A 123708-nucleotide genomic window follows, 5' to 3' on the forward strand; every position below is an offset into this window, starting at 1 on the left:
AATTTGCTGGTGTTGCTCTGCAGTGTAATTCATGGCTGGCCATTGCACTCCTACAATATAGCTGGGAGTAACTTACATGCTGGAGGCAGTGTGTAGGCAGACCAGAAGTGGCTTCTCTCACAGCAGAGCAATGTAAAAGGCCCCCCAGACCAGAGAATTGAGGGGACACAGCTGTTCAACAGTCCAGATTGTACCCTGGGTAATGTCACAGAGGGCAGTAGCATTGCAGGGCACATGTGCAGTTCCAGAAGATGAAGAGACCCTTATGTAGAATAAACTATTGACTCTCATGGGAATCCAACATAGTGCCATGGGCCACTATTATGGTAGTCTTGAATCTGAGCTACAATGAGATGTTTCCCAACATCCAATAACTAACACTCAGGTCCAAACATTACTGATGCTGTTATCTGTTTTAGAAGGCTTACACAGTAACTGTGGTACAGGTGCCATAATGCACAGGTACCCACATATCTGGAATATCTCAAAGAAGGTAGTAGTTTTAGTTTTTTTGTTTTTTCCCCTTCACCCATGGCTCAAAGGTAAAGGAAAGTCCTTGCTCCTGGGTGAGGTTCTGGGTTAAAATTGCTCCCTCTTTCAGCTGTGTATCAAAAGGCCTTGGGAGTAGGGTGACCAGATGTCCCGATTTTATAGGGACAGTCCTGATTTTGGGGTCTTTTTCTTATATAGGCTCCTATTACCCCCGACCCACTGTCCCGATTTTTCACATGTGCTCTCTGGTCACCCTACTTGGGAGAATTATGTACACGGGAAGCAGCAGATTGAACAGAACAATGGTGTAAAGAACTCCAATTAATTTGCCAATTAATTTCTCTGGCTAAGTAGAAAACTATTTATCACATAGCACTATGGTAATAAAAGTCTGTTCCATCAAGTATCACAGATCTTCTCTATACATAGTATGCATGGGATACACACTTGGTCAATGTCATGAGAACAAACTGGGGAATTTATTATAAATCAATTATTGGTAAAATATCTAACATCATGGTTATGCCCAAACAAACAGGTTGCTCTTACATCCTGAGACACCACAACTTTGCAATTCTGCTGTCATGCAAAGTGCGGAGGAAAGACGAGGCCTCTGTTTACCCAAGGTATACATGGCCAAATCCCTTCAAGCAACTTGCTACCAGAAACCTGGCATGTATTAAGACAGGGCCCAGACCACTTTGCTGACAGAATGCTGACTATTAAATCAAGCGTTGTAAATCTTGGTTTTGTTTGTTTTCAATCTGACACTGTGGCCTGTGCTCTGTCCAGAGCTGTAATGACTTCAGTGGATGTTGCTTCTGCATTCAGATCTGCTTTTCTATCTGACTAGTTATTTCTCTCCCTTGTGTTCCCTTGTATGAGCAAGATGGGCACGTGTTGCTCTGGTGTCAGTGCCAGTAGGCTGCCCGAGGGTCTGCCAGCCAATAAATCTCCACAACCAGTTGTGTGCTGGTTCTGTGGGGCCAGCTGATATAAATGACAGCCCTGCAGTGTGATGATCAGCCAAGTAATTTCACTTACTTTCCTGGAAACCAGTATGGTTGTGTGTTTTGTATTAACTGTCGATCTTTATCTTCCAGATTTCCAGTATACACAGCTGGGGAGTAGCTCCCAGAGTCACAGTGGGTAAAAGTGTGCACTCTCCATGGCCTTCTCTCCTCTCTTATTCTCTCTCTCTCGCTCTAAGATATATATGGTATCCTATAGTATGCTGTTTACAGCATTTTTCCCCAAAGAATGCTGTGATATTTCCTGGCCAGGGACGTTTTTGTGTGGTGGTTGTTGTGTTCGTAATTGATGTTATGTTTTTTACATAATTTTCTATACTTTCCATTAAAAAAAATAAAGCTGTATTTTTATTAAGTGGTAAATGGGGTGATAGTGTGTAAATTGCTGCCTAGCTTTATATTTGTCAGTCTACTGGTAGTATCAGAGCTGAAAATACTCCATTTAATGAGAGCAGCAATCAGAGCTGCTGAAAGGAAAGGGGAAAGCAGAGGGACCACAGCAAAATCAAGATTAAAGTTGTCTATGAGTAAATGGGGGAAACAGGGTTGGGAGCTGACCTAGATCTTGGTGAATCGATGCGCACATTACAAGGTGGAAAAAGAGCTCACTCTCACTGCTGCACGCTGAAACCCTATCAAAAACAGTCACCTGGATGTATCTAATTCTTGTGAGATGCAAACAGTATCCTACACTACTCTGAAGAGAGTGTAATCAAGTTGAAACATTAGCGCATATATTCTGATCCTACAGCAAGATTTAGAAATTATTGGGATAGTGAATAGAGGAAAAATAATTCAGATATGGAGTATTAGCCTCTTTGGCTACCCAGAAGAAACCATTTTGGGTTCACCCTGTCCATTGTTTGGTGAGGAAAAAATGACCAAAAAAATAGTTGATACAGCTTTATTTGTAGCTAAATTGGGCAATAAAGGAGGAGGGCTGCACTTCCAACAATCAGATAGTTGCAAAAGTCCCGGAAGTTGGCTTTATTAAATAATTACTCGTCATGGACACAGGGAAGCTTTCTATATCTCTACAAATCTGTGACTTGATATTTTGACTTCATGACAAATATTTGAGCTATGTTGTTATGAAAAGGCAAGCAAAGTTGGTTTACAAATAAAATTATGGAGCATCTTTTTTTCCCCCTATTCCCCTCTTGTTTTAGTAGTTGTATATCAAAGGTCAAACGTATCTCCGAGCTGATGTTTTTGGAATTATTAGTAGTACACCAAAACAGATCTGCATTTGTATATGGTCATTCTGATATGTAGCTCTGGTGTAGCAAGGGGATCTGCATTCATTCCACCAAGAAAAGAAAAAGTATAAATAGGAATATGAAATAAAAAAGAATCAATCAATCTGTGTGATCTTTCATACCGTAAGAAAAAAATTCTGCTATTGTGCGACCTGAGTTTTCTGTGTTCTCTTCTTTTTTCAGTATAATTTCATATAGTTTTAAAATGAGATACTGGTAGCTTCAAGTACAGAATTATCCACCTACACCATCAGTGTGGTGGATAATTTGATGCCTGCCCTTTTACCTACACGTGGTGCACTAATACCTTTTAGTCTCTGCTTGTTAAGGCATTTTTAATACTTTTTTTCTGTCTTGTATTTTCTTTTTATGATTGATAGTAATTTTTTACATTTTAAGATAAGGTTTCCAATAACATTATTCTTTCTATACAGTCTCAGTAGTGCAAAACAGCCAGAAAGCTGCCCTAAAGGTGCAGATGAGGATTTATCCAACAAAGGGGAATTCTCAGGTGGCATAAGAGCTCCCTTAGCCAGCAATATGCCACCCACTCCTTCCCCAGCATATCATAAGATATGATTTTGGGTGGGAGGCTGGAGTGAAGCCAATAAACTAGGCGGTAATCCAGAGGCCCAGTTATACATATAACAAAAATTAAAATAACAAAATCCTCCAGTGTGACTCTCAGATGGTAATGATTTAGTTTTAGATATTAACTAACACAAACCTGAATTTTAGAGAACACATACAAAAAAATTTTTAAATGCTGCACAATAAGTCAAACCAATGTAAACAACTAAAAGCCAAGTTCCCCGTTTTCAACAGCATAATAAATCAGCTAATAGGCAAGATTTAAGAGTGGCAGATAATTTTCATCTTCCTTCCATGGTAGGGATTCTGTCCAGGAGTCCCTACTTTGTTTAGGAGCTTCCTCAAAAGGAAAAGATTTTTCATTGTGGCTTCTCCAACATGTGGCAGGTGAGAAGCATCTGTCCCTTCCTGGAAAAAGAAATGTCCCTCCTTTTTGCTTGAACGGCTGGAGAGATATCAGGAGAGAATGAAATGTTATTGCTCAATAGTTAACTCTTATAACATTTAAGATGAGTATAACTAGGATGAAGTACCAGAATCAAATAAATTAGCTCCCCTTCTTGTACCTTGATGCTGTTGCTTTCCTTCCTCTTTGCTTTCTAGAATGAGTGTCCGCCCACCTCCCTAGCTCCAGCCTTCCACATGTGCCAAAAGAGGGCCCATTCCAATGAGCTTCTCACTCTAGGTCCTCCTTGCTGTTCTACCTGCCACTTTTATATGTTTCTTCTGGGGACCACACCAAAAAGTCCCTGCAACTGGTTGCAGTTATAGCTCTTCGCTTCCCACTGTACCTCCTGTAACCTCTGGACAATAAGAAGAGAGCTGACCTGTCAGCAGAAAGAAGTGGACTGAAAGCTAGAAGAGCAGGGGGCAGCTGAGCAAGGCATTTTGGACTGACTGAGCAGGAATCTTACCTAATCCAGTCTCACCTCCTTGCAACCACAGATTCTTCCTGCTACAGCACCTCTTAGGGGACCCCACAGCAAACTAGTAAATTGGCAAGTCTCTTGCTAGCATCATAAGGATGAAGTTCAGCTCACTCCTTCGCTGCTTTAATCATTTTTGTCTGTCTCTGTTCAGTAACATACAAAATGAGCAATCACTTCTGATATTCTACCTGCTGTGGCTTCACACTTTTTCTATATACACTGCATTCTTTTAAACTTCCACTTTCAATATCCTCGGGATCCAATATTCTAGGAATCCAATACCATCTTTTCCCTCCATGCCTTCTGGTAGCCTGACCACCTATACATTATTTAAATGCATTGGACTTTTCCATTGATTCTAATGTTAATCTCAGCAGTATACTTTCCTTTATAAGCCCTCGCCCACGTATTTGTTATGTGTTTTCTATCTCTTTGAGGGCTTAATCCAGTAAGATGCTGAGTGCTCTGGCACCAATCCAGTAAAGCACCTAAGCATACATTTAACTTTAAACATGTGAGTTAACCATTAATTTCAATGGGCTATTTACATGCTTAAAATGAGTATGTGCTGGATCCTGCTGTGCTCAGCATTTTGTGAACCCTAAGTAAAGTTGGTAGTGAAGTGTCAGTTCACTTTTAGATTGGTCACTCTGGAAGCCATCTTGTCTTTTTTTTTTTCTGCCCAAACAATTTATTCTTATTCCCCAATTTATAAACTCTGAGTGATAGCACTGCTAGAATTGATGCTAGATACACTAATGGACCAGGTATGATAACATAATTCTGAGGAGGTGCCAAAGCCATCAGTGATGTCAAACTGTCATGTCCATAAATGTTGCTGAACTTCCTGTTAACAGATGCTGGTGCCAGGCACTCTAGTAGCTGCCCCTCTCTCTAAGAATTAAAATAATGTGGAAAAGATATCACTCTAAGAATTTGGAGCTAAATTTTCTGCTGACTACACTGACTACGTTACAAGAAAATTTGGTCCTTGGGATAGATATCTGATAAGAAAATCTATAACAATAACGTTACACTGTACAATATATATGTGTACATGTATCTCTTTATACTGCCGCATAACTTTTCTCTTACTAGTGTTCATTTTGGGCAGAACGATGAAGTCATTTACTTTGCACATGTGGCTTTTGCCCCATTAGGTAGTTTAATATGCTAAGATTAACTTACTGGTATGTGATAGTGTACGACCATTATGGACTCTTGCCATTAGGCAGTTTTGGGTCATTGGCCATCATAGCTTAATATACAAAATCTATTTTTCTTTATATTAAAGGTTCATGAACATCTCCTTTTTAAACCATTCCAATTTTATAGCCTTTGTTTGTTTAATTAACTTAAGAAGAGAGTCAAAGCTGTTTTCAATAAAGCATTTCACAGGTGCCATTGTATAACAAAGTTGTTTAAGAGTATGGGAAAAATGCAGTACAAGGGAAATGCAAATCTGCATAAGCCTCATTGTGGTTTAACCCTTTTAGAGCTGAGTAGAGCATAAAAGGCTGACTTTTTTTTTCTGCAGATGTATATAGATTACACTGCAAACTGAACCCTCACTATTACCAAGGTTGTAGAATAACTGTGTTCAGCTAATCTGCACAATGTAGAGTCGTCCCCTCAAAAAGTAATTCACTTCTTTAAAAACTAGGAGGAAAATAAATATGGTGCAGTAAAATTGTTGAGTAGAGGAATCTATCTGGACATTTCACAAAACATTTCATTATGCTGATAATTCCCAGAAGTGCTCTCAAGAGTGCTTTAAGCTGAGGATTACTGCACTGGATCTGATGGACTTTTTTTGTAGCCCCTTTAAAAGGCAGTGAACCGTTTTTCTATTTTATTTAAATAATGCCCCTTAAAATGGATTTTTAGAGGTATAATAACTCCTTAAGAGTCAGTTATGCTAAACAGTTTCTCTTGATAGAAATGTTGTAAAACTCGTTAACTGCACAATTTCAGATGCCGGTTTGGTGAACACTAACTGACATGTGAATGGCCAGAGTTTGTAAAATAAATTGAAATAGTTGTTGTATCACACAGCTAGCAATGCACAAGCTGTAGGCCACAAGGGGCTCAAACCTGACAGAAAATTACTTCAAGATGAATGAAAAGTGCTTGTTTCTCTTTATTAGTTTTTAGAGAACAATGAAAATGTTGAATTGTTTACAGAAGGGCTGATTAAATGTGGTCAGTAGGGCCATGTCCCTACTGCTAACTGTTAGCCTTCCCAGCCCCCAACCCCTTCTCTCTGCCACATGCATCTTCTTATAGGCTATTACGGTCACACATCTGTGTGTGAAATGTGCTCATTTTGACATTCCACTGCTGCTCTGAGCTGTTGAGGCCTTTGTTAGGTAAAACACTGTTGTCAAGCCTAACAAGCAGGTCATGCAATTTGCTGGACACTGCAGCAGAGAATAGCCTGCTATGAATTGCTTCAACATCTAACAATGCTCAGTTCAGTGTTGGAATACATATGTATTTTTTCTTTGTTCAGTCCTTATACTTGCAATATTTTGGAAAAACCATTGGAATTAAAAAACCCACATTGTCTGATAAGAATATTACAGTACAGTGTTTGCTTTATTCGTTTGTCATTTATTATAATACTGAAGGGGGGGAAAATAAAGAGATTTTTAGCTGTAGTTTTGTGACCTAAATTCACTTTATATGTTGCATTGAAAGCACAGTGGGATGCGAAGTGCTATCCTATATTTTGTCCGGTAGTTTGGTCTCCTTTCAGAGCAGTTCAAATCAAGACCAATTTAGAAGAGCCAATATTAATATATTTCATTTACTAATATATCTGATATAGTTCTACAGGTGATCAAAGTTCCGGAGTAATTGATAATCATATGGCAAAGCAAAAAAGTACCAGTAAGCCCCTTTACAGCAGTAAATGTTCATTTAACAGAAATCCGGAGAGTAAAAGCTGTGGTTACTATTGTACAAAATTGTCTTCTTTGCTCCACCTCCCTTCCTCGCTCTTCATCCCTTCCCCCATCCCAAAACTCATACACACACCAAGGGGGAAAAAACCCCACAACCGTTAACATGTGAGGGTTTGAATGCTATTTGTAGCATTCTGTCACTATACATAGTGTACCGCTCTACTGTGAAAGCAGGATTTTCTTTTTTTTCTAGCAGCAGAACATGCTTTCCAGGCCTATTATGTGTATAAACAATGGCATATGTAATTACCTTTCCAGGGTGGCAATTATTTCTCTGAATCAACAACTAAAGTTTAAAGCAGGATTCCGCCCCATCACCTTCCAGAAAAACATTTGGGGATCAAATCTAGTTCAGTTATGTCAGCCTTGGAGGGGACAGATACTATCAGTCCAGCTTTTAAATGTCAGTGTGATCTTTTTTTAACAATAATTGCTTTACATTTTATTTCAGACTTGTTCATTTCAACGTTTGCCTAAAAGCCAGTTGCTGCCCCTTCCCCCATACTCAAAACTTTTGCACTTTTGCTAGGGAGGATTTCCTTGGCAATTCTGCAGGTATGAAAATACCATACCTGTCATGTCAAAGTGGTTGGATGGTGTGAAATGCTGACTTGCTTCAAGCTATGAGCAGTTGTGCTGGCTAGGAGGAGGGATCGTTTTTTTCTTTTTACTGTCACATGTCTTCTTTGTTGCACCAGGTTATAGTGCTGCTGCATGTGATTGAGGAATGCCCGCCTCTGCACCTGAACATTAACGGAGAGATCTGTTGCCATTTTATTATATCTGACAGATTAACTTGCTCCTTTTTTTTTAATGTAGGGCCTAATCCTGCTAAGAGTACCTAAGAAGAATATTTCCATTGACTTCCTGAAAGGTTCTCAGCACATCTTAGAAGGTTTACGCAACACCTAGTTATGTTGGAATCATACTTAGCCCTCAAATGCAGTTTTCACATGCCCCATTTTTTCAGTGATTTACAACTTTGCTCCTGTGGAATCCAAAAACCAAAGTTCCTTGTTCAAGAAAATAAGTAAGTGTTTAGGTCCCATTGATTTCCAAGGGATTTTTAAGTGCATGCTTTCCTGACTAGGGAGTGACTTAAGCACATATGTAAGTGATTCTTGAATTAAGGAGAAAATGAAGAAGTCTCTAGAGAGGTCTTTTTGCCCTTGGTGGTGTTGAATTGTATATGATAGGTTTCAAAAATACTCCTTATGTAAATAAGAGGGTGTTTGAATGGTAGGTTCATTGTTTCCTTCCACATCCTATACGTTTGAAGTGCTTCTGCTTCCAACTTCTGAGCAAACGCTGTTCATGAGTTTTGTCCTCCCTCTCTCACTCTGACTCACAGACAATGGAGGCAGCATGAAAGAAAAATGTGTCTAGAGTTATAGATAAGAACCATCCATTTATTAAACATGAGTGATTTTTTTTTTTACTCTTAAAGTAGCTAAGTGACAATCCCATGGATCCAAGGTCTTCACTTCTCTGTGGAACAGGTACAGTACAGACAGGGGCATGCAGCTGAGCAGGTAACAAACTACTTCACAGGTAAATGCTTACTTTACTTCACCTCAACACTCCAATTTTACGGCTGAAAAGGATTAGGCATAGTGGAATCAGTTATGTACCTTCCCCAGTCCTGGAAAAAATATAACACGATGCTAAAATTTTAATTGAACCAAACACTGGAAGAAGGTTTTCAAAAATGTGCATCTAATTTTATGTAAATTATGGGGGAAACAATTAGCAAGTTTGTCTGTCCGGTAAAGGATAAAGGAGCAAAAAAATCCCAAACCAAACAGAAAACAGCTTGGTTAGCGAGAATACAAACACAGTTTTGAAACCTTGCTTTCTTTTACTTTTAATAGCTATGAACATAAATCACAGGAGCCAAGCTATGGGGAAATATTAATCCTGCCACCAGTATCTGCCTTTTAATTATCAGGGGGTAGCCATGTTAGTCTGTATCCACAAAAACAACAAGGAGTCTGGTGGCACCTTAAAGACTAACAGATTTATTTGGGCATAAGCTTTCTTGGGTAAAAACCTCACTTCTTCAGATGCATAGAGTGAAAGTTACAGATGCAGGCATTATATATTGACACATGGAGAGCAGGGAGTTATTTCGCAAGTGGCCAACCAGTGTTGACAGGGCCAATTCAATCAGGGTGGATGTAGTCCACTCCCAATAATAGATGAGGAGGTGTCAATTCCAGGAGAGGAAAAGCTGCTTCTGTAATGAGCCAGCCACTCCCAGTCCCTGTTCAAGCCCAGATTAATGGTGTTAAATTTGCAAATGAATTTTAGTTCTGCTGTTTCTCTTTGAAGTCTGTTTCTGAAGGTTTTTTTGTTCAGTGATAGTGACTTTTAAATCTGTAATAGAATGACCAGGGAGATTGAAGTGTTCACTTACTGGCTTTTGTATGTTACCATTCCTGATGTCCGATTTGTGTCCATTTATTCTTTTGCGGAGGGACTGTCCGGTTTGGCCAATGTACATGGCAGAGGGGCATTGCTTGCACATGATGGCATATATAACATTAGTGGATGTGCAGGTGAATGAGCCCTTGATGGCGTGGGTGATGTGGTTGGGTCCTCTGATGGTGTCGCCAGAGTAGTCTGATGGTGTCGCCAGTGTCGCCAGAGTTTGCTACAGGGATAGGTTCCTGGGTTGGTGTTTCTGTGGTGTGGTGTGTAGTTGCTGGTGAGTATTTGCTTCAGGTTGGGGGGTTATCTGTAAGCGAGGACTGGCCTGCCTCCCAAGGTCTGTGAGAGTGCCAGCAATGCCCCTCTGCCATGTACATTGGCCAAACCGGACAGTCCCTCCGCAAAAGAATAAATGGACACAAATCGGACATCAGGAATGGTAACATACAAAAGCCAGTAAGTGAACACTTCAATCTCCCTGGTCATTCTATTACAGATTTAAAGTCACTATCACTGAACAAAAAAACCTTCAGAAACAGACTTCAAAGAGAAACAGCAGAACTAAAATTCATTTGCAAATTTAACACCATTAATCTGGGCTTGAACAGGGACTGGGAGTGGCTGGCTCATTACAGAAGCAGCTTTTCCTCTCCTGGAATTGACACCTCCTCATCTATTATTGGGAGTGGACTACATCCACCCTGATTGAATTGGCCCTGTCAACACTGGTTGGCCACTTGCGAAATAACTCCCTGCTCTCCATGTGTCTGTATATAATGCCTGCATCTGTAACTTTCACTTTATGCATCTGAAGAAGTGAGATTTTTACCCACAAAAGCTTATGCCCAAATAAATCTGATAGTCTTTAAGGTGCCACCAGACTCTTTGTTGTTTTTGCCTTTTAATTGTCTTCCAGCCAGTTGAGTAGGTGGTTTTGGAGTTACCCTGGATGCTGATTCTATCATTGTTTGGACTGATAATGGGCTGTCTTGACAACATTTTCCTGTGTCTCAACTACAGTTGTTCCAAGGCCCTCATCCTCCTTTATCTCTGTAGAAATAACATCTTAAGATTTTGATTAAAGTCTCTTAATGGGGGAAAAAATGGTATTATAAGGTAATCTGTGTGTGTATGTGTTAATGTCTGCTGTTCTCAATAATACTGCGCGTTTCTCTAGTCCCTTTCACGTGAGGATATCAAAATAATTTGCAAACACAAATTAAATCTCCTAACTCCCCTATGAGGTAGAAACGTGTTTTATTCATTTTTTGGACGGGTAAACTGCAGTGCAGATAATTAAAGTGACATGGGAAAAAAGGTGAGTCATTGGCAGAGCTGGAAAGAGAACCCAGAAGTCCAGAATACAATCTTTAAACAACACTCTGGGCCTGATCCTCCTCATTTCCACTAGTGTAAATCAGGAATAACTCTAGTAAGGTCAATGAACTTGTCCCAGGATACTCATGTGCCTAGAGTTACTCTCTTCCCTATATGGTGACAGGTTTCAGAGTGGTAGCCATGTTAGTCTGTATCAGCAAAAACAATGAGGAGTCCTTGTAGCATCCCCCATACTAACCAATTTATTTGGGCATAAGCTTTCGTGGGCTAGAACCCACTTCATCAGATGCACAGAGTGGAAAATACAGAAGCAGGTACAAATACATGAAATACGCCATCCAGAAACAACTGACATCATAATAAAAAAAGCTGACAAAGGAGGTGCTGTAGTCATCATGAATAGTTCAGTATATGAATAAGTGGCTGCTAGACAACTCTCTGACACCACATTCTACAGGCCATTGCCTTCTGACCCCACTGAGGATTACCAAAAGAAACTACACCATCTGCTCAAGAAACTCCCTAAAAGAGCACAGGAACAAATCTACACTGACACACCCCTAGAGCCCTGACCAGAAGTATTCTATCTGCTACCCAAAATCCATAAACTTGGGAATCCTGGATGCCCCATCATCTCAGGCATTGGCACCCTGACAGCAGGATTATCTGGCTATGTAGACTCTCTCCTCATGCCCATATGCTACCAGCACTCCCAGCTATCTTCAAGACACCATTGACTTCCTGAGGAAACTACAAACCTTTGGTGATCTTCCAGAAAACACCATCCTAGCCACTGTGAATGTAGAAGCTTTCTACACCAGTGGTTCCCAAACTTGTTCTGCCGCTTGTGCAGGGAAAGCCCCTGGCGGGCCGGGCCGGTTTGTTTACCTGCTGTGTTTGCAGGTTCAGCTGATCGCGGCTCCCAGTGGCCGCGGTTCGCTGCTCCAGGCCAATGGGAGCTGCTGGAAGCGGTGGCCAGTACGTCCCTTGGCCCGTGCCACTTCCAGCAGCTCCCGTTGGCCTGGAGCAGCGAACCGCAGCCACTAGGAGCTGCAATCGGCCAAACCTGCAGACGTGACAGGTAAGCAAACTGGCCCGGCCCACCAGGGGCTTTCCCTGCACAAGCGGCGGAACAAGTTTGGGAACCACTGCTCTACACGAACATTCCACACAAAGATGGACTACAAGCCATCAGGAATAGCATCCATGATATCACCTTGACACACCTGGTGGCTGAACTTTGTGACTTTGTCCTCACCCACAATTATTTCAGATTTGGAGGCAATTTATACCTTCCAGTCAGCGGGATTGCTATGGGTACCCTCATGGCCCCACAGTATGCCAACATTTTTATGGCTGACTTAGAACAACACTTCCTCAGCTCTCGTCCTCTTACGCCCCTACTCTACTTGCACTACATTGATGACATCATCATCTGGACCCATGGGAAGGAGGCCCTTGAGGAATTCCACCAAGATTTCAACAATTTCCACCTCACCATCAACCTCAGCCTGGACCAGTCCACACAAGAGGTCCACTTCCTAGGCACTACAGTGCTAATAAGCGATGGTCAGATAAACACCACCCTATATGGGAAACCTACTGACCGCTATACTTACCTACATGCCTCCACCTTTCATCCAGGCCACATCACAGGATCCATTGTCTGCAGCCAAGCTCTAAGATACAACCACATTTGCTCCGAACCCTCAGACAGAGACAAACACCTACAGGATCTCTATCAGGCATTCTTAAAACTACCTGGTGAAGTGAAGAAACAGATTGACAGAGCCAGAAGGGTACCCAGAAGACACCTACTACAAGACAGGCCCAACAAAGAAAGTAACAGAACGCCGCTAGCCGTCACCTACAGCCTCAACTAAAACCTCTCAAGCGCATCATCAAGGATCTGCAACCTATCCTGAAGGACAATCCCGCACTCCCACAGACCTTGGGGGACAGGCCAGTCCTCGCTTACAGACAGCTCCCCAACCTGAAGCAAATACTCACCAGCAACAACACACCACACAACAAAAATACCAACCCAGGAACCAAACCCTGCAACAAACCCTGGTGCCAACTCTGTCCACATATCTATTCAAGGGACACCATCATATGACTTAACCACATCAGCCACAACATCAGGGGCTCGTTCACCTGCACATCTACCAATGTGATAGATGCCATCATGTGCCAGCAATGCCCCTCTGCCATGTACGTTGGCCAGACCGGACAGTCTCTACGCAACAGAATAAATGGACACAAATCTGACATCAGGAATCATAACATTCAAAAACCATTAGGAGAATACTTTAGTCTCCCTGGTCACCCAATGACAGACCTAAAAGTGGCAATTCTTCAACAAAAAAAACTTCAAAAACAGATTTCAGAGTAGCAGCCGTGTTAGTCTGTATCCGCAAAAAGAAGAACAGGAGTACTTGTGGCACCTTAGAGACTAACAAATTTATTAGAGCGTAAGCTTAAGTGGGCTGTAGTCCACGAAAGCTTATGCTCTAATAAATTTGTTAGTCTCTAAGGTGCCACAAGTACTCCTGTTCTTCTTTTTTCAAAAACAGACTCCAATGTGAAACTGCAGAACTGAAATTAATTTGCAAACTGGACACCATCAGATTAGGCCTGAATAAAGACTGGGAGTGGTTGGTTGTTACAAAACCTAAACCTAATTTCCCCAATACTAATTTCCCCCTAGTGTTACTCACACCTTCTTGTCAACTGTCTGAAATGGACCACTCTCATTACCACTTCAAAAGTTATTTTTCCTCCCTTGGTATCCTGCTGTTAATTGAATTGTCTCGTTTGACTGACCTCACACTTGATAAGGCAACTCACATCTTTTCATGTATTTATACCTGCTCCTGTATTTTCCATTCCATGCATCTGATGAAGTGGGTTCTAGCCCACGAAAGCTTATGGCCAAATAAATTGATTAGTCTCTTAGGTGCCACAAGGACTCCTCGTTGTCTCTTCCCTATGTATTTGCAGAATCAGGGCAATGGCTGTGAGGTCAACTTTCCAAACAGTAACCTGTGCAAGACGGTTTAACCTACTCATACAGAAGCAAAAGCTGAGTGATATGACCAGACTCTATTTATCTTAATGTGTTCACTCTGAAACTTACTTATGTTTTAAATATTAACACCCATTAATTCTTTCACTATTGATCATTTTAGCAGAAGCTTCAAGCTGGTCTGGGACTTGCAGCACACGGCATCGTTGGCTGTTCTTGAATAGGGCAAATCCACTTTTCTTCTCCCAATCTGTACCCTGTTAAAATTAATACAGCCAGGCATGCTTCTGTGTTTTGAAACGGTGGCAGCCTTTTCTGGATTGAAAACAGGATTATGAATCTTCCTTCTTTGTAGTAAATTAGGTTGAGTATAATAAATATTATGTTTCTCATTTTAAGAAGTTGTTTCTGCTTCTGGAAAACAACCTAGATGAGAGGCTTCAGTGAGACAGAGGCTTCTCTTCTTGGAAAGCACCTACTAAGCACAAGTATTTGGCTTCTTTTATTTCGCCACATGAATACCTCCAGTTCATCAGTTGTTGAAGTAATTCAATCTGATCAATTCAGATGATGGGTTTTGACAAACTACTAAACCTGTCATTAAGGGGAGGACAGGTTATTGTGACTGCTCAGGACATTACAGTACTCTTCATTGTTTCCTGCACATCGGATAATCTAGCACAAGAGGAGATGGGGAAGATACAAGTAAGGTTAGTTAAACACTGAATTAAGTGCAACATGCTTAAAAAGAGTGGAAATATCTGGTCATCAGTTCAAAGGTTCAATGTACAAAGAGAAACTGCTGAACTTCAGTTCATTTGCAAATTTGACACCATCAGCTCAGGATTAAACAAAGACTGTGAATGGCTATCCAACTACAAAAGCAGTTTCTCCTCCCTTGGTGTTCACACCTCAACTGCTAGAAGAGGGCCTCATCCTTCCTGATTGAACTAACCTCGTTATCTCTAGCCTGATTCTTGCCTACATAGATTCATAGATTATAGGACTGGAAGGGACCTCGAGAGGTCATCGAGTCCAGTCCCCTGCCCGCATGGCAGGACCAAATACTGTTTTATACCTGTCTCTAGAAATTTCCAGTACATGCGTCAGACGAAGTGGGTATTCACCCACGAAAGCTTATGCTCCAATACGTCTGTTAGTCTATAATGTGCCACAGGACTCTTTGTCGCAATGTACATATTGTTCACTTACAAGTTCTGTTTGGCTTTTACTTGTGACACTGATTAGTGGAAAGATGCAAAACTTCTATATAAGACAAAACCATAGATTTTTATATAAAGCCACAGGAAAAACGTGGCTTCAGTCCCTTCGTACAATAATAGTTAAAAATTAAGGCCTTTGACCTCAATAAACAATTTTCCTTCACTTCTGACCTGTAGGCACTTTATACCTTTCCACAGCTCCTTTACTCCAGTTTTCTTATTGGCAATTACTTACATAGTAATTCAAATCCAATTTCAATATTGACTAGTAGTTTTTGTAAACTTTGTATCAAATACATACATTCTTACATGCTCTGTTTCTATTAAAAGCTCCTGCAGACTTAGGGAGAGTGGAAGTTAAAAAATATCTATGACAAGTGATGGTAGTGAGTCAATTATGCTGGCATTGCATGGCCCTCTGAGCTCACATTAAACTCATATTGCTCCTGGCACTTTAAAAGGAACATTTATATTAAAAATTAAAACAAATAAGAAATGCCTATAGTACATAACATAAAAACTGACTTTTTAATCTAGCCGTGGATCATTGCTTTGTCCCTTCATATAGGGAATGAGTGCCCCTGCGCTAAAGGGGCTGTTCCTGCATCTGCACCATCACCCTTCCCTGGGACCCTGCGTACCTGCATGCCAGTTTTTCACAGGGTTAGGGATGCATGGAGTTTTGTGGAAGGGGACAAGCTACATCCCCTGGCACTACCACCTATAGGCAATGTAGCAATCCAGCCAAGAATTAATACAGTTTGGAGCTGTGTTAGGTCTTGGTGGATCCTCCCCATAGTTGCTACTTAACAGCTGCAGCGGGATCCAGTCAACAGGAAAACAGTTCCTGCTGCCAAAAGAGAGGCAGGTCCAACAGAGCAGCACAGAAGCAGGAGTAATCTACATTCATCCACCCACATTGTTCCCTGCATATGGCTTAAATCCACAGGGCGGGGAGGCCTCACTTCCTGAAAACAACTGCCCCTTGAAGGAATGTCTATCAGGAAACTGCCAGGGAAACCTTACGGAGTTTTCCTGCCTCTCTCTCCCCTCCCATAAATTTCTCTGCTGGGGGAAGGAGGGGAATCAGTTTGGCCCAGCCCCACAATGAAATGCCATAAAAGTCAGTGGAGTGAGACAAGGGATGTATTGTAACTAAATAGCCCAGATGTATTGCTAACATTTAGATTTAGATCTGCTGTACCTTACACTTAGCTACTTAAATTGTAAGTTCTTTGGGGGCAGGAATCATCTTTTTATTCTGTGTTTGTACAGTGCCTAGCACAATGAGGTTCTGGCCCATCACTTGGGCTCCTGGATGCTACAGTAATACGAATACATACAAAAATACATTTTAAGAAACACTAGCCATTCATATCACTGAAGACAAATGGATTCACATATTGTCCAATTTAACTGTAGACAGTTGCCAGGATTCCAGAAATCTATTGCCGATAACAAGTCTACTGTTCATAACTCCCTTCGCTGACATTTTTCTGATCTCAGTGGTAGTCAGTAAAATGATCCAGTGCATCACAGTACTATCGCCATAGTCTGTTCTTCAGCTTTTTTTGTAATACAGAGATTCCTCACTATTAAATAGGGGGTTTAGTCTGTCACCCTTCGTAGATGTATTCCTGTGCTCTGCTCTTACTATCCCTGCTTCCCTGGAGGTGCCTTCAAAGAGAACATCTTTCTACCTCTTCCACATGTCTCAATGAACTCTCTGTCTAGTTTAGTTTGAGGGATTTCTCTGCTCTTTCTTCTGATCATTTCCATTTTGTGACACAGGAGATTATAAATACAACTATTTTAGCTGAAGGTGACCAAAAGTATTAAAGGATACTCACATTCTCCTGTTTAGTAGCATCCTGAAGGTGAAAAAAAATATGCCATGATCTTGTATACAACTGTTTTTCAGATAAATGACTTAATATGCTGATATTACTTGTAAGGAGAAGTAATTGATTCAGCAGGGTTTGTTGAACTGATTGACTAACCACTGGTACTTCCTTGTGGCCAGGCATGGCATAACAACTCTTGCCTGGCTGAGTACCTCCTGCTGACAGCGGCTCTGCCTCTGTGGTGACCTGGGTCTTCCTGGGACTTGCCCCTTCAAAGTCTCTCCCCTTCCGGGGTAATCTGTGAACAAAAAAGAAAGGGGAATTAATGTACATAAACTGAGTTAACAGAGAGTCAGAATCTGTCCCTCTCTTCCTTCTGGGAGGGGCCTTTGGGCAGTGGTCATCTGGAAAGCTCCTGCCTTCAGTCATCCCTTTCCTCCAGAGCTGAAGGTCTATTCTCTTCCCTAGTCTACCAGCAAGTGAACAATTCTGCTTCCCTTTTAAGCTCTTCCTTCGGCCTGTGCATGCCTTGCAAGAATGGCCTAGCAGACAGACTGAGCCCAGAGCACTTCCTTAACCTCTTGTTGTCCATTGTAGGGCTGTATACCCCATCCACTCCTCTTGGACTTATATCGGTGACTGTCCAGGTCATTTGCATGTCAGTCGTCTCACCTGAAAACAGCAGATTCACCATTCTGTGCCTGGACTTGTGGTACATAAAATAAAAAAGAATCAACCTCAGTGATCTAAATTATTATGTATTTTGTTTGGTTAGGCCTATGTGCATGTCCACTGCAGATCCAGTTCAGCAAATGTACAGACTGTCTCTCTACATCCTGGTGAATTCTGGTCTCACTGATACTGATGCAAATCCTGAGTAATTCACCAGAAGCTAATGGAATTACTCCAGATATATACCAGTGTAAATGAGAGCATAATTTGGCCCTTTTAATAGATTATACATAGACTGGTCAATACTTATCATGACAATACAGATATCTGAGCTATAGGTAAACCTAGTGTACCTCCAAACTAAATCAGGTGTAAAGAGCAGCCCAGTGTAGTATGGCAGCGTGGCTTGGTCCCACTGTCAGCTTTGTGATTTTATAACTAACTAGATGTAAAATTCCCCCAGGAGCAGAGATTAGTGCAAGGCATGCTGCACCACTTACACCCATAAGTGGTCTGTATGGACAACCATACATTAAGCAGCAGCACAAAAACACTTGCACATTCCCAGTTCACTGTGGAAGAGGTCACCACACAGGTAGGAACAAAGGATGATCACGTGGGCAGGTCAAGAGTGGGGCCACAGGATCCATAATAGCACACAATCAGTTTTCACAAACTCTGGGCAGGAAGGACTTCAGCATTCCTCCTGCTCAATGGCTTTATAATGCCACTATTGCCAATCCCAACCAGACATTAAAATCATGAAAATTGCTTAAAAATCATGAGGTTTTTTTTAATACCAAATGTTGGGTTCTTTTTGCCTTCTAGTTCTTGAACCTTTAGAGTTCACATTTTCAAGCTATTCTCTACAATCATAAGGGCTAACAACCTTTTCTTTTAAATAAAAGCTGAGATTCTCACTGAATCGCATCATTACACGCTCTAAGAAAAACACCAAATATTGTGAGACTTGTGATAAAATTGTGAGAGTTGGCAGCACCGTTTCACATTGATAAGGAGTCCCCTGCCTGCCTTTTTGGCTGACATTTTAAAGCACTCTTATAACTGTTTGGACATTTCCAGAACCTTCTCACCTACAGCTCACTGAACCTGGCATCATCTAAACAGCTCAGATGAGCCCTTTATAATAACAGGCAGGGGAGCCCTAAGGCAAATTTGCAGAAATAACCACAGCAAATTTTTGCTCTAAAAAAAAAAAAAAAAAAGACTATTGCAAAAGAAGCAGGTATAAGAGTCTAAGGGCTGGTCCACACTAACCCCCCACTTCGAACTAAGATATGCAACTTAGTAATGTAGCTGAAGTCAAAGTATCTTAGTTCGAACTTACCGCGGGGCCACACGCAGAAGGCAGGCTCCTCCGTCGACTCCACATACTCCTCTTGCGGAGCAGGAGTACCGGCGTCGACGGCGAGCACTTCCGGGATCGATCCGGTATCGATTTATCGCATCTAGACAAGACGTGATAAATCGATCCCAGAAGATCGATTGCTTGCCACCGGACCCGGAGGTAAATATAGACATACCCTAAGGCAACTGACACAAGAAAGATCTTCAGGCTCCTCACTGTGCTTTGTCTTTACAACTGGTTATTTCAATTAGCCACAAATTAATCTTTGGTATCATTTGCCAGTTTCCTAGAACTAGTGCTGAAGTTCCTGCCTCATCCCTGCCTAGCTGCTGTTAAAGTTGTGCTGCTCTTTGCTAGTTGTGGAGGCTGGCATGGGAGAGGATCCATTGCTGATTATCATGCAAATCAGTCTCCTCTGCTGTCTCCAAAGAGGCTCCCAGCTTTGCTTCCCCGTTGATTCTTTCATTGTCACATGGATAAGGCTAACCATCTCGTGTGACACACAGGCTGCAAAGATAGATTCTTGTGACAGTGATGGGTAGTCAGAAATGAATCTTTCACATAGGATAGAAACATGATTTTATTTAAGAAAATAACCATACATAATTGGGCTTCTGTCACTTTAAATTTTAATAGTAATAGTAGTACTGAGGCATCTGGAACTTTAAATTACAGCTTTCAGTGGCTTCACACTGAATCTCTCAATTATTCTTCGTAACTACTTTCTCAAAGCATGTGCACCATGACATTGATATCACAATTCAAATCTAAATTCAAAACTGACTGCAGGGCTGTGAGGTATGTACTTGCATATATTCTGCCTTGCTCTATCACAGAAGATCAGAGAGACAAAAGGAAAAGTGTCATTCCCAGAGCTATAGGCAGCTGTTTGCCAAAGATTTGAACTGTGGGGACAAACCCTTGTAGTCTAACATGAAAAACTGAGAGTGACCCGCACATTTTGCCCATTAGCGTCTAGCTCACCTGTCTCCTTCACACTGATCCAGCGAGGGGCAACATTCTCAACAAGCATTGCTTTGGTTTGGTCCAGTCGTGTGTCATGATCTGCTCAAAGAAAAGCCAGCCAATTTGGACAAAGGATTGGGAGAGGTTGGATTTTTATTATTATTATTATAAAATGTTCCTGCTAACTGCACTTGATAAAAGGGGCTGTGCTAGGAGTTTTGCAGCTGGTAGGCAGAGAACAAAGGGAGAAAAGTTGTAGTTCAAATGTATGCATTAACTAATGGATCTCAAAAAGGGAACAGAGTGAGAATCTGCAGATGGTAAAAGGAGGAAGTTTTAACTGGGTCATCTTTCATTACAAATTACCAGTACTATTGTGCTACTATACGCTGGTCATTGTTGTGATCTTAACATGTTTTGCATTCTGTTATTATGTATTTGTTGTTCTAAAATATGGACAGAAGGCAAAAATTCTGCACATGTGCTTAACTTTACACAGGTGAGTAGTTCTAATGAGGGCAGCACCCCCTCACTAGCAGTCCCAAAACATAGCACTTGCAAGGGGAATGCTCCTCTCCCTCTGCCTGGGAAGCGTTCCCATTGCTCTTCTAGCCCCCTCCCTATATATTTGTTTGTCCAACTTTCTTAAACTCTAGAATGGGTGGGAGGCCAAGACTTTCTGTTGTATATAGGAACAATCCCTATTTACACCAATAAGTCCCAGAATTTTGGGTCAGATTGGGCCTATAGGAGGAATTCCTATACAGAGGGAGATGAGAATTTTACCTGTGAGCGGCATGTTTTGTGCCAATCATGGGATCTGTGCTCCTGAGGGCTAGGAATGGCTGGGCCTGAATCTTAGAGTAAGTGGAGGTGGGGAGCTGGGAACAAAAGACCATACCATCCTTTCTACAGCCATGCCCAGATAACTAGGAAACTACATACAGTAGCTTAAAACCAGCTCAGGTAGGTTCCCTTCTGTTCCCCCTGTGTGACTTAGATTTAGTGCAGTGTCAGATGAGAGAGGCTAAGGGGATGCTCACATAAACACACAGTTCATCAGTATCTGCATAATCTGAGCCTTTGTTTTAAACAAATTAAGTTTCTAGGATTGATGTTTGTAAAGAAACCTTCCAAAGGTGAACCTAGCACTAAGCGATGCTCTGGAACCTGTTGCAGGTGGAGAGGGGAGTGCTAGTGAGCGGAAATTAATCCTGATGATGTAAATATAGAAGGGCAACTTTTTTTTCACTTTATTAAATCAGATATTTACAGTATTTGCTGAAAGCAAGAAATGCTGAATTATATTTAGATAATCATTCCATAAATAATGTGTGTTTTCACAGCAGTCACAAAGTCTGGAATTTGTGTGCTAATTACAGACCCCAAATCATCTCTGCACAGATTTGCAATTAAAACTGAAATATTTTCATATACAATGTGATCCCTGTATTCATAGCAACAGCTATGAGACTTGCTGGGTAGTATTTGCTCAGTAAAGTTGAATAGCTTATGTTTGAAAACAATTGTTTCACTTTTGCTGTCCTTGTGTTTTGATATTTTTAAAGCTGAAAGAATTTAAAGTTTAGTGCTGAGCTGTTGGTGGGAGGGGGGTTAGATGAATATTCTTCTGTAGTAATTCATAGACTATAGGAATTCAAAGGAACAAATGGCAATTCAGAGACATTGAGAATACTATAGTTCCTGTGTGCAGTTGTCTTCTCAATATATACTGTAAAAACCACATATTTTTAAAGCCATGTCCTGGCAGCAAAGTACAGCAAGAATGCAAATTTAGGGAGACTGTTGAATAATTCAGTAGCTTGTTATGTGAGTAAATCTGATTGGTCCCCACTAAAATGTTGCCCATAAAAATGATTTCCCATGATAGCATTGGTCTAGGGGTAGGAGGTTTATAATGCCCATAAAATGGGAGAACAAGACTTACTTGAACTAATAATATCACGGCTGCACAGAATGATTGATGGTCTTTAAAAAGGCCTAGATTGGTTTCATCTTTCTTCAGATTTTATCATTGACTTGTTCTTAGTCATGTGCAATCACTAAGGCCAAGAGAGGTAACAAGTGTTTGATGTATGATACTTGAGCCACTTTTGTCAGAACTGCATTTATTTTAAGCTGCACTCATTTTTGATACTCCTAACATGTATATGTTCTCTATGTTTATTTTTTTTCCAGATGATGGGATGGGTCAAGAGGTAAGCCAAGCTCTCATAATACTAATGTTGCCAGAAACTGTAGTAAAAAGAAAACAGATCCTCCTCCTCGCAGTGGGACCATTTCCATTACAGATTAAATGTACTCAGAAGTGTGCAGGGCTAGCATCTTCCTGAGAGAACTTCAAATTCTTTATTCTTTGCTGTACATGCACACCTTTCAGAAAGCTACTTATAGCTCCTAGAATATATTATCTGTTTAAATTCACTCCATCCTTCACAATCTGCAGTGAGCCACAAACACTCCTTTTATGTCAAGAGAAATTTCAATGGGGGAAAAAATATATTAAATTAACCAGTTGGGGGGGAAAGGGTCAATCTAACTTGTTTGTGAACACTTTCTCATCTTCTACAGCTCAAACCAGATACCTGAATGAGTTGCTGGAAACATTCTTATCAGTAAAGTATTCATAAAGGATTGTATATTTGTGAGCCACAAAATGTTTGGCAGAGGCCTAGAGGAAGGAAGGAAGGACAGAGAAAGAAAAGGTTGATTGAATAGCTTTGTGTTGTAGCCCTATTCATTTTGGGAACTTTCTGTCATCCTTGTTTGTTCTGTTCAGAAGAAGAATAGACAAACCAGTAGAATGTCAAATTTCTATTACTTTATTTCATTTAATGTATCTCATATACTGATATACATACATGTACAAATTATGTTACCGTATGTATACTTATGTGCATACGTTATATAAGCGTATAGGTTCTCTCACTCATGATGATTTTATCTCATGTAGAGTTTAATGGTCTTCTGTTTCGGCAATTTAAACACAGTCTCAACATAGTTCAACAAAATCAAGAACAGTTTTTGGCAATTAATTTCTGCAGTCAATAGTATCCTCAAACTGGGCAACTCCCCTTGGAACTGGGAGCCACAACAGAAAAGACTATGTGAGTGAAAGAGCAAGACAATTCATTAGACAATTCTGCAGCAGCTCAAAGTGGCGGGGGATGTCAGCCCCTGCTCCTGTGCTTCAATACTAATGAGAGTCATTGCATATTCATAACCCTAAATACAGTCGGCTTTTTATAAAAACTTTTGTCACCGAGGCTTCACGGCAAGTGCAAAAGCATTGCACTCTTCATGTCGCAGCACTTCCGCCAAGTGAGTGCAAGAGCAAGATTGATTGTTTTGCAACGCAGCTTGACAGGGAACTAAGAGATACTGCCCCAAGGGTCCTGAAACTAAGCTTAGTTTGATTACAAGGCTCCAAGTAATCAAAGAAACAAAAGAGGAAAAAAGTGTTGTTGGGTTTGTTTTGGTTTGATTTGGGTTTTTTTTTTTTAAAGATAAAGGAATGTGCCAAAGATATAGCTTTCCTTATTGAGTGTTCAGAGTAATTATCTGTGAGGGGTTTAAAAGAGTTCATATCAATTTTTATCATGGAGGAAGAAGAATGATAGACTCTAGCTAACTTGTTCCCATGTTGTTGGAACACTTCTGCATGTCTTAATAGATATGAATTTCTAAAACTGTATGAAGTTTCACGTCAATATCAATAGCAAAGATTAGTGAATTCAACCTGTCAGATATTAAAATCAGTTCTGCCAAGTGTTGTGCTACCCAGAATTCTCTTCTTGCAGGTTTCTTTTCATTTTCTTGGCAGTTTCCTCTTCTTTCCATAATTATTACTATTTTTATTATTCATTTTGAGAAACAACCCATCTACTGTGCTCGCAGTCAAATCCTGAGGGTCCACAGCACTCCTAATCTTTGACCTCTCAATACCTGTCTGCTGGGGCAGCTATTAGCATCCCTGGAGTCAAAAAAGGGAAACGTATGTTTCAGCACCCACTTTGAAAAAGCCTTGAGCATTTTCTCACTCGTAATGATATCTTCAGCTGGAATGCCAGCACATTTCCACATCTTTTTGACAGGCAAGCAGACTATAAAATATACATAAAATTAAATAAAACAGGATATTAAAACAAAGGTTTCAAAATCTGATTACATGCAGGGTTGGGGGTTTTTAAACAATTTCCAAATGCAGGCACTCACGCAAAATATCTTCCTGGCTCCAGATAAATCATGGAATATTAGTGCTGAGGAGGTTTCTCACTAAATTGTTAAATATTTTAGTCATATGTATACAGACTTTGAAAATAGAGGAATCTTGTGGTTATGATTGATTGAGGTAACTGATTATCCACAGATATTTTAAGTGTTGAGACATTAAATTGTCAGCCATATCAGTTTGATTGCAGTAAAACATGAAAACATTGACTTTTGTCTAGTTAGAGAAATTTATTTTTCCCAGAATGACAATCCTTTAAGTAGAAACCAGGCAGCCTGCCAGCTCTCCATGTCATACATTGAAGTTTGCAAATGCAACCCATATTTTCAAATGTTTTTCAAGGTTCAATTAATGGTGCATAGGTCTTTTGCAAATAGTCTTGTAATAAACAGATTTCCATACACTGCTTCAATCTTACTTAAGCCTTGTGTAGAATAGTATTTATTCATTATGAATAAATGAACAGCAGATATAGCGGTTTGCATTCAAGGCATATAGGTAGTCAGAGCTCTTCACTTATGTAAAACATTTCAATGAAAGAAACAGTAACCCTCTTTGGACTGCAGCTATATGAACAAGTTTGATTAATATGTTTTACAAGTCTGAAGTAAATGCTCATCATAACTGTCAGCAAGCTGACAGATTTCAAAAAGAGCCTTTGTTCCCAGAATGAGTAATTTGTATGATCTTCTTTAAGATACCACATTCAGAATCTTAGAGGGGGAAGGTATTACATTCAAGTGAATTCCACTCAGAATGTGATTGCTGTTAAATCAGCTTTGTATTCTGGATCCTTGATATATACACACTATTTGACAGAATAGCAAAAGGTTGGGGCTTTTTTTTATTTGTTGTTGTTGTTTGTCAGTACACCGGTGCATTTCAATACACATGTATTCATGGAGTTTTGTACCTCATTAGGAGAATCACAAATATTTGATGCCACATATAAGATTTTTTAAAATAAAATCCAGGGACTGAGAAATTACATTAGATCATAATAATGATGTTTTTGGTAACTGAGATCAGCTACTGAACAAGCTGGAAAACAAGGAGGAAACAGAAAGATGGATGGCTAAGTTAAATCTTGTGGAACACAGGAATCATCTATTAAATGTTTTCTCAAATGTAATATATATAGTAACTTGTGTAGGAATTGCCACAGTGGAGGAGACCATTGGACTGTCTAATCTGATATTCTGCTGCCAGAGATAGCCACAGATGTCCTCATGAAGGTGGAAAATGAGATAATCCACTACTGACCAGTTTTGATTGTACAGTGGTGCGGAAAATATTTCATTCCTGACCCCTGCAGGCAAACATATTACGGCCTACCCTGAAGCTAATTAATGTGCCAAATTCTGCTTTTAGTTATATGGATGTAAATGTGGAACACTATTCAGTCAAAAAAGTTACTCCAGATTTATATCAATGCATGTGAGAGTAGTTACAGTTACAAAATTTGTAGCTATGTTGCCCTTTTACGTCATAAAGTGTCCATTTGTCCTACATTATGGGATTGAGCAGAATGTGCCCTTCATATTTTTAATGCCCTCTGAAGTATGCCCCAAATATTTTTTATTTTATAGACTAAGAGCTTGATCTGAAGTCTATGAGAGTGTATCCACTAACATCAATGAGCTTTGAATCTGACCCTAGCTGCTTGTTTTTGCAGTGTGACATCATAAGTGAGACCTGCCATATTTCTTACCATTTCAATTGCTCTTTTCAATCTCTGCCATGTCTCTCTTAAGATGAGGTATCCAAAACTGGTTGCACTCTTACCACTGATGACATGCCACTGTTTGATATAACATCATGATCATATTTTCTCTCCTATTTTCCTGTTTAGTGGATCCAAGTATCCAGTGTGTTGTTCTGAGGTTGGAAGGGGTGTTTTGTTTTGTGTTTGTTGTTTATTGTTTGTTTAAATCTACTGTTGTGCACGAGGCAGACATTTTCAACAAGGTATCCATGATGTCTCCTAAGTCTTTATTATCAAATGTTCTTCCAACTCATGACCCCATCAATGTACACAAGAAATTTAGACTATAGTTCTATTACATTTTCTCAACTTACATCTTCTCAACTTACATCTTCGGCTAAACTCCTCCAACTTGTTTAAATCCACCTGCACAAGGGGACCCTTGTATAGAGTCCCATTGACTTCAATGGGGTTCCACGCAGGTATAGGAGACCATCCATGCAAAGCAGATTGCAAGATCAGAGCCTATATTTATAAGCAGCTAAACCAACTTAGGCCTTGTCTACACTGCCACTTTACAGCGCTGCAACTTTCTCGCTCAGAGATGTGAAAAAACACAAGTTTCAGCGCTGTAAAGTGGCAGTGTAGACAGTGCACCAGCGCTGTGAGCTTCTCCCCTCATGGAGGTGGGTTTTTTTACAGGGCTAGGAGAGCTCTCTCCCAGCGATGGTGCTGCGACTACACAAGCCACAGCAGCGCTTTAACGTTGCTAGTGAAGACATCCGTATCATTAGCTCGGATTAGTGAATTCATCAATTCACTATCAGCTTCCTCCTTCAAATCTTAATACTGATAAGGATATTAAAATTGGGAGGCATTGTCAATACAGAGGAGGAATATTATACAGAAAGATCTGGAGAACCTTGAAGACTAGAGTGATTAAAAATGGGATGAAATTCAGTAGTACAGAATGCAAGGTCATGAACTTAGGGTCTAATAATAAAAATTTCTTCTTCAAGCTGGGGGAACCTCATCACTTGGAAGCAACTGAGGAGACAGGAGACCTAGATGTGTGGATCAATCACAGGATGACTATGAGGCCCCGTGTGATGCAGCTATGAAAAAAGCAAATGCAATCGTAGGACATATCAGGTGAGGGATTTCCAATAGAGAGAGAGAGGTATTAATGCCATTATACAAGGCACTGGTAAGACCTCATTTGGCATACTGCGTTCAATTCTGTTCACCCATGTTCGAGAAAGATGAATTCAAACTGGAATAAGTGCAGAGAGGAGCTACTAGTATGATCAAGGGAATGGAGGGCCTATTTTATGAGAGGAAACTGGAAGAGCTTGTTTATTCTAACAAAAAGAAGGCTGAGCGGGAATAAATTAAATTAATAGAGATATCCCATCTCCTAGAACTGGAAGGGACCTTGAAAGGTCATTGAGTCCAGCCCCCTGCCTTCACTAGCAGGACCAAGTACTGATTTTGCCCCAGATCCCCAAGTGGCCCCCTCAAGGATTGAACTTGCAACCCTGGGTTTAGCAGGCCAATGCTCAAACCACTGAGCTATCCCTCCCCCCCCGCCCCCCCGATTGCTCTCTACAAATACATCAGGGAGGTAAATACCAGGGAGGGTAAAAAAGCTATTTAAGTTAAAGGACAATGTTGGCACAAGAACAAATGGGTATAAACTGGCCAGGAACAAATTCAGGATGGAAATTAGAAGGTTTCTAACCATCAGAAGAGTGTGGTTCTGGAACAACCTCCCAATAGCAGTTGTGGGGGAGAAACAACTTAATTAGTTTTAAGAGAGAGCTGAACAAATTTATGAGTGCAATTGTATGACGACGATGCTTGCAATGGTAGGAGGCGGGGCTCAGCAGTCCTGAGGCTCACTTTCAGTTTGTCTCATGCTTCAGGGTTTCAGCCAGGGATCAGGAAGGGATTTTTTTTTCTCCCAAACATCTTCAGATTTGGGTTTTTTTTATTTCCTTCCTCTGAAGCATCAGGGATGGCCACAGCTGGCAGTGGGACACTGGGGCACATGGGCCAGGGCTCTGAGATGGCACCAAGCATTCTGTCTCTCAGATGCTTGGTTGGCTGGCTCTTGCTCACATCCTCAGGGTCTAATTGATATGTGTGGTTGGGAAGGTGTTTTCCCCCAGGTCATATTGTCAGTGACCTTTGGGGTTTTTCCCCTTCCCCTACAGTGTGTGGGTGTGGGTCACTTGCCAGGATTATCTGGATATATCTCAATTAATTATCTCCCTTCCATAGTGGGGGCCTCAAGCACTGGTCCACCTTGGTCTCTCCTGTTCTCTGCCTGTGGGACATAGTAGTCTAATGTCCTGTGAGCTGTAACACTTTTCTTTAATTTTGGTGGTTGGGTTTATTGTGCAGGTGCTGGGTGGTATTGGTGGCCTGTGATATGCAGAAGATCAGACTAGATGATCTGGTGGTCCCTTCGGGCCTTAAAATCTATGACTCTATTAAATAACACTGTTGATCACTGTATATACACCCTCTATTAACTTCCGCTAGCTTTGAGGAGAAACGATTCACTACAAATCTTTGTCTCCTATCACTTAACCAATTTTAATCCAAGATAAGAATCTGCCCCTTTCTCCAGGGATATTTATTTTCCTTAATGTTCTAGTATGATGGTCCTTATCAAGATTTCTGAAAAATCCAAATAATTTATGTCCACTGGGTCACCTTTACCTGCTATATTATTAACTATTTCAAAGAATTCTAACAAGATACAGAAGCACAGTTTTTCCTTGCAGAAGTTATGCTCCTTTGACCCTATCAGGTTATACTTCTCCAAGTATTGTATTATTCTCTTCTTAACTAGACTCTCAGCAGTTTGCCCAGGATCAAGGTGAATCTGGAATCTCACTTAGCTCCTTTTTATTAAAAAAAAATTGTTACCCTGTGGTAACTCATCAGGAAGAAGGTGGGTTTTTGGGGGGGGGGGTGCAGGGTAGGAATACATTGCATCTTCTCATCAATATCTCCACTACTTCATACTTCATTTTGTTCAGAACTCTTGGATGAAATTGTCCAATCCTAGTTATTTACTACAACTGAGTTTCTCAAATTAGTTTTCTCCTGACATGCCAGTCTGTTAAGGCCACATTCGTAATTCCTGTGAAAAGTGACCTTAGAATAGAAGTTAGAGAAGTTCAGACAAGAGGTAGAAAAATCATGAAGGGACTGGAGAGATGGAAACTAGGAAAGATTAAGTTATAAGTATGTGTAAGGTGGCTGACAACTAAGAAAATACATGATAAAAATCTACGAACATTTGAAGGGTTTAACACTACACAGGGAAACAAATTAATTGGAGTCATTACCATTAAAATATCAACCCTGAGATATCTATACTAACAACAAAAAATAAAATATTAATGTATAACTGCTAGAGAATGTTGACATTGTAGGATAGTAAAAGGTGGTAATGGAATGAAATTAAGAAAGAGAAAGTGGAAGCTGAATGTTTAGAAATATTTCTTGACAATATAATCTATTGGATGTGGAATAGTCTCCCAAGTTTATTGGTGGAATCCCCATCAGTTTAGAATGTTTAAATCTATACTGGAAAAAACACAAGTAAATAAATGGAACGATCCTGGATTGACGGGGAGATAAACTGTGACCTAGTAAGTCTTTTTAATTTATAATCTCTCTGATTCTATGAATTTCCCTTTCATTCTCTAGAATAAAGACTAATGGGAAATAAATGAATATATAAATTCTCTGTTAATTCATCCTCCTCCTTAATTACTCCCTGACCCTCAGGCATTCTAGAGGGTTTGCAGTTCACATTTGCAGTCTTCCTGCTTCTGAGCTATTTAATATTATTATTTTTTAGAGATCTCTAGTTATTTTTAATTCCTATAGCTTGTTTGCCCTTTTTATTCTTAACTTGCATTTGACCTTTCATTGTGTGCATTCCAATCTATATATGTTGTTCTAGCCAGATTTCTATTCAGTAAAGTTTTTTGAGCCCTAAGAAACTACCATAATCAACTTGTTCATTGAACCAGGACAGTATGACTCACCTCATCTGCACCTTTTTTCTTTTTGATCAGTAGTCCATGACACATGATCATATATACCTCAATACAATGGGTTTGATTCATGACTCAGCTGGTTTGTAGGGGTTCACCAATAGGGTGATTCATCCCTGGAAGAGGAAGGTTTTAAACTCTGCCAGGTGTTCCATAAGAATCGCATCAGCTAAAGCTGCTTGAAGGATGCACTGAATCAGCTAATCTTATGGCTACCCAGGCTGGAACCCCCTTGTCAGTGCTCCCCATTATCTGGCCTACAGCAAGTGGTTTCTATCACTGCAGTTTCCCCCACTCCTTCCAAGTGAACTTTACATTGCCAGGGACCTAAAACCCAGGTTCTCCCAGTAAAACCCAGAGACTGAATCAACACAGGCGGCAAAGTGGCCCAACAATTCAGGGATACTGATGGCTGCAACTGGAGAAGAGGATCTGACTGGTGCCAGGGCATTTACCTGTTCCAAATTCCTGTGCCATAGGGTAAGTCAGAATTGCCAGGTAGGTAATTTTCCCTTCTTAAATGGTCACCTGGCTGTTTCTATGTTGTCCAACATTTGTATTTGCCCTTCTTTGTGCTAGTGCCCATTCTCCTCATAGTTATGAAATGTTCCTTTCTAAAGTAATCGTCATTACTCCCCAACCCCCGGTAATTCTGTTGTGGCAGCTAACTTAATTTTGTAGTGCACTGTTATCCAGAGAAGCACTTACTTTCATCTCCTAAAATATACCATTGTCTACTGACTTAAGAAGGTATTTCTGGAGCAACCATTTCCACAATGTCGAATTCAAGAGTCACCTCCGCTTTTGTAGATTCAAAAACAAGGCGCCAACAAATCAGAAATAAGGAATGTGTTTGCCTAGTTGGGATCTCCACAACTGTATAAACTCCTTAAACTCCTTACCACTATTCACTCACCCTGCCCTACTAATCCTCACTGGCTTCCCGGTACTATGAGTCATGATGATGGCCTCACCATTTACTCACAAAAACCTCTGCAGAAAATCCCAGAAAGCAATCGGAACCCATGCAGTCACTCACAGGCTCCGATTTTAGACCAATGTTCTCAGAGTCAATCACTCCTCTTGCTACATACCCCTTCAATGTACTTTTCAATTTGATCTATCTTGCATGGAGTAGGGTTGTAGGTGACCTGATTCAGATATCTGGCACATTTTTCAGGCATTGTTTATGTTAACATTCATTAGGTTTTCTGGGACATTTTGAAACAAAGTTTCTGGCTACATTTTGGGCTGGCTCAAGTGCATAGCTAGATCTGAGGACTCATTTGTCATGTTATAAATGAGGGAAATTTCAGGTGCCTCCATAATTTCAATGTTTGCTCAAATAAATTAAAATAGTTATTTAAATAAAGCTGAAATAAGCCTATTTCCAATTGCACAAAAGAAGACATAGTGACAAGTGTTATGCTTGATTTAGCCTTTGTGTTTCTCTTTCACTTTGCTTAAAAACTGAACAATTGGATGAAAGATGCATCTAAGTGAGATGAAGTGACTAAAAACAATTCCATTATATAACTGTTGTAATAATACCAAGTAGATTGACTGTAAGCCATAAGCTGTATTTCCTCAACTCTGCTCTATTCTCTTATCTTGTATATCTGATGATCTCTTTCACTGTTCATGTAAGAGAATAACTGGTACTGACAACAATTTCCTCTATCTGAAGTAAAATAATAGTAACTAAATACTGCTGTGAAAAGTTTAATCACCACAGAGTGAGGTTCAAAATGTCACCCTCAGACCAAACCACATTTTGATCAATATTCTAAAAGACTTTTCCTACCAGTCTCTTGGTTCATAGTGACACACCACGCAGGGCCGCCCGGGGGGGGGGGGGGGGGGCAAGTGGGGCAATTTGCCCCAGACCCCGGGCCCCACAGGGTCCCCGAGAGCCCTGGCCCGGTGGCGGTCCGGGTCTTCGGTGGCATTTCGGTGGCGGGGGGCGCTTCACTCGCTCTGGGTCTTCGGCGGCATTTCGGCGCCAGGTCCTTCAGTGCTGCCGAAGATGCGGAGTGACTGAAGTGCCCCCCGCCGCTGAATTGCCGCCGAAGACCCGGACCACCTCCAAATGAGTACAAGCGCTGCAGCTCCCCCACTTTGCCCCAGGCCCCCTGAATCCTCTGGGCGGCCCCGACACCACAGTAGTTAAAGGGGCATTGTCCTCAGTTTTCACGACACAATGGTAGTGCTCACACTATTGTTAGAAGTACTAATATCTACATCAATATTTGCATCTGTTAGTGTAGATGTAGCCTAAAAGGTTCACATTTTTGTTGGAAACAGACTAGTTTTGCACTTAATTGACTTAAAAATGTTTTTTTCCCCCCAAAGGAACATTCATTTACTAAAACTTCCAACTATTTTAGGGCAAGAAACAGTAAAGTCAGTGGCTTTGGATTTTTATTTAATTATTTGGGGCTAGAATGTGCCAAGAGGGTTGTTACATGGAGGAGGAAGAAAAAAAAATTCTTAACCTCTGAGGCTAGGACAAGAAACAATGGGCTTAAACTGCAGGAAGGGAGGTTAGGGTTGGACATTAGGAAAAAGTTCCTAACTGTCAGGGTGGTTAAGCACTGGAAAAAATTGCCTGGGGAGGTTGTGGAATCTCCATCATTGGAGATTTTTAAGAGCAGATTAGACAAACACCCGTCAGGGATGGTCTGTATAATACTTAGTCCTTCCACGAGTGCAGGGGACTGGACTAGATGACCTCTTGAGGTCTCTTCCAGTTCTATGATTCACATGCTGCCCATGGTAATAAGTGAAGCAGAGATGCACCACCCCAATGGGAGGCTTGGAAGGCATTCTGAATGCCTCTTGGGGCTTCCTTGTTGCACAGGATTGAAGTAATTTGAAACAGTCCTTTATGGGCAGCTTCACTGGCTGGGGTGTGGGGAGGAGCAGCCATGGCTCCACCTACTCTGCCCACTGTGCTGCTGTGGGGAGCATCTGGCCTACAGCAACTATACTCTCCAGGGCTGTGATCCAGGTAACCTTAATCTAGGTTGTGCAAGATGCAGTGAATTCTTACTCCCTCCTAATTCTTTGTGTGGCTATGTTAGCTCTAGGTACTATCTAGCCCTGTATGACAAAAATGATCCATGTTAATCCAGCATATACTACTCAGAACAAAACTAGAAGTCCATTGTAGGCGATACCCATTATTAAACTAAACTGAAAAAATATATAGTCATTTTCATACTGGAGAGTGGTTCTCAAAGGCTTTTTGTCTACTTATTTAGTGAGGGTCATGGGGGAGGGGGATAATTGTATTTTAATTTTGAAATGAAAATATCATCCTGTAACTTCAAAATGAAGAATTAATTATATTTTCTTTTTTGAATAAAAAAATTAAACAAATGTCAAGTTCAATTATAAAATAGTTTCCTGTGTATCCACTATTCGGTGATTTTTATACTCCAAATTTCACAAGAATATTCACAAAATTACTAAGAAAACAAAGCAGCCTAACTGACTAGACAAAAAAAAAACTGTTCAAGTAATATTAGACTGACATAAACCCACAAAAGAGGAAGGTCAGAAAGCCAAGATGACATTCTGTCTTTAACTCATGTTGTTGTGTCTAGTTTTTGAATGTTTTTTGAAACCTTTTGAATGAGACTGTTCTAAAATCATGTAAAAAGAAGAAGAAAAATCCCTTCCTTCTATAATTGTTTTATAAATTAGAGAATTACAGCACCAGGTTTTTTTAAATCATACATACAAAACCAAAAAATACAAAATAAACCTAAGGAGCAAATATTCATACATAAAAATTACATTTGTTTATTTTGCAATCTCTCTTTAAACATTTACATTATTTTTTCTTTAGTGCCTCTCAGGATTTCATTATCTGCTCCAGAAAATCGGACAGTTTCCACTCTCGGCACTCCTCTATGACATTTTTCTTCAGTCCTGGCACAAGCAAAACTCCCACTAAAACATAAGGCCATATTTTCATAGGTTTTCCCTTTTGTTGCCATACATAGTACATTGGCATACCCAATCAGGTAGATAGGCCACACTTCAATGACCTGACTCACATGAGCAATTAGCTATTAATGGTGTGACAGACCCAGACCAGTGGGGTACAGGAGTCTGGTAGAGGGCAAATATACTGGTCACTGGATGAGTAGTTTTCTGTTCCCTGAGGCCTGGTCTACACTACGAGTTTAGGTCGACTTTAGCAGCATTAAATCGAATTAAGCCTGGACACGTTCACACGACGAAGCCCTTTCTTTTGACTTAAGGGGCTCTTTAAACCGGTTTCTTTACTCCACCTCTGACGAGGGGATTAGCGATAAAATCGGCCTTAGTGGGTCGGAATTGGGGTAGTGTGGACGGAATTCGACATTATTGGCCTCCGGGAGCTATCCCACAGTGCTTCATTGTGACCGCTCTGGTCAGCGCTCTCAAACTCAGATGCACTGACCAGGTAGACAGGAAAAGCCCCGTGAACGTTTGAATTTCATTTCCTGTTTGCCCAGCGTGGAGAGCACAGGTGACCACGCAGAGCTCATCAGCACAGGTAACCGTGATGGAGTCCCAGGATCGCAAAAGAGCTCCAGCATGGACCGAAAGGGAGGTACGGGATCTGCTCGCCATATGGGGAGATGAATCAGTGCTAGCTGAACTCCGTAGCAGTAAAAGAAATGGCAAAATATTAGAAAAGGTCTCCAAGGCCATGAAGGACAGAGGCCATAACGGGGACGCACAGCAGTGCCACGTGAAAATTAAGGAGCTAAGGCAAGCCTACCACAAAGCCAGAGAAGCAAACGGAAGGTCCAGGGCACAGCCGCAAACATGCCGCTTCTACGCGGAGCTGCATGCCATGCTAGGGGGTGCAGCCACCACTACCCCAACCGTGTGCTATGACTCCTTCACTGGAGAAACACACAGGGAAGAGGGTTTGGGGTATGAGGAAGAGGAGGATGAAGATAATGTGGATAGCTCACAGCAGCAAGGAAGCGGAGAAACCGGTTTCCCCAACAGCCAGGATATGTTTATCACCCTGGACCTGGAGCCAGTAACCCCCGAACTCACCCAAGGCATGCTCCCAGACCCTGAGGGCACACCGGGGACCTCTGGTGAGTGTACCTTTGTAAATATTACACATGGTTTAAAAACAAGCATGTTTAATGATTAATGATTAATTTGCTCTGGCAATCGCGGCCAGTGCAGCTACTGGAAAAGTCTGTTAACATGTATGGGGATGGAGCGGAAATCCTCCAGGGACATCTCCAGAAAGCTCTCCTTCATGTACTCCCAAAGCCTTTGCAAAAGGTTTCTGGGGAGGGCTGCCTTATCCCATCCGCCATGGTAGGACACTTTACCACGCCAGGCCAGTAGCACGTAGTCTGGAATCATTGCATAACAAAGCATGGCAGCGTATGGTCCCAGTGTTTGCTGGCATGCAGATAACATCCATTCCTTATCGCTCTTTTTTATCCTCAGGAGAGTGATATCATTCACGGTCACCTGGTTGAAATGGGGTGATTTTATTAAGGGGACATTCAGAGGTGCCCGTTCCTGCTCTGCGGAACAGAAATGTTCCCCGCTGTTAGCCATGCGGTGGGGGGGAGGGGTGAAGTGATCATCCCAGAGAATTGGGTGTTGGGGGGGGGAAGAGGGATTAGTTGGGTTTGTGCTGCATGTTAACCCAGGAACCACAGCCCCTCCTTTTACATTGCAAACCCATTTTAAATGGCCAACCCAACGGGTGCTTGGTATGGGAAATGAGGGCGCTACAGTTTGAAACCATTCCCACATGTTAAGAAGGTGAAAAAAGCCAAAAGACTGTGGCTTACCATGGCTGTCTGCAAGCCAAAATCTGTTGCCTGGCACTGTGTGAGTGATCTTTCACACCAAACCGGCAGGCCCTCAATATAAGAGGAAAAATGCGACCTTGTAACAAAAGCACATGTGCTGTGTAATGTGAACAGCAAAGAGTGTACCCATTGTTCTCTAAAATGTGTCTTTTTTAACCACCTCTCCCTTCTCCTCCACCAGCTGCAACTGTTTCTCCTTCACGGAGGCTAGTGAAGATTAGAAGGAGAAAACGGCGGACTCGGGATGACATGTTCACGGAGCTCCAGATGTCCTCCCTTGCTGAAAGAGCACAGCAGAATGCATGGAGGCAGTCAATGTCAGACTACAGAAAAGCACAGTATGAACGAGAGGAGAGGTGGCGGGCTGAATCGCGGGATGAACAGAGCAAGTGATCCCACTATTTTATAATCGTTCCTCAAGCAAAATTACTTCAGTGGGACTTTTTCTGTAAAAAAACTGCAGGATTGAGATCAGAGTTTTAATCTGTCCATTATTCATATAAAACACCTTCTGAAGGGTGTTGTGCTGTGGGTCTGAGGCATTTATATATCTTTTTACTTTATTTCATTTTATTTTTATTTTATTTTTAGCAACTGTGGGAACTACAGATGTAGCACTAGCCCAAATATTTAACTATTATTCTCATGTCCTTTCATTTGGATGCTAAAGATTTATGCTTTAACATCTGTCTGAAAATCAGTCAAACCCAACCTCTTTAGCAGAAAGTTTAGCCTACTGCAGAAGCCTAAAACATAGGGGTATTTAAAAAAAAATCAAAGTCCTGTTCTGCAATAGCAAGTTACAGACTTGTAAATGAGCTCTTTGCCACACACACACTCCACAATTCCCAAATCTCAGCCACATCAAAAGAAATATATTCAGTGCACATTTCTTCCAATCCAGGGAGTTATTAATTTCCTTTTATGGCCACACATGGAGGAATGGGCAGTCACATAGTTTGGCAATGTTTGATTCGCAAGAAAGAAAAATACGTTGGTGTCATCAGGTCGTCCCCTTTTCCTTTTGTTGTGTTGGAGGGATTCCCCCATCACTGGTTGTAAAATCCTTTGGCCATCCTTCTAATCAGTAAATTTTGGTGGGACAGGGACATGTATTAATTCCAGTGCGGAGACTTTTCTTCATCTCCCTGTCTGATCTCTGGAATGCACCAAGGAGAGCACAGTAACTGTGGGCCAATATGCTTAGTCACCAAAAAGATACAGAGGTTACTATGTACAGAATAGTGATCAAACTAGGTGACACCCAGGAAATATGGCAAGGACTGTGACTCTGTGACTGGCAAGGAGATAAAACTATCCCTTCCAAATAGGAAGTCTCTTTCATGGGTGCAGAGCCCAAGAAAACCACAGAATCTTTGCAAACCATCAGCCATAGAGTTTCAATCCATCAAATGTGTTTTTATCAATACAATTAAATTTAAAGATGAACTTTAAGTATACAAAATCCAAAAACAAATAGCTCCAGTTTCCCGAGGGGCCAGCCTGCTGCCCCATGCCCTGTCACCGGGCTTGCAGTTGACTCAGCAGGTTAAACCTACAATACTGAATGTCCTGAAAGATAATCTTCACCAAGAAACAAGCAAGACATTTTCTGTTGAAGTTCTACATATTTGCAGTGTTTTCTCCTTGAATATCTACCACATCACATCTATCTGGCACCTTTCAAGACATGACCGAAGATGTTTTGTTTTTTATCTTATTTTTTAGAAGCTTTATGTAATATTGTTTTCACATTATATGTGGGTTTGGGAGGAGGTACTGTTGTTGTCTTTTAACTTGGTTTTCCTATCTGGGTTTACTGACTATTTTGCTGGATGTTATAATTGACCTCATTTGGTTAATCATTGTTATTTTTTTTTGTTAAATATATGAATGTGTCTCAAATAAATACATTGTTGTAATTAATTATTATTAATTGTCATATAGTTAAAATATTGTTTTATTTGGGGGATGCCATTTTTCTCAAAAAATTCAGAGATGATTCATCATACTTTGCTTTGTTTACATACTGTAACTTAGGAAGTTAAGCAATAAGATTCAATAGAATTGCCATTATTTTAATCAACTGAAGCCAAAAACTTTTTAATGAACCTGTAAATGCAGCTATTGCATCATAGCCACACACTATAGAACACCTTATAGCAATTACATGAGCTGTTCAATTGCAATAACAATATACATAATTAATCAGCAACAAACGTTAATAATATCAGATCAAATACTGAGGTTAACAACTCACTTTTTACTCAGTTCTCACTCAGATAAACATCCACTGTAGTAATTTTAAAGACTAAGTAAAGACTTTCAGATTTGGCCCAGTGCTAATAGATTTGTTCTGAGCTTTCTTCTCTGCTGTTAGACACTATTTGATGCCATCGTTAGTTAATCAGAATGTTTGCTTTAATTCCACTATTTTATAACTGAAGTTTCCTAGGATGACAGATATTTTACTAGTTTAATCTCATAATAGGTATTAAATATAACTTTACAATAAAGATTACCAGACTGAATGGTTTTAATTAATTTAGAATTAATCTGATGAAAAATTATATTTACTACTTTTTCAATAAGACTATGCATTTATGAGGAGGGAAAAATGAACTCAGTACATAAGGCTAAATCCTAAGGTCCTTATTCAGGAAAAACTGCTGCTGAAAGATAGTTTTGCCTGAGTAAGGAGTGAGTAAGGACTGCAGGATTTGACTCACAGAGACTAATTTGCCACTGAACAAAGAATAATGGAAGCAAACAAGGCTGTTCTTTCCTCCCAGCATGACAGTTATTTTTCTACATTATGATTTTCTACATTGAGTCAGCGCATCAAAATGCTACTGTTTATAAACATCAGCAACACATTTGCTCAGCCCCATCCCATGTCAAAAGTAAGCCCTTGGTCACAACACTGAATGATTTATTTTAAAAATATACTCCAGAGACTGTGAATTGGACAGCTTGTAACATAGCTACCATGGCCATAAAGAAGCATTCTTGCACTTGATTCAAAGAAATAGAAATTTGTGATTTTGACTCCAGAATTATCCCAATATGTATTATTCAAGCTGTATAAATTTAAATAAAAGCTAAAAAGTACCAATGAAGTATCTCTGAACTGAGAGGCATTGAATGTATGATGCAACTGTGACGCTGGCAGACCAGGTGCCAGCTCATGCCATGGCCCCTAGCCTCACTGAACAGCAACAAATGCATAACTGGAAATCAATCTGTGTCACTTGTGTGTTAGTATTGTTAAGATAGGTATTGGACTTATGTGGTTTCAGATTGGGGTAGACGTACCCCTCGTCAAGGAGCATGCAAGAAAAATCCTGTAATGGCAGACAATGCATCATATTATCCCTTACAGACCTTCTTTTCTGTTTTCATAGGTATATTATGAGCCTATCTCAAATAGGAGTATGTGATTCACTACATTATTTGGAAAGAGGTAAAAATTTAAAAACCACTGACATATCAGTGTGTATAGTGTTTAGACTTTACAAAATGCTTGTAAGTTGCTGCCTGCATTAATCTCATTTGTGACCACTATATCCCATGCTATAAGGTAATACATAAGTGATCTATAACTGTGCTCTATAAAATGCTGGTTCTGAAACTATGCAATTCACCAAACAGGAAAAAATTTCAGCTAATGCAAAATGCTGGTTTGCTACAGAAGGAGTTATCTCCTGCCCATCAGTAAGGATGATGGAATCCAAATGACCATTATGAAACAGAGACTTTGTTGATTGTTCCCACACAGCCCTGAAGAGGGTACAGTGCCCAAGTCTTCATCCTGTTACAGCTTGAACACCGGGGGAAGGGAATAAAAATGCCTGTTAAGGAGAATTTTTTATTCCTATGCTGGTTGAACTCTGAGGGGCGAAGATTTCTAAGCATAAGCAAGGAATCCCCAACTCTTTAGCTTGGGTTAGTCATAAAAGACATATAATGTTTGCTTGTTATAGAAGTTCCTATTATCATTTAGAATTTAAGACGTAACTCATTTGTGTGTATGTTACCTGCTTTAACCTTGTAAATAACTCAATTCTTTTACCTAGTTAATCAACTTTTAGGTAGCTTGATACAGGATTGGCTACAAGTGTTGTCTTTAGTGAGACAGCTAGGTTCAGTTGAACCTGGAATAAGTGACTGATCCTTTAGGACTGGGAGTAACCTGAATATTGTTTTGATTTTCGATGGAAGGAATCACCTATCAGAGAGTCAAGTTTGCCTGGTATTGAAATGCCCAAGGGAACTGTCAGTGACTTCATGTTAAGGCTATATAGTGCCTAAAGAATTTACACTCTTTTACTTGGTTGGTGAGTTCTTATAGAATTCACCATCATTTTGGGGTTGGTGCCCTGCTGCCCTGAAGTTGGCATTCTCGCTCTTGAGTCACTCTAGACAGCATGACAGAAACCATGCCAGCAGAGTTCACGCTCTGAAGGCCCCCAAGGACAAGTGTTTAAATGGAAACCCCAAATTCATACAAAGCCAGTGGTCTACCCTATTCTCTGTTAAACCTAACACAGACTTTTGTATGGAGCAATTTTAGTGTAGGAAGTACTGGTAACTGAAACTATCACTATGACAGCTTGGTTGTGACATAACAAGTAAATTAGAGATTTTACAGATAAAGGGTGGACCAAATTCAGCCATGGTCATTAAACTCCATTGACTTTTATAGTATATAGTAAATAGTGCCATTGACGAGGAAATGCTCAGATTGCAAGTGGATTGTTAGAAGTTTATTTTGGCAATGGTTTCAACATACTGAGAAAACCTGTTCTGACCGCTAATGCTTTCTACTGTAAAATCAGTCTGATGCCGATCTTTGTGGGGACTGGAACTAAAGTGCAGGAAGTAGTCTGATATACTGCAAAATACCCTCTAAAACCCAATACATGAAGAATTTGATGAAAGTATGCCGCGTGTCACTTACCCTGCAAAACATATTGGGCCCAATTTTCTATAGCCCTTCACCTTGTGTAGTTATTTACACCAGTGCAATGTGGATATCAAACAGTACCAAATCAGTATTATGGTGTGTATACCCATTTTACATTAATATGAATGATTATACAAGGCACAGAGCAATAAAAATTAGGCCCATTGAACTTGTTAAAATATCCAGGAAAAAAATCATGATTTTGTGGAGCTTCAAGGTAAGTATGTTTTTCATAACTTAAAATGTTCTGGACCAGGCAAATATAATACAAAAGGTCCAAGAGAAAAATAGACAACACAAATAAAAACATATGGAAGAATTGAGAAAGATGTTAAAATGTGGTTTCTACAAATCAGAGCTGTAGCAAAATTTTTCTTCTTGCTATTTGGTTCAGGGTTTCCTAGCATATTCTTGCTCCAGCATTTCTTCCAAAACTGCTGCACTATCCCACTCTTTCCAACACCAGCTACAAAAAGTTTCACTCTTGTTATCTCTCATACAACTCTTTCTCAAGGCAAAGAAGGAAGATGAATGGGCAGGTAGCCAAAACCAATGCTGGTAGGGTTCAACAGTATGACTGACTTTTCTCAAGTTAGCCACCAGGGCTTACACTGGGCTGAGCATAGAGAGGTGTGCATTTCATAGACACAATCGAAAGAACCAAGAGCAGCAAGTCCAGGGATTAATATACTCTCCTAATTCAGTATAATGGTTGGACCTATGAGAGTGGCTCTGACCGTTTTCTCTTTCATTCATTATGTTTGACGTTCTGGAGCTAGAGATTTGTTGATGTACACAAGGATCCTGTGGCAAGGGGTGGAGAGGATGAGACTTCCCCAAGACTCAAAATGAAATTAAGTGATATCTCATTTGACCTTATTTATGTGTTGGCGTGTTTTATTGTGATGTAGCCTATTATGACATAGTGAAAGGAACCTTATGTATGAGTGGGTGTTTAACCCATTGCATCATAAACATATTTTTCATTGAGCATGCGTTAATATACAATGGCCCAGATCCTCTGCTGCACCAAAGGTCAGCTTCGTGCAGCAGAGAAGCAAATATGGCCTCCTGGCTCTCAAACCAGATTCTTGCTGAGGCTTCTCTAACCTACCCCAGTTAGCACTGGTCTCCAAGGGAACATATACCAACTGGGGATTGCCAGGACACAACATGATCTAGCCAGCCCCCTCAACACACCCTACCCCCAACATGCAAGAAGGAAGAGGATGTCACAGAAGTGGAGTATGCCAGGTCTGCACCAGCTGATAGCATCCTCCTGTTAGGAATAAGGACCCACAGCTAGCCTGTTTACCTGCTAGCTTAACCCCTGTCTAATCCCTAGGCACCATCACCCCTGGCCATCCCCATGCTGGACAAATTCTCAGCTGTCCAGATCCAGCTGGTTTTGCACCACAAAAGAGTACAAAGGACCCAGAATACTAGAGTATCTGGCCTAGTGTCTATTTCTAATGACTATTTCTTACGGGCATAAACGTACAGTTTTTTTTTACAAGAGGTGGGCTTCTGGTACTCTACCTTTCTACAGGTGACTCATCTAAAATGTACACTAGGTTACATCACCACTACAGAGTACTGCCAAGGTTAGGAGTTTTAAATTTTGTACGATCCTGAAGAGCCATTGTTAGACACAGTACATAAATGATTAAAAGATTAGATAAAGGACCCAATTTTGCGCTCATATACAGAGACAGTTGTTGGTAATGGATTCACTGTACTGAAAAACCTAGCTGCTAATGCTGCCTTACTGGCAGTTGTAACTGGGTTCAGAATTGGATAATCACTTATTAACTCAGTGTTGCCCAAAGTGTGGGGCATGCCTCCCTGGGGTACACAGGACTAGCCAGCTGAGGAACAATACATGCCTGAGTCGGGGCATGCAATTGTTTTTATTTTCCTGATGTGGGGCTCGGTTTTCCAAATCCTTATCCCATGCATAGGCCATATAGGTAGCACTGGATTCCTAGCCACTGTACCATGAAGCAGTACAAAATAAATAATCAAACTTTTTATGTTGTATATTAAAGTTTCTGGTACTTCCTCCTCCCCACAAAAATTACGTACACAGAATATGGAAATTTCAAACAACAGTAGTAGCAATAAAAAATTCTGTTTTTCTTTTTTACTTACTTGGTGTTAACTTAATGATATGTGACATTGCTATCAGTGCAGTGCAATAAAAATGAAATGGTGCCCAATGTGCACAGACACTATGGAAATTTCAAATGACAACAGCAACAACAAAAATTATACTTTCTCTTTTCTTTCTTATGCCCTTTGCATTAATTTAAGGATATGTGACTTCGCTATCCATGCACTGCAGTAGAAATGAAATCGGTGGCCAATGTGCCTAGACAGAGCCTTTAAATACAACAAAAATAAAATTATACTCCTTTGCATCGTGTAAAGGATACATGATGTTAGGCACAAATTTTACTTCACTGCCACATCAGAAATAATGTGCCAGCTGAGAACCTATATTTCTTGTCTCATCAAGAGTAACAAAAAAAATGTAATTATGGACATTTTTTTCATCTTTATTCTTTTTATAAACATTAAATATCAGGTTTTAAAACAGTTTTACATATATATTAGATTCATATTGTGTTTATACTTTTTCCTAAATGAATGCATTTATGGTAACACATTTGTGTCTGATGTTACTCATATAAATAAAAATATACAGTCATTTTATGGGATAATAGGCAAACAGACATCTGCATGTAACATTTCCCTCATTAGATGTTATCATGTTAGCATATTTTATGACTTTGCTACAAAATACAATGTGCTGATCTGAAACCTTCTTTAATATAACTTATGTATGTTAACAACCCAAATGCTTTATTTGTGCTTGGAGAATTGTTTAATAAAGGATTAGTTAACATTGCTGTACCATGAGTCAATCTGACCTAGAGTAATAAAACTCAAGATATAGTGCTAAAGTAGTGATTCTCAGACTGTGATCAGTGAACTGCTGGTGGTCCACAGAGTACTTGCTGATGACCGGGGAGTTGTTGGCTGGTCACATCAGGCTGGCACTTTCCTAATACTATTTTTCTTTATAAACAATTTCTGCAGTTGAGATCACATGGGATCCTGAGTGAGAAGGGAGGAGTCCACAAGTGAATCCCTCTATTAAGATGTGGTCTATACTATTAAACAAATATGAGACCCTGGTCTCGAGAAATGCAACTAGAAGGGGTAACTTTCAGTTTAACCCTCTTTCTGCCACTAGACTTCCCATGTGACACTGGGCAAGACATTTAATCTTTCAGCCTCAGTTTCCTCATCTATAACATGGGGGTAATGATCCTATTTGTCTACCCCATAGTGATTTTATTTGTCAAATTAATGAATGTTTTGCATCTTTTTGAAATTTTAAATAGTTAAGTATAATTGTACAGTATAAATATAAATGTTAACTACAGTTGTCATTATTAGAAAATATTCCTGAAAAGCAACAGTGTGTTGAGAGGCCAGGTAGCCATTGGCAAAATCAGATCAAGGATTCAAACCTCAACAACAAGAAAAGAAATAGATGAATATAGCTGATGCTGTGAAATACATCTGGCTTTATAGTATAGACAATCAACCAATCAAGGAATTCTAAATGGTGCTAATCTGTAATAAGAAATCCCAGCTAAAGTTTCATATGTTGCTGAAATGCTGGCAAATCACTCTCCAAATGCATCATGCATGCCAAACTATTGCACCAGAAACTACTAGGAACACAATCTACAGATTGGTCAGTCTGCAGAAAGTGCCTGTTCAGAAAGTACTTAATTACGTTATTAGCTATGATTCATAAAGTGAAATATATCCCTCCCAAACCACCAGTTCTTTTACCTGTGATTGGTCAAATTGTTACACTATAAAGATCCAGGATTTGACAGATGCATACATAACTCAGACGTTCCCCTTTTTTCTTTAATTTCTTAAATCCAGTAACAAAAGGTTTTAATCAGGAAGTTACTCTTTTTGGAGAGAGTCCTGCCACAGCTTACTAAAGCCTTGCTGTTTGGATAAAAATTATTAGAAATCATAGCTACAGTCATTTAAATAATCTGTTGAAAAGCTATTAAGTTTTCCTGATGCTAGTCATTTTTAAATGGCTCTTGGTTTGATTCATGAACAATACATGAATAGCACATGACTCATATGGCCAATTACTTAGTAAAAATGCAATTTTTATTAAGTGCGTATTCCAGAAAGGATATCAAACTGGGTAAAATCTTGTAACATTTTGGCATATCTTTTTTAAAATAGTTATGCCTTAAGGGTCAACTTTTCATAAACCAAAACTGGCAGAGGAGTTGGGATTTCCACAGAAGATCAAGGAGCCAACAGGAGTTGAAAGATATTATGTAGATAATTGTAAAGATCTTGCTATGGAGCAAGTGCTTTTGAAGTTCTATAATGACATTTTGCTATCAGAACCTGTCAGATTTAACTGAAATCAGAGCTTACTACTTCATCACAAGATCCAGAATGTATAAATATTAGTCCTGCTGAGCAACAAATAGACTTAGTATTAATGAGAAAAAAATGCATTGTTCTGCTTAAGTACACAGAACATAGTGCACTTTATTGAGATGTGCAGTAAATTGTTATTACTGTAGTATATTGGCAGGAAGGTAGCATGGTCCAAAGTAAGCATGTGGAGCTGTGAGCCAAAGCTCTTGAGTTCTACTCCTGGATTGACTTGTTTTGTGACTTGGGTAGGTCATTTCTCTCTTTAACTCCCTCAGTTGTCCCATCTGTAAAATAGGGATAAGAATATGTTACTGCTTACCTCTCAAGGGTGTTGTGGTGACTGATTAGTTTTAAGCCTAATTTTTCCAGACTATAAAATATAGTTTCCTACAGTCATAATGATCTGAATATGGTAATGGCAATGACTATTGCTTTGCACTGCATAGCTATATTGTAAGTATGCCAAAACTTCATATCCACAACGGGTATTAGAGTGATATTAAAACATGTGTGATACAGATATGTTAATTTTTGAAATACATAATATTTATATGCAAGCACATTTATATGTTCAGAATCCAAAGCATTGTTTCTGCTGTGGTATAAAAGAGGATGGATTATGCATTTCAATGCCAATGTGCCTTAGATCTGCTTAAAAAAGAATTCTAAATTATGGTAAGTATTTAAACTGATAAGTAGAGATTTAAAATGGGCCACAATAGGATTAATGAATGAATATAAGGGTCTTATTCTAACATATAATTGTAAATAGGTAACATAAAAAGTAATGATACAATTGTTAAGTTGTGCTCAAACTACACCTCCTATAGAATGATAAGTAGTTAACTACAGTGTTTGAAGAGGCTCTTTTTGATTCTGTAGTGATCTCCAGAAAACCCAGGCTTCAGTAGAATTCCAGTTATTCAATTCAAGAGGTTGTCAAGTGAAAGTTCACCCACTTCTCCAGGATTTGTAAAAATCATACCTAAGTGTTTTTTATCACAAGGCTTCCTGCAATTTGTATTACTGTTCATATACCAAAATAGTTCCAGTACAAGAATACAGTATGATTAACATACTAGATGAAGTATACTTTTAATTTTAGTATACTCATATCATACTCCATTTTGGAAAATGATGTTACTCTTATTGTTGAGTTAATCAGGCCCTTAATAAGTTCAATAAAGCATCAGGATACATAAAATATCTTACCAGATAATCCTCTTTGGAATCCACAGTTCAGCTATTAAGTATTCCTTTCACTAATCTCTGTAATCCTCAATTGATGTAGGTCAGTAAAACAGTGGCTAACCCTCATATGATAAAACTAAGTCTAGATTTCATATTAATTCTTTTTACATTTTCGATATATTTTCCTCTGCTGTTCTTTTACTTGATGGTATACCAATACTACAGCTCACAGCGCCTGCTGGTAGACAAAAATGGAGGGCCTTACTTGCGGCAGCTATGAATCAAGGTACATCAGTCACCTCAAACATATTTAGAAACTATACTGTGAAAATCAAGACTCAAATTGTCTGATTACTGAGATCACATTAGCTCACTAGTGTTTTCAGCCACTGTATTAGCAATCGGTGTTACATCTTTGCATGCAATGAAAGTTAACAATGCTGGTTTTATATTGGCCAAAATAATCGCTGAGACTGTTTTCTCATTTTGATTATAGTTCATTTAAGGGGAAAATATTACTGCATGCTTTGACAATGTTTTATGTGTCTTTGGCTGACAGAACACACACAATGTTTGACTAGGCCCATTTATTTGAGCAGACATATTAAATAATACTTTACATGTGAACATGTATGTCATAAATTTTGTAGTCTCTTAAAAGTAGGATAAATCTGTGTATTTAAAATGGTCTTTGTTCAAAGCCATCTTTTTTTCAAACTGTAATAAAGGAAACTGTGATTTGTGCTGCATGAACAATGCCAGCATCATCATTTTAATGTTATCCATATGGGCTTCTAATAATAGATAAGAGACTACACTTGTATTGTATGTCTTAGAGACATTTAAAACCTTGATAAGGAAAGGCTGATTTCATTGGCCCCACAGTTAAAGGAAAGCAGACCCTAATTAAAACAATTCTGTTCTGAATTAACTACTTTGACATGTGCTAATTGACAGTTCCTGTGAAATGGTTCTAATTAAAGTCAATATGTCTTTTTCAATTAAAAGGAAATTAAGAATATACTAATATACATTAACAACTTAATCTGCCTTCAATATCCCATACATCAGTTGCTTTTTTCTCCCCTAATGTTATTGGAGAACCATCTGACATGCATCTTCTACTGTTTGGTTATGGTATCTCATTATTACTCTACAAGAACACAGACAGTGGTGAATATCCCCTAAAGCAAGAAGATAACCTGCATATACTTTAATTTGTGCAGTTCCTAAGATCTTGGCTGATTAAGGGTAAACCCACCTTTCCATGGAAGAGTATAAGGACATATTTAAAAAGGGGATATTCTTACTAATTGCAAACTAGGGCAAGTGTTCTCAATTAGTCAATGAGCCAAAGCTTTTACTACAGGCCTTAGAGGTAATTAAACACTGCTGGGGAGAAAAGAAGCTGGATTGTGTTTTTCATCATTTGGCCCAAGTAAAGGCAAGGGCTTGATTTGAGAAATATACAACCGAACACATCGTTCTCATCTTGCTCTGTTTCACAAGTGAATCCATTGTGGAGTTCGCAGGTGTGAATGCTTTTCGTTATATAGATATATAGATATACATACAAGAGGAAAGTGTGATTGCTGGGTAGGCTAGGGCTTCCCTGTCATTGTCAGTGGGAATACAATGTAGCTGTTTATAGACACAAAATTAATTACTGAAATGTACATTTGGCTTTATTCCTACCAATGCCAAGGTTTTATTGCTACTAACTTTACTGATTAGAAAAGCAATATTGATAATCTCAGACACCAGTAGTGATGTGCAGAGCATCTACAACATATGCTGAACTATGGGGAAGATTAACATTTGCTCAAGTAGACCATGATGTTGAAAATATTTTTGTTACTGGGAAGAAATTAAATACTTTTGGAGGATTAATGGGGAGGGGGGAGTTAAAAGATGACTAGATACTGCTTAACAACTCTCTCATATACAGTGTTAAGAACATGATCTTAGTTCTGTTACATCTCTGATCTTCAGAAAATTATAATTCAACCATGAACATTTACTCTGTTAAATTTACTGTATAAGGAACTACTATCTAGCCATATTTCACCCAAAACTTGAGTTGGCTGTGGCTTTTTAAAAAATTATTTATAACTCAGATGTAACTTGAATCTTTAAAAAGATAAAACATCTGGTAAGTCATGTACAGTAACCTGTGGTATTTTGAAAACAAATTAAGTGGCAGAAATTTTGATTTTGTAAAATAGCTTCAGAAACTCTTCAAAGTGCTCTTTGAGAGATTTGTTCCTTACAATCTGTTGATTAAATCTAAATTTAAGCAAGTAACAATTAAAGTTTTAAAAATTTCATACGATTGAAATAAACAGAAATTACCAAGTTGCATATTATTCACCCAGTCCTAGTACAGGGCAAAATTTTCAAAACTGGTCTCTAAACTTGTATCTACAAAATGCAATGGGCAAAACTTGTAATTTTTGTCTACAAATAAAGATCAGTTAAACATGCAGTTACTTGATCTGTGTATGAAAATTTTAAAACTTTGTTCCAAAATAATATGATCAAATCATTAGCTAGAACAGCTCCACTTTATGAATATTAAAGTTGCAAACTTGGGCTGGCCCAGCATCTGTAGGCCATTCACTGCTATGCACGAGACTTGGCATCTTGCTTCTCAGGCTAGCAGAGACTAGAAATTCTATCTTGTCAACACTCTCAGCCTTTGTGGTGGGATTGGCCCAAACTTCAAACTTTCTGGCCAGTTATGAGTTGAATTAATGAACTTCAGAGATCTTCTTACCTAGATCGCTGGGGTAGTTCATTCAGGATTTTAAAGGGAAGGTTAAAGGGGAAGGAAATTGAGTATTCCTCCAAGTTAAAATAAAGGAAATTTAATTACTGATGCCCAGATCCTCAAAGGATTGAGGTACCCAATTCATTGAAATCAATAGGAGTTGAAGATCTGGGCCTGAGTTTATTGTGCCACTCTTTCAAGGAGTTCAGTGGGATTGCTTCTGCAATTAAATATTATTCAACCAAACAGTGGCACAAGCAGGTCCTATTGCTAATCTAATAATAAAATTACAACATAAACTCAGGAAATTCAAAGATAGAACACTCTTACCTTACATTTTGAAAGCTTTGCACAAGATGCTTGAGTCCTTGCAACAAAATTTCTCTGTATTTGAGCCCATCAAATCTCACATTCCAGCATAGGGCAGTACATTAATGGGACACTTACGGAAAACCTACATGAGCATGAAGTTGTGTTAGTGAACCAATACATATAGCATTTTCCCCTCTGCATTCTTTTCTAGCCATGATCCCAGCATGGTTAGAGTAATCATAGGATCATAGAAACGTAGAACTGAAAGGAACCTCAGTAGATCATCTAGTCCAGTCCCCTGCACTGAGGCAGGACTAAGTATTATCTAGCCCATCCCTGACAGGTGTTTGTCTAACCTTACTTAAACTCCACTGATGGATATTCCACAACCTCCCTAGGTAATTTGTTCCAGTACTTAACTACCCTTCTAGTTACGAAATTTTCCTAATCTCTAACCTAAATCTCCCTTGCAATTTAAGACCATTTCTTCTTGTCCTGTTCTCAATGGATAAGGAAAAAAAAAATCACCCTCCTCTTTATAACAACCATTTACGTAATTGAAGACTGTTATCATGTTTCCTCTCAGTCTTCTCTTCTCCAGACTAAACAAAGCCAACTTTATTTCAATCTTCCCTCATAAGTTATGTTTTCTAGACCTTTAATCATTTTTGTTGCTCTCCTCTGGACTTTCTCCACTTTGTCCACACTTTTCCTAAAGTGTGGTGCCCAGACCTGGACACAGTATTCCAGTTGAGGCCTTATCAGTGTTGAGCAGAGTGGAAGGATTATATCTCAAGTCTTGTTTACAACATTCCTGCTAATACAGCCCAGAATTATGTATCCTTTTTTTTTTTGCAACTGTATTACATTATTGACTCATAATTTGTACATTAAACACTTCTCTAAATGTCAATCAATCAATCAAATCTCTGGGATGAGACATAGGTCCAACTCCAGACTGCTTGTGCCCATTAAAAATTACATGGTACTTCTCACAAGAGAAATACTAATATCAAAGTCCAAATAGAGGCCCCAATCCTGGTGACATTTATCCACAGACTTAATTTGAAGTGGGACTATGTGCAATATTCAAGAATATGCATAAGCGTTTGCAGGATCAGGCATGTTACCTTCTGCCTACCTAAAATACATCTTGTTGATTCAATGGGATGTGTTATTCTTCACTTCTTGTCCTAAACATATGTGTTGTGTTCCCATGTGCCACACTTCAGCTCAAAGTTGGCTACATTTAATGCTCCCGTTAAGGGAAGAGGAAAATGATGGTAAATATGCAAAAACTTTGCAATGATCCCCTCACGCCTTTTTCTAGTTCTTTTATTACCATTATTTCTGTCCAACCCACCCTTTTTTCCCAAGTGGCAGCAGCGAGAAATGGGAATACGCATAACCACGTCTACATCCTCAGTGTATAATTTTTAGAATGCTCTGGGATTCTTTGGGATAAAAGGAACTATATAAATGTAATTTTTTTGTGTGAGAGACTAAATCTTCACTGCTACTCTTGGGAAATGTCTTTTCCCCCTCCTACATTTTGCCAGATTATTTCATATTTTTTAAAAAGGGGGGGAATCATTTATGAAACAAAGTAACTGAAGCTCTGATTCTGCAAGCACTTATGAACGTGTTCAACTAGAAGTACAGAAGTAGCCACACTAACTTCAATAAAACTATTGTGTGCATGTTTGCAGGATTGGAGCCAGTATAACACATTCCCTACTTATGGAATCCTATTCTTCTCATGTAAAAAATTAACCTTTTTTTTTACTTGCGTAGTCCTTACTCATGCAAGTAATCCTATAAAATCAATGGGACTATTTGAATGAGTAAGGGCTGTTGACATATGTAAAATTTGCAGAATTGGGCTTTATATCATTATCTTACCATTATACCAACAGTCGTAAAATCTTGAAGCAATATATAACTAAATGATTGAAGATCTGAGTATTGGGGAAAGTAATAACATTTTAAATTACCTTTCTATGCGTGAATAGCCAGTTGTTGTTCAGTGTGTTCTGACAAGGCAGCCCTGAAAGTTAGTAAAAATAAAGTAAGACCAAAAGAAAAAAAAACACAACTTCCAGATCCTATGAAACTTCCAGATTGCAGCTATCTTTGCCTTTATATAAATAATTAGTGAAGCATTCTTTCAGTTTGTCCTGCCTAGTTAGAGCAGAGTTGTTTGTGTGGGGAAGAAACTGCTGTGTTCTTGATGAAAGCCAAGCACATCCTATGAATTCTAGAGTCCAAGGAAAATTTATCTTGGCAACAGGTCTGTACAAAAAAGCAGCATGTGGGACATAGTATGCCCAGGTCCATGCAAGACCTCCTCCTAGTAAGTCCTGTTTCTGGTCGAGTATCTATCCAGCTTTTCCTTCCCTCCCTCCCCCCATACCACTAACTGTACATAGTCACATTCTCCTAGCCTTGAATGCTGTGAAATAGCAATGCATCCTCTATTAACACATCCTCTATTAACACATACATTATGGAAACTTTGTTTTCACTGCTTAAAACAGAACAGAGAAACAAATGTTGAAAATGTTTCTGAACTGACAAACAAAGTAATATGGGCTGTTCTTATGCTAGTGGGCAAATCCAACAAGATATTATTTGACTCCAGGCAACCTTAATTTACATGCCATGCCCCATGTCTCCAACTGTTGTGAACTGAATATATTTACTTTATATCTCAGATCACCTGATTATGACCAGTTTGTTTATTTTGTACATTCCTGGGTGAGTGGTGGTATTTTTAATTATTAAATAGAATTAGTATTTCATTAAAGTTCTCCCCTTATCAGGGAAAAGGAAGTAAAAGTACTTTTACATTGACTAATCTTTGTATTTCTATGTCAATCTCATATCGTTAGGTATTGGGCAACAAAAGAAATAGCTATAGTTATGTAACATTTCCATTCTAACCTCTTGTATTCAATAGTTCAGACCTTTCTGAAACTTTCACATCCTGGGCTAAACTTTTCCAGGCTTGGTCTCTGTTCTCTGGCCAAAAGAGAGAGAGAGAGAGAGAGAGTGTTGTGGTGGTGCTTATTGGTTGGTTGTTATTTTAAGTTTGAACAAGAACAGTGTTTGCTATTTTTTATTAGAGGGAGAATAGTCCTCCCCTTCTTCCCCCCTCCCGCCCCCCGCATTTCCAATAATAAAAAAAGTTGAAACTTTTATTAATAGTTCTACAACCAAAATAACTAGATGTAGGAAGTTGAAATTTGGCATGGAAATAGCCTCCCAAGAGAATTGCCTTCATGTGTTCTGGTGAAATTTGATTCAGATGTTACTGACTTTTCAGGAATTTTGACAATTGCATGCTATATATATATATATGTTTTTTGGGCAGGATGTTCTGTTTAGCTCACAAAGTGCATGCTAAGGAAGGCGGAGCTGGTTGCATACCAACTAACATAGCTGCCTAGTGAAAAGTGTACTGAAGGTGTACGTTGAGTGAGGCAAAGAATTTGGAGGTTCTCTTGATTAGTCCACATGGAATTATACTATGCAAAGAGATTAGGATGGCTTCTTCACTCTTTGTAAGATGAGAGAGAGGAAGATCTGGTATGGTGAACTTCAGGTGTTCTACAGCTACTCAGATTCACAAGGAAAGAGCATTTTTCTTATGGGCCCTCCTAGTTTTAGGAGACCGGTCATTCCAGTAATAGCTAGAGAATTGGTTCTGAATTACAGAATTTACATGACCTACTGCCAACTTGTTATCAAAGCTACAGAGCTTTTAAGTCTTGGAGCATACATGTCCTTCCCTTGTTTCTCTTTTCCATGTAAAAAGAAATACTTCATACAAAAGACTGTTAATGAGCCTGTGAGGTTGTATGTTTACATTGTTAAACATCAGAAATTAAAAAGTTAAGGTCGCATATGCAGCTTTAATTCAGACCCTTTTTGGCTTCTGTTTTATAATATACTCTTTAATTACATGAGCACATACTATTTCAATATATGATATAGTTTTATCGTCTAAGCCCCAACCCTGTAAATTACAGTGCCTGGCTTTGGCCCCAGCATGGAGCCCTGCTGAAGGCAATGGGGCTATGAATAGGCATAACAATCCTTTTACTTGTTGTAAATTTCAGGATTAAGGCCTCTGATGCACATGTAAAGTATCTTGCAGTTCTGTGTATTACCCTGTGCCCCTGAAACTTATAAGTAAAGTACACATTAAACAGTGCTTATACTTCACACCACAGATAGTATAAAAGTATATAGTAACAGTGAAAAGATGTTAACATGTATAAGCTACCTAAAGTTTGTAAGTAACTTAGCTTTGTAGTTAAATGCCTGATCTACTGAGCTGCACTTAATTACTGTTCTACTGTGCATGCTTGTGCAGCTAAATTAGCTTCTTAGACTACATACACACTACAGCTTAAGTCGGTATAAATATATTACTCAGGGGTGTGAATAAGCCACCCCCAAATAACGTAAGTTACACCGACCTAAGCACCAGGGTGGACAGCGCAAATGTCAGCAGGAGAGTTTCTCCCACCAATATAGCTATCGCCACTCACGGGGACTGAAGTTATTAAATTGACAGGAAAGCTCTCTCCCATCGGCTTAGATTGTCTTCACTAGCAGCGCTATGGTGCCATAGCTGCATCAGAATAAACTCTGTAGTGTAGCCATAGCCTTAGTCAACTTCCTTATCCTTGAATTATACTTAAGGAAGGCTGTGCTGCTGGTTGAAAAGAAACACATAGAGCATATGACTGCTGACTTAGGGCTCAATCCAATCCCCAAAGCAGTCTAAGGGTATGTCTACACTACTAAATTAGATCAATTTTATAGAAGTCGATTTTTAGAAATCGATTTTATACAGTCGATTGCATATGTCCACACTAAGCGCATTAAGTCAGCGGAGTGTGTCCTCACTACCGTGGCTAGTATCGACTTACAGAGCGGTGCACTGTGGGTAGCTATCTCACAGTTCCCTCAGTCTCCACTGCCGATTGGAATTCTGGATTAAACTCCCAATGCCTGATGGGGCAAAAACATTGTCGCAGGTGGTTTTGGGTACATGTCAGTCGCCCCTCCCTCTGTAAAAGCAAGTCAGAAAATCATTTCGCACCTTTTTTCCTGGGTTACCTGTGCAGACGCCATACCACGGCAAGCATGGAGCCCACTCAGCTCACCATCACTGCTGCTGTTGTGGGCAAGTCTACTGTGGGGGCTACTGTGATCCAAGTAGCCAATGCAATCATTGACATTCTGTTATCAAGGGTAGTGACTCTGGGAAATGTGGGGGCCTTTTTAGATTTTAGGTGCATCATATTCCTGTCCTTTGTCGCTGGTGAAGAAGTCTTGCAGCCGTACATTCCAGTATGGTCAGCGCTGTAACACCCCATAGCACTTCTGTGGTTGACCCATGTAACAGTGCCAGGGCTCTTGCTCTTTTGCCTTGGCTGAGGTACCTTGCCCTACCCGGACCTCCAAGCATTTGACACAGAAGCACCTGCAGCAGCTGGCATTGCTACACAGCAGTAGCTCCTTGCCTTTGCAACAGACAGTGCAGTAGGACTGCTAACCATCCTCATTGGACTTGTAGCTTGGCCGGGGGTTCTGGGAACGTCTTCCCTACCCAGCTCCTAGCAACCTCCAGGGTATGGCTCCACCACTTCCCTTGCAACTCTGCTCTCCTGCTCCCCAGCGATGGTGCAGTAGGACTGCTAACCATCCTCATCCACCGCTTCCGCTGCAACTCTGCTCTCCTGCTCGGGGGATCCATTCACAAAGCCTGGACAGTAGTAAGGAGCAGTTCAACTATAGGGTGAGCAAGTGCAGAATGGTGGTAGAATGTGTCTTTGGACATTTAAAAGCTCTCTGGCACTGTTGGTCAGACCTCAGTGCAACCAACATTCCCATTGTTATTGCTGTGTGCTGTGTGCTCCATAATATCTGTGAGAGTAAGGGGGAGACGTTTATGGTGGGGTGGGAGGTTGAGGCAAATCGCCTGGTGTCCAATTTTGAGCAGCCAGACACCAGGGCGATTAGAAGAGCACAGCAAGGCAGGCACGCATCAGAGAGGCTTTGAAAACCAGTTTCATGACTGGCCAGGCTTCGGTGTGACAGTTGTGTGTGTTTCTCCTTGATGCAAACCCATCCCCTTTGTTGATTTTAATTCCCTGTAACCCAACCACCCTACCCCCTTCGAAATAAAGTAACTATTTTATGAAACCATGCATTCTTTCTTTATTAATTAAAAAAATGAGATAACGGACAAGGTAGCCCGGGTGGGGTGGAGAAGGAGGAAAGGACAAGGCCATGTTGCTTATTGGAACCACACTACAAAGCAAACTGTTTGAATGACAGCCTTCTGTCGCTTGGGCCATCCTCTGAAGTGGAGTGGCTGGGTGCCCAGAGCATCCCCTGCCCCCGCGTTCTTGGGCCTCTGGGTGAAGCAAATATGGAACTTGGGGAGGAGGGCATGCGGTTTTACAGTGGATGCAGCGGGGGCCTGTGCTCTTGTTGGCTTTCCTGCAGCTCCAACAGACGCTTCATCATGTCCGTTTGCTCCCCCATTAGCCTCAGCATCTTGTCCTGCCTCCTCTGTCCACGCTCGTTTAATTCTTTCCTTGCCTCTGCCACTGAATGCCTCCATGCATTAAGCTGTGCTCTATCACTGCGGGAGGACTGCATGAGCTCGGAAAACATCATTGCAAGTGCAGTTTTTTTTGCCTTCTAATCTGCGATAACCTCAGGGATGGAGATGATGGGGGAGCGTAGAAACATTCTATGCTCTATGATTCTGGGGGGACTGCATGGTCACCTATGCTGCTGAGTTCAGCACGCTGACCAAACAGGAAATGAAATTCAAAAGTTCCCAGGGCTTTTCCTGTGTATCTGGCTAGTGCATTGGAGTTCAAAGTGCTGTCCAGAGTGGTCACAACGGAGCACCCTGGGATAGCTCCCAGAGGCCAATATCGTTGATTTGCATCCTCACTACCCCAAATTCGACCCAGCAAGGTCGATTTTAGCGCTACTCCCCTTGCCGGGGAGGAGTACAGAAGTTGATTTTAAGAGCCCTTTAGTTCGACGGAATGGGGTTGGTTGTGTGGATGCATTCATTTTTAAATCGACTTAACGCGGCTAGATTCGACCTAACCCCATTGTGTAGACCAGGCCTAAGGGTATCTTTCCATTTGATTTCAGTAAGGCGTGGATCAGGCCCAGTGCTTAATTTGTAATGAAAGAGATGCCATGGCTCAAGCAATTTTTTTTTCTATTATTATTTTCTTAACTGATGCAGCAAGCCCAGGGGTGCTGGGGCTATGAACTGCCAAGAACTGGCAAGTCCTGGCACAAATTAAGCACTGATCAGGCCCCAGATTATTAGAAACACATAACTTGGAAAGAAGGGAACAAATCATCCAATGTCTAAGGCCAAATTTTTCAAATATTGGTGTCTAAAATTTCAACTATTGGTGTCTAACTTTACATCTAAATTTAGGCACTGAAATAAGTGACTAGATTTTCAGGGGTGTTGAGCTCCCACAAATCCTAATGAAATCAACTGTAATTGTGGATGCTCAGCACTTCTGAAAATGACTACTTTAAATGTGCTTAACTTTAGACAACCAAGTTCAATAATTTTGACATACACATTAATAAAAATGTACTGGCAATGTGTACAGGAATGCAAAGGAAGATTCCCACACAGAGTGAGTGCACTTAAAAAGTTCATTCCATTTCTATAGGCATTATTGATTCCCATGTATTCCCCATTTCAAGTATAGTGAATACTGCTGCGACCAGTAATGTCTCTGAAGTCCAACTACTGTATGCACTTAAGACAGTAGGAAAAATATTGTGTGATATTACATTAGAGAGACAAAGTGGGTGAGATAATATCTTTTAATGGACCAAATTCTGTTGGTGGAAGATTCAAGCTGCACATAGGTCTTTTTCACATCTGGAAAAAGTAATGAGTATCACAGCTAAATACAAGGTGGGACTGTTAAGAATGAGGCGTTCAAACATGTTGTAGGAGACCAGTTAATGTGAGGTGAGCAGTTAACACTTCTGCAGTCACAGGACAAAGGAGGGTTAGTAGGTTACAAACTGTTGTAATGAGGCATAAAACCAATGTCTCTGAGCCCAGGATTTTTGTTGTCTAGCAGAGTTATGAATTTAATTTTCCCATGTTTATCTTTTGAAGGTGTTGTGCACGTTTCCTTAGAGGATGTGGCCTGAGAAATCTGATTTGGAGTGATTTGTGAAAAGTGTTTGCCCATGGGTGATAGGGTGTCTTTGTCTTCTATTGTTTGTCTGTGTGAGCTCAATCGAACGCATAGTGATTGTCTAGTTTCACCCATATAGTTGTTGGGGCATTTGATGCACTGGATGAGGTACACCACATGTTGTGAGTGGCATGTTTAGGACCCATGGATCATGAAAGGTGTGTTGTTGGCGTATTGATCATCATAGCAGTGGAAATATGTCTGCAGGTTTTGCATCTCTTGTCATGGCAGGGTCTGGTGTCACTTTAGAGTTGTGGACTGTGGGGAGTTTGTTTCTAGTGATGAGTTTGGAAGGGTGTTGGGCTGTTTGAAGGCCAGAAGGAGGGGTGGGAAAGTTTCTTTCAGGACATGGCTCCATTAAGTATGTTGTTTGCTGATCTTCCGTATGGGTTCCTGTGGTAGGTGACATTTGGGCTGTTCATTCAGTGTGTGTGTGGCTTGGGTGTTTGTGGGTTTTGTGCTTGTTTTTGTTTTTTTCTGTATTGAAGCAAGTTCTCTCAGAGTATTTGGATCACCTTTTCCATTATGTGATCTATTTCTCTGGTGGACTGTCCATGTCTGCTTAAGGCGGTTTTAAGTGTCTGAAGGTGTGTATCCAGACTTACCCCAGAATACTCTGAGGAGAATCTGATTGCCTGGCTGTAGATAACCGATTTCTTGGAGTGTCTGGGGTGGTTACCGGATCTGTGGAGGTAAGTGTGGTAATCTGTGTGTTTCTTGCATATAGTTTATCTGTAAGGTTCCGTTGCTGAAGCTGATAGGGTGTCCAAGAACATTGATGTTGCTGTGGGAATGTTCTAAAGACAGTTTGATGGATGGGTGGTGGTTGTTGAAGTTGTAGTGGAAATCTATGAGGGAATTTAAGTTGTCTGTCTAGAGCATGAAAATATCGATGATATATCCCAGGTATATCATTGGTTTTGTGGTGCATTTTTCCATAAATTCTTCCTCAAAGTGACCCATGAAGAGGTTGGCATATGGGGGAGCCATCCTAGTACCCATGGTTTGGACACAGTTTTTGCTGTTAAATGTAATGTTGTTATGGGTGAGGATGAAATGGATGAGTTTTTGGCAATGTGTTTGGGGTGGATATCTGAGTATTGCCCATTGCCTTGTAGATATTTAAGGCAAGCAGGATATAGCACACAGGATACAGCATTATTAGATGGAAGAATACTACATGGCCATGTAACTAAAAACTAATATATCACCAAGGAGGGCAGATTTAAGGTTGTACACTTAACTTCAAGCTTGTCAATTACTACCTTTTGTTGCTTAACCTTGCAACTATGGCCTTGCAACATGATTCATGCAGGAGGACCTTTGTACAATCCCTGTGTCCCACTGAAGTCAGTTGGATGTCTGTGCCCATTCACAGGTGCACCAGTCAGATTTCAAGACTGGGCCTTAATGTTCTCTTAACATAGGACCTTATTCTCACTGGTGATGAAAACAGTGGGACTACTGGTGTGAGTACCCTCTCATGAATGAGAATAAGGGATTTGCCATCTGGCCTATAGTGTTTTGTGTGGAATGTATATATCCATACTCAAATGCAGAGTCTGATTAATAGAAAATAGGCACAATTTATGCAGAGTTCTCACATACTTGTTCAAAAAGCAAAATGTACTTCAGCCTAAAGCATATGTATATAGAGAGAGAGATTATATCGCGTTAGTGCATGCATGCAATAAATGGTGTCAATTTTCTGAGAATAAATCACTAAAAGGAAAAATTACATTGTAAGATGTCTTACACCATTTTCTGAAATGTAGGAGCCTGACTTTGAAATATAGCACTAATTGAATAAGTGGGCTGTTTAAAATTCATTTCAATTCATTTTCTTCTTTTTTTTCCAGTAAATGTATTCAATGGAATTCTTACAATTCACCGGGATAAAAAGTCTTCCAAGATGCCTCCATGATTAGAGGGAGAATTCTAAAAGGCTGTGTTTTAAGGATCAGTGATGTAAAATGACACAGGTAAATGTAGGCTGGTTATATTTTAAAGTATGCTGCGCGCAGTGTGTGTGTCAGGAATGCTGAAGCAGGAAATGGCTTGGATTGCAGCTGAGATATTATGTTGTGTTTAAGTTTGTGTGTGAAAGGTGAGCCCTCCCAGCCCTTTCATCACCATGACTGTGATTAAAACACTGCCTGCCTGGAACTAAGTGTAAGGTGTGCATTCTATTCAACCAGCTGCCAGTCTTTCAGTTAGCTGGTTTGCAGGTTGTGAGAGAAGACATGTTCCTGTTTTCAGCACATGGGCAAAAGATCGTGCTCTGGCAAATTAAACTGAATAGAAAATTGAGCCTTTTCTCTGTTTATGCTATAGCTTCCTCTATACATCTGTTCATACTGTAGAAGTGACAAGAAAAAGATCTGGAATTACCACACTTCTGGAAACTTCTTTTTCTACTACTTTGCGTGCACACATTTGTGTGTGATTAAGAAAAGAAAAAGATCTATTGCAAAGCATTACTTATATATTTGAATCATGCACAAACGTATGTAGCACACATGCCAAAAAGAGACAATTTACTTTCACCTGTGATTCATGAGATGTGAATGCTACACAGAAAACATCTACAGTTTTAAAGAATCTCCTGCACTGCAAGCAGGGGTAGATGAAAATATTTTAAAAGGTCCTGAAGAAGCAGTCACAGGTGGATAGGGGAGTTATTATCAAATAAATGAAGGTCTTCTAGATAAAGAACCCATAAAGCAAACATATGTAACAATGCTTGAATTAGTACAGTCTGAATTATACTGGATTAAGAAAATATCCAGGAACAAATAAAAATCAGCATTTTTAATTTACCAGCACTGTGTTGTCCAGAATTCTGTACCTTCTGCTATTTTATTTGTATGCTATTTTAAATACACTGAATTGGCAAACAGTCAAAGTTTGTCCTGAACAGGGATGGTGTTTAAAAGGAGAAAAAGTAAGGGGCACTGGAAAGCCTCATGAAATAAAGGATCTGGAATTATACCACATGAGATGGAGAAGATGGGGGCAGGAAGGTTTCAGTTTTAACTCTAGAAGATGACTGTAGAATTGTTATTACAGTGAGTTCCTTTGAGTCTCCTCTGTGTTTCTTTTCACAACCATAAGAGGAAGAAAGAGAGATAACCAGCAGGAAATGGACAGTCACTGCTGTGTCAAATAGTACTGGAATTCGCCATCACATCTGGCTAGTCAAACATGAATAGTGTGGCGCTTACTCTCATGATTCTAAGGAATTTTAATTGTTGCTGTGACTGAATGAGATGCCTGTATAATAAGAATAAGATGTGTGATCATTCTGATGTTTATGCATCTTTGTAGCCTTCCTATGTTTACCATAGCAAAAGAGTTATTTTAAGGATCCAGTGAAAATAATTCTCCTTCCAGAACTCTACCATTGTCCTCTGACCCCAAATGTAATAGTTGCAAAATACAAAAATCTCTCTAGAAAAAGGAAATACAAGCCTAAGGGGCAGGCCCAGCTCCAGGCACCAGCGGAGGAAGCACGTGCCTGAGGCGGCACATGCTAAGGGGCAGCATTCCGTCCATTCTTGGGGTGGCACAGTCTGGGTAGCTTTTTTTTTTCCTTGGGGCATCAACAATGGTAGAGCCAGCCCTGCTAAGGGGGGAAGTGAATGGTTCTGAATTGCTGAAGTTGTTTTTCTAGGTTCTCAGTGCCATGTCGGAGTCTAGTTCACAGAAAGATCAACCATGATAGAATCTCTCTTTAGGGACTTCATCTGCATGGTGCTGAGCTCCTGCTGCAAGGTGAGGAGTGCCTCCTGCAAGAAAGCTGAGGATGCACAGCATTTTCCAGAAGGCTCCATATACAATCACATTTTTTATCAGGGTTACTGTTTTAAATAGCTTTTTATCATATTTTTGTGGTGCTGCCTTATGGCTTGCTCTATGAGAATACTTGATATCGCAGGATGACTATGAGTCGGCAATGTGACATGGCCATGAAAAAAGCTAATGCGGTCTTGGGATGCATTAGGCGAGGTATTTCTAGTAGGGATAAGGAGGTGCTGGTTCCGTTATACAAGGCACTGGTGAGACCTCATTTGGAGTACTGTGTGCAGTTCTGGTCTCCCATGAGGAAACAGTGGGGGCAAAAGACCTCTCTGGCTTTAAGATTAAGCTTGATAGGTTTATGGAGGGGATGGTTTGATGGGATAAAGTGATTTTAGTCAATAGGTCAATAACGTGCCATTGCTGGTAATTAGCAACAATAGTCAATGATGGGATATTAAAAGTTACTACAGAGAACTGTTTCCAGAGTGTCTGGCTAGAGAATCTTGCCCGCATGCTCGGGGTTCAGCTGATCACCATATTTGGGGTCGGGAAGGAATTTTCCTCCAGGGTAGATTGGCAGAGGCCCTGGAGGTTTTTCACCTTCCTCCGCAGCATGGGGCAGGGGTCTCTTGCTGGAGGATTCTCAGCGATTTGAAGTCTTTAAATCATGATCTGGGGACTTCAACAGCTGAGTCAAGGGAAAGAATTCTTCCAGGAGTGGGTGGGTCAGCTTTTGTGGCCCGCATCATGCGGGAGGTCAGACTAGATGATCATAATGGTCCCTTCTGACCTTAGAGTCTATGAGTCTATGAGTATCCTCACCCAAAAGATGTAATGGTAATTTAACTTAAATTCTTGATTGAATTATATTATTCTTTTAACTAATTTTTTCAAAGCTATAAATTATAAAGTCACTTCCTCATTAGGGTCACCTTGGCATTTGCTTTTTCCACCAGGCTTGTTGATGTTGTTAAGGATTTTACATGTAGAATGAATGCAGAAAGGCAAATGATCTGCAATACAGATCAGAGATGAGCACTTTACCCTAAATTTCCTAACGCTGCCTGTTGGAATGATTGATTAGTCTTTTTGTAATGTGATAGACTTTCTAGTCCAGACTAACCTTGCTTGTATAGCAAATGCAATAACTGTTGAGCACTTACCTCTTCATATGCCTTTTGTGACCATATTGATTTGAGACATTCATGACCTTTGCTGCCTTGCACAAAGGACACCAAGACTAAATTAACAAGTTCCTCCTGAGGTAAATTAGTTTTGCACATTGGGGGTGAAATCCTGGCCCTGTTCAAGTTAAAAGGAGTTTTGCCATTGACTTTAACAGGGCCAGGATTTCACCTTTGGTGGCTTGACTTTTTGTGGACTCTTCCACTGCAGCATAGTATCTTCTTAAAGAGTGGGAAAGGGTTAACATAAGACACAAGATTCCCCCCCAAATTTATGTATATGTTGTATACAGTGGCTCTGTACCTTCTTTTTAAAGTATATTGATCTTTGATAAGATCCTAGTCACTCCAAAGATACTAAAAAGTATCATTATGAGTTGATACTGATTTATGGCCCAATCCAGCTTTCCTAGCATGCCCAAAATTCTTCAAAAGGATTTCTGGGGGCTTTAAGGAATACAGCATCAAGCTGTTACATGCAGCCTATAAAGGCTTCTCATGTGTTATCATAAATGTAGTGCCATTACTATCGCTTGAGGATTTTCAATATTGTCTCTACGGAGACACTTAGATACTACAGTGACAGGTGTCGCCATAAGAATCTAAGTAGATGGATTATGTTACAAGGACTTTGCTTGCTCACAAGAAATATCATGGAAAGTACCTAACTACACAAAATATGGCACCATGGGATAAGTTTTCAACCTGTGGTCTTCATTTGTGCATATACAAAATTGTCATTACGCATACATGGACTCACATTTTATGGATACAAATACCTGTGCATGAACTTCAACCTTTCTAACACTGCATAGGTGCAGGTAGGTACATTTTCAAAAGTGTGCATTTGAGTTGCACCTATAACATATAGATGCATATATGTGCACTCACAATTTTTGCATTTGCACAAATAGAGCACAGGCACAGCTGGAAATTCAGTTTTGTGTTCTGTTGCTGTATCAAAAGCTTATTTCTGAAGGACACTGTGGAGTCACTTAGACTCAAATTATATATTAATTTGGGGAAAGGAGGAGCTATAAAAAATTAACAGAAATAATTAGGAAATCTAAATGAACATGTAACCCACACACCTTCTGGGTGTGGTGCTCTATCCCATCAAGTGGCACCAAGACGAGAGAGAGCACGTGCGCGTGCGCGTTGCAGACTTACCTAACAGGCAGTTGGCTTTTAGCTCATGCATTAAGCTCCAGAGGTCCCAGGTTCAATCCTGCCCACAGACAACTGGGGTCTGTTACCATTGCAAGCACTTTTCTTAATTTACACATTTTCCCCATAGCATTAGAAAACTAAGCATGACAGCATTGTGCGCATGTATGAACACCAGAAAGTGAAACTGACTAGTCTAGTTTCTCTTTCCAAGTTGAGTGACATGCACAGTAAATAAATAATGAAGACGGTGAACTACAAATTTTAAATTCTTTCAGTGTTAATCAACTGTGGGGTTAGTAACATTGGCAAGGATTGTTTTAAATACGTTTTTTTTTTTTTTACCTTGACAATATCCATTTTAAGAAGATTTGAGTGGTATAAATGCCCTGTACATCTTTTATTTTTTATTTAATAGTAAGCATCTTTTATTTTTTATTTAGCATAGCTGAATATCCATCCACTTCTGTTTTCACATCACTGAAATTTTATGTTTTACCAGTAGAGCTTTCCTCAAATATTTATTTAAATGTGTAAAACTAATTCACTTCATCTGCATACGCTCCCCATTTCTGTTAACTTCCCCAAATACACTAGGAAATCTCCTTTCCAAGTACCAGTTCTTACAAAAAGCTCATTTTCAAGTTTGGATGCTCAAACAGTTATCAAAAGTGAATCTGTTTGCTTTATTGTATATTTAAATTGTGGATTTTACTTTAATATTCAAATACAAAAATGTTGGTAGATTTGATTAGATATATGCCACCCAATCAGGGTATACCAACAATATCACACAGCTTGTATAACTAACCAATAGAGTGCTAACTTTTAACAACTTCAGTGAACTTCTCAGAACGATCTGCAGACCAAGAATTGTTCACTGAATAAATTTGTGCAACTCCACCCCACAAATAATTAATTGCCCCACCTCCATTATTGGGAGAGTTTTGGTCATGCCAAGGAGGCAATAAATCCACAAAGGGGAGAGGGTCCCTCAACAATCTGGCCTCAGGAGAAGGCAAGATGATCTGGACACTGCCACATCTAATGGCTGGTTAATCCGCATTACTGGGTTCTTATTGGTTCCCAGTTCCCGCTTCTCCCCACTCCTGGAGGCATTTCTTCCTCCTCCCAGGCAAAAGAGCCCAGTGTTTAGCTTCCTTTTCATTCCCCCATTTTCCCCTTCAGGAAATGGAGGGCATTAGGGTGGTGAGTAGGGGGTCTCAACTAATTCCTGTTTGGCATCTGAGGCATTTTCTCACAACCCATTGTACATTCTGTGTTTATTGCCTTCTCTCAGCACCCAGGAGGTCTGGCTGTGGAGAGGGTGCCATTTGGAGTTATATAATAATGTTTGTAGTTTTTGGAGCAGGTGACGTGCTTGCAGGGGTCAGTTTGTGGAGTGGGGGGCTGATCTACGGCAGATGGCATTGGGCCTGGCTTTTAGTACTGCTTGATGCAGCAGAAAGGGTTGTGAGCATCATTGTCTCATGCAGGTTAAAGCATCCTTCATCTGGACCCTCATCTTTTTCATAAGGAAGGGGACGGAGTATATCAGCTAGGGCCAGATCCATGTTTTAATCTACTTTGGTGTTTTTGAAGATGCTACTAGGCACCTATCTGCATCTTTAAATGCCTACATGCCTTTGACAATCTGGCCCCCAATAACTAAAACTGCAAAGGCTAGGAGTTATACAATTTAACTGCCATACTAAAATTTGATGGTGTTAGTTTAAACTGTATCATACTGTATGCAGTGAAAAATGTCTGGATATTTTAGTTTTATATTGATACTTGTTTCCTATTTCTACCATTTCTTTACTGCACAAATATGAGGCCTAATCCTGAAAGCCCTTACTATGATCATGATGTGCATAGTACCACTGCAGACCATTGTTTTGTCTATGCTAAGAATGTTTAGCAATTTTTCCACTACTGATGTAGTAGCTCCACCAATGCTAGCAATAGCTCTGCACAGCCTAGGATGGCATGCCTGAATCCCGTATGTGCTAGACCAATAGCAGGAGAATTGCTAAAAATTCTCAGTGTAGGGAAAGCCTTTGACTGCAGTGCAACAATTCACATGAAAAAGGGTTGATGCAGTTATTCAAAATTTTCACTTAGCTTCAGGTGGTATAATTTTTGTTCCCAGATTGGATGATTTGTGCAACAAGCCAACATCAAGGTGAATTTTAAGTTGTCTGTGATCAAAATTCACATTTTGAAATTAACACTCTGATTGGCTATATATGCAATTCCAAATCTGCTCCGAACAGAACTAGAAACAATAGTGGTAAAAACACGTGCACCTAGTCTGCACTAATACGGGATGATGGGATGAATTGCATCCTCAGCAAGTTCGCAGATGACACTAAACTGGGGGGAGAGGTAGATACACTGGAGGTAGGGATAGGGTCCAGAGTGAGCTAATCAAATTGGAGGATTGGGCCAAAAGAAATCTGATGAGGTTCAACAAGGACAAGTGCAGAGTCCTGCACTTTGGAAGGAAGGATCCCATGCACCGCTACAGGCTGGGGACCAACTGGCTAAGCAGCAGTTCTGCAGAAAAGGACCTCGGGATTACAGTGGATGAGAATTATGGATATGTTTCAGCAGTGAGCCCTTGTTGCCAAGAAGGCGAACGGCATATTGGGCTGTATTAGTAGGAGCATTGCCATCAGATCGAGGGAAGGAATTATTCCCCTCTATTCGGCACTGGGGAGGCCACACCTGGAGTATTGTGTCCAGTTTTGGTCCCCCCACTACAGAAGGGATGTGGACAAATTGGAGAGAGTCCAGCGGAGGGCAACGAAAATGATTAGGGGGCTGGGGCATATGACTTAGGAGGAGAGGCTGAGGGAACTGGGATTATTTAGTCTGCAGAAGAGAAGAGTCAGGGGGGATTTGATAGCAGCCTTCGACTACCTGAAGGGGGTTCCAAAGAGGATGGAGATAGGCTGTTCTCAGTGGTGGCAGATGACAGAACAAGAAGCAATTCTCTCAAGTTACAGTGGAGGAGGTCTAGGTTGGATATTAGGAAACACTATTTCACTAGGAGGGTGGTGAAGCACTGGAATGGGTTACCTAGGGAGGTGGTGGAATCTCCATCCTTAGAGGTTTTTAAGGCCCAGCTTGACAAATCCTTGGCTGGGATGATTTAGTTGGTTTTAGACCTGCTTTGAGCAGGAGATTGGACTGGATGACCTCCTGAGGTCTTTTCCAACCCTAATATTCTATGATTCTATGTTTTCCACAAGTGGAGTTGCATGGTCTGGGACCTGAAGATTCCCAGACTGTGGTATGTGTCCAACGGTGGTACGTGACCTTGATGTCCCATCCATTCATTTCACAACCATTTTTAAGTAGGCGGTACATGAACCAGTAACATTTGGGTGCCATTGGTTAGGCCATTAGTGGGAGAATTGCTAAAAGTTTTCATTGCAGACTCAACCCATAGGACTGGTCACTTGTGGAAGGATTGCAGGATCAAGCTCATGCTGTGGTGACCTAAGATTCTCTTGTTCTACAGCATAATTTTCTGACATTCTAGCAATGGACACATTTAATCAATTGCATGCACGTATATGTTGGCTAATAAAGGAGGATAGATGAGGTGCCAGGTTATAAATCAACTGAATAGTTCAAGTGATCTTTCTCACAGGGATATTGGACTTGGGGGTAATGAAATTCAGGCACTCCCAATGGTCACCTGGTAATACGTCTCACCACAGGCATCTCATTGGGGTTTTTGCTTGTTTGGTTGGGGGTTTTCTGGGCGGGGGAGGGATACGGGAGGGGTGGTTCTTTACAGAATTCCCCCAGACCAAAACTGTGGGGCAGTTAGCCAGCCTACAGTTTCACACCTGCCACATATGAACATATCATAAAGTTCTGTGTTCAGTGACAGTCAAGCATTTATAAATGTACATATGAAAAGTCCTGCCTCCACTGAAGAGGGGGATTGGATAGTTTTTGTCTAGGAAAAACTCTTAAAATATTATTAAATTCCATTTAGTGGGGTTAAGGGTTAGAAATAAGACATCTTAGAGCTGATACCTGAGACTTCTAAATTACTTGCCACAAAAATCACATCTGTGTCTTTGTTTTCCTATGATATCTTAATGTTACATGAAGAGCATGCATAGTTCAAGAGAGCTATTGGCCTTTAGGACACATTCAAGGCAAACAGAAAGGCCAATCTGTTCTTCAAGGCTTTTGCTAAGGGTGAGTTCTGGAAGGTATGTTTGGGGCAATGTGGAGCATTATTTATTAACCTGGACGTGGAGAGACATCCTAGGTGAAGACAGTTCAGATCCTGCTGGTTTATTTTTTGTGATTTTTTTCTTAATGTTTTTTCACATACATATACCTAGGCTAAACAGATATATACAAATTTAAAATCCAAACACATTTTCACACACAAAATGTCAGAAATCCAGTACAATTTTGGGAGGTATTGCCAATATTGAGGAGGACTAGAATATCACACAAGAAGATCCTGGATGACCTTGTAAACTGCAGTAATAGAAATGGGATGAAATGTAATAGTACAAGGTCATGCATTTAGAGACTAACAACAAGAATTTTTGCTATATGCGGGGGGGCTTATCAGTTGAAAGCGACGGAGGAGGAGAAAGACCTGAGTGTACTGGTTGATCACAGGATGACTATGAGACCTCAAGGTGATACGGCCATGAAAAAGGCTAATGCAGTTCTAGGATGCATCAGGCATAGGTGCCGGAACTAGGGATGGTGGGGGTGCTGCTACACCTCCTGGCTTGAAGTAATATAGTTTCTGCTTTCAGCACCCTCATTACACCGCTACCTCGATATAACACCACCCGATAGAACACAAATTCGGATATAACGTGGTAAAGCAGTGCTCCGGGGGGGCAGGGCTGCGCACTCCGGTGGATCAAAGCAAGTTCAATATAACGCGTTTTCACCTATAACGCGGTAAGATTTTTTGGCTCCCGAGGACAGCGTTATATCGAGGTAGAGGTGTATAAACATTGTTCCAGCTCCACTGGCCTCAGGTCAGGTATTTCCAGTAAAGACAGGGAAGCATTAGTACCATTACACAAGGCACTGGTGAGACCTCATCTGGAATACAGTGCATTTCTGGTCTCCCATGTTTAAGAAAGATGAATTCAAGCTAGAACAGGCACAGAGAAGGGCTACTAGCATGATCTGAGGAATGGAAAATCTACCTTAGACTGTAGCCCACGAAAGCTTATGCTCAAATAAATTTGTTAGTCTCTAAGGTGCCACAAGTACTCCTGTTCTTTTTGCAGATACAGACTAACACGGCTGCTACTCAAGTTACCGAGAATTCACTATTTACACTAGTTTAAATCTAGTGTAAATGGTGAATTCTCGGTAACTTGAAGTCTTTAAACCATGATTTGAGGACTTCAGTAACTCAGCCAGAGGATAGGGGTCTATTTCAGGAATGGGTGGGTGAGATTCTGTAGCCTGCAATGTGCAGGAGGTCAGACTAGATGATCATGATGCTCCCTTCTGACCTTAAAGTCTGAGTCAATTCTGGTTGAATGAAACAAGATAGAATTTCAAATTTAGCTCCTTCATTCATTCAATTCTATGGACCAAATTCATCTACAGTATAGCTCTATTGACTTTAAAGGAACTACACCATGGATGAATCTGGTCCCTAACTACACACAGTGCTGTCAAAATACAGAAATAGCTGGACTTGCACCTGCTTGCCTGATTAGGCTATAGAAAGAAGACTGGCACTGGCTCAGTATGCAAAAACAGTATATCTGTCATGATGAAGATCTAATCCGGAACATTCTACACAGCTTTATTCACAATGTGTGTAGGTAGTGGAGAGGTGGGATTTATCTCGTTCTTCTCACCTATGGATATTATCTTTCTAATTAAATGTAGATACATTTCACTTTTTATTCTTCATGTGTATACGTTTTCAAACTGTTTATTTGCTGTCTGACTTTTTTTTCCTACCCATTCCCCAAACTTCAAACCTACTAAGTAAAAATCATGGACAAGGATCTAAAATGGAATAAGTAATTTTTTGATAGCTTCTTGCTAACTCTTTAAAGCTCTGTGCAGCTGCTGGTGTATGTTTGTGCTGGCATTGCAGAGTGGAGCCCTGGGAATAAGGAATCTGATTTCAGAGAAACAAGAGCTAGCTTCAAAGAGGAGAGCAACTCTCCCCAGCTGATAGAACTTTTACTAAAAGAAAACAACAATGAAGTAAGAAACACACTAGTAATATCTCCTGTTACTCCTCTGCAATCCTTTTCAAAACTTTCTTCTCCTTTATCTGATTATATACTTCCATCTCCAAATTCTCTTTTGTGATGGTTTTACCTTTTCTGTTAGTTTAGGTGTCTGATTGTAGATTTCAGTGTGAGACCACATTACTTCAAAGCACATTATATTAGTTATTAAAGGGCAAAAAATAACTCATGTAATTGCGATATATATCCTTGGAGATCTCTACAGAGTGGGGAAACCAATCTGAGGCCTACTGGATGTATGTTTTTTTAATATAGATTAAGAAGGCATTATACACTAATAATGAGCTACACTGCACTTTTCATTCACCGATGCTCTGGTATTTAAGCATCACAGCTAATGTAGTTTAGATCATATTTTTCCTGGAGTGACATGGTTGAAATAAACAAGTTGGCCTCCAAGACATGTATTCTATATTTTAAGAAAGACCTGGTAAATACAGAGTATGAGAAGCTGTGTTGATAATCTATTTATCTCTCTCATGGTTTAAAAATGGAATTTGTTTAAACAAAAGACAAAAAGTAGTCATTTGGGGTCCTATCCTGCCCCTATTTAATTCAATGGGAATTTTGCCATTGACTTCAGTGACAGTGGGTCCAAATCCTAGGTTCCATTTACCTAATCTTAGCTGGTGTAAACTGGCTTTAGCTGGTGTAAACTGGCATATCTCCATTGCCAGTTTTTGCCAGCTAAAGATCTGGCCTGATATATTTATTTAAATGATTCCCAAGATACATTATTGGTGAACAATAGCTCTTTTGCCTTTACTTATGTAGAATTTTTTTCCTTTCTGCTTCTGCAAGCATAATTTGATAGCAATAATCATTATATTTTTTCCGTGGGAAGGCTCTCAAAAAGTTGCTCTTTGAGTAGAGGAGAACAGCACTAGTTTGTTTAGTTATTCTGACTGGATGACGGATGAAATGTCAGAAATAATTTCACAAAACGATGATGTGTAATCCCACAGGACGAATGCCTGCATTAGAAATCCCACTGCAGGTTTAATTTGCCAAAACGAAGCCTTCTTGCAACACTGCTTATTACTTTTGTAAAACAGTAATAAAGTAACATTTACAAATTATAAACCAAGAGCAATGAAAATGGTTCTGGAATTATTAGTCATCACTGACGACTAAATCCAGTTGATGTATTTGTACTAGTAAAATCAGGATTTAACTGAGAGCCTTACTACAGTCTTGATCACACAAAGTGCTGAGCATCCTCAGCTCCCATTTGCTTCAGTGAGAGTTGAGGGCACTCGGAACCTCAAAGGATCATGCAGTCCTCATGTAAAGATCATGTGGTAGTTACCCTGCACATGGGGACACGGTTTAGTGGTTTTCTGACTGGAAATTTTTTTGACAGACATAGCAAGACTGTAATTAAAAATCTGTTTAAGTTCTTAAACCAGTAATAGAATAGATATAGTGCAGGCCTATTATTGTGTCTGGTCTCCTCGCACTAACTCAGCATCATCCCTTCTTGGTAACAGCAGAGACTGGAGAAGCAGTTGGGTTAGGTAGCATGGAATACAGGGTCTTGTATTCCAAGTAAGAGCTGGAGGCAACTTCCCATCACCCAGCAAGGTTCAGATGAGTCCTCAGTCTACAGGGGTACATGGAGCAGCACAGTATGAATCCAGAGAGATCCAGAAGGAGCAAGGCAAAAATGGGAGGGGCAGAGAGGTATCTGGGGAAAGACTTCCCTGGGGAAGAAAGATTAAATTGGGGAATAGCTTTGGTTATATAAGTGAGAGGAATGGGGGGAAGTAACCCTATTATATCCCTAAGAAAAAGGTTTTCAACTAACACTCACACAGATGGAGTCCTAGGGACAGACATAGAAGAGACAGAAGGCTGGAGTTTGGGTGGGAGTCAGAGTGAACGTCCTCAGGGATAGAGGAGAGACAGGGTAAAATGGTTGAAGGATAAAATTGCAGTTAAAGGGGTTGTCGAGATTGGAGTCCCCTCTCCCAGGGGACAATAGGAGATGTTCAAACAACTTCCTCCTGAGTGGATGCACATGATGCCTCCATCCAATAGGACAAACAGGAGGAAACAGAAAGCTTTCACATCTCCTTCTTTTGCGCGGGGGGTGGGGGGGAGGAATGGTTGAAGATGCAGATAGAAAACTAGCACAAACTACAGAGGGCAGGTGGGTGAGAAGTGGTGTCATATTCAGGGGAGAGTCATATTTCTTGGGAGGTAGAATAGAGAGTTTGTGATTTTTATTTCACAGGGGTCAGGAAGAAGAGACCACAGGACAAGAGGCAATTTAAGTTTTAATCTAATCTCAGTCTTATGAATGATACATCACAGCCAGGGACTAACTCCTACATTTATATGATTTAACAGATCTATTCCATTTTTAACTTTTATGGTCCATGTAGACCAAAACCAACCCAAATAAAAACACAATAAAAAACAAAATATTTGAAACTCAGTCCCTCCTTATTTACCAGAGTTCAGGGTTCTCTATTTATCTTGCCATGCTTCAAGTTTTGGGCTGAAGTCATTAGCTCTTGCATTTTCTTACCCTCCCTGCTCTACTGATGGTCTTAGTTTTGCTCTCTGATTTGAGACATATAGAGAAAAAGTGTACTAACAAATCTTCAGACAAAGTAGTTACTCTGTTAAGTTAAACTAGTTGTCCAAAAAGCCTGAGGGAAAGGCATGCCTGTCTTTGCAGATCCCCAATGCAGGGGGTCGTTTCACCCTATTTGGGAGGGTTTTTTAGTTCTACACACTAGATATTCATACATTAGTGTCTAAAAGAAGTGGACCAGGAAACAAATTTTTCCTGAGTGTAACTTGCTCCATATCTTATTAGATATCTTGCATTATTAAGGCATCTTTTGTCCTAAAGAGTCCCAAATGTTTTCTAAACTGAAATGCATACCACACACATTTCTTCTTCGACTGTACAGGACCAGAATACAGTTGGTAAAGACTGTCCTTACCAGGCTTAATTTCCAGAAGTGCCCTCTAATTTTGTGGGCACAGTTTTGCCAGTAATTAATTTGGGGTCGAAATGGTAACAACTATTACACAGCTACCTACCTGGCTTGCTCACACAGGGAGGTTGGTAGATCTCTACTTGCTACCATCCACCTCAAAATTAATTGTTGGTACAAAACTAGGTCCATAGAAATAGAGGCTACTTCTAAAAATGTAGATTAGTTTGGAGAGTCTCTCTCCAGATGCAAACATATTTCAGGGAGTAGGCCAATTACTAACTGATGTATATTATACCTTATCTAAAGGGCTCCCAAACAGTGGTCTGAGGACCTTAGAGCGTGGGCTGGTCACATGGTGCTGCTCCTCCTCGCTTACAGCCACTCAATTTAATTAAATTAAAATACTGTATATACCTTTGTACATTTATACAATTTTTAAATTGCTTGCATGATAGTGGTAATACAAAAGTATAATACTACATTTTAGCTATCTTTTTAGCTTGCCACAGGAATGATAGGTACACATCACATATTGGGGGAGGAGATGCTTCGTGTGATCTCAAATAGGAGGTATGCTGGTCCATGACACTCTTCATTAAAATGTCATCTCTTCTATCAGAGTTTGAGAAGTCATGTCCTATCTAATGTAACTGTGGGTGGTTTTAATTTCCCATATAAATGTCTAATTTTTTTTTAATCCTACTAATCTCTTCGTCTCAGTTGTATCTCGTGGCAATGAGTTCAAGAGATTAATTGTGCTGTGAGTGTATATTTCCTGTTATCAGTTTTAAATTTGTTACTTTTCTGTTTCATTAAATGACATCTTAAGCGGGCAAATATGGGAGCCAGACTTGCCTTCTCAATACTATTCACTATCTTGTATACTTCTATCGTTTCCCCTTTGGCTGATCGCCTCTCTAAACTGAGCAGTCCCAATCTTCTCTGTCTCTCCTCATATAGAAGTCTCTGTACCTCTAATCATTTTTGTAAGCCATAGCCACACTGAGAGGCAAAAGAGAAAACAATGCATGCTGGTAGGCTGTAGGAGTTCACAGTGCTGCAACCTCTGCTGCACCTTTAACAGGGTGCAATGTACATCACACACACACACACACTCTCCCAGCTCTGCTGTGCTGGGCAGTGAACATTCCCTAAGGTTTGTGAAGCACTCCCAGGCAACAGTGGTAGGGGGCCATATAAACACATATCCCAAAAATTTTTGCATTCTCCTAGGATTTTAGCATCACTGCTGGTGCTATAGTCCTTTGATCTTCTGTTCTCCTTAAAAAATAATAGGAACTTAGAATTTTCCATACCAAATCAATACATTGGTCCATCAAGTATGCTAAAACAGCTTCAGCAGTGGCTAACACCCAATGCTTCAGAAGATAGTGATTACCAGAGCCATCCCTTGGGCATGGCAAATTGGGGCGACCGCTCTGGGCCCCGCGCTTTGGGGTGGGGGGCGGCATGTGGCTGCCGATGCAATTGGCCAGCACCAGGTGCAGTCAGTCCCGGAAGTGATGGATTCATCACTTCCTCACCGGGCCCTGCACCGCCCTAGGGATGACCTTGGTTTACCATTCCCATGATGCACCTAATGAGTGGCACAGCTCTATATATGGTATATACATCATCTATTTAGACTGATCTAATCTTGCAGTATCCTAATTTCTGCTTCAGGATTTGTTTTAGTTTTTTAAATAAGATTGGTATTTTTCCTGTCCTAATTGGAAAGATTAAGAATAAAGCAAGGGTAACAGCAGCTAAGAAATACAGTTTGTCATTATCTTGGAGATATGCTGTCATGCAAAAGGTGTATGTTTACCTGTGTGCCTATTGAGATGAGAAACTGCAGGGCGTGGGGGAGAGAGGAGGCTACAGATTGCTTCCCTTTATCCTCTCTAATGACGGTTGTTCTTGAGTTCCATGGAGTAGTCAGTGAACTGGATGGTCTCTGCACAGCTCTGTTTAAAAATCAAAATAAAATCCATTGTTCCATAAGGAAAATATATTTATTGGCTTAATATTAATGTTTTACATATCTGAACCAAGGCTGCCCATCCCTTTTTCTGTGATTTTTATTTTTCCCCCCATGGTGAAACTGAGTTCCTTTGATAGAAATAACTTGAATGGAAAAGATGGGTGGTAGGGGAAAAAATACATTCTTTGCACTTGTAATAACATGTAGCACTTTAATCTTCAAAGCATCTTACGAATATTAAATCACTTCACTCCTCAGAGGGAGGGAAGGAAATATTATTAAATTCTGTGTCTTAGTAAAATGGGCGTAAGCCCCTATCTACATAAGATTAAGCATGTTCCAAAGCAAGGTTAGATGCATTGTGTTTAAATGCATACAGCAGCTGGCATCCTAGCTACACCAAGGCTCTCAAAATTGCTAATACTGGTGTTAACAATGGAGGGAAATTCTTAGGAAATTTGCCCTAGTGGAGATGGAGCCATGAGGACTTGCCAAGGCTTCAGAGTCTGTGTTCGAGCCAGGAATGGATCTTGGGAGCACCTGAATCCCAATTTTCTGCTCAGTCTACAATTCTTCCGTGCTAGATATGTAGAAAACATCACTGCATAACTTCAATTTAATAAGCTCTACCCCTTTCTAATGGCGCTGTGCCTACGAATTAGAGCATTACTACTAGGAGTGTTACTTACAGGGTGTACAAGCACATATCTTTATTTTTCCCATAATTAACCACAATCTCAACTATCCTGGAGACTTCAATCTACTAGAGTACTTCCTAATGGAGCACATGTGTCACTGATGCAAATTATTCCACAGCAGCAGAGAGGTATGTATTTGTGAAGACCTTGATTGCAACCCTGACATAATGTAAAGATCCAGCAAAGCAAATAAGGGTATGTTCAGAGGGCTCTAACCTGCTAAGGCCCCTTTCTGCTGCTTTGGCATCACAAAAGTCTACACAGGGATAAAAGACCTGCAGCTGGCCCAGATCAGCTGACTCCTGCTTACAAGGCTTGAGCTGCAGGGCTAAAAATCGCTGTGTAGACATTTGGACTCAGGTTGGAGCCCGAGCTCTGGGATCTTTCACCTTTGCAGGATTGAGGCCATATACCTCCCTGAAACAGCCCAATCAGTAGGGGAATCACTGAGTTATATTAAAGATGGTGTAGCTCCCAGTCTTTCCAGTGAAGGGGATTGGGAGGTATGCTGGAGGTGTGGCTGGAATGCTCCATCAATCCCTGCCTAGTACAACAGACCCTTGAGGGTGTTACTCCTGGCATGAATTAAAGCAGCCCTGAGGGATCACAGGAGAACAATGGTAACATTCACCTTTATACCTCCCACACTCACCTCAGTGGGCCTGGGCCAGGCCCAGAGATCAGGGTCAATGAATTTGTTGATGTACTTCTAAGCCAAAAAACAACTCTAAAAGGACATATCAACTTTTGCTACACAAAGCCCTTCCTGCACTTCAATACACACCAGGTCTTACCACCCAGTACAAGAATGACAGTAGGTGGGTCCATTATTTACAATATCTTATGTTGCCTCTGGTGGTTTAGGTGGAACAGAGATATATAACCTCCTAAAATATCTGCAGTAGCCCCAAGATAACAGCCAGTCTTTTTTTCAATCCTTTCAATTATTTGAATATCCCAATTCTTTTTCTGGAAAGCAGTTTGCCACTATAATTTGCAATTATTTCTTTGCACAATAAATTCATAGTTTTTGAGCCTCTGTCTCTAAAAAACAAATCACCCTGAATATGTTGTCTGTGGGAAATGAATGTGTGTGTTTCATCGAGATATATATATTTTTTTAAATAATTGGGGAGGTGAGGGAAGTGAGAGTGTCCTTAATAAGAGAGCAAAAGAATCAAGACAATTTTTGTAGTAAAATCCTGACTAAGCCATGCTCTCTCTGTAACAAATCCCCTGGCAAGAAGCCTGTCAGTGGACTGTTTCCAAGATCTCAGTCTGAACAGCAGCCAGTCCTCTACAGAAGAACAGGCCCAAGATGTCTTATCACCTTTCACCTCTGACTCCTCACCCTGCTGCCTCATGCTTTGTGAACTTGAAATCTTGTGAGAGAATACTTAGTCATCCTGTTTACAAACAACCTATTTATTTCTCCAGATCAGCTTGGAAGGACATATCCAGGTCACCTGATCTTGTGTTGTCACAGAAACCATGAGCTTCTGACTCTTCCTGTAGTTAAGCCAAAAAGCAGCAACATCTGACTGGTTGGAACTGGTGCTGGATTGCTAAACTGTCATTCTTCACTGAATTCACTTTGGGCTGTAAACCCTGCCTAAGTTTTAACATGCAAGGTCTTACTGGAAGCCATCATTGTTCAGAGATCTTCATTCATTTGCTTTGCATGAAGAAAAGATGAATGTGGATTTTTGTTTACCTCAGCTTCACAAGCTGAATTCCGCAGCTCTGCTCTCCTTAATTCTTACTAAAGTTTAAAATTGTGCCAGCCGCTTCATGCAAATTCTTTCCCTTATTAGTCCAAGCTGACATTTTTGTCTTTGTTATAATTTTCATTTGAACTAACCATTTACTTGTTGGGTTGCTCATTTGAGTCCTGAGGCTTTGTTGAGACACTAGCCAGGAGCCAATTGCTTGATGTTTCGTTGTTTGTTTGAAAAAAGTAATATAATAATAATTAGAAACAATGAGTCAGTGCTGATGCTCTTCTGGTTCACAATGGACTCTTGAATCCTTTCTTTCATGTTAACAGTAAACAACACTGTCTTGTATTTGCCTATTCTACTGAGTTACATCCAGTAGTGCATTACATGCCATTTCATTGACTTCAGTGGGGTTGAATGGAGTAAAAATGAGGGAAGAACTTTAACTCTACAATATTTATAGCTCCATAATCATTTAAAGATGGTTCTTTAAAATCCTTCCTGCTTCTGATCTAGTGACATAACTTAGGAAATGTTTACATTTAGGTTTGTATGCAGTGTTATAGCTGTGTCGGTCCCAGAATATTACAGAGACAAGGTGGGTGAGATAATATCTTTTATTGGACCAACTTCTGTTGGTGAGAGAGACAAGCTTTCATGATACATTGTGTAGCTCAAAAGCTTGTCTCTCTGACCAGCAGAAGTTGGTCCAATAAAAGATATTACCTCACCCATCTTGTCTCACATTTAGGTTTGTAATCTGACTTGCTAAAATTATTCCTTTTGTATCTTTCCTCCACACCAGAACTTTGGCATGGCAGAGGGTAGATCACTGAACAGTAGTCAAAATCATAGGTTGCACATAATGTTCAGCTGATTCTGTGCAGAGCTGAACGTGATATGTGAATACAATGTCAAATGCATGAGAAACTCTTTTATTATTCCTGTAGGGACTATAGTGTGTACACCTTGCTAGAGCAGCTTCTTTGTGTTAGAACATTGTGTGCCTGCCATGTATGATAGCCAAAAAACTGCTGCCTCTGCATCTTCTGCTGATATTGTCAATTCATACCCTGAGATCAAGCCCAGGGCACAGTGTGGCTCTTTGCATGTCAAGATGAAAATAATCAATTCTGATCCCTTTTTAACAAATGTGTTAATAGTAGAAGATTAATAAACATTACCCTTCCCTCTGTGGCACTGAAGTCTTGAAGGGAGAATCCTCCAAAGAAGAAAGGAGTGTGGTAATGTCCTGTACTGCATTACATCCCTGAAATGCTAGGAAAAGGACAGTGGAATTCAAACATAGCAGAAGTTATCCCTCCAGAGACTACATGTCTTGAAGAAACAGTAATTGCTGAAATAAGGCTTATAGAACCAATGTCTGAGAGGCCAACTTACACATTGAATGTAAGTGTGCAATTGGGCATGCATTTTTGCATTTGGCCTTTGGGCCTCCTCTTTTAACAATGGGTATTGCAGTTCAGAGCTGCTGCTGGCGGCAGTGGGCCAGGTTGAGAGGGGAGTCAATTCCTTGTGACTTGCACTTTCCTCCAGCCCCGTCAACATTTATACTACTTCAACTTACTTCAACTTACTTCCTTAGAACTGCAGGCCCATCCCTGAGCCACCCCAACAGGAGCTGCAGGAAGGAGAGATGCATTCCTCCCCTTGCTCTGGCAGGGAGTAAACTACCTCACCCCTTTTCCGGATGCACCTAAGTGCCCTGTTTGCCCCGCAACTATTCTGGTTGGCAAGTAGGGGGGAAACAGAGTCCAGGCTTCTCCCACACCTCATTCGTGCACCACCGCCCTTGCTCAGGGGTTAGCAGCCCTGCTCTCATTCTGCAGCTGGAGTTGTAGTCTGAGCAGCCTTTATTTGACTAAATATGGGACAGGGTTAATCTATTCTGTGGCTGAGTAAGAGCTAGGCACACATGGTCCTTTAAGGCTTGATTCTGCAACCTTATTCTTAACCCTTATTATCAATGGGGCTGTTTGTTAGAGTATCAAGTGCAAAATCGGGCCCTCAGACTCACACCCGTTTACCAACATGTAACTTACACCACCACATCGCCTATGAATTTGGCCCACAGCATCTGAGTGTAGGAGAGTCTCGGGCCTCTGGTTAAACTCACATTCCAGGGAGACAAGTAGAAAGGAGTCTAGCAACAAGAGCAACTAACAGAAAGGTGTGAGAATGTAAAGATAAAAGCAGAACAGTCCCCAGCTTTACACTACCTTGTGGCTCCTTAAAGAGTCAGTGACTGCAGCTTAAGTTCCTTTATACATCTGCAAGTAAGTGTAAAGGGATCTGACTTTGAATTTGGTCCTTTTTTGTGTGCATAAAATATTGGAAGAAATGCCCTAACATAGTTCACTCCTTTGTAAACAGTATCATTTCCAATATGGTGTATCCTTCCTCTTGTTCAGGGCTGGAGAGGGAAAAAATAGTTGTTGAATCAAAAAAGGTCTGGGATCAGAACTAGAATTGTAATACAAACAAGAAAATTGGAGCAGAACTTGCAGTAAATCTACAGGCTTAGTAGAAAATCTACATGAGACTAACTTAAATATAGGAATATTTGTTAATGTTAATGAGATAATTATTCCAACAGAAAGGGACACATGCAGATGTGGGGGGTTTATACCGGGGCTACACTTTCCAGTGTGCCACCAACCCTCACAAATTAAAATGTGTCCTTTCATTTGTTGTTAGAAACTTCTGTACAAGTATACTACGTCTTTAGAATCCAAACAGAGGCAGGAGGGAAAAAAAGTCTCTCATCCTTCTCCACTGCCTATCCCCATTAGAAATCCTCTCCATTCCTGGTCCTTTCTTTTCTCAAACAAGATCCCTCCCATATCCCTACCCATCCTCTGACTCCCAAAACCACTTGAGGATTATCCAGTACCCTGACTGTTGAGACTGAGATTTATTTTGAAGAAAATCCCATTTTAAATCTGCTAAATGCTTGGTAGGATGCACAGGTTCAAAATCTTCAAAAATAATGTGCTAAAATTTTGCAGAAGGAATCCAGTTAATGGATATGCCATGGTACTACCCTGTACTTCTTCCCATGTGGGACAAAATAAATCAGCATCTCATCTTAATCATATGCAGGGTTTTCCCATTAGATCCCAGAATCTCCTACTGTAGATATACAAAATGTTCTGGATATCAACAAAGAGCTTGAAGTAATATTTATACTCAAGGCTAGAATGATTGCCAGGAAAATAATTGTTTAAGAACTGGAAATCAGAAAACAAAATTAACATTATTGAATGGTATTCAGGCCTCAGTGATTTGGCACACTCAGCAAAGATCACATGTCAGTTAAATGACAAATATGAAAGTTCCAAAAATATATGGTGGTGTTTCTGGAAAATCTCTGACTAAGCTTAATGTAGTTAACTTTCTGCTTTGTATACACTTTGTGGGAATTCCAAGTTATGACACTTGGATTTCTATTGATACTGTATAAGAATTTCTTGGGTTGGGAGGGGTTGTTTTCTTCATTAAAAATAATTAAAATTATTAAATTTGGAGGAAAGAGAGCTAAACAAATTAAGCTCTCACTTACTAAATAACAGACATAAAATTCATGTTTTTATGAACCATTAGCCTCTTTGATCAAAGTAAAATGCATTTTTATGTTCTTCTGTTCGGACCCCAAGAGTTGCTGTGTCCCATGTCATCTGTTGTTCTCTCCGTCTCCCTTTGAAGTCTATGGTGTTTCAGACCCTTGGAATCATTATGTAGTGCAACCTGGAAAATTCTCAGAGCCAAGACAAAATATTCTTATATCCAAAAAAGTGCTATAAAGAAAGCATATGTCTAAGGCATACCAATGTCAGTGGGTCCTAGGGTGATCTAGACTAGTCTGTGTAGTGCCTTGATGTAGGTTGCTCTAACTTGCAAGCCAAAGTTGTAACATTTTAAGAAACAAAAGTGGCAAGGATAATACATGTAACTTGCTTTCTTGGGACTGTCTTGTACTTTATTCTCTGTCCTGGGCTACATTTGTCTATCCTCTAGTTGTAGGTACCTTGCACTCCTTTTCCCCTTCCCATGGCTTGACCATTGGGTTTGGCTGAGCTATGCTTAGCACAGGGCCTAAACTTTACACCACATTCGTGTCTTCCCCCTCTGCAATCTCAATCTTCCAGATGCCAGTTCGTCCTGGCCCAAATTAGAGTAGCCTAAAGGCTGATCTAACTAGCATGACTAATAACATCTCTGGGGATTTCCATGGCTTAGGACACCTCTCAGCTACTAGTGAAGAGAATCAGCACAAATGATCTGGCACCACATATCTGGAATGTTACCCACCGCTACATGTACAGCACGTTTTAAAACACAGCTATTACTAAATCTGCATTGAGATGGCCTAGTTCCATCACTTTTTCATATCAATTATATAAACTTGACTATGAATATATTGTAAGAGAGATTAAAAATTTAAGGCAAAATTCTCTTGTATCTGCAGTGTAAATCTCTATTTCATATTCTGCATTCATTCCCTATGCAGAATTCTCCAGTGATGTTACTGGTAGCGCTTTGTGTGAAATGAAGACTGGAAAAAAAAGATTTTTGCTCTTAGATGCATCTTCTGCACCAGGTACATGATATCAGTTCTATTCTTTTACACCAGTGCAAATCCAAAATAACTCAGCAGAAGCCATGGAGTTGCTCCAGATTTACACAGATGCAAATGGGAGCAGAATTTGGTGTGTTTTCAGATATTTAAGTGAGCAAGTGTTTGACCTGAGTCATTTTGTTTAAAATTGAATTTTGCTGCACAATAGGAAAAGAGGGTGAGAAGAATGGGAAATTGTGGAGATACGTGTCCAAGGAGTAAATTCCTTGTATATGCCTTCAGAGTACACAAATTAAGTGGTCAAAAGTGGCCAGTATAAATAAGCCAGCCAAAAGACGTTATGCTCTTATTGGCTGCATGCCACAAAGCAAAGAAGTTTGCAATAAGCTAATAGGAAAAGAAATAGTAAACCACTCACACAAGTTACAAATACCGAAGTGTTAAGTTCCTGTTTTCAGAACCAATACGCTAAGGAACAGCACAGCACAACCTAGAGAGACAACACACACAAGTTGCCAGAAGGGGAATGGCCAGGAGCAAAGAATCTTTCAGCAAAAGAATTGCACTGAATGAATCACCAATGAAAACCATAGAAACAGTAAGAGGAACAGCCTAGCAAAGTTCGTGCCATGCTAAAGAGCACTAACCTCTAATGTATGTGCAGGGAACACAGTGGAAGATAGAAAGGCATACACACAGTGTTGGATACCCAGCACATCACAAACATCATTGAAAATCACTAAGCAGGTGGCTCATTATGGGGTTCAACAGAGTAGTGATGAAATAAATCTCATTGAATCTTATAGAACCATTCTGCTGTACACAAGATGCAATGATGTTGAGCATAGTTGCACTACATTTTGGTAGATTTCTTCCTTATTCCTTCATGTACCACACCTTTTCCTACTTATGAGCACTGAAATGTTAACTTCAATTTTTCCTTTTCTTGTTTAACCAATGTATTTGCTACATCTCACCATACTCCACATTGATTTCCATGGGAGACAAGCTGATGGACCAAATGAAAGTGAATTTTATACTTGAAACCATTATCTTGACTTTTGATCTGTCCCCCTTCGATTCTGGACAGTCACTTAATCCACTTAATGTTAAAACTCGGAGAGCTTTGATTTTTACCCCCAGCTCACTCCTTAAATCTTATTTCTAAGCCCATTACTCCCTTAATTAAAGCAGAGTAGTTAAAATTGTTATAAATATCTTCTTTAGGATTGTGCTCTAAATCACAATTTTAAAATGAATAGAATGGTTGATAATCTATACTCATGATGTCAAGAATAAAAAATAATCCCATAAAGGCTGTTTAATAAATTTGAAGTATTGTAATCATCATTTTTTAAAACAAGATTCCACAGTTGGATTTTCTGTTAAGTAAATTGACAAAAAACATTTCCTCAAAAAATTCTATTGTGTATGAGAGAGAAAGAGAGGGGGGGTTATTCCTTTCAAATTCTTTGGGCCGACTGAGTCCCAATCTGTACCTTACATGGAGCCAAAATAAGCAAAATGTGGCCCAGTGATTAGATGTTTTAGACTTGCTTGTTACAAGTAAAAGGGCGACTGCAGTCCAAGTGCAGAATGTCCATTGAGGTCAGTGTACATGGTCTGAAAGTATATAACTCTTAAAATAATTTTAGCAGTCAACTACTTAAAAGCTATGTCATCGTAGCAGATTCTGTTCAGAAAATAGCAGGAAGGAATTACATTGCACACTGTTAAAACGTTAGCAACCACATTTCATTTTTGAAAAGGCAATTTATTTGTCCTGAAATAAAGAGTTGATTATATCTCTTATTACTGTTACAAGAACTTGATATATCACAAAGTGGAAGAGTTACAACATGTACCAACTATCAACCAGGAAAAATGAACCTGATTCATAATTCACTTTGTGAATGTCTAGTTAGTCAATCAAGTGATTTGTAATCATAAAGGCTGCCAGGAATTGAATGAATAATGGACCATACTAAAATCCTTGGATTTTCTAGTATTCTTATTTCATTATGTGACTTTTATTGCCATTTCTGATAGTTGTCTCTCTTTCAGCAGAACAAATTAAGATACGCATATTTACTTGAAGGAATATGTTTGACTGTTTAATGTGCATAATGAATATACAAATGGAGTGACCATTGTATGTAACAACCAAACGCTAGATTTTTCTCCACGGAAGCCAAACCTTTTATGATGTAAAGCTTGGGTAGAAACAATCTTTCTCTCTTTTCCTCTGTTTTTCCTCCTGAAAGCATTTTTGAGGTAATCAATCTTAGCATAGATCATATTGTTACAGTACATTTTCTCGAGTTGTTTTATAACTATAGAAATGACATAATTCACATAGCATAGTATCTGTTTAACAGCAACATCTTCACCCTCTTTCCCTAGCTAAAAATCATATTACACTATAATCTGATAGACAAATAACATGTGACCTCTACATGCAGATTTTTAATAGTAATCAGATAAAAATATAAACAAGGAAACATAAAACCACTCTGAATCTATTTGTTGAGAAGTTATAGTTTGATACATTTGTGTTGTTTTAATGTAAAAATATAGAATTTAAGTTCACTGGGTTTTTCTTCATGGACTTTTCCTATAAGAACAAGATGTTTAAACCAGACGGCTGACATTATGCAGGAAGACCCGGTCTGTGCACTGTTTATTATATATTACTTTGGAAAACAGAAATTTTACCCTGTAGTTTGGTGCCCTGACTCATTTTCATTAGCATTTATTCTTTGATATTCTTATTATAATTTTTTAAGATATCCTGATGTTTGAACTGAACAAAATTGTGATCTCAGAATGATCAGAATACACCCATAGTAAAATATTTTATTATTGGCATCCTTCGAGCATATGGAGTGTATCTGTTCTAGGCTCCTGCTACTTGTTCTTTTGTGAGTGTGTGTATATGCATTGTATTGCTTAAAATAAACAGAGATTACTTTTAAATAATGATCTTCAACATATCTTTTTACAATTGCACTGGTGATGTTTTAGACAGAGGGATTCTGAGGACTTTACAAGCTCTCTGTCTACAATCCATATGTGGGATTCCAACTCCCCTTTAAAACCAAAGGTTAGTTCTTTATAAAATTTATGCAAGACATGGCAATAACTTCCCCCACCAATGAAATTCAACCAGTCCCATGACTGAAATGTGCACCTGTCAAACACTCACTGACACTACTAACACCAATTGCAGAGTGAAGAATATCTTCAAAAAGTCTGATTCAAAGCACATTGAAGAATGGAAAGCCTCCTATTGATTTCAATGGGCTTTGGCTCAGATTTAGGAAGGCAGGATATAATTACCTACACTAGAACATAGCCAAGAGACTAGTGTTAGCCCTCCCTACTACTACAAAAATTTCTCTGGTACCTTTTTAATAATCACAAGTGAACAGAGCTGAGGTTTTACATCTCATCTGAAAGTTGTAGGTTTTTTAAGGGACACTGACAGATCACTGTGTTATTTTAAGTTTTGTAAAAGTAACTTTTACTAAACCCATATCCAAAAGAAATTGTTTGAAAACTATCAATGAAAACAGCATTTCTAAACATACATACATCCCACAGCAATGTTTGTAGCCCCAATATGGAAGCAGTATGCTAGTGCATGAGAACCAGACAGTGAAATTTGATTAAAACCTGACAAAGTAAAATTGACTGGTCTGTTGTATATTCATTATCCAAACTGAGAAAAAAGTAGCAGAAACACTGAAAAATTAATTTGATTATTTTAAAAATGTTTATGGTTTAATACTCTAAAGCGTCAAGTATCAGAGGAGTAACTGTGTTAGTCTGGATCTGTAAAAAGCAACAGAGAGTCCTGTGGCACCTTTAAGACTAACAGATGTATTGGAACATAAGCTTTCGTGGGTGAATGCCCACTACGTCGCATGCATCCGACGAAGTGGGCATTCACCCACAAAAGCTTATGCTCCAATACATCTGTTAGTCTTAAAGATGCCACAGGACTCTGTGTTACTCTAAAGCACTAAGCCAAATACTGCAGTCTTTACTCATCAGGCAAAACTCCAGTTGACTTCAAAGGAAAGTAACATAGTTAAGGAGATTTGTGTTTTGGTTTTTTTAATATTATTTTTAACTTGACAGTGTCACTAAAAAATGGTAATGAATGTAATGGAAAAAGCATCTAGAACTACTTCACAATTTTATGTCAGCAGCAGCAACTCTGAAATATCATGGTCAGTTGGTTTGTTTTTCAAGTCTTTTTAGTAAGTTAAGCCCCAATTCAGCAAATCACTTAAGCATGTGCTTAAGTCCCAGTGCCATCAATGTGCTTAAGTGCTTTGTTGAATTAGGACCTTTAATGCCTGTGAATAGTTCTATACTGGCAGCCCTAGGGTTTGATTACATGGGACACTCAGAAAAGTTAAGGCAAATCATCTATAGGTGTGAAGACATAAAACAAAGCACATTAATCTCCATATGGATGCTTTCATTCAGACGTAAAGTGGCCTGGAGGATTAAGTTACAGAGAACTGAGACCATTTTACTCCTGAGGTAAGAGCATCCATGCAGTTTAACAAGCTCTAAATATAAGCACATTGATTTAAGGTAAATCAACTAAAGATATTAACTTTCCAGTGTGTCACCATGTAGACATGCCCTTGGAGACAGAGGTCTATTTAACCACAGAGGGTCAAAACCTGATCACTTTGCTCATGCAAATAGTCCCATTGAAGTCCAGCTAAGAACTAAACTGATCCCATGAGCTGATTACACCAAGGCCACCAAATTGCCATCAGTTGGTTTCATTCTCTACAATCTGAGCCAGGTCTGAAGTAGTGTTTAAAGGCATTATACCCCATTACCAATCCCCTGAGTCCTGCAGGGCCTTCAGAACATGTTCCATTAATGTTAGCAATTTTCTCAATACCCTGAAATGTAGTAAAACTAAGATGCTGCTTGGAGCCAAACCTATATTCCTTTAACTCTGTTTAACATAGCGTAAAGTTAGAGAAATGATTGGTATAACTAATTTTGATAGCTACATAAGGCTTTAGAACTACACCTTTGTAGCATCCCTCTATTTTAATAGTGTCTGTGACTATACATAATGAAGCACAAGCATAGTAAGCCATGTACTTTTTAATGTTTTGCACTCAGACAAAATGCAGTAGTAACAAAGATGGCTGTTTTCATAAAAAAAAATAAACTAATAGGTTTCTGTTGATTCATCTTTGTCACGTATGTATGTGACCCTTGTAGATGAGTAGAAAATTGTCATGTATTCAACATATTTTTAACTAAATGTATAGATTTAATTATGCTATACTTTCAATGTTTTAGCAAACTAAAGCACATTGATATAATACCACATATAACAGGGAGGTGAATTTTACTACCAGTAGCAGAGGTCACTGGGTAGGCAAGAGACCAAACTTCCTTTCTAAATGCTGTTCAAAAGTGTTTGAGTGTTAACCACTTCAATGCCATTTCATGCATTAACTGTACTCAGTTAAACTTCTAGCTGAATAATAAAGTCCTGAACAAGTTTTGGGGGCATGGGGGCTTAGAGATTCACAACACACTAATCATTCTTTGTTTCAATTAAAAATGAAATTAGAGTGCTTAAATGGAAAAACTAATTTTCCATAGAACTAATGCTGTACACCACTCTCCCAGCAAGTCAAGCTGTGGGCTGGCCTTGGCCAGCCAGCTTCTCCTCACTATAGCCCTGGTAGTTTTGGCTCACTCCTTGGTGGTGGACTGGTAGCAGTGTGACTGGGGTACCAGGAAAGCCAGGCTTGTTTCCCCAAGTTCTTCAACTGCACCAAGCAGGATCTCCAACCCTCACTGCCTAGTGTCTGGCTATTCACATGGGAGTAGATGGACACACACACACACACACACACACACTGTCACTCTCCTGAGGAAAGAAGAGAAGAACTTCATACTGATGCTGGAGCTGCTGCAGATCCACATCAGATGTTCAGAATAATTACTTTAGCCCTTCACTCTGGTGGATGCTCATTAATACTAGATAATAACATAAGAACAGCCATACTGGGTCAGACCAAAGGTCCATCTAGCCCAGTATCCTGTCGTCCGACAGTGACCAATGCCAGGTGCCCAGGAGGGGATGAACAGAACAGGTAATCATCAAATGATCCATCCCCTGTCGCCCATTCCCAGCTTCTGGCAAACTAGGCTAGGGACACCATCCCTGCCATCCTGGCACCTATAGTCTACAAAGTGCTCAAGCCAGCTTTAGCAAGACTTTATTCTCTGCCATCCCTATCTGAAAAAAACTAACTTTGCTTCTCCCATCCCATATAATATTTTGCCCATACCTGTTGAATAGAGATGGCTTAAAAAATGGAACTTTCATCCCTGTGGAAATTGCGATATTTTGATATTTGATTTTATCCCAAATTGAGAAGAAAAGTTCATCTTGGATATTTTTGTGAAACAAAATATTATGAATTACTTTATTTGAATAAGGTCAAAATAATTTCATTTTTACTTTACTATTTTATTTAGTTTCAACTTTTATTGTAATCAGTAGTATAAATTAAATGTTTAGCCATAGAATCATAGAAACATAAGTTTAGAAGGGACCGCAAGGGTCATCTAGTCTAACCCCCTGCCAAGATGCAGAATTTGTTGGGTCTAAATGATACATGATTGAAACAAAATGTTTTGATGATTTCCCATCAAATTTTGAACCAAATGGATACATTCCTGTGAAACAATCCAATTTTGTTGAATCAGCATTTTCTGAAAGAAAATATGCTCGGCTCTCCTGTTGGCTCTTTGTGGTTTCCCAGTAGAGGCAGCTTTTTCATCTCATGGGAAGGTGCTCTGCCATGTCACATAACACCACTTACACTGCAGGTTCACCATAAAGCCCCTTGGCAAGAGATTCAAGTGTTACTGGAGTCCAGAAGGAATATCCTGCTAGGATTTTATCTCCTCATTTAACTTTACAGTGCATCTTTTGCCCTCAGTGAATATTTATCTTCCCTTAGAGACCCTTGCCTGACTGTTTGTGATGCCAGTTGTGCATTGTTTTGGAACTTACTTACTGATTTGTTCCTAAGAAGATAGCACTTGCTCTCAAAGCATGAGCTAAGAGAACAGTTGGATCAAGTAACCAGCTCCCTTAGAGCACTTCAAAAAGGCACAAGGTGAGGCTTCACCATTTACACTGGAAGGAGGTTGTGCCTGTGGACCTAGCACACCAGGCTGAGCCATTGCAGGGTCTAAACTTTCAAACTCTGGGTGAGTCTTGTGAGCTGTGCTGGCCATAGCAACGTTTCCTACAACTGTGCAGGTTTCAAGTGCATGCTGCTCACTAGTCTGTGTCTGTGCTGCCCAGGGTACAGTTGCTCAGTTTGGTTCAGCTGGTTATTATTCAGAGCTTTAGCCAGTTTGACTGCACACCACACATGTCTTTATTTGTGGCCTAGTACCCAGCAGTGCTTTAAGTTACTAATGTTCTTTCACAGGTAAACAACATTTTAATTCATTTATATAAATAAAAATAGTTATATCTTTAAAAAAATAGAAGCTTTCCATCCAGCACTGATTCTGCTCTTACATTGATATAAATCAGGAATGACTTCACTGATGAATTACAGTTGCATGAAACTGTTGAGAGACAGAATCAGACCCAATGTTTTTATCTTCTGCAATGAACCAAATAAGCAGTCTGTATTTTAATTACATACTTTTTCACTCCTTTAAAAGTAAAGATTTTAACAAACTAGCTTCAAAAAATGTAATTTTTACACCAGATTCTTCTAGGGAGGCTTATTCAGGTGACACATAAATCTTCCACAAATCATCTATATGGGAACAGATGTGTTAATAATGTAGAGCTACTGAAAAACCTAGGCGGATTCAAAACACCATGTGGGTAGAGTCAAAGCTTTTACTATGTGTAAATCCAGCATTGGCATAGGAAAACTCTCCGTTTTGCCCAAAGACAGACTGATCCCAAGCTCACAGCTGGAACTTGTGTGTGTGGTCTCACTCAGTAGACCATTAGAATACTGCGCTAAGGTTTAATCGAATCTGTACTTTAAATGAAGTAAATGACACTCAGGTAAACAATAACATATATTTAGGAATGTAGACCTCAGTACCCTTTTTTTGACTAGCACATTATGTTATGGGGCATGCCTTTTCACACAAATTTTTACAAGCCATAGTGACATAATATATAGTTAGTATATGTCTGATCATACAGTTGTCCTTTCAATAGACATAAAGCCCATGTCCAGAAGTATGCAAAAGGTTAATGTTTGCTAATCTATCAGCTCTGTTTCTCACTAGTCCTGTAGGGATGAAAGGATATAGCTTTCTTTTAAGTTTGGATGCTATTGGAATTCATCTTACTGTTTTATTGTAAATGGTGGGGAAGCAAGGGGCAGGGGGAATTAGATTTATTCTTCTGACTCAATTTTACCAAACCAAGAATAAACTTTGTACTAAGAATAAAAGGTGCTTGGTGAATAGCAAATGATCAGAAGGGGTATGTAAGAGTCTAAGGCAAAGGGGGCTATATATATATGACTTTCCCCACTACACATTGCTCCTGGTTCTCAGATAATAACATTTTGAAAGTAATATTCTTGCTTGATAAGAGTTTGTTGCTAAACAGAAACAAGCAAAAAGCCCTGTTTTGAGTGGAGATTGTCAGGGAGCAGTTACATGTCTAACCATTTTGTGCCTTGACCTTCTAAGTTCCTTCACAGTGAAAACCATCAGAAACTTGATAGCTAGGCAGTGCCAGGCTCCTTACATTAAAAAAAAAAAGTGGGGGAGAGGGGACATTCCTTTGGATGGAGAGCCCCCAAGTTATTCTCAGAATACTAGCAGTTCCCAGGCTGCTGTAGTTAGAAGCTGTTGTGCCTTCTACACACTTTAGGCAAATTAATTATATAGCAATATGTCTAATTTTTCAAAAGTTACCTCGGATCAAGGAGTGGTAAAGGAGAGAAGTTAGAAATGGCCATTGCATGCCCTGGAGGATCTCAGTATGCAAATCAAAACAAAAAATATGCTACTCAGGCATGAAAAGGGACATTTTCTAGAGTCAAATTGAGGAAATCAGGCTGTGTCTTCATCCCAGGGCTTTTACTTTAACATGACCCATGGAAACATAATAAGTACCATGTAAAATAAGAAGTTAGAAGCTAGCACCTTAAAAAAACCCTGCAAGGGTAAAAAAATTGGTGGTGTAATTCTGGTATCTCCTAGGTCTTCCATGCGACTCAGATATGGGCCATTCGGCACCAGATAGTTGCAGTATACTTTAAGGTAGCTATTAAGAAGCTATCACTAGGATGCAGAACTGGAAAAAAAAGTCTCTGTGCACCCAGTGAGGTCTAAAGTTGCTATTACGGCATAGTATAGCTTTACTCAATCCCAGGATTAGCACATTAGCACATGACAATATTAGTTTTTACTACACGACTAATTCCTATAAAGTATAACTTGAGAACACTAAATCAATACAATTTTCAGCCCCGCATTGTGCAAACAAATAGAGTTGCCCAGCCAGCCGATGTTTGCAGATGATAAAAGCACCGCTAAAACGATAAGTGCTGTAGAGGAACTAACCCCGCTGCTGGTTCTGGAGCACAATGCTCCATACTAGCGCGATCATAGGGCTCCTAATTCTCCTTCCTTGTAATGGGCATTTAAGAGGGTGTCTATCTGACTCTTCATTACTTCTGTGCCCTATCTAAATGTTTCAAGGCCTTTTTTCAATCAAATTGTCCTCGTAATACTTATAGACAAATTGATCTGAAATAGTTAACTCCCTCCGCCCCCACATCAGACCAGTGACTCTGCGGCCTGACATAAACCACATTTCTATGCAATATCCCAGACAGAGAGACAGATCGATAATAGATTAGCTATACAACGACCCTTCATATACAAAAGAATGAGCTCTTGGTTATACTTATATAAAACCTAAGCCTATTGTTAAACATGAATAAAATACTCATTGCCGACTTTCAAATGTCTGCTGATTATTTACATGCCAGCCCTTACTGAAGCTGTTGTTAAAATGAAATAGCTTTTAAGTTATATATATATATATATTCACAAGAAAAGCTTTTAATTTAAACACAAACTTACTTTCACAGCACCACAAAGTGGGGGGTGGAGAGCTTCTTTATGGCTTTCGTGGGATTTCAGGATTTTGTGTTTCTATTTTTACAGGAATGGGCTGATTTGTCTTAGGCTATTACTGTCTATTACTGCTGGAAGTCTCGGGGAAAGGTGGGAAGCGGCGAATTCTGGCTATCTGCCTAAAGAGAAATCAATGAAACAAATTAATCCTTCGCAGGCTGCAATGACACAGTAATCCATCATTCAGAGCTGCTTTTATACACCAAATCAGAGAGCAGAGGAAAGAGCCCTGGGGGACATCACAGACAACAACTTACACCAACACTGGGAAAATACTAAGGAATCAGTTTATTTAAAGAGGATAGATTTCAGTTGATTGCCTATTTCATCCTATAAAGATTTTTCTTCCATCCTGTTGTGAACCCTGAATGGCTATATCTTCTGAACACTCGGCTCTCTGGAGGTTGGCTTCCATCAACTGACTGTGAATAGGGTTTGAATAATTAGTACTTTAACCACGATGGGCAGGTAGCTGAAAAAGTTACATATTCAGTTCGGTTTCCAGACGTTTGCAGCTCCAGTCTGCTCCCCCTGTAATCGGTACCTCACGGAGATCAGGGAATGCAGATCAGGCCCTTACTGCATTTGCTGTTTTCAGCAGGAATGTGCCCAGATTAGGCGGGATCCACCTTGCGAACTCAATTTGGCTGCTGACGGATTTAAGATCTAACTCTTAAAAGGGGATCTCGTCTTTTCTCTCCCCGCAGCTGCAATCCCCATCCACTTCAGCGGGAGTTGCACCCTTATCTCCGAGGGAAGCGTGGGCTCCTTTGTGGCTTGTTATCCCGTGTGTATTGCTTAACAAGCAAGAAGGGATTTGCACTGCTAAGGGAGATGGGAGGTCTGAAATTTGGGGGAAACTGCAGCCTGCTGCGCGCAGGGCCCCAAACTGACAGGTGCTGAGAACAAGCAGCTCTGACTGTGGGCGTTTTCAGAGCCCAATAGGGTAAGACCCTCCACTGACCAGCGAATTTTACAAGAGTCTAAGCCAGTGTCATGTACTGAGAGCCACAGCTGTCTTAGTATTACACATGTAAAGCAACATGTTTGGTGGAATGTAAACCGAAGTAGCAGACAGGGGCGGGGCAAATGAGAGCACATAGATTTGAACCAAATCATGAATGAAATACAGTAACTTTAAAAAAAAGTTTCCAAGAGAGCGAGTGGGGTCAAATAAGGCTGCGATAGTCATAGGTGGGCGAAAGAAACTGCTTGGAATCTAAAGTGCATGGATATTTGCACGACCATATTAGATTGTCCAGATCTAATCCTGTCTGGTGCTGCAGATGATAAATTCTCAGCAATATGACTCAATGAAGGTGTTGTTTAAGGGCATGCATTCGGATGAGTCGGATATTAAATTGCATCGATATACCTTACTTTCCAGCAGATGCTGTTAACCTAAATCCTTTATTTCTGTAATGAAGAAGTAGCCCATTTCAATTTTATGAGCGACAAATGTAGCGACCTCTAACTTTCCTTGTCTGCTGGAAGTTTCAAGGCAAACTATGTGACTTATTGTTCAAACAAAGCAAAGGAAGTCTTCCTTAGCTCATATTGCTTAGCCTCCAGAAATAGCTGGTATACAAAGGGGGATGTAATTTATAGACTCCTTAAAGAAGCGAGAGTTCAGAGTAGGGAATCCATGTACCCGAGACAGCAATGTGTGACCACATTAGAGCTGTCAGTGGATCCCTCTGTTATAAGGACTCCCACAATATCTGATCTCGCCTGTCAAAGTCAGTACAAAATACAACTAGCACATACCTTCTGGAGCCCACGCTGTTGATGGGAAGGAGCGCTAGTTAATGGTAAGAGCAGAGAAGTAGGTGGCTGAGACCTGTTTTACTCCCAATTCACTGTGTGAGACCTGGAGCAAGTCACTTAACCTCTGGATGCTTTAGCGTCTTCATCTACAAAATGTGGATAATACAATTACCTAACAAGAGTGTAGTGAGGCTTAATTAACGGAGTGTTAACGACCTTCCCAGACCTGAAGAAGAGCTCTGCGTGACTCCAAAGCTTGTCCCTCTCATCAACAGAAGTTGGTCCCCTAAAAGATATGACTTCACCCTCTCTGTTAACGACGTTGACAGCCTTGAGTAAAAAGCGACCTGTCATTGTTTGTATTCTCTTGCTATGTTCTTTTGTAGTTATCGCTGTTATTATTTAACAACACTCTGGTTTCTCTATATGGTCCCTACAGTGCGCAACCCAGTCCAGTGTTTTCTCTCCCAGTCCTGCATGGCATCCATGGCATCGTTCCTAGCGAGTACTGAAGCCAGGGGGAAACCACCGTTACTTTGTAAGTGGAGCGATTCTGTAAAATGTTAAAAATCTATGCAAAAGGGCTTTAAAAATTCCAGTTGAGGAACCGCAGTGGTATTACTAAACCAGGGGGAAGGCTGCCTGTGCAGTTTGAACATAAACACTGAGCTGCTATTAGGAGCTTTATTTTCAAGGGCTAAGGAGTAATTTTAGTAGTCCGGTTGGGTGTGAATTTCACCACCCTGGACACTTGGGATGCATGTTTTAGTCTAGCTTTCCCTTACTGCGAAGAGATGGATAATATAAGGACCTGGTGCTGCTGCTGGGGTCAGGAGAAGTATGCTAATTGGTGAGCCTAATTGCTTCAAGCAGTCATGCCTCTAAACATGGAGAGCGCAGTTGATGGACTCAGTCTGTTCCTAATAAAATGAAGAAGCACTGAATTAAATTCCCAAGAAAGGCACTATAAAAGTTTCCACAGTGTAACTAAATGACTTCACCTATACTATTACCCCTCAGATGACATCTTGAAAGAAAGCAGACTCAATTCAGCCTCCATATTCATAAATTGGCTGTGCTTAGGCCAGTAAATCTGGATTGATTTAAAAAGGCTTTTTCATCCTTCCAATCAAATGAAGTCATTGTTAATTAGATGTTTTCTGTTAACAATGTCACTCTTCCTTGCATTACCTGCTCACACATTTAGTGGCCTTGCTACAACATCTGGATCAGCAGTTTAGCGTTATCAGTGTGGAGGGAAAAAAGAGAAAAGGCAAAACAGTTTGGCTGTAGGGTGGTTTTCCTTTGGTGAATCCCTGTCTCAAGGAAAATACTCTTCGCTGTACGACTGACGAGATAAATAACATCTCTGTATTTTGGGAAGATGATAAATGTCTCTGAAGGGTTTCACTGGAACCTACTTCTATGAATTTAAAGCAATTTTAGAAAATGGTTAGCTGCATTTCCCAAAGAAAATGATTTAGAGGCTACAGAGGCTAATCTTGAATAGGTTGCATTGTGTAAATATAAACAGCGAAGTGCCACCAAAAATAGTCGGTGTGGTTCACAACACATCTAAACAATGCTCACTCATTTATCCAATTAAGACACCTGCTGATAAATATAGTTGGGGGAAGAGAGGAATGTACATTAGAAAAGAAGCCCAATGCTTCTAGTTTTAACGCGATGCTTTAAAAACAAACTCTAGATTCACCATTTTTTCCAATAATGTACTAAAAGACAAGTGTTTGCACTTGATAAATACTGTAAGCAACTTAAAAGGAAATCCCATTTAGTTTAGAGGTTTTACAAACCATATATATTTTCTTGGTCTGCTTGTCTGCTGTCGGAAATCATGTTGCTATTACTTCTCTGTGTTTCTCAATTAATATCCAAACATGACTTGTTACTACTTACAGGTCCCAGATCTCAACCTTTAACAGTCCATATATTGAACCAAACACGCAAATAAGTAAAACACAGGATACAAGCTACATCCTTCAAAACACGATCTTACAGGAAGCTGTTCTAATAACGATTATGAAATGTGTGCAATGCTTAAATAACTCTGCAGTGTATCGCGTGTACCCTAAAGCTGAACTACGCAATATAGAGTTCAGCCACCTTTTTCTTTTTTTTTTTTCTTTTTTTTTTCCAGTCTGGATATAAAAGAAAGTAGCGTCCTGTTTAATTAGATACAGCAGGTGTTTTGCTTTGCACCTTCACTGGTGACCTCTTCAGACATTCCCCACAATCCTATAAACCCATCTTCATCCCACTTAGGCTGCTTCAGTCATGTGCTTCATGTGTCTTTCTCTCAGAATTGACTCCAAATAAAGGGGTCACAAATGTAAAACTGTCCCCCAAGACATATGAGTAAGAATTGTCAAGGAGACTTTGGTCCACTTTCCATGTCTAGTACGCTATTCACTCGTAATGAGCCCCTGTGTTGTCATACGTCATCATGACACTGATCCATGACACAGTGTAATACTATTCAGCGATGCTACCGCATAGCAAGCTGCCTTCACCCAGCACCTTTGTAACTCATTGCAAATGAACACCCTGGCTTTCTTTCAAAGGGACTGTTAAATAGCTTAAATTAAAAACAATCATCACAGGCATTTTGTATCTCGTCACAAGCTTTGCCTGCTTCATGTTTTATGTATTTATTCAGTTTCCCTCATTTTGTACATGCTTCCACGTCTAAATAATTGTTCCTAGCCTATATCTACTTCTAGCTTGAAAACATGCTTTATTGGTTTCTCTTCGTTTTTTCCAGGCTGGTTTACAAAGTACAGCACAATTGTATGTTATATGATGTAAAACATTCCTGAAATCAATATAACAAAGAGCTCTACCTCCTATATACAACATTTTGACTCCTTCTACACATATTTAGTTATAGATTTGTTCCTTCACGCATTGTATATTATGTATGTATGAGTGTAATGCACACAAAAGAGAGGGGGGGTTCTTAATGTGCTGCTTAATTCCCAAGTTGAGCTACTGCCATATCTAAGCATATTGTCATATTTACACACATGTAGTAGTATAATATAGCACACACATATATGAAAATTATGCCTTCAGCTATACCCTCCGGACACACACGTACACCCATCGCATTACACACAAAGTATAGACACACTGTCATTCGCCCACACACAATATAGATACCTCATTTGTACAAATACAGCTAGATCTCTGTGGGAGGGAGACATGGCTAGGGTACAGACTGCTAGGATTTTAAATGTGAAGTTGCATTCTGCTTTTATAAAAGCTGGGGGTGGTGGGAAGCGGTGGCCTCTGCACAGGTCCAGTGGAAACTGACAATGGGCAATGGCTTGCAAAAGGCTTTATATGTCCTGTACAAAGCTTGATGCAAAACATGATGGCCCTGAAGGGGATATATTTACAAGATAAAATACCAAACTCTTTGCCTCGAATTGTTAAAATTTCACCTGCCACATAAGAGCTAGGCCGAAGTCCGATCCGAATTTGTATTTATTGATTATGGGTAGCAGGGAAGGGAACACATCGGAATGGATAACAAGATAGACAGAGCCTCTCCGCAGCCTGCGTCCATTGCAATCCATGGTAAAACTCCCCTTGACTTCAAGGGGCAGGATCAGGGCCAACGGGTGCATACGCGAAGGGAAAGAAAAGTGTTGGAGCTTTGGGAAGTGAATTCTGCCCCACCCTGGAGCAGAGCAGGATGCGGAGAGCCTTTGCCCCGCCTATGGGCAGCAGTAACAACCCTCCTTACCCCTCATCGCCCCTTTGCCCCCTCCTGTCTTGCCCTGACCCGCCAGCCCCCACAGCATCCCCAGTGCGGAGACCGCGTCGCTTGCGCTGAGAGCGCAGCGCGCGCAGCTGAGCCAGCGGCTCCACAGCTCAAGGCCGGTGTGGGCCCTAAACTGGGCGCAGACCTTTGCGCTGGCTTCTGCACCCGGCTCATTTCATTTCAGCCCAGAGAGCGGATGCTCCTGATTCACACGAACATGTGGCTTCTGGAACCAGATGCTGGGAAGTGCTGAGCACCTGGCTGGGGTGCCCAATATACCTCAGGGGGCGCTCAGCACCTTGCAGGGTTGGCCCCTAAAGCTAAGTAACCGCCAAGCTATTGATACGGTGGCGCCTCTGGTCCAGCGAAGGTTAACGACTTTCTTGCAGCTGCTTCTCCCTAGTTAAGGGTTCTGGGCGCGAGGCAGACAATAGCAGCAGCTGCAACACCTGCGATCTATCACTGCAATAAAATATGTACAGTAATGTGGAGTAATTGCTCTTTCCGCTTCCAGAGGGAGCTCAAGGCTGAAAAATCAAGGTTAAAATCTTCCAAACTGTAAAGAATTCCCACAGTACATATGCAAAGCATGTAGACACACACAGACAGACAGCCGCAGACAGACAGAGCGATTTGTCTCCGAAGGGGTGTTAAGATTAGTTTTACATTTTTAACAAGAGAGCTTCTTTCAACGTACATTAAGTTGAGAGGGGACAGTACAACTTTTTCCTGGGTGGGTTCCTAGGTATGGATACCAGACCATAATAAAAAAGAGACAGGTGAAAAATTAGAGGGGGAGGGGGTTAAAATGCTTGAACTGACGTAATGTCCTCTTAGTAAAATGGAAATTACATTATTATAGCCCAAAGGATTGTTTAGTAAATATATAATTTCTGGATGTAGCTGTCTATGCATTTATGTAAACACACGCATGCGTACACAAACACACTTCATATATACATGTATATATACAGACGAACACAGATGTAAAGTGTTTACACGCACACACACTTTATATATCGCGGGGTAGCCGTGTTAGTCTGAATCTGTAAAAAGCAGCAGAGGGTCCTGTGGCACCTTTAAGACTAACAGAAGTATTGGGAGCATAAGCTTTCATGGGTAAGAACCTCACTTCTTGCATCTGAAGAAGTGAGGTTCTTACCCACGAAAGCTTATGCTCCCAATACTTCTGTTAGTCTTAAAGGAGCCACAGGACCCTCTGTTGCTTTTTACACTTTATATATACATGTTTATATACAGACGAACACATAGATGTAAAGTGTGTACACGCACACACACACACTTTATATATGGAAAATGCATGCATATATATATACGAAAGTACATACGTATATAACTATATATTCCTATATACTTTCATATATATATTTAAGTATAGGTGTCTCTCCATGTAGCCAATGAATAAATATGTGTGTATTTTACATGTTTTATTAAATATACACAATCCCACCTGTGTAGATCGCAGTTTACCAAAGGGTAACACTAAAAATGTAATGCTGACGCTGAAATGGCAAACTCTGGTTAAACTCCAAAGAACTTGTTGGGCTGCCATGGGATCTGGTTGTTTTGAGACAATTTGCTGACTTTGTGTTCTTGAGAAAGAGGTGTGTCTGAAATCATCCCGTACTAAATAAATTCAGCATATTAAAGGGTGTTTTCCTACCGCAATCCCTGCTCCGTTCAGCCCACACTGACTGCTCACCTGCACAGCCTAAGTCATCAAAATCCCCTTCCTTCTTCTCCAGCCACGTGGAACTCACCAATATGCATCTGACTCCATAGACCCGGGAAAAAAACAGCTAAAGCTATAGCCATGCAATGTATATAGAACCCTCCCCGTTTCTGCCAGACAAAACCTAATCTGACTTTCATTCTATGTATAAATCATTAAGTGAAAGTTACAAATTTGTTTCCTTCAGAGAATCCCATTTTATTGCTCTTTTACCAAAGAGATGACATGTCATTGTTCAAAAAAAAGTACATTAAAGAATCATTGCAATCTCCCTGTCAAGTCATTATGCCTTTATCCCCACCAATTAACCACACCTCACAGGGCTGCTATTAAAAGCTAAATTGAGCTTAAAAGTAAGGTATCCCATTTCATATAGATAGAGTAATCTAACTCCGAAAATCACATCAGATAGCCATAAATATGATGGAGGTCCCTGCTGTAGCAGGCTCCTCCAAAAGTCCAAGCAGGAAAGAAACTTTTCTGCAAATGTGTTAGGAAAGGTTCAGAATACCGATAACCTGATGCGCAGGAAAGAAGGGTGATGTGTCCTCTCAGGAACAGTAGATCGGTTTAACACACGCACTGCACACAATGCACCCTTTAAAATGAGGATGCAGATAATACTGGGGGGGGAGATGTTTTTTGGGGGGAGTCAATCGGCTATAGCAGATCAGTAAGCGCTTAAGTCTAGAAGTAAAAGAGACTGTGTTTAAGCGACCAAACGCCTAAACGACTCTTCGGTGGCAGGGGGGACAGGACCAAACTCTACATCGGGGACAATAGTGTTCCTAAAAGTTGGTTTCCTTGTGCTGAGAAAAGGGTTCACATGCGAGATTCGACGGAAACCCTGGAGTGTTGGACGGGGAAATAACACCTGGTTCTCTCCAAATCGTAAATAGATTAGGACCCTCTGTGTCTGGTTCTCCCAAGCACGGTGAGGTGCGGGACCTAATTGCACCAGGGCAGTAGGGATGTGTGTGTGTGTTTCAGAAAAAGTGTCAATTTCCTATGGGAAATTCTGATACTCATTGCCACAAATGATTGTGTTAGAACAGGACTTTTCACACTGCCTGCAAACTCTCTTTTCCTGAACTCAGATGCACTTTTTTTCTGCACTATAGCCCTGCTCCATGGCAGGCCAGGAGCCAGCTCTGTTTATCTCCTTACAAAAGCAATTTTATGCATTACAATTCGACATCCATCGCAATGAATATGCATAGAAAGCTCTGAGAGCACATGAATGTATATTTTAAAACGTTACCTTTCCTACCTATCCATTTTCTTAGTTATAACAAAAGGCATCCCAAATACCTTCAGTGACGCTGAATTAATTCTAAATATTTAGTACACAAATTTAGTAAGCCTAAAGGAGATTAATTTGCCAGAGTAATCCAATTAAAAGATTTCTAAACTAATCTTTTTGAAAAAAGAAACTAGTTTAAGTTAGAGGAAAATCGTTTTTATGACAATGATTTATTGCATTGGTTTATTGTATAGAAAGGTTGCCTCCCTTCATCGGAGATGACCACTGTTAGCCAACAGCACAGTACCTGAAGTTCAAAACGTATATGTATATATGTTGTTCTGATTTTTTTGAGAAACATTCATTTATCACAGAAACCTATCCTGAATATTACATGTAAGGGAATTTAGTTGCTTACAAGCGCCGTGGACTTTTTAAAGTGTTAATAGATTTATGGTCTCTTTTCCAACGCCCATCCAGAGTAATTAGCACATATGTTCTAAATAGATGATAGTTTTGTGAGCAATAAAGCAATTACCCATCGCTGGAGCTGACAGTTCCTTCAACTAAACTCCAACCAGCAGCTAATTGGAAAAGTCATTTCAGCTCCATTGTCTGCAATTAGTCCTGCTAAACTACTACACCCAAACTAACTGGTTTGAGGTTTATTTATTCATTTCTATTTGCATTTACAAACGTTTACCAAATAACGCTTAACTTTTCCAGCGATTAGATCATGTTTTCAGAGTCTCTGGGGCTGATTTTTTTAAGCATGATCTCGCTTTCCAGTTCCTTCTTTTCCATCAATACTGGAAGGTTCAGTGATTCATAAACATTTGTCCACTATGCTGAGACCGTTAGTTAAAACAATATTTCCTCAGCCATTCAGGAAATGTAGCCAGTTTAGCCAAATGTGTGTGTGTGTGGGGGGGGGGTTAATGCTGCTAAAATACTTTGTATTTCCTTTCAACTTTCGCTCTGCATTTGGGGATACCTGGGTGAAGGGTTTCTTCCCTAGCCCACCGCTCTAAAACAAATAAATAAGATGTTCTGATTAACACACTGCAGCCCGTTTATTTGTGACAAAGCATGAGCAAAGATTAATCAAGGGAAATAAAATTCCCTCAAAAGAGTGCGTTTACTTTTTAGCAGGAGGGTTTTTTTAAGCAAATTTGGAATAGGAAAGCCCTTTCGCTGTAGTAATCAGAACGCTTCCCTCCTGAAGGTGGAAAAAATTAAAAGGCATTACATGTCCAGGACTTGTGCACAGTGAGTGGAAAAAATGTGTTAAACATCGGTTTGACGCCCCACCGGAGCTTCAAAATATATACCGGCTGGGTTTCTTCTACTTAATTTAATCTTTATTGGACTGAGCTCTTTCTTGTCTTCTATTCACCAGAACTCCCAGTAAAATGTATCATTTGAGAAGAGGGAAGAAGGGCTCTTTAGCCCTTCATTTTAAACAGCAGACTTCAGCAGGTATTTAGCAGGGAGGCACTCCAAGGAGTTTGAAGTAGGTTTCTTAAGTCAAGTCTCCTGCCCAGGGCTGAGTTGGATCTGCAAAGTAGAAGATTTGCGTGTTGGGATGGAACTTGTAGCCTTAGCAACAAAGTCTATACTTAAAGGAATTTACAGCTAAAGCATCCTGGACACAGAAAGAAATGCGAATATCTGAGGGGTTAGGAGCAGCAGACAGTTCTTTGCTTAGAACTGGAAGCTTCTCCGCCTCCATAGCAAAGCTTTTCTATTTTCTAACAACTACACATTTTGTTAATATTTTTCGTTGGTCTTTTACGAATAAATCTGAGAGAGTTTAACAATGTTTGAAAAAGAAAAAACCAACAACTTCAGTTTCAGCTAGCACAATAGACTTGCTAGAGAAATTCTCAGCTCAATAAACCGTAGTTAATTGCCCAACTTCAGACAGGCAGTTATATGTATTTGTGGAAGAAAAGCTTCATTCACAAATGTCTCATATTCCCATTTATGTGTCTGTCTCCGATTTACTCAGTGTCCTGACAAAATTAATAAGCAGTGCCACACACACACACAAATCTGTGATCTGCGGATAAGATTTAAAATAATTGTTGACTGTCATTACATGTTATTATCATAACGATATAGCTACAGTCCCGTTCCAGGACTATCAGTTCAACCGCCAGGGTCATTACGAGTTTAAAATTGGGACGGATCTGTATTGTAAAGAATATTTACATAAGTCTATGTAATACCATAAGTCTACACCCATGTTATATCTACTTCTGATGACTACATTCCTTGTCTCTAAACAGTCGTAAAGGACTGAAAGCATACAAATTAGGGCCCTATGAATTGGAACGGTCAGTTTAAAACTTTAAATTCCATGTGCGTACATGTGTCTGTGGGTATGTATGTTGTACAGAATGTACGTACACACACGTGCGTGTGTGTGTGTGTGTGTGTGTGTGTGTGTGTGTATCCATATTCACATATGCAGTTCTAGAGTAAAGGCATTTTCGTGGCTCCCAGAGTTTCCTTCTATTACGAGCGATTAGATGGTGTCTATTCAAAGTTGCTGATCCAGAGAGAAAATAAGAGTAGATAAAAGGAGATTTCAAGTGACCTCCTCGTCCCTTTCACACCAACCTGAGCCCCAGAATAGCCAAGGATCAACTCGGACAAAAGCCCTTTCCTTTTCCCTTTCAGCTTCAGAAGATTCAGTGCAAGGGGTTAACAATAAAACATATAACTCTAACCCAGTTTGGTAGGATCATGTAATTTTGTATACTTTATTAACTACAGCTTTGGATATGCCCGCTCTTAATTCCCCAGAAATGAGTAAATAAAATATACTTAGCATGATAAAATACCTAACAGTTATTTACAGCTGGATGCGGTCTGCTTGAGCGATTTGTTATGTTTATTCTATTTCATTTAAACTTTGCCTAAACAACATACCATCCCTCTGAACACCGATAGAATACTCTGTAATAAACATATCTGACTACTGACAGTTTAAGTGAAAATGCTAAGGTTTATTACTTAGATCAACCTTATGATGGGGTAAACATGATTGTATCACTACTGTTGTAACCAGCAGCACTCCTGTATTTCCTGAGCAAAACACTTTTACGGTGTTTTATCTTATAGGCAAGGAGAAAAGTGACATTAAATACTTCAAGTTATTCGAACAGACCTTAGTCTGTGAAAAGTCCGATTCAAATCTACTTGTGGTGGACTAATCCCTGTAGTAAAAGAAATAGGAGCTTTGACAGGTAACTATTAAGGCAAATGATTATATAGTGCAGTTGACTGTATTGTCAGGACAACCTAACAACTTTCAAACTCGTTTCCAAACGTCAACTTTTCATCAAAAGCCTATCCCTTGTAGGAATAATAAATAACACCAAATTCATCCTTAACAGAAGTCAAGAGTTTAAAATATGGTCAGATGGATTTCAATGTAGAGTCTCGTGTTAATGGCTTTGTACACATTTGTTTCTTTTGGCTTCAGGCACTCAGATCACCGCAGCTTTATTTGTGCCGAAAGTAAATATTTGATTCTGGATTCACTAGTGTGCGCGAAATGATTCCCAGATTTCCCTTATACAGAAAGGTTTGATTTGCATCAAGGCGTCATCAATTTCCTTTCCTCTCGGTTGCTCAAAAATTGTCAGGATCCCTTACCCTGTGAGACAAGTGGCCCTCGGTATGGGTTTTTTCACCTTACATTCATTTCGGTATACTCAAGCATTTCTTTGTGGTCTAATGTCTGGGTGGATAACTGGAGAGAGAGAGAGAGAGAGAGAGAGAGAGAGAGAGAGAGAGAGAGAGAGAGAGAGAGCAAAGTTGTGATTCAGTGCCCTGGTTTCAGGTTGGCAGTCAACCGCAGAACTTTTGATAGCTAACAAATGACAAAAACAAGTTAAAATGAGTGTTGGCTACTGGATAGATTGCAATGACGGCAGATTGGGAGGTGTTTTGCTGGCATTCCACTTTATGCCAACAATGTCTAAAATAATTTTAAGGGAATATAGGGGGAAGGGAGGAATTAAGTTTATTTCAGTTAATAACATGCAAGTAGAGACTAATTTATAACGCACCTTTAAAAGGAAACCTTTGAAAAGCTGTACTGATAGATTAGAGCTACTGATTTTTTTCACCATGTCTTCACATGGTTTCGAACGTGTTCCTTTGGCCAGCTGAATTTGGCTATTTCTGGTGCACGCTCGCATTAAACTCGCTCATGATTTTTTGTCTGATTGTAATTTTTTAACTTCAAAAAGTGGTTTGTTTGTTTTTTAATATCTTGCTGGTCAGGGCTCTTCTACAGGATGTAGATAACGGTTTGAGCGTTTGTTTGTTTCCTTTTCCCCAAGGCCATCTTTGTTCAGTGTGATTTACCAAAGTACAAGAAGGAATGATCAGGACAGGTGGAGGCATTCAGAAATCAATTTTAAGTGTGACTTGGGAATGTGTCCTCAGAATATCACGCCTCGCTGAATATTTTAGAAATGGGGAAAAGGCTTTGTAAATAAATTCTGGGTATATGCAACCATAGATTAGTACACACAGAGATGGAGGGAGAGAATTTCACATGTAGGTCCTGCAGTTTGACTGAAAGTTAAGAGCTATGGCCTACAAAATAATAATAAAGTGACAAGTAACCAGCAATGGACTATGAAGCCACCAGCTGCATGCAAAGGTCATTATAATCCACTGAAAACTACTTTTCAAAGCAAGGAGCAATTTTCTGTTATAAAACAAAGTCTGGTGGATACATCTTTTATTATACTATTAAAAGAACTAGCACAGGGAAAAAATGCCTGGCATGGCTGAGAATAAAGGCCCCAGCACAGCTACTGGTAGAGGAGATCTTGCTGGGCACGCCTCTCTCTAAAGGCCTGGCCTGGCACAGCTAACACAAGAGGCCCAGCCCATCTGGAATCTGAGCGGAGTCCTAGTATGGCTAAGGTTATAGCAAATGGGCAACTTGGCCTGGCAAAGAGAAGCAGCTTGTGGCTGCAGGAGAGGAAGAAATGGAAATGTTTCCATTATAATTAAATTTGCAAAGCAGCCAAGAAAGGGAAATAGTGTACTATGAACGGCACCATGAATATGAACTGACTGACCGTGTACCAGACGATATCAGACACAGTTTGTCAATAGTTTTCAGAATGTACTAACTGATTCGTCGGCAAAAGAGCTCAGTACAGGATTGGGTAGTTATTCGGGTATGTGTACTCAGAGTGTAGAATTCAAGGCATCCATTGAATAGGATTCTCTGAGTATTTACAAGTATATCTATGAAAAGGGGGATTATGTGCATTTTAAAGGATTTTCAAAATGGCATTTGTATAGGTTTAAAATGTGTTTTCTTATCAGAACAAGAGTTAATTAGACGTACTAACAGTTGCTAAAGGCAAATAGATATTTCACATGAGAACTACTCATTGTGTCTTATGGTAGCATATAGGTATTGTCCCCAATCCTGCCTATGTGTGTGACCGGAGGGTACATATACATATCAAAATATCTTTGTGAGGCTTAGCAGGAGAAGCAGGTGTTTAACATTTATTTTAGGACATACAGAATAAATATGTCTCTATAACTCACCTCCCAGCTCACATGTTATTTTCTCCTGTACCCAGGCTCTTATAAAATAGCACTTCTATTGTGTTCTATACCTTTTCCCCTAAAATAGCTTTTAAAATTTGTTACAGATTCACAACCGAGCTAGATAATGAACTTTTGTTTCCGGAAGATACAAGCGTGTAGACAGAAAAAAAAAGAAGAGCGTAAAACGGAGTCCATTTTTGTGTTTCACCGGAACAACAGACAAACAACAACCCCTAACATTCCAAACTGTGCTCTCATCTAATGAAAGTAAGTTCTAATGTGTCAAAAGAAGGTTAAGTGTGAGAAAGTCTTGGCTTTGCATTGTTGTTATCGTGGTCTGTTCTGGCCATTTGGTATGTGGCATAGGGCAAGTTAACAGTAAAAGCTCATTTCCAAATTACATTTGAGTTGTCCCCATTTTTAAGTCTTATTGTAATTTTTCGGAGGTGGAAATGTATCTTGTCAAGTTAATCTTGTTTTGACTTGGACATCAGCGGAATGAGACTACTTTTATTGATAGATTCACTTCGTCCCAGCTCAACTGCTGTCAGTCTACTTCCCAAGACTCACACAACGGTTCAGAGGAGATGGGACTTTCGTCGGGAATCAAACCAGCACTAAAGCAGGTTTCCCAATTCCTTGAAGTATCTTCTTTTAGAATACATTGGTAATTGATTCTTTCTCAGAAAATGATCATCACCATCCGCACAACTACAGTAAAAATACACCTCTGAAACAGAACAATTTGCGTTGGTTTTTGCTTTCTTCTTATTATAGTCTGTTTCTCATGTCAGTGGGATCTGATTGGTGCTGTCCCTTTAATCTGTTGACATTATCTCCCAAATAAACAAGCTGCCATCGATCTTTTCATTAGGTGATCAAATAACAAATAGAGCAGGTGAAAAACAAGAGCATTAATATGCTTAAATGTCTTTATCAGGCATCCTTGCAACATTATTGGAAGTAAAAGTTCTATTCCATAAGTATATGGAATGGATGCTACATCAGTGTGTCTATAATATTTGCGTAGATACACATAGGTAAACACAAGCGTGTTATCTTACTGAGGGAAGTGAGTATATCGATACACGCTCATATCTTTGAATCTGTGTGTTGAATAGAAAAAAAACAGGTCTCATAAGAAAATACTAAAAACTGGAGGCTATAAATATCTCCATCTATAATTCCTACAATCAGAATCAATATGCCTGAAATATAGAAAAACGGGCCATGTTCTCAAGTTGGGTTGCTTGACGAGTCTCGGGAAAGCAGCCTGGATGCTAGAAGCAAAAGTTATCCTTGCACGGTACTGCTATACTATAACTCATTCACAGTGGGTTTCCAATGAAATGTAGACAGACGCTGCTTCCCATGTTAACCCCATTAGAAACACCGAATAGAAAAAGCAGTACTTGCCTGGTGAAGCCTGGTTTGGCCGGGGTTCTGGGTGCCAGCTGAAGCGATCCAGGTTCCGAGGAAACCTTTTCAAGGAAGAGTAGGGCACAAGCTGCTGGGTCCGTCCACCTTCTCTCTGGCTCTCTTTCACTCTCGCTCTCTCTCTCCCTCTCTCTGTGCCTTGCTCTGCCTCTTTTACTCCCTGTCTCTTCACAGTCTGGGGAGTAAAATCTAGATGATATACATACAGAGCTTGCTTTTTTTGTCTGATTTAATCTTATTCGTTTCACCTTTTCACTGACCAGGAGCAAGGAGCGAGAGTTTATTTGGAAAAAGGGAGAGGGAGGAAAGGAGCCCACTGTTGCATAGTCAATAACATCCTTTTTATCAATGCAATATACAATAGGGGCGGCTTGGCCAGGGGACTCATTGAAAATCTCTTCATTATTTCAGGACAAAACAAATCGTTTATTCTGATTTTAGAAATCTTCCTCTCAAACTGGCTCAAAATCTTACATTTGTGGGCTTGACAGAAAATAAAATCATTATCAAGCCACATCTAAGGCTGTTATTTTTTTTAATGAATGGAACATCTTTTTTAAAAAAAAGCTGTAATATTTCACATTTCCCTTTTCCTTGCAGGTTTTGCTTAGTTTCCAAACTGATTTAAAACTTTGATATGAGCTAAGGAGAGTTCATGCAGTTTCTTTCTTCTTTGTCACACAGACACTCGACCCCATAGCGCATTTAAAACCTAGCACATAAGAGGACGTTGCATGGAAGAAGGGATGGGAGACAGGAGGCTAGAAGAGGTATACAATTAAAAAGAAGATTTGTTGCCCCAAAGCAGCTTCTTTATTTTGAAAAAAAGTAATGAAAAGATTTTGTGGCGTCCTGCTGCTTTAGAAAAGGCACGGGCTTTGTGCACTGAGGAGGAAGGGGGGCGCTGGGGACTTTGCTGGGCTGCAGCTCCTAGGCTCGGTTCCTGTCCGCTAGATGGCAGCCGGATCCAGCGATTCCACTACCAGACAGTTGGAAGAGAGAGAGAGAGCAACCCCCCACCCCCCTACCCCCGCACATACTCCAACCTTCACTCTCTCTCTCTCTGGGACTTTCGTTTACCAGCATTGATCTTCCCAGACAACAAAACGAGAACTTACTTTTGTTTTATTAATAATTATTGAAGCATTGCCGGCTGTTTAAACAGCTTTGGAAAGGGACACTATTGGAAAGTGTAATCATCATCATAATTAATAGTAGCCCTTCCAGGGGAAAGTGTTGATTTCTGCTCTCATTTTACGACACCGAGAATTCCACCAGTGTCATTGATCGTAATTAAAAATATCAAAGGAGGAAGAATATTTTAGGTAATAAATGGGAGCCAGCACTGTGGTATAGCAAAAAAGCAAAGCTGAAGTTTTTATATATATAATAAGCAATGTAAGTGGGTATATGTATATATTATTACACTATATATGTGTGTGTGTTCCACAAAGCAATTTTTTTTACTTTCAGTAATTAAAATTTCTAATAAGGTTTTTCAATTGGAAACATACAGAAATCTAATTAATAACCCCCCCCCCAAAAAAAAAAACAAAACTTTTCAGCGTGAGCCAAAATAATTTCCTTTTCATTCCCCTTTCCCCCATTGCAATGCATCTCCCCCTTCCCTTCCGCCCCCCCCCCCCGTCCTTTTGATGTGTGTGCGTGTGTGAGTGTATATGACCATAGACGACCCATACTAATCAGGTCTCAAAGTAAATAGCAGCGCAGGGCGATCTCAATGTAAATTGTGCTTGTCAGAAGAATCCCCTTCTCTCCCCCACCCTTCATGCCCCAACCCAGTCAGTAGGTAGCAGAGAATAAAAAAAAAGAGGGGGGGCCTCTTAACCAATGGAGTGAAGGAGGCTTGGCTAACCTTAGCCTCCCATTTTCTCTCCCCCCAATTCAGGGCTCTGACCAGTCAGTCGCCTTTGATTATCAGTTGCCAGCAGCCCCTCTCTTGGCTCCTTGACATGAGCTCCATATAAGGCAGCGATCTCCATAGAAACGTGTCAGTTTCAATAGTAGTGTCAAAGTTCACTATATACAGACATTCGCGCAGATCCCCCTTTCGGAAACATTGCTCTGCTAGTCTTCCCGTTTAAACGCATTCATTTTTGGGTCTCTCTCTCTCTCTCTCTCTCTCCCTCTCTCTCTCTCTTCCTTTCTCTCTCTCCCTCTCCCCCCTTTCTTGCATATTCTATTAGGTTTTTTTTCTTCAGCTCCCTCTTCTCCTTCCTTTTCTTCTTTTTCTCTACCCTTCCTCCTAGTGTCTTTCGCTTCATTCCTGCAGGAGAAGAGAGAGGTGAAACTAAAAAAAAAAAAAAAAAAAAAAAAAGGAAAAGGAAAAAAGAAGCAGCAGCAGCCCAGAGAGAGAGAGAGAGGACGCTTTCATATCTTAATATCATCATTTTTTCCATTATTGTCTATTTTTTTTATTTTGGAGGAGGCTTTTCGTCCTGGCTGATGAGTTTTTATCTGAAATACTTTTTTTGAGCAAAAAAGAGAGAACATTTTCCCGGCGATCTCCAGTGATTTTTGTAACCAGCATCGTGTATTATAACAGAAGAAGAAGGAAGGAGCAAGAAAGAGGGAAAGAAGAGGATTTATTTATTCGACCTACTTTGGATCTCTCGTTTTCTGCGTGTGCCATTATTATTCATATTCTATATTTTTACACTTCGCCGTGAATTCGTCTCCTCTGCGAATTAGTCACATCCAATTGCTTTTGTATTTCTTTGGGAAAGAGAAAGAGAGAGAGAGAGAGAGAGAGAGAGAGAGAAACAACAACCAACAGCAACAACAACATCAAACTGTCTAATCTTCAATCCCTCCTCGATCGCGTTTCCCAAGACTGGTTTCCTGAATGGCTGACTGCGTTTTGCCCTGGACCTGGCCCCCGGACACTTTTATCCCCTGATCATCGGCAGCCTTTTTCTCTCTCTCTCCACCATCCTCGCCCAGGCCTGCGCCCCCAAAAGAGCCCAGAGCGCCGGCGGCGGCAACTGGGGACAAGCAGCGGCACCAGCACCGGCCGGGCCCCGGCAGCGAGCAGCAGCAGCGGCGGCGGCAGCACCGACCTCCTCCTCCTCCTTCTCCTCCTCCAGCTTCCTCTATGTCTGCACATCCTTTGCACTCCTAGCGCTCGGACTGTGTGGCGAGTGCGCGCGGTGTGTGTGTGTCCGCCGATCGCCTCCCCCGTGCGACTCTCCTGCATGCCTCTCCCCGCAGCCCGGCCGGCCGCTTCTCATTTTGCAACTTGAGGGGAAAAACATATTTTAAAAAAAAAGAGGGGGGACCAAAAAAATCCTTCATCCCTCCCTTCCCCCCACAGAGAGAGAGAGAGAGCGAGGGAGAGAGAGGAGGGGGTTGCAAAAATAAAGAGAAAGAAAACGGCAGAAACAGCTACAAGAAGCAGCAGCAGCAGCAGCACAAGGGCAGCAGCAGCAGCAGCTGAAGCAGAGGCAGGCAAGATTCCTTCTCTCTCCTCTCTCCCCCAAATCCGAGCCACCCACTTCCCCCCGCCCCCCTCCTCTCCCCGGCAGCCCTCCGCGAGAAGCTCCGCTCCCCAGCACTTTTTGGGCCCGAGATATGGCAATGGTAGTTAGCAGCTGGCGAGATCCGCAGGAAGACGTGGCCGGGGGCAACCCGAGCGGCCCCAACCCAGCAGCTCAGCCGGCCCGGGATCAGCAGCAGCAAGCGGCCTCGGCGGCCCCGCACACCCCGCAGACCCCTAGCCAGCCGGGACCCCCTTCCACCCCGGGCACGGCCGGGGACAAGGGCCAGAGCCAGCAGGGCTCGGGCCAGAGCCAGCAGCACATCGAGTGCGTGGTTTGCGGGGACAAATCCAGCGGCAAACACTACGGCCAATTCACCTGCGAGGGCTGCAAAAGTTTCTTCAAGAGGAGCGTCCGCAGGAACTTAACTTACACATGTCGTGCCAACAGGAACTGTCCCATCGACCAGCACCACCGCAACCAGTGCCAGTACTGCCGCCTCAAGAAGTGCCTCAAAGTGGGCATGAGGCGGGAAGGTGAATATTTCTTCCCTATTTTACTCTCCCTCTCTCTGTAGCTCGGGGTGTATGTTTGCAATCCATCTACAGCTTTGCACCCAGGCTTTTGGTTTGCGCTGATGCCCTCCTCCTCTCCTCCCCCCCCCCCCAACACCACCACCGCCGCCGCACACTTCCCTTCCCTGCTCACTGGGATGGGAATTTATTATGATGATCAGTCACTAAATATTTATTATTTTTCCGGTATCACTAGTATAATCTCTGTGTGTATGTGGTTTTGTCTATTGTTGGCATGAGGCTGGGGGGACATCATTCTTTACAAGATGGGTTTCCTTCTATTCCCCCTCCCTCCCTCCATATATAAAATTTAAAACCCCCACAACACTTCGCAGTAGATCCATTTCCACCATCATCTTTCCTGAAAGAAAGATGAAAGACATGTAAGTTGGGGGAAGGGTGAGAGAGAAAGGAAGAGGAAGAAATATGCTACTGTATCTCAGCTTTCTTGTGCTTGCCAGTATGGTAGAGTCTGCCTCTTGCAAGATCTGGCCTTCTTTTCACTCCATGCTCTCAAAGGAAAGTTTGTGACTGAACCGTGTTTTTATAGTCCTGTCATTTTTTAGCATGCTGCTCATTTTATTTCTCCATCAAACTCCACCCTCTATTTAAATACTGCATACAAATTACAATTTACAACAGATTTACTGATCCTTCTGATTTTAGCATAATACATAGTCTGTTTCTGGCATGAGCTCCCCACCGTTTCAAATGCTATTTTTCAGAGTAGTTCTGATGTTTGCTTGCAATATGTCTCATTTTCCAGTAGCAAGACTGGCTGAACTATATTTTCTAACTATATTTAGCAGTTTACAGTTAAAGTTCATCTTGTGACTATCGTTAAAGATGTCTTATAGGCAAAGAAGCGAAACAGTCAATTTTGTGGAGTGGGGATTACTACTTCTTTAATTAGTTTTAAAATTATATTTTATATGCCACTAGAAAAGAAAGTGAGTTCTTTCAGATATGAAAGAGCTCGCACCGTATGACGACTTCATTTGTAGCTTCAGGGAACTGTTTGTAGGCGTCTGGGAAAAAAGCAAACTTAGAATTGTGTTTTCATTTAATTGAAAAATAACTGCCAAGTTTAAAACTATAATTAGGTGGAGTGGGAAAAAAGGAGTCCAGCCACTTAGATTTTGAGGGCTCAATTGGAATTTAGGTTTTAATCAATACTATAATAAAGGATAAAGTTACGAAAATATTGCACGCTCTAAACTGGAAAAAATAAATTATATAGAGGTGTGTGTTAATAATAAACCACAGTAGCCGTATCTTCTCCTTGAATTACCTTTGTTTACATTGCATGCAGTTTAGAACACTGACACTGATGAAGTAAAACATACACATACTAAAAAAAAACTTTGGTCAGCTTTAGGAACTCAAAGCATGCTTACGTTTTGTATTGAGATGGTTAATGAATCCAGTGTTTTTGCAGTTGCAAGCTTGTGCATTCAGTGTGCAAAGCTGTCTACAGGCTTTTGCAGTTGCAACAACGCAGCAAAGATATTAATTAAACCATCGCATTTTTCACTAATGTTTGGCTACTGTAAGTTCAGACCCTTCCCCCCCCCCTTTCGAATATTTAATCTTTCTCTTCCTTCTATCAGTGAGAACTTTGCTGGGCACGTATCGGATGCTTGCTCCGTGTAATAAAAAGTTAGAAGTGGTTAGCTGGGGGGCTGTGACCTGATCCAGTTTTAAGGATAATTGGATGGTATTTTTAAAGAATATGGACACATTTATTTTTTTAAAAAACAATTTGCTTGTAAATCTACATGCTCCTCGGACAATGGACTGGGAAATAAGAAAGAGCTATGGTACCTATATTTTTACCAGATTGCTGGGATTTTTACCCCAGACAGCACGCTACAATCCGGAGGATTTCTTTTATTTGTGTTTTGCTGGTTGCTTTCCTTTTCCTGCGAGTTGGGGGAGGGTGGATTGTCTCGTTGTTTTGGTTGGGATTTTTTTATTTGTAATTTGTATTCTATTTTTTTTTTTTTTTTTTTTGGCTGTGCTGGTGATGGGGCCGGGATGCCTGTACAGGGGCTGAGGGTAAGGAGATGCAGCCTGTTATGTATACACTGCTCCATGTGTATATGCTGTCTATAGCTCTCTGTACGTGTGTGTGTGTGTCTGTGGGAATAAGCCCTGCATTGTCTCCGGATCGGCTGTAACGTGTTAGGCGATGTTTGCAAGCCTCCTGGATGCACATTTCCTCTCCTTTTCTCTTTCTTTTTGTCAGCGGTTCAGCGAGGAAGAATGCCTCCAACCCAGCCGAACCCAGGCCAGTACGCGCTGACCAACGGGGACCCTCTGAACGGCCACTGCTATCTGTCGGGATACATCTCGCTGCTGCTGCGGGCCGAGCCCTACCCCACCTCGCGCTACGGCAGCCAGTGCATGCAGCCCAACAACATCATGGGCATCGAGAACATCTGCGAGCTGGCCGCCCGCCTACTCTTCAGCGCCGTCGAGTGGGCCCGCAACATCCCCTTCTTCCCCGACCTGCAGATCACCGACCAGGTGGCCCTGCTGCGGCTCACTTGGAGCGAGCTGTTTGTGCTCAACGCGGCGCAGTGCTCCATGCCCCTGCATGTGGCCCCTCTGCTGGCCGCCGCCGGCCTGCACGCCTCGCCCATGTCCGCCGACCGGGTGGTGGCCTTCATGGACCACATCCGCATCTTCCAGGAGCAGGTGGAGAAGCTCAAGGCCCTGCACGTCGACTCGGCGGAGTACAGCTGCCTCAAAGCCATCGTCCTCTTCACATCAGGTGAGTGTGCTCGGGGGAGAAAGGCCAAGGGCTGGGGATGGGGGAGCTGGGGGGAGAGGTCGGAGAAGGCGAAAGAGATCACTAGGCAACAGCAAGAGCAAAATCATAGGGTCAAACCTCCCAGCTACCCTCCCCCCCCCCAGCCAGGCTGCGTTGGGGTTAGGTTAATAAAACCCACTCGATTTGCAAATCAATGTTGCTCCCACGTTTATGGGAAGAGCTGTAGATGGCTGGAGTTTTATACACACTATATTCCATTATCCCCACTGCCAGGGTTTGTGCTCCTTGTTTCCTTGGATAACAGGGGGTGGGGAGGGGGGAAAATAGAGAAATATTACCATTTATCTGCGGGTGTGAGACTGACTATGTGCCTGCGAGAGAGAGAGAAGGGATCTGGGTTTCTTGTGGTACTTTAACTGGTAAGGAGGTTCTCCCTGAGAGTGTTAAAAGGAGTGCATAAGCACAAATAAATCATAAACAATACTGATTTATTGCTGCCTGATTTTCCCTTATCGGAAACCATTCATGTTTGCAGTTGCAGAGGTTATTGAGGATCGTAAAAAATGGATTCGATCTAAAAGAGAAAGGCAAAACAAAAAACAAAAAAAAACCAACAATAGAAACAGCAAGTCGCGGGGGAGGGGGAGGGGGTTATGTACCAGTTTACCAGCCTAGAGAGAAGTCTTTTTGCTATGCAAACCATACAAATATTGGAATTTTAACAGATTGCCTGAAAAAAATACCAAATTAAGTGTAGGAGGTGGTAACATGCATGCATGTATGTTAACATTTTTTTCTCATGATAGATGGTTCAAATTAACTTGCAGGAAACTGTATTAACTTCGCTTTGAAGTGTTCGGGTTATAGCCTATAATACATCTTTTATTATTGTAACCTTCGAGAGGGAAATATATAAACATCAAAGACGAACAATTTTCGGAAAATATAGGAAATATAAACAAAGCAAGATAAGAAGCCACTCAATGTTATTTTCTTTTTCTTTCTGTCTTTTCCTTTTTTGAACCAGTCCTCCCATGTAGCAATAAATAAACAGTTGTAATAAATCTAACTTGAAACTAGGCCGAAGCAAAATTAAAAGCATTCTTGAACAAAGATGGCAAATCGTTCAAAGGCCTTGTTTAACAATAAGCAGTTTATAATCCATCAATATTTGTTGCCTTTCATGCATGAAAAATAGTATTTACATGGTATTAAAATGACTCTTAAATTTGCACAATATTGTAATGTAGCAAATGTAGTATTAATATCGATTTGAACATCAGATAATTTATTTAGACAGGAGTATCTAATTTGTATGCAGGGTGGTCAGAGACATGTACTTTGACTGCCCCCTTTTACTTTCAGTGCAAATGCAGTCTTGTAGTGTTGGAGGGAATCTTTCTTTGCGAAGGATAAAGTACAGATCTTAAAACAAATGGGAGATTTACTGATTAGCCATCTCGACATTTTAATGCATTTTATCTTAATAAGTCGTCTTGATGGAAACATGTTTTTCAAAGGTGACAAAGAGACTGGGCAGCATTTATCAGCCTGATTTAACACAAGTCGGTCTGCAGACTTACATTCTATACTCATTCATTTCAGAATGTTCATCAGTAGACAGACCAATCTCTGAGAACCTTTCTGTTTTTAAACATATATTGAAGAAATTGTTGTAAAATAGAGGGAGAACTGGTATGGTGTTTAGTAGTTATTAAAGGAAAAGACACCTGAAAGGCGTTTGCCCCAAATGAAGAGTGGGTTTTTCCCCATCTTTCCCCCCAAATTCTGGGCCTGGGCTAGCTGTGTAACTGGTGGCTTTTTTTAACTCCATCTTTCTATATTAATAGTAATGTATTCAAGTATATAATGAAATATTTACCAAGGGAGGAGCTTGCTCCAGCAATTGACTAAAGCGATGAATGGGGTTTAGGAAGAGAACAATAATATTATTTTGTAGCAGAATAGCATGGGGCATATTAGAAGATGAAAATACAGCTGTCAGTAGTAATTTACCCCTTTCCCTTACCCCCAAACACACATTTCCACTTTTGACTAAACTTGTTTTGATTGCTAGCCAGAGGGGAATTCATGGGAAGCCTTTCTCGAAGTCATCCAACTTTTAAGCAAACTCTGACGGATGGAAAAGACATTTTTAGACATATTGTCCAAAGCAGTTTACTAAGCACTGAGTATTTAAAGCTGGCATGAGGTTATCCTGGTGTGTTTTTTACATTTGGGGTCCGGATAGTATATTTAATCTTTAAAATTCTGGACACCATCCAAGAACTTGGTCTTGACCCAAACGTACTTCTCTTAAAAAAAAAACGTTATTAATTTATACACCTACATTGTTCTTCTAATAAATAAAAGTTCCCACGAAGGGACCAGACAAAATAACATAAATTCAATAAATCTATTTGCAGCGCAATAAGAACTTTGATTTCCAGTTATATGCCAGTTGATTACATCTATATTTTCTGAACACTAAACTCTTCTGAATGCATCACATGAAATACATTCCCTGTACTACAAAGGATAAGGCTGGAGTGTACTGAACAGTAATGGTTATTTATTTACATAATTTCTTTTCCATAGACTGCAGGAAGAAATATTGAGCTCTCCCTTATTGACACATTGCCATATAAAAAGTGAGACACACAGAATTTCCACATTAGCCCTCCCTTTATTAACTGAGATATAATTCACGGATGGTAAATATGTATTGCATTACTTCTTACACATATTCCATTTCTCCGGACTCAATTATCTAATCGGTTTTATACCATATAGTCTTTAATTTTTTAAATCTTGTTTTAAGCGGTTGGGGAAAAAAACTTTTAGGGTGCTAAATACAATTCAAATAAACAAATATGCCAGGAGCATGTCAAATAATTAAGCGAGAGCAGATATTATCTGCATTAGAAAATTGTAAGTGTGTCTGTGTCTAATATAAAATCTAAGACGTATTCTTTCCCCCTTTTTAACGTTTTTCTGTCAAGTAACTTCCCAATCTTGATTGTCCAGTGACTCTGCATTGTAGGTGCACTTATCGTAAATATCTGATAAATATTTTACTAACCTTAAGGGTATGACATATGGGGCCTAAAAAAATCTGTTGGGCTATCAGTAAGACCCTTTCATATTGCATTGTTTGGAAGTTGAATGGGATCCTATTGCATAATGAGCAGATGATACATGTAAAATACCAAGATATATGTAAATATGGAGTGTGATTTGTGGCAATCAGCATATGAACAGGACTGTGTTTTTGATATATATTTCAAACAAGAACAGGCCTATTCTTTTGATATAGGTATAGATATAGATATTGCAGACTGGTGCTTTAGATGTTGCAAAATAACATTGCATTAAAGGTACAGTATGGATTAGCAAAACAGTCTGGCTTGGATAATAGTATATCTGAGGGATGCCTAGTCCGTAGCTCAGGTCAAAGGTTCTTTTCCTCAGAAGTTCTTGAATCATAGCTTGTTTTATTTGTATTTTTGCTCGAGGCCATAGTATGGTAGATGAAGGTGTTCAGAAATCTTTTTAAATTCAGTTCTTGAAATAGAAAGACATAAACTTCAAAAATCCAGTTGCCAGAGATTTTTGCTTTGAATAATTTGTTGTGTCTTTCCAGGGTCATAAATTTACATTCACAATTTTGTAATGTCCTTTGGGGGCCATTAACATGCATTAATTCATATACAGATCTATATATTAGCAAAGTCTGGCTTTGATCTATAGGAAACCACACTGCAACTGACTGCTCGCCTGTGAGCCTTATGTTTTAAAAATATTTATTATTAATATACGTAACAATGTGGATATTTGAACTATAGGGGCAAATCCATTATATTTCACTGACGCTAGTTTCCTGAGCAAGTCTCTCAACGAATCAGCTGATACACAATAATTCGCTGTTTTGGAATTATAGATAGATAGATGGATAGATAGATTCAAATTCATGTTCTCAGATTAGTATGCAGTTGCCTCGATCGCATCGTTCTGCCGGGTATGAAGGATATACTTCTGGCTATATATATGAAATATACACATATATGAAGGATATATTTCTGGTTACATTTAGGCAATGCTCATGCACTGCAGCCGCCTCCAGCTTTATGGCTGATAGCTGCAGATGTCTGCTTAGCACAGTCTGGAGTAACTGAGCCATATTCCTCTTAGATTATTATACAGTTTACAAAGATGTGACCTATTTTCAATTACTTGATCCCAGATACAGAGAGTAGTGCAGCCTCTCTCTTTGGCATTGCACTGCAGATTCCGGGCAAGAGACTCCAAATCCCATACTGCGAAAGCATTTTGACTTGTTCGGATTTCCAGCCTTGTCCAGAAACTCGGCGTATTTGAATTAATTAATCAATGTATGTATTTATTTAGCATGCAGCATAGATGCAGGCCACATTTAGTATAAATCCAAACAATGGCTCTCCTGGCTCTGTGTTTGAGTTGTATTCATGGTACAACACTCATCAGTGTGTAGATTAAAACAAAATCACGAGCATAATAGCCCCGTTCCTCCTCTCTCTCCCCTCTCAGAGGCTGATAGTCTCCTGACAGAGGACAGGTTGCTGTGGCTTGGCTGTATGGCTTCAGATCCCCCCCCCCCCCCACACACACACACACACACAGCGTCTTACATTATTTATTTCCAAGGTGGAGGAGGAAACACAAAGGGAGGTTTTGCCTGCGCGTCTCTCTGTCTGTCGGTGTGGCTGCTCGGCTAGCCCTGCCTGGGTGCTGATGGGGGTGTTATGGTTGGAAGGGGCGGTGGGACGGTGTATTTAGTCCCTGTGTATGTATGCTGTTTGCTCGCTTGCTTACTGAGTAACTAACTGTTTCCCCTCCTTGTCTCCTCCTGGTGTGTGGCTGCCTGGGCAGATGCCTGTGGCCTGTCAGATGCTGCCCATATCGAGAGCCTGCAAGAGAAATCTCAATGCGCCCTGGAGGAATATGTGAGGAGCCAGTACCCCAACCAGCCGAGTCGCTTCGGCAAACTGCTCCTGAGGCTGCCTTCCCTGCGCACCGTCTCGTCCTCAGTCATCGAGCAGCTCTTCTTCGTCCGTTTGGTAGGTAAAACCCCCATTGAAACCCTCATCAGAGATATGTTACTGTCTGGGAGCAGCTTCAACTGGCCTTACATGTCTATCCAGTGTTCCTAGAGCACAGCCAACACCCCCATAGAGACACTGAGGACCAACACAAACAGAAATATACGAACCGAGTAAAGTTGGGGTGCAGAGAGGGGGGGAAAGCAGACAATAAACAAAAAAAAATAAAGACTCGTGTAGGATCAGATCTGTGACCATGTTTGAAAGGAAAAGAAAGGACCTTGTGTCTGTGGAAAATTTTGGAAAAAGGACCGAGGGGATTTTAATAAAACCAGAAGGAGAATAATGGATCTTCCAGAATTTATTGTGGACTGATGTGGATATATTCTGTACAGAAACAAAGAAACAAACAAAAAATATTGACGCTGAACTGAATCTTGTGTAGAAAACACACACACGCAAACACTTACCACGAACATTGTTATCCATTTTGTAAAATATTAGTCTTTATTTTCATTTTTTGGTAAAATTTAAAACATCGTATGCGCATAAAGAAAAAAGAAACAAGAATTAGGGGAAAATAACATTTTCCAAATAATTATAAAAAACAATTGTCCTGTGTCTATGTATCTATATCTGTTTTGTATTTTTTTCTGGTTCCAAACCAGGTTTCCTGTGATTCTATACTAATAATTTTTGATATAACCCTTTGCTTCTTATAATGAGTGCGATATATGTTGTCGAAGCTGTTCTTCAAGAATTAAAATTGAAGTGAGAATTTAAACAAAAATAAAAGAATTTAGCAAAAAAAACATTAGTCTTGTTGCTTGACCATGCCAACAGAGTTTACAAACGTATACTCCCTCGCTTTTAACTTCCAGTGGGATTAAATGGGAGAACTTTTAAAAACTTGTAGGGGGGCTACAAAGTTGTATAAAACACACAGTGTTCCAAAACTGATTTGATTGTGTACATTTAGGATTTAAGAGACAGATGCGAACACAAACAGTTCAGTATCATAGATGAATCAATTTATCTGCGATTGTATCACAAAGCTAAGTGCATATACCCTGGTCAACGCATTTTGAAAAACCTTTCTTGTCAGTTGAAGCTTCTGCTAAGTTTAGACAGTGCTATTTCCTTTTAGCATTCCTGGGCAAGGTTTGGAGTCACTGTATTCTACCATCACTGTGCAGTAATGTGCAATATAAGGTATACTGTAGTTATTTTGCCTGTTATTCGTTTGTTAAAAGCCTAGTGGGATTTTTCCCAAGAATTCAAAGACCCAACACTGTGTGGTCTGATTGTGTGCTGCATTTGCTATCTTCTGCTGACAGGATCGGTATTATTGTTTTTCTCTCCTCCAGTCACTAAATGTAAAGGGTATTCCCATCCCATTAATACAGAAAGCTAACTGGAGGTTTGCTCGTTGGATGGTATATATGTGTGTGTGTGTATGCGTGTATCACACACACACATCCTACATGGATTATTGTGCTGTAACTCTATAAAATGAAAATTTGAGAGGTTTGCAAAAGCCCCGTTTTTTTAAATAAAAAAAAATCGTTTCCATAATGGAGCCCCTTCGAAGGTGAAGGCTTCACAATGCTTCTAGCTGGTGGTGCTGATCTCTGTAGCAGCTTTCAGTGCATTAATGTTTTATGGGATCTGAGACGGAGCTGTAAGAACACATACTGCCAAGGGAGCTCTTTCTTAACGTATTAATAAAGCTGGATCTTTTAACAATAACATCCCCACACACACCTCCCGCGCCCTCCAAACAAACCCGGATGAGGCAGGATTTTCAATTTGAGGAGTGATCGGCAATGGTTTTCTTTTCATTTACTGTCCAGATTTTTTTTTTTTTTTTTTGCATTAACAAGATCCTTCAATCCAACTCGCTTGGGGTTTTTTAATATTCTAGGCGCAGCAGATCCGAAGCGAGAGCAGTTCTATCAGTAAGCACTTATAGCTGGATAATCAACATTGCGGGCAGACATTCTATGGGGGTACAGTCAATTTCAATATGGAGACTCAGGCTGTCTCCCTAGTAGCCGCTATGTGTATGATTATTGTAACCCTGGACACACAAGGGTGGAAATTAGACACAAATACTCTCTCTTCCCAACTCACATGAGCGCTAATAGGCGACAGCTCTGTTCCTCATCCTGGTTGACTTCCCCAGGCAGAGAGAGAGAGAGAGAGAGAGGGTACACCAGCCTCTCTGAAAGAGAAAAAAGGGAAAGGCAGACACTGCACACAGACACTCAGCACTTGGAAATACTGAAAGTAATCCTTTATCATTGGTGGGATGGGTGCCGGGGGTTACAGTGGCTCGAAGCAAAGAGAGATCTAGCTTTCCTCCAATGAGATGTAAATATATTCATTACAGTGTTATCCCACTAATGAAAACAGATAAACTTTTTCGTAGGTCAGAAACGCATTTTTCAATTAAGTTTCATGTTTATGAATAATACTAGCCCACCGATTGCCACGAAACTTACAGGTTAGGTGAGGTGTAAGAGATGCAGTTATTGCCATGTATGTGATTAGAAAGAAGTGTTTAATTCCCTTATTAAACTTTTGCTGATATACGGTATTGTGTTCTGAAGTGTTAACTATAAAATGTTTATTATCCTCGTGAACATTTTCCTTAGCCACTTTCAAAGTTCCTGGGCATTCATCTATTTGCTGAAACTATTGTACCATTTGTCACAGTCACACAGTATATGCTACAGTGTTGATGTGGAGAAGGGCCAGGGTCCCTTCATAAGTTTCTGATGACTTGTTCTGACATACCATGTACTGTTTTAAAACCAACTCGAGTTAAATTTCTCCTCGGTGTTATCTTGTTTAGACTTAGACTCATTCTTTGACTCCGTTGCATCCCCCTCTTAGAGAACTTCATAGCTTTGTTGGTGTCCCCGGTTGTGTTAAATACAGTGGGGTTTGCTCTACTGGCTGCAAAAAAGTACGCCACTGGCTACTTCTTTACTAAGAAGGTGTTTGGTTTTCACCCTACAGTAACATGATGTGCTCATTAAAAGTTTGTCAGCAGCAGCACTCAGAAACCCAGCAATAGTGTAGCGTATATACTTATGTTAATGCAGGGGTTTAGAGAGCCCTGATAACAACATACACAAAGGGCTATATACCTTTGGCGTCGCACTAACTAGCTGGTCTCCTCCCACTCCCCAATTAAGTCTTTTATATTCAATCAAATAAATATTTGGAAATTTTTCCAAATGGTAGGTCGAACCACAGCTGATGCAAGGATTTCGTGGTAGACTGTCACGGGATGACTTCTGACTCTTCGGGGAGCTTTAATAAATAGTGCAAGTGTGAAGGTTTGGTCGGTGTTGTTCTTGTCTTAAATATGAGTGGGGAATTGTATCTGACCCTTTTTTCTGTGTATATTTCAATACATAGCTACACGACTCTGGGGAGCATATTTGCCCGTGTTGCTCAGACAACTTGTGAGTCGAGTTTTGGCAGTTCTGAATCAATCTCCTTAACCTGAAGAGAAGAAAGCGATTTGAAACATTCGCAGGATAGAAAAGGAT

At 40.3% G+C, this 123708-nt stretch overlaps 2 protein-coding genes and 2 long non-coding RNA genes across 12 annotated transcripts; 3 read left to right on the forward strand and 1 right to left on the reverse strand.

Annotated features, from left to right (window-relative positions):
- The first annotated feature begins 34598 nt into the window (after window positions 1–34598).
- On the forward strand, window positions 34599–36559 carry LOC135984300 (uncharacterized). Its single transcript, XM_065599208.1, has 2 exons — window positions 34599–35282; window positions 36205–36559. Exons 1-2 carry the CDS (start codon window positions 34733–34735, stop codon window positions 36414–36416), a joined length of 762 nt encoding a protein of 253 aa, XP_065455280.1. The 5' UTR covers window positions 34599–34732; the 3' UTR covers window positions 36417–36559.
- A 6972-nt stretch (window positions 36560–43531) lies between these two features.
- On the reverse strand, window positions 43532–108910 carry LOC101942084 (uncharacterized). Of its 6 annotated transcripts, none has more exons than XR_002888715.2 (7): window positions 108199–108910; window positions 104851–104947; window positions 79016–79109; window positions 75260–75398; window positions 51754–51806; window positions 49778–49901; window positions 43532–45770 (listed from the first exon to the last, which is right to left on the reverse strand). It is a non-coding gene; the product is annotated as an uncharacterized LOC101942084 (long non-coding RNA). The 6 variants fall into 6 exon arrangements; XR_010602238.1 differs by lacking the exon at window positions 104851–104947 and adding an exon at window positions 46699–46915 and having other exon boundaries at window positions 49783–49901; window positions 108199–108396; XR_010602237.1 differs by lacking the exon at window positions 104851–104947 and adding an exon at window positions 46699–46915 and having other exon boundaries at window positions 108199–108396.
- Window positions 106019–109008, forward strand: LOC122174234 (uncharacterized). Its single transcript, XR_006175802.2, has 3 exons — window positions 106019–106397; window positions 106887–107049; window positions 108904–109008. It is a non-coding gene; the product is annotated as an uncharacterized LOC122174234 (long non-coding RNA).
- Window positions 109009–110427: 1419 nt separating this feature from the next.
- On the forward strand, window positions 110428–120957 carry NR2F1 (nuclear receptor subfamily 2 group F member 1). 4 transcript variants are annotated; one of them, XM_005288125.4, is made up of 3 exons: window positions 110428–112252; window positions 114540–115067; window positions 119976–120957. In XM_005288125.4, the coding sequence occupies exons 1-3, from the start codon at window positions 111811–111813 to the stop codon at window positions 120254–120256; spliced, it is 1251 nt and encodes a 416-aa protein (XP_005288182.1). In that variant the 5' UTR covers window positions 110428–111810; the 3' UTR covers window positions 120257–120957. The 4 variants fall into 4 exon arrangements, with proteins under 4 accessions (XP_005288182.1, XP_065455268.1, XP_005288187.3 ...); XM_065599196.1 differs by having other exon boundaries at window positions 111860–112674; XM_005288130.4 differs by lacking the exon at window positions 110428–112252 and adding an exon at window positions 112456–114111.
- The last annotated feature ends 2751 nt before the right edge of the window (window positions 120958–123708 follow it).

The sequence above is a fragment of the Chrysemys picta genome, chromosome 6, assembly GCF_011386835.1.
Source record: "Chrysemys picta bellii isolate R12L10 chromosome 6, ASM1138683v2, whole genome shotgun sequence".
NCBI classification, from domain to species: domain Eukaryota; kingdom Metazoa; phylum Chordata; order Testudines; family Emydidae; genus Chrysemys; species Chrysemys picta.

Coding starts and splice junctions, on each gene's coding strand:
- NR2F1 (XM_005288125.4), top strand. CDS start 111,811: ATGGCAATGGTAGTTAGCAGCTGGCGAGATCCGCAGGAAGACGTGGCC. Junction 112,253..114,539: donor AGTGGGCATGAGGCGGGAAG/GTGAATATTTCT, acceptor TCTTTTTGTCAG/CGGTTCAGCGAGGAAGAATG. Junction 115,068..119,975: donor CATCGTCCTCTTCACATCAG/GTGAGTGTGCTC, acceptor CTGCCTGGGCAG/ATGCCTGTGGCCTGTCAGAT.
- LOC135984300 (XM_065599208.1), top strand. CDS start 34,733: ATGGAGTCCCAGGATCGCAAAAGAGCTCCAGCATGGACCGAAAGGGAG. Junction 35,283..36,204: donor GGGCACACCGGGGACCTCTG/GTGAGTGTACCT, acceptor CTCCTCCACCAG/CTGCAACTGTTTCTCCTTCA.